This window comes from Diadema setosum, chromosome 21, assembly GCF_964275005.1.
Source record: "Diadema setosum chromosome 21, eeDiaSeto1, whole genome shotgun sequence".
Classification (NCBI taxonomy): Eukaryota; Metazoa; Echinodermata; class Echinoidea; order Diadematoida; family Diadematidae; genus Diadema; species Diadema setosum.
Genome location: NC_092705.1, coordinates 8343242 through 8487420, shown reverse-complemented (window position 1 = coordinate 8487420; position 144179 = coordinate 8343242). Strand labels below are relative to the sequence as shown.

General features: G+C 40.0%; 8 protein-coding genes across 9 annotated transcripts; 5 read left to right on the top strand and 3 right to left on the bottom strand.

Annotated features, from left to right (window-relative positions):
* The first annotated feature begins 18888 nt into the window (after positions 1-18888).
* Positions 18889-19653, top strand: LOC140244882 (melanopsin-like). Its single transcript, XM_072324491.1, has one exon. It carries the CDS (start codon positions 18889-18891, stop codon positions 19651-19653), a length of 765 nt encoding a protein of 254 aa, XP_072180592.1.
* Positions 19654-30837: 11184 nt separating this feature from the next.
* Positions 30838-31953, top strand: LOC140244881 (melanopsin-like). Its single transcript, XM_072324489.1, has one exon. The coding sequence runs from the start codon at positions 30838-30840 to the stop codon at positions 31951-31953; it is 1116 nt and encodes a 371-aa protein (XP_072180590.1).
* Positions 31954-36413: 4460 nt separating this feature from the next.
* LOC140244880 (melanopsin-like) lies at positions 36414-37481 on the top strand. Its single transcript, XM_072324488.1, has one exon. It carries the CDS (start codon positions 36414-36416, stop codon positions 37479-37481), a length of 1068 nt encoding a protein of 355 aa, XP_072180589.1.
* Positions 37482-44087: 6606 nt separating this feature from the next.
* LOC140244879 (kappa-type opioid receptor-like) lies at positions 44088-45179 on the top strand. The gene has a single exon (XM_072324487.1). It carries the CDS (start codon positions 44088-44090, stop codon positions 45177-45179), a length of 1092 nt encoding a protein of 363 aa, XP_072180588.1.
* Positions 45180-51103: 5924 nt separating this feature from the next.
* On the bottom strand, positions 51104-57620 carry LOC140244674 (uncharacterized). 2 transcript variants are annotated; one of them, XM_072324296.1, is made up of 2 exons: positions 57436-57620; positions 51104-52268 (listed from the first exon to the last, which is right to left on the bottom strand). In XM_072324296.1, the coding sequence occupies exon 2, from the start codon at positions 51968-51970 to the stop codon at positions 51401-51403; it is 570 nt and encodes a 189-aa protein (XP_072180397.1). In that variant the 5' UTR covers positions 51971-52268; positions 57436-57620; the 3' UTR covers positions 51104-51400. The 2 variants fall into 2 exon arrangements, with proteins under 2 accessions (XP_072180397.1, XP_072180395.1); XM_072324294.1 differs by having other exon boundaries at positions 57475-57620.
* Positions 57621-74407: 16787 nt separating this feature from the next.
* LOC140244642 (uncharacterized) lies at positions 74408-111529 on the bottom strand. Its single transcript, XM_072324261.1, has 12 exons — positions 110448-111529; positions 90718-90925; positions 88393-88537; positions 83672-83794; positions 82480-82604; positions 81775-81924; positions 80625-80747; positions 78415-78482; positions 78167-78268; positions 76026-76708; positions 75385-75470; positions 74408-74443 (listed from the first exon to the last, which is right to left on the bottom strand). Exons 1-12 carry the CDS (start codon positions 111527-111529, stop codon positions 74408-74410), a joined length of 2931 nt encoding a protein of 976 aa, XP_072180362.1.
* Positions 111530-125837: 14308 nt separating this feature from the next.
* On the top strand, positions 125838-140066 carry LOC140244876 (uncharacterized). Its single transcript, XM_072324485.1, has 3 exons — positions 125838-125900; positions 134558-138913; positions 139443-140066. Exons 1-3 carry the CDS (start codon positions 125838-125840, stop codon positions 139629-139631), a joined length of 4608 nt encoding a protein of 1535 aa, XP_072180586.1. The 3' UTR covers positions 139632-140066.
* Positions 140067-142352: 2286 nt separating this feature from the next.
* On the bottom strand, positions 142353-143072 carry LOC140244875 (uncharacterized). Its single transcript, XM_072324484.1, has one exon. The coding sequence runs from the start codon at positions 143070-143072 to the stop codon at positions 142353-142355; it is 720 nt and encodes a 239-aa protein (XP_072180585.1).
* Between the last annotated feature and the right edge of the window lie 1107 nt (positions 143073-144179).

The following is a 144179-nucleotide window of genomic DNA, read 5'->3' as shown; positions in this document are numbered from 1 at the left end:
GTCGTTCCTGAAGTACCTAGAGGAGACTTTCATTAAGTTTCTGGATGATGCGAAGATCCCTCGCCCCGTCATACTTTTTGTTGATGGTCACCCATCACATGACAGCCTGGATGCATGTGACCTAGCTCGGAGGAATGGCATAATCTTGTATCGCTTTCCAGCGCACGCAACTCACCTACTACAGCCACTGGACGTGGCGGTATTCAAATCGCTGAAGTCATCCTGGTACAAGGTGGAGAGGGTGTACCGGAACAACCATCCAGGTGTGTTCGTGACCAAGGCACAATTTACTGAGGTTTTCGGTGAAGCCTGGAGAGAGCTCACCGAGAAGCCATCCGTCGCCAAGAATGGTTTCAGAGCGGCAGGGTTGTATCCCTTTACGAAGACGTACAACCAGGCTCATCTCCTCCCTTCGGAGACCTTCCAACGTCCGCCAGCCTGTGTATCTGGAACAGATGTCGTTCTCTCCACAGTCCCCTCAACATCGGGAACAAATGTCCCACGCACCAGCGTCTCTGTGACGAGAGCGGATGACCATCGTCCCACAGTATCAACGACATCGGGAACAAATGCCCCGCGCCCCATCGCCTCTGTGACGAGAGCAGATGTCCATCATCCCACAGTCCCCTCAACATCGGGAACAAATGTCCCGCGCACCAGCGTCTCTGTGACGAGAGCGGATGACCATCGTCCCACAGTATCAACGACATCGGGAACAAACGTCCCGCGCCCCATCGCCTCTGTGACGAGAGCAGATGACCAGCGTTCCGATGCGATCCCTACGACATCGGGGGCAGATCTCCCTCGGTCCACATTCGTTGCGGCTTCAGGAGTAGAAGTCCCGTGCCCCATCGTATTTGCGACATCGGGAGCAGATGTTCTCCTTCCCGCAGTTTCTGCGACACCAAGAGCAGATGTTCATCACGACCCAGTGCCTGTTTCATCGGAAACGGATGTTCCCGCCTTCTCCCCTTCAATAAACTCGTTTTTGCAATTACCACTAGTAACTTATAACCCCAAGAAGAGGGCAGGCATCAGGTTTGACGCCATCTCAAGTGACGAGTATTTCCGCCAGGCGACACAGAAAAAGCGAAAGGTAGAGGAGGAGGAGGCAAGGAAGACGAGAAGAAAGAAAGAGAGGGAAGAGAGGAAAATCAAGAAGCAAAGAGAGCAAGAAGAAAAGAAAATGCAGAAGGAGCGCAAATGGCAAGTGAGTGTGGATGGTCTGAGGTTGTGTTTTCAGGTTGAGGAGTGAATTTGTGTATGTGTGTGTGTGTGTGTGTGTTAAATTGTTCCTGACAAAACGGATTATTTTTTGTTCTTTATTGTACTGATGAATTGATTTGTTGGATATACCCGTACATTTTTCTTACAAGATAATTAAATAAATATATGAATTTATTTCATGCATCAAGGATCATCACGTTGTACATGAAGTTTAAAAGCAATATGTTTGTAATGATTTCAAGAAATATACATTGATGCATCTCATTGTTTAGAGATAATTGTCGCATAAGTTTTATTGATTTTTTTTTTACTACAAAATCCATCATTTAATTTCTAACTAGGCATCAAACTTCGGTGACATTAAAAATATGTAGGTGCCTGGAAACTTTTAATCACAATATGAATAGTAACGTGTTTTTTTTTTATCTAGTAATTATTTTCTTCGTTATAGTACTATAAGAGATTATCACTTTCGCTTGTAAGAAAGTCTTAAACAGTTCGTAGCAACGTGCCTGAATACTTGCGAGAACTCATCAAACCCCTTTGTCACAAACAATCGTATAGTACACGAAACGCAGATAATAATGGTCTCTGGTATACTTCCACCACTTAGAACTCAAGCAGGAAAAGATTGTTCTCACACTATACATCACTTCCCTGAAAACGTTCATACATATCTCACTTGGGATAGAATTCGGTTATTTTCATATTCTTGTATAATATAAAGGTATTAAATGATGTGAATTCGTGTACATACTGTATTTTTATCACCAAAGATTAATTTTGTATTTATATGAATATTATTGACATTGTTTTGATGTAAAAACGGATGTCAGTGATTTGTTATTTTCCGTATGTTGAATTAACCGTAAGACGTTTTCATCTACCAATGAACACAATGATGATAATATGGTATGTGCAAATTTACTTTTGCACAATTTGCTGTGGTACGGCTGTTTGAAATATTCTAGTTTTCTAAGAAACGGATATCCTTTCATCAGTTATTGTTCACTTAAAAAAAAAACATGATAAATCTGATTATCTGCATTGGTATGTTTGTAATCTCGTCTATATGAATGCATGTTTGCTTCATTGTTCTGTGTTTTCAGCATGACTTCCATTAGGCACAAATTACGTTTGTGTTTGTGTGTGCATTAGTGTGCGTGTATATATATACATATCATATATACATATATATATATATATATATATATATATATATATATATGTGTGTGTGTGTGTGTGTGTGTATGTGTGTGTGTGCGACAGAATTGAGGAAGGATATTTTTTTTGCAATAAACTTTATTAAAAAGAGAACAGGAAAAATGGAATAAACGTCAAACGCCATCGTAACTTTGCTTGCTAACTATAACGTGAACACTTAGCAGTCAGTTCAAACATGGAATGTGATGTGTGTTTGTGTGATTGCGAAATATTCTGTGCCAAATGATAAAAGAGGAAAATCAGAATAATATAAATGATTATGATTGGTCAAGGGAGTCGATTGCGACAAATCATTGGTCATTGCAAAAACGTAAATGTAAGTCATCAGAAAACACGAAAGTGTTTTACAGAATATTAATAAAGCAAGAGAAAATACAATGTACAATATTTTTTTTTAACTTCATGATTTCCAAACATTACACATTATCAGAAAAATGAGTAAATTATTGGCATTTAAAAGCTTTTTGATAACATTTATTTTGTGAAAATTCATTCAAAATAGTAAAAAGGTGTAGATACGGTACAAAACGTGACATGTCAATCAATTATAACCGAGTTGATAGCGATCTTATCCAATATTATTAGCATAGCGCCATCTAGTGTCGAAAATAGGTGTCGGGTGTCGAAATCTGATGTCGCGCAGACGCTACGGCAAAATCGTTATAGTTGTCTTTTCCGTGACACTTTACTAAAAGCATGTAAGTATCCTTATAGCATACACATCAAGCCATATCTATACCAAAAATGAGATGGCAATCTTGTAAATATTCAGAATTATCAATCATTATGTCCTAAAGTGTCGAAAACTGGTGCCCCTACTGTACTCCAAAACGACTCATCATTCCGGCAAACCGCGTCAGCCAGGTAAGTTTCTTTGTAGACTCTTTCGATATATTGCAAGCAAATATGAAATGGTGTCAGACGGGTTCTCAGGCCCTTACCAGAACTTAGTTTTCACTTTAAACTATAGATATGATCATTACCACTGAGGGACTTAAGGCACTGTCTCATCATTTATAAGTGCTTCTGAAGTATTGTTTCCAAAATGTTAGTTTTATTCCTCTTGATTCCACAAAATAACGACCAATTGACCAGATAAAAAAGAATACTATAGGTCTCTGCGACGTATCTTTCCAATTGAAGAATGCGCCGAAACCACTGGCTGAGACCAAGTGAGGGACTTCCCTTTCTCAAAATGGATCGAAAGGTTACAGTATGTGCCAGAGAGGCATTCGGACGGACCATATATGTACATGCGTGAGTGAATGCATAAATGCAATGAGGACAACAAGAATTGAAACTATCCACTTTACTTTGTGATTCATGATATCTTCGTGACACCATCTCCCCAGTCCATCATTTATACACAACCACTCGAGTGACGGAGAACCAGAGGCTCTTCAACAGATTTTAACTTCGATTACGATCTTCTCGGTAAGCACAGCATTAGAAATCTCTGCTATTTTTTCTTGTGCACCCCAATGGATCGACAATAAACTTTAACTCATTTGATAAATCTTCGTAAGAATATGAGTAATTAAATCATTTAATCTTCCATAAAAAATAGACATAACGACTGAGTTTGCCCTCAAAATTTAAGAGTACCACAAAAGAGTCTTCTTATATAATTATGTCAGTTGCCATTTTGAATTGTCAGTGTCAAATTTTCGAAGTTTTTGTTCTGATCACGAATGGCATTCATCAAGGTATGGAACCAATATTGTGAACTTTTATGTTTTAATATCTAGTAAGACTTCATATTTCAAATTACGAAAATGGCTGATTAGCAGAACCTGGTATGCTGCGAACGAAGAAAATTTAATGTGTCATTTTTGCACGGTTGTGAATCTTGATTACTAGTATGTCGTGACATCTAATAATGTATCACACTGTGACACCCTCAGGTTTCTTCTAGTCAGTGATGATGGATGAAAGCTCGCTCAGCGGAGAGAATGTCACAAGCGTTAGCTTCGTCTACAGATCTGCAGTCATTCTACGTACGTTTTCACTCACTACGGCGGTAGTCGGAATCGTTGAGAACCTGGTGATCTTTCTCGCGTTCGCAATGTCAAGGAAGCTTCAGACAGCGACGAACATCTTCCTCATCAATCTCAGCATCTCCCAAACAGTAATGTGTCTCATCTGGATATTCGTGTCTGCCATGTATTTGAACCTAATGAAAGGGCTACGCTCCGATGCGACTTGCCAGGTTACAAACGCATTTTCTGCTATTGCGACCATGGGCGTAAATCCCGGGGGGATGGGGGGGGGGGGGGATATATCCCCCCCTGAAATGGAGGAGGGGGGGATGGCCTGTACAATCATCCCCCCCTGAATTTTGAGGGGGAAAATGGAGGAAGCAGAAATGTGATTGTATCAATTTTGGCATATTGCATGACGTTTGTACGCGGGCCTTCAGACAGGTACAGAGCTGAACAGTATTCTATCTTGTAGGAAAATGTATAATTTTCTCAAGCGCTCGCTCGCTTCGCTCGCTCGCGAAGAAAGTAACATCGACATACACTGTAAGGCACTTGTAAGGTATGGCTCAGGCGTTGACAACGTCAAATAGTATATGTCTACATATAAACATGCTATGACGCGAGTAACTGGGGACCATCTGCAAAATATGTACGAAAACATACAAACAAACAATAACAACAACTTTATCGCCATAATTGAATCCCCTCCATTTCCTGAATCATTCCTGAGAAACGACAGTGACTGATGACTCAGTCTTGTCAGTCAGGATACATCTATGGGCATACCAAGGGAAGATCAGGGACGTCGAATCTATGGGGGGCAAAGGGGCATTTGCCCCGCCCCAAAGGAAGTGTTTAGACAGACAAATCATTTATCCCTCAAGTAATTCCCGAGATGAGGACAAATCTCGAACTTTCTTAATGGAAAATTGTCCAAATATCGCCAGAAATATGCACCAGATCGTTGTATTGCAATCATGAACATGCAAAAGGTCCGCTATACAGGATAAGGGATAAACTTTGTACACTTTTGACATAGACGTATATTCCCTAATTTATCAAAGAGTGTGCAGCAGATCTTCCACTTAACAAAAGCAACCTAATATGTATAGAGGCGTCGATGGGGGGGGGGGATGGTTCTCAAATAAAAGTGGGACAAACAAAAGCGAAAAATATAGCTACAAACGGCAGTTTTTGGAGTGTAAAATTTTAAAATTTTAAAGGTCGCTCGCTCCGCTCGCTCGCATTTAACCGCTATGCCATTCTCCTGATGTTGCTGCCAGTGATTGACAGCAGGTGCACCCGGTGCGCCCCCCTTAATTTCTAAAGCGAAACATAGCTACAAACGACAGTTTTTAAGACTGGAAAATGTCAAAAATTTCAAGCTCACTCGCTTCGCTCGCTAGCATTTAATCAGTATGCCATTCTCCTGATGTTGCTGCCAGTAATTACTAGTACAGCCACAAAGGACATGTGGGACTGTAAAATATCAAAATTTTCAAGCTCACTCGCTTCGCTCGCTCGCATTTAATCGTTATGCCATTCTGATGTTGCTGCCCGATTGCCGGCAGTTGCGCCTGATGCGGCCCCCCTTAATTTCCAAAGCGAAAAAGTATAGCCACAAACGGCAGTCTTTGGACTGTAAAATGTTAAAATTTTCATGCTCGCTCGCTCCGCTCGCTCGCATTTAATCGCTATGCCATTCTCCTGATGTTGCTGCCAGTGATTGACAGCAGTTGCGCCTGGTGTGCCCCCCTTAATTTCCAAAGCGAAGAATATAGCTACAAACGGCAGTTTTTGGACTGAAAAATGTCAAAATTTCACCGTAGGAGGGGGAAACCCCCTACCATACCCTCCCCCCTCGCTTGATTCGTTCCCTCACATAACCGCTCCTCCTAAGATCAAATCCTGTCTACGCCGATGATAGCCCCCATTATTTAGTAGGCCTTCACAGTGATGTCGCACAGCAAGAGCTGAAATACCACGACTTTGTCATTCAATGATATATTGTGAATATTTCTTTTTCTTACTGTTTTTTTAAAGAAAAGAAAACAAAATTTTCACCACAAGTGAGCACCAGATCGCTGAATTTCAGGTCTGAAAATGCAAAATCTTCCTCGTGTGGGAGAGGGATACCCCCCCCCCCCATACACACCCTTCCCCCGTTCGGTCGTTCCGCTCCCTCTCACAGATATTCCCCCCCCCCCCAAAAAAAAAAAAAAAAAAATGTTTTCTTACTTTTAAGGTCTGATTTTCCGCCGAAAGTCGTCTGACAAGCAAAAAAAAAAGCAACAAGAACAAAAAGTTTTTATGTTGTTGTTGCCACTTTTCTCCCACTTTATATTTCATGCAAAAGAGTGGGGCATCCGATCCCTGTAAAGTGTGTGTGTGAGGGGGGGGGGAGGGGGGCACAAAGCTTCTCCCCCCCACCCCCCCCCCCCCCAAAAAAAAAGAAAGGCTGCGCCGGTCCGGTTATGGGCATGTAATCGTGGTGATGGTGACCATCCCCCCCACTCCTCAGTATGGATTTACGCCGTTGATTGCGACTTACTGCATGTCGCTCACAATTACAGTAGTTGCTCTAAACCGCTACATACTTATCACCAAGACGAAAGAGACGCACTCCCGTGTCTTTTCGAGGAGGAATGTCGGATGTATACTTGTCTTCTGTTGGCTTTCCCCCACTGTAATAGTTGTGATTTTCGAGGTGTCTGGACCCGACGACTTCATCAAATACGACATGTCCGCACAACACTGCGTCTTCACCTTCGACCATCCCAAGGGAAAAGCTCTGGCACTGTTTACTTTCATGTCTAATACAATTACCTTTCTTGTAACCCTATGCAGCTACTGCAAGATCTTCAGACATGTTAGACAGAGGACTCTCGCACTTGAAAGTTCCTCTAGTAACAGCCAGGCGCATCGACAGAGAAACATGGAGCTAAAAGTCACCAAAACTTTGTTCTGTTTGATATGCTTTTACTTCATTTTGTGTATAGGTCCATCAATAGCAATGAGTTTGGCTGTCGTTGTCCACCGTGGGGATGAAAAAGAGCCTGGATACGCCCTTGGAATGCTGGTCGTCAGGTTTATTTGGGTAGAACTTGTCGCGCTCAATACCTGTGTCAACCCTGTGATCTACGGCTGGAAACATCCTCATTTTAAGATCGTCCTCGGTTGCATCCTCCGCGGACGGCTGCGTGAAATGCCCCTTCCTTCCGGCTGGTTGTCGCGATTACTCCGCCGCCACCACAGAGCCACACAAGTGACTTACAACTTAGACGAAGTAGATCGCAGATGAAGTGCCGAAAACTCCTATTATAATGGTAGCATGATAAAGGACAAAATAACCGCTTGAAACGCACAACACAAAATACTATAATAACACCTTATACAAAAAGACTAGCGGGTGTTTGTGAAACTGTAAACATGATTATGCTAGCATTCCGAATGATAGAATACGCACTTAACTCATTCGAATAGTGTATGGACCGTCATTATGACATGTATTATCATCAATAGGTTTTCCCGGTCAGTTTCATACTTTTGTCATTCCAATTCATTAATGTGCATTCAAATTCACAGAGCGCACGTTCGCGAAGATATTCGGGCATTCAAAGTCAGAATCCGAGCGATCAGTTTCATCATTTATGGAAGTTCTATTTCGTTTTCGTCCAATCAAATTCACGATTGGGCGTTCAATTTCCAAATGCGAGCATTGCATTTCCAACTCGTGCATTCAAATTCATATGATAGTCATGTGATGGTCCCGACGAGCTTGTTTGAAGCGTCCAATTTCATTTTCAGGCGATCAAATTCCTACGTCGTGTATCAATTTAACGAGGAAAATGGGGTAGACTTTTTTAAAGAAAGAATAAAGGGCATCCACAACCAATGATGGCTTGCATTACAGTTTAATTATGATTGTTTCAAGGTTCTACATTGTCCTCTGTTCATGTATTCTTTGTTTTTCATCTCAATATGGTCCAATGAGCAGTGAATCCAAACAACACAACCACAATCTAATCATATTTCTTGATGGTACCGCATGCTGACGACGCCCAAAACCTCACAATGACAATGTATCAATTTAAAGACAAACTGACACACAATGATCTCCCATCCGGTAAAAGTAAACTAATAAGATAGCAATAAAAACAAAAAAGGCGTATGTAATGTTCATGTTATCAATTCCAATGTAGTCGAATAGTTTATTTTTCCCGAAGGTGTCATCCAACCTTCCGCATTGTGCTCGTCTGTAGACCTATTATACGGTGCGTAATGTTTGTTTGTTTGTTTCATTTTCCATCTAAGAAGATGGCTGAATAGCCCATATTCAGCCGAAATATAGCTGGTCTTTCATGGGGTCCAGTTGGATGTAAGGTGGGACCACTTCACCAGGTTAAACACACTGCTCTTTGCGATGTATAAATGAAATGGGATCTGGTAGGTGCATGAGTTGTTACTCTCTCACACATAGATGGGACCTCCATTTTATGTCCTATCCGAGGGACATGTGCCTGTATATTCATTTTCATGAAGCCTAAGTTCATTTTTTTTTTCAATAAACAGGTGGATCTCTATACTGCAAAATAAATAACCTTCATCATAGATCACAGTGGATTCAAAGCTAAGTGAAAAAGACACACATACATGGCCCCAAACTAACTAATTTCAGAACTTCTTTTTAATTGAATGCAGTTATTTGGAACGTGGTTGCCTATTCACGAATTTGAATGACCGCGAGATTCCGTCTCCAGCTTGACATGAATTTCAATGCTCATTGCTGAAAAAATGTGTGCTTCTCTCCTAACTGAATACTAGTACTCCGATAGTGAATCTAAATGCCCCGACAGTATATTTGAATGCTCTGATAGACCCCGTTTACAGTGCGAGGCTCGGCCGCGGCCGAGCCGCGGCCGAGCCCAGCCCCGCTTCAGTGTAAACGCGCAAAAGGCCAAATGCGAGGCCAAAATTGGCCTCGCATTTGGCCTCGCTCTGGAGGTGGTCTCGGCCGCGGCTGAGCCGCGGCCGAGCCCTGCCTCTCCTTGGTGTAAACGCAAACTGGGCCAAATGCGCGGCCAATTGCGCGGCCAATTTTAGTCTGGCTTCCAAACCCTCTGCCTGTATCTTTCGCTATTCAGGATATTAACCCCCTCAACGTCGAAAACTAGTATAGTTTAAGGTGGTTTTGTCCTGCAAAGGATTTTTTCCTTCGGCAAAGGCCTTTGCCCGAACGGCGACTTCGTCGCCACGGAATTCATTTGGCAAAGGGTCTGAAAACCAGACAATACCAAATTGCGTTTGTTTACAAGCAGAGCGCCACTACGACAAAATATTGAAAGGTTTGAATCAAAAGCGCGGCCGAGCCCAGCAGTGTAAACGGACAAAATTGCGAGGCTCGGCCGCGCAATTGAGGCCGGACTGTAAACGGGGTCTAGTGAGTAAGACCCCGTTTACAGTGCGAGGCTCGGCCGCGGCCGAGCCGCGGCCGAGCCCAGCCCTGCTTCAGTGTAAACGCGCAAAAGGCCAAATGCGAGGCCAAAATTGGCCTCGCATTTGGCCTCGCTCTGGAGGTGGTCTCGGCCGCGGCCGAGCCGCGGCCGAGCCCGGCCTCTTCTTGGTGTAAACGCAAACTGGGCCAAATGCGCGGCCAATTGCGCGGCCAATTTTAGTCTGGCTTCCAAACCCTCTGCCTGCGTATGTATCTTTCGCTATTCAGTATATTCCCCCTCAACGTCGAAAACTAGTATAGTTTAAGGTGGTTTTGTCCTGCAAAGGATTTTTTCCTTCGGCAAAGGCCTTTGCCCGAACGGTCGCCACGGAATTCAGTTGGCAAAGGGTCTGAACACCAGACAATACCAAATTGCGTTTGTTTACAAGCAGAGCGCCACTACGACAAAATATTGAAAGGTTTGAATCAAAAGCGCGGCCGAGCCCAGCAGTGTAAACGGACAAAATTGCGAGGCTCGGCCGCGCAATTGAGGCCGGACTCGGCCGCGGCCGAGCCGCGACCGAGCCCGGCCCCGCACTGTAAACGGGGTCTAATGCTCCGATAGTGAATTCGAATGACCGGATTTTTAATTTGCTGATTCAGTGATGGGAGCGGGGAATGCGTAAAATCAAATGCTCGGAATAGGAACTTGAATGACAAAATTATGAAATTGACCGTGAAAACCTATATAATTATAATTATTATTATTATTATTATTATTATTATTATCATTATTATCATTATTATTATTATTATTATTATTATTATTATCATTATCATCATCATCATCATCATTATTATTATTATCATTACTATCATCATCATCATCATCATCATTTTAATTATGATTATTATCACTGTTGTTTGTTTTTTATTTAGCATTTAGGTTGATAAAGGGTAGGAAGGTATTTGAAAATAACCTGCTTGTTGCTGTCATGACTGTACTGGACATTAGCCAACTCCTGTTTATGTAGGAAACTCGATCAAGTTGTAAAGTTTCATGAACAGTGCAAAGACAGTTGGCTGAATATAAAATGCACAGAAGGAAATACATCACTTGAGGAGGAAGCGTAATGAATCCAATGGTGAGTGACGAATTACAGACACACACACAAAGATTGACATTATTTTCTGAGCAGTTGTTAGCAAGCCTACGCAGTCAACATTTAGTTATAGTAGGACTAACTTTATTATCACGTAAAGGGAAATCAAAGTGACTGATCGTATTAAGTAAGCAGTAACTTGAATCTGAAAGAAAACACGAAGAAGCACATTATCATCTCTTGCTCAATTAATTTCAATTTTTCATATTTCCAATATTTATCAAAGGAATTACAATTATTTGACATTGATGCAACTAATAATACAAAATGTATGCAATAATGTCTTTGGATTTCACATGATAAAGAAAAAAAGAAGCAGCTGAACAAAAATGTCAATGGTCATGTTCTAGTATAAAAGTGTCTCAAAGAAGTTACAGAAATATGATGAGCGCCTAGATAAGATATATAACTTTAAAAACTTCATGGATGTGAATGTTACGGAGAAAGGAAATAAATGTGTATAGACCAAGTAAACTGTTTCAAATATTGAAATCATTGAACTGATCGTATTTATAGACCAAATAAATGCTTCGAACTATCTGTTGAATGTATTCGTTCAGTTCATGATATACTATAGTATGATAATATTGACAATAAAGAATACTGCACTGTAGCTATACTCAGTGTCGTTTGTCCAGGATCTTAAATCAGGAATTGGAATTATAAGTTCATGTATCATCGAAAAAAATGTAATAACATCCAGTGGACTGTAAAATGTAAGCTGCATTAATGGACAAAAAAATGCTGGTCCTGAGATAAGCCAGTTCTCAGTCAGCTCAGGGGCACATTGGTACAATTGACCTTTCTTTTTTTTTCTCATTTGGTTAGGCACTTCACTCGTTTTCAAAGCAGCATGATGCATGATCATGCCCACAATTTATGGAATTCACGTTCAATCAGTGAATGAACTTGCGCAGAGCAGGTGACAAGAATGGCCTGTCAACATTGACACTTCGGCAGACATTCAGTTCATTATTTTGTGTGAATGCATAAATAAAGTCTTTCTACCAACATTGCCAAATACCAGGCTTGCTGTCGGGTGGATGTATCATGCTGTCCGTTTGAAAGGGTTACATGAATAATTATTACATCAGGAATGCTTATCCCAGTGAATTAAAAAACAAACATGCCTGACTGTACAAAATTAATGATCTTTTTTCTGCTCATGTGCAACGTGGAACTGTAAACTGGCTTACTGTTGTAAGATCTCCCACACGCTGAAGAGGTGGCCTCCTTGGGCAGCAGTTGAGGAACTTCTCCTACCGGTTACATCATCCCCATATTCAGGTCAGAGAGGGCGTGGTCTCGTCGACTACATTAGGGCTCACACCTGTAAATAAAATGGACTGTCCCAGACCCCTTCACAAATTCGTACCAAAGATACCAAAATAAATGAAGAAAAAAATTAATTAAAAATCAATGATGTAGTTTGGCAAAAAACTGAAAAGCTGTAGATATTGAGTATGAATTCCTCTACAAACTGCATTTTGGTTGGAAGATGAAAGCTTTTCTGATGGAAATTGAGGGGACTATATTTCATTGGGTACGTGTACGGAAAATAGGTGATTTTTTGAGTGACAAGAACTCGTAGTCTGGCTTTGCGGACCCCTGGACAGAATTAGAGCAGAACAACCCACCCTGGCAATCTGATGGATGAAAGGTAATATCTCACTTATTCAGGTTAGTGAAGATGAAACACCTCATTTCTCCCAGCTATTTTACAGAATTTTTTGAAATTTGAATTTTAACACACGTCTCTATGGGGAATTATTTACCAGTGTGAGCCCTATAAGAATGCACGCAATACATGCAAGTCTATGGGAAGTATTCATCCCATACAAGCTCTGCTGGTTTATGTTGATCTTGTATTGTGTCAGATCTCTCTTCCTCCCTCCCCCTTCTGCTCCCTACTTCCCCTCCCCCCCCCTCCCTCTACCTCTCTCCTCTACTCCCCCTCCCCCAACTCTATCTTGCTACAATTTCTTTTCTTAATATTATGTTCTTGTGGTACTAGATCTTAGTAAATAGCAGTCATCAGTATCACACAACTTTGAATGACTTCTTGTATTGTGTATCTTGTATTGTGTCAGATCTCTTCCTCCCTCCCCCTTCTGCTCCCTACCCCCTCCCTCTACCTGTCTCCTCTAACTCCCCCCCCCCCACTCTTCCTTGCTATAATTTCTTTTCTTAATATTATGTTCTTGTGGTACTAGATCTTAGTAAATAGCAGTCATCAGTATCACACAACTTTGAATGACTGTGTTAATCTTGTATTGTGTATCTTGTATTGTGTCAGATCTCTTCCTCCCTCCCCTTCCCCTCCCTACCCCCCTCTCTCTACCTCTCTCCTCTACTCCCCCCTCCTCAACTCTGCCTTGCTACTATTTCTTTTCTTAATATTATGTTCTTGTCACTAGATCTTAGTACATAGCAGTCAGTCATCAGTATCACACAACTTTGAATGACTGTGTTATTTTAATGTATTTCTTTGTTTTGGCTACCACTGAAACAGCTCAAAATACATAAAGTTAGTCTGTTTGACAAAACAAAGTCTTATCAAGTACTTTGTAGGCTATAAGGTGATGATGACACACCCACAATCAAGGATAACTGCCTGGATCTATGTATTCATCTTATGAAGAACTGATCAAAACTGCAAGATTTATTTTAAAAAAACCCTAAAGGGCATGATTTTCTAAAAGTGTCCCTTTGAGAAGCTTTATAATCCTTGAAAGTGTAATTTCTCATATGATGTAGGGGCAAATATCATAAAAAACACATTTATGATGTTTAAAAGTCAAATAAGAAATATGACCTCCACTATAGGGCTCACACCTGTAAATAAAATGGACTGTCCCAGACCCCTTCACAAATTCGTACCAAAGATACCAAAATAAATGAAGAAAAAAATTAATTAAAAATCAATGATGTAGTTTGGCAAAAAACTGAAAAGCTGTAGATATTGAGTATGAATTCCTCTACAAACTGCATTTCGGTTGGAAGATGAAAGCTTTTCTGATGGAAATTGAGGGGACTATATTTCATTGGGTACGTGTACGGAAAATAGGTGATTTTTTGAGTGACAAGAACTCGTAGTCTGGCTTTGCGGACCCCTGGACAGAATTAGAGCAGAACAACCCACCCTGGCAATCTGATGGATGAAAGGTAATATCTCACTTATTCAGGTTAGTGAAGATGAAACACCTCATTTCTCCCAGCTATTTTACAGAATTTTTTGAAATTTGAATTCTAACACACGTCTCTATGGGGAATTATTTACCCGTGTGAGCCCATTAGAGTACGTACATAAATTCATGTACTCTGACGAGACGATATCCTAGACATCGCAACAGACAGAGCATTTTAACGGACAAGGTAATAGCTTCTTTCAATGGGCTACACGCTAATAATCACACTTTTTTAAAAAATAATATGATTGAAGGAAAATTTACTGTATGTTAATGCGGTTGGCGGAGGCTTGTTTTAGGACAAGAGGTTTATAATATTTTACACTGCAATTTCAATCTGCTGTAGACTTACCTTTAATCAGTAGAGCAAACGGGAATAAACAGAATGGTAAAATCTCAAAATTTTACCTGTTTACGAAGCGTTGATATTAGGAGGATCCACACACGCGACGGAAAGACGTAATGTTGACGGCATCTCACAAATCCAACATGAGTCTTCCATAAATTCATTTCGTTTTTAACATGAAATAAATGGAAATAATTTGCAACCTTTGCATCAAATCATTATAGCCTTGAAATCTTAAAAGCTTTAACACTTTTTGCACTGTTAAGAGGAAAGGAGATTTAGTTGCTAGATTTAATACCAAACTAGGGAATTTCCCAATAACATAATCATATAATTCATGTTTGGTATACAAGCTGCGCGTATCAAGAGAATGACACTTCTTTGCTTTCACTGCCCCTCTTCATATGATATCATTTGTAGTTTAGGGTATATATATTTGTATAAAACCTGCTTAACTCTGAGGTGTGTTTGTCGCTGACCTTCTGTACACAAAACAAAGATGGAATCATATTGTCGCCTGGGTTCTTTTAACCTGGATTCTTTTAACACCAACAGTTTGTGAAGAGTGAAGGAAATATAATCTGTGTGGGTATTGAGGTTTGTGTTTGTGTTGGAGGGCTTGAGGGGAATGAAACAAAAAGGTAAAGAAACAGAAAGAGGTAAAATATAAGAACGCTGGATTTTGTCTTCAGCAACCCATTGATGAGAGTTTGCGTATACATAGCACCAAAGGAGTTTTTTTTTTATTGTTCCATATTCCACATTTCAACAAATAAACCATAATCATAACAATACAAAAAGCATGCATGGATGAATTGTCAAGTACAGCTTTTAAGACAATTTAACAGGTGCAATATGAGGAATCTACATAGGAGAATTACTTCTAGGGTGTAGATTCCCAGATGCGGATGTGAAGTTGATTCTTACTTGATATTTACAATTGAAAGGAATGCTAATTTGTGTATTGGGGAAATATAAACGTCGAAGAATAAAAAAGACAAAGAAAAGACAAAGAAAACAGTGTTCGCGGCACAAGACTTCTTGAGAGTTGCGTGATCACCCAAGCGAGGTACAAGTCAGATACAGTGTACAATATAGCAGAAATACAAAAAAGTGCACAAAAAGGTCCAGGGGATAATAGGAAATCGCGACCGAGGCACATGTTACATAATCGATGTAACAGTTCAGCACTTTAAGCACTTCAGAGTTCAGCACTTTCAAATCCTTTCAGTTATCTTTTATTTTCATTTTTCGACAAATCATATAAACATCACTTTCTTTGATAACAGAAGATAAGGTAAGTAAAACTATATGTGACATGAAAGAGTGTACAATAATAGTGGAACCTTGCGATGATTATTCATTGCCATAAACCTGAAATAGAGGAAATAAAACAATACGCAAAATTTGAAAAATAGAGGGACCCAATTAAAAAGAGAAAGCTTGTAGGATGGAGGCCCCTCAGGAGAATAACATCAATGGAAAGCACAAGAAAAAAAAAACCCCAGAGAACCCTCTGGAAAGACAGAGCAATAAACAAACAGAAATACAAACGAGTTCACATGAAACGGAACTGATATGGGAGTAACGCTTCTACAAGAGAATTGAATATGAGACAAGACAAGATGAGACAGAACAAACATAATAGTGTATAAGTATAATAGAGAACAGAAAAGACAAGTATTGACACTATACCCCTGAACTATCTAGATTTACTACAGAGAACTCCCGTTATAACGAGCACGGTTATAACGAAATTCCGGTTACAACGAAGTGAGAATCCAGGCCGCAACATTATCCACTCTTTGTGTTTTATTGTTATTTGTTCGGTTAAAACTAAATTTCGATACAACGAAAGAAAACTGCGGATCCCAAGGACTTAGTTATTGATATGGAGTCCACTGTATTACTATTGACACTTAGTAGATTTCCTATCAGCGTGGAAGTTATAGAGTGCTTCGTTTGAAATGCGATAGCGTTATATTATATTTGATACAATTTTGTGAAAAACACAAACAAACTTAAAGAGCCAAAACACCGGAATACATCTAGCAGGATTCTGCCATTGAACATTGTTGAATGTGCAGTAATGTGTGCGGCTTTTCCCTATAGCATGATGTAAAGATTATGTCGTATATATTGTTGTTGGTAATGCGGCATGACTTAAAAAAACTGCGGGAAGCATGTCATTCTTCATGTTAGAATAATGTCTATAAGTTAACTCAACGACTGCAAATGAAGTCTGACAAAAGTGAAACTGTGCTAGACTTCCGCTCTCTATAAGTAGGCATGTATAATTAGATCGAACACAGATATAATTCTATTATGTTGCTTTCCGTGTCAGAAAGGCATATAATATAGGAGACGAATATGCGTGCGTGCGTTCAAAACTACCCACTTTATTTGTGATTCATAACATCGGTGTGATATTTGGGCAAGGTAACACCCCGAGTCCATTATTTATACACAAGCACTCGAGTGACGGAAGAACAGACATTCTTCAACAGATCTGAACTTTGAATACGAAATAAGGTACGATGCTTTCGGTACGCACGACATTATAAACTGTGCTGTTTTAATGATGATTTTGGGTTTTTTTTTCCTGTGCATGGTTGATATAATTATCGAACATGACTTTTGAATCGATTCATGTAAGATCTTGACTCAAGGAATCATTCAATCTCCTTAAAATGGACAGACCGACTAATTCCCCCCCCCCAGGTATATCACCCCCCTCCCCCGAAAAAAAAGCGCTTTCTTCTTGCATTTGTCATTTTCCATTTCGAAATGTCAGTAATTATTTTTCGTATATTGCTACTCTGATTAGGTGTGGTCCACCTCACAGTGTGGTCCACCTCACAGTGTGGTATCACTGTACCGTAAACTTTTATAATATAGGTTTTCCGGGCCAATTTCGCAGTCCAATTCTTTATTGTTGCATTCAATTTATCAAAATTTAGCCTAGATGACATTCATGTTCGGTATTTCAATTTTATGATCTCTTAATTCAATTCATTTTGGAGCATTCTAATTACCTTTAACCTCATTCTAATCACTACTTTTAAACTGAAATTAGTAAGACAATCACTATTTCGGTATTTGTTCATTAAATTTAGAATGACACTGTCACCTTCGTTCATTCAAATTAATTTTTGGGCATGTTTTGCAGTCAATTTAGCAGACACGTTTATGCTTTGGTTCTTTCTTTATTATCTTTTATCATAGTTATTGTTTTGTAAGCGTCATAACATTTCATTTTTTTTGTATTCATTTCAGAGAATTTGGCAATAGTTTTTTTTTTTTTTTTTTTTTTTTTTTTGTACTCATTGAGTCTTCCGGTCCGAAGATGCAGGTGGCCATAACTTATCTGACCATTGAACGCTTTATTCTGAGTGTGGCGGCCAGTTCTAGGTAGCAAACGTTATGATCCTCAAGTGTTTCTATAATTCTTTCTCAATCTTCTTGAGATATACGTCTGTATCTAACTTGTGCTGTCATGACTGTAAAAAAAATGAAGTGAATCTGTAGTACTGGTACACGTAAGCCTATAATGACATGTATGAAAGAAAAGGGGCGTTACAGAACAACAAACTCGAGTTATATAGGGTCAAAAATACGATACTTGTACAGCTTAACAGTTTGTGGACGAACAAAAAGCCACATTAAAACACACATGTTTAAATGTTCTCACCTTTTCAAACAAGACACATGTAACATATCGTGAATTTGAGTGAATGTGTTTGGAATTTGACTGCCTATTCGCGAAATTGAATGACTCAAATACCCTTTCGGCCTGTGATGGCGAATTTGGATGAAAGTAGAGTACCTGCTAATTCGAATACCCTTTTTACGAATTCGAAAGCCACATGTGCAAATTTCATTGATAGAAATGCTAAATTGAACGCACAAGTTGCAATTCTGAAAGACAGACTGTACGATAACCAGCGTTTTGCTAAATTGAATAAACGCTATCAAATGGACTGATATAAGTGTGGATTTGGCCGGTAAAACCTATATTTCGTGAAATTACGGAAATAATTGATCGGCAGCACCTGCTATGCTACAAACGAAGAAAATTTAATGTGTCATTTTGGCAAGGTTGTGAATCATGATTATGTCGTGACACCTAATAATGCATCATCACAATAATGTGTCATCCCTAGGATTCTCCTATTCAGTGAGGATGGATGAAAGCTCACTCAGCCGAGAGAATGTCACAAGCGTTAGCTTCGTCTATAAATCCGCAGTCATCGTGTGTAGCTTCGTAATCACTACGGCGGTAGTTTGAATCCTCGAGAACCTGATGATCTTTCTCGCGTTCGCAATGTCGAGGAAGCTTCAGACGGCGACCAACATCTTCCTCATCAACCTGAGCATCTCCCAAACAGCAATGTGTCTCATCTGGATATTCGTGTCTGCCACGTATTTGAACCTAATGAAATGGCTACGCTCCGATGCAACTTGCCAGGTGCTACACGCACTTTCTGTTATTGCGACTTACTGCATGTCGCTCACCATTACAGTAGTTCCTCTAAACCGCTACTTACTCATTACCAAGACGAAAGAGACGTACTCCCGTGTCTTTTCGAGGAGGAATGTGGTATGTATACTTGTCTTCAGCTGGCTTTCCCCCACTGTCACCGTTGTGATTCCCCAGGTGTCTGGACCCGACGACCTCGTCAAATACGACATGTCAGCACAACGCTGCGTCAACACCTCCGACCATCCCAAGGGAAAAGCTCTGGCACTGTTTGGCGTCATCTGTTCGACAATTGCCTTTCTCGTAACCCTATGTAGCTACTGCAAGATCTTCAGACATGTTAGACAGAGCACCCGCTCACTTGAAAGTTCCTCTAATACCAGCCAGGCGCATCGACAGAGAAATATGGAGTTAAAAGTTACGAAAACTTTGCTTTGTTTGATATGCTTTTACTTCATCTTGTGTATAGGTCCATCAATAGCACCGAGTCTGGCTTTCGTCGTCCACCGTGGGAATAAAAAAGAGCCTGGATACGCCCTGGCAATGCTGATCGTCTTGTATATTTGCGGAGAACTTGTCGTGCTCAATACCTGTGTCAACCCTGCATAGGCGTAGCCAGGATTTTTTAGAGGGGGGTGTTTAACCCTATTAAGCCCAAGCTATTTTGACCCCTCGCAGGCCCGGGGGGGGGGGGGGGGGCACATTGTGCCCCCCCCCCTTTATAACTTTTTTATCATTTGATGTATCATTGTCATATTTGGCACATGGGTAGAGTAACTCATACTCTACACGACTGTACATTTGAATTTTCTCAAGGTCACCCATGGAGGGCGCTAGTTTCCAAAATATAAAGAAATACATAGGAAATGTGCTAAAAACATGATTTTTCTACATAATTTCTTTATCCCCATTATATATGTCTTATCATAGACCAATCATTTTCATATTTGTCACAAGTGATAAACAAGTGGAATCTTATTATTTGTTATGGTTGAAATTTCTCAAGGTCACCACATGGGGGCGCTATTCGTGTCAACATAATGATACATTATGAGACCTGAGATGAAATGTTTGGGATGGGTACATGTACAGTTATGACATTTCATATTTGCACAATAGTGGAATTTCAAGATTACAAATTGAAAATATGAAGAACTAATGATGTTAGAGGCATAGCTTGGGTGAGGGAATCAAAATATCACAAAGTAGAAGGGCAATCTTTAGAAAGTATTATTGTTTTCAATTATCTCTATTATATCTATTGTTTTATGCCTTTGTCACATAAAAACACAGGAAATAATAAGAAAGACTTTCCAGGACCATAATTACTTCAAATTTTACTCGTTCAACAAAGTTCAGCCAAGAAACACCCATTTCATCCACTGTAATGCTGTTAAATAAAATGGGAACAGAAAAAAGATGCAAAATCTGACTGACATGGTTGTCAGTTTATGGTTGCCATGGCAACCAGCAACATCAAATATAGCTGAATTATATATCAAAATGTTCGCAATAAGATTTTAGGACAAGTCACCAAATTTGGTTGAAATCGGATAAAGGGCGAAGGAGTGGCAAATGAAAATCTGGTAGGGGGGGGGGGGGCATAATGTGCCCCCCCCCCCTGACACCGGGCGTCTTTTATATTTTTTCGTAAAAGACGCACGGTGTCAATTCGTTGTGCGCTCGATGGCTGTAGAGAGCACGCGCATCATCCATACGGGGAGTGAATCCGTGGCCCAAACACAGCCCGGACGCAGCAGAAATTTCTCCATTAAAATTGCTACGTCGTGTGTGTGGGCTCCCAAATCCGTATGCTTTTGCCAACGGACGTTGAACAAGTGTGTGTGTATCAACGGCGTAAATCCGTGCAGAGGAGTGTGTGTGTGTGTGTGTGGGGGGGGGGGGGGTGATCGGCGATAGTCACCATCACCACGATTACAAGCCCATAACCGGACGGGTGCAGCCAGTGACGTACCGTGACGGGTTGGTCAAGACAGGAGGAGGAGGGGGGGGGGGGGGCACCTCGTGGAAAAGTAATTTTGAGGGTGTGTATGCATGCTTGTGCTTGCGTGCGTGTGTATGTGTGTGTGCGCGTATGTGCGTGTGCTGTCAGTCTGGAAACTGTAATGGGGACTGCAATACATAACGGAATATGATACATTCCACTGCGCAGTCAATTTTTTTTTTCCTTATGGATTATGGAATGACGGTGTGAAACGACAAATTACTGGCAGCAACATCAGGAGAATTACATAACAATTGAAATGAATGCGAGCGAGCGGAGCGAGCGAGGTTGAAAATTTTGACATTTTACAGTCCCCAAACTGCCGTGTAGCTATATTTTTTCGCTTTGGAAATTAAGTGGGCGCACCGGACGCAACTGCTGGCAATTACTGGCAACGACATCAGGAGAATGACATAACGAGTATATGCGAGCGAGCGAAGCGAGCGATCTTGAAAATTTTGACATTTTACAGTCTCCAAACTGCCGGTTGTAGCGATAATTTTGTCGCTTCGGAAATTAAGGGGGCGCCCCGGGCGCAACTGCTGGCAATTACTGGCAGCGACATCAGGAGAATGACATAACAATTATATGCGAGCGAGCGAAGCGAGCGAGCTTGAAAATTTTAACATTTTACAGTCCCAAAACTGCCGGTTGTAGCTATATTTTTTCGCTTTGGAAATTAAGGGGGCGCAACGGGCGCAACTGCTGGTAATTACTGGCAGCAACATCGGGAGAATGGCATCACGATTAATGCGAGCGAGCGAAGCGAGCGAGCATGAAAATTTTGACATTTTACTGTCCCAAAACTGCCGTTTGTGTAGCTATATTTTTTCGCTCTGGAAATTAGGGGGCGCTCCGGACGCAACTGCTGGCAATTACTGCCAGCGACATCAGGAGAATGACATAACGATTATTATGCGAGCGAGCGAAGCGAGCGATCTTGAAAATTTTGACATTTTACATGCAGTCCCAAAACTGCCGGTTGTAGCTATATTTTTTTCGCTTTGGAAATTAAGGGGGGGGGGGCCACCGGGTGCAACTGCTGGCAATTACTGGCAGCAACATTAGGAGAATAACATAAAGATTATAATATGCGAGCGAGCGCAGCTAGTGAGCCTGCAAATTTTGACATTTTACAGTCCAAAAACTGCCGTTTGTGTAGCTGTATTTTTTCACTTTGGAAATTAAGGGGAGGGGGGCGCACCTGGCAATTACTGGTACCAACATCAGCAGAATGGCATAGCGATTAAATGTGAGTGAGCTTGAAAATTTTGATATTTTGCAGTCCCAAAACTGCCGTTTGTAGCTATATTTTTTGGCTTTGGAAATTAAGGGGGGGGGTGCAACGGGCGCAACTGCTGTCAATAACTGGCAGTGACATCAGGAGAATAGCATAACAACTAAATGTGAGCGAGTGGAGCGAGTGAGCTTGAAAATGTTGACATTTTTCAGTGTCAAAACTGCCGTTTGTAGCTATACTTTATAATAAGGGGGGCGCACCGGGCGCAACTACTGGCAATTACTGGCAGCAACATCAGGAGAATGGCATAGCGATTAAATGCGATCGAGCGGACCGAGTGAGCTTGAAAATTTTGACATTTTGCACTCCAAAAACTGCCTTTTGTAGCTATATTTTTACGCTTTGGAAATTGAGAGGGTAGTCAATGGTGTCGGTTTATGTTCATGATTTGGGGAGGTATGACCAGCGAGGGGACGTCGAAGTGACCAAATGGGGGAAGGATATCCAAAACCTGCACTTTAGAACATCCTCTAATATTATTGTTTGTGTTTGTGTCTGTGTGTGTTTTATATACATGAAAAAGTTAGGAAATAGCCCAGGTCAAGTCTTATTATTGGCAATGCAAGGCATTTTGATATAGTCTAGTATGTAAAGCAACACTGCAAAATCATTAATGATCTAGCTTTGATATAATAAACGAAGCGTAAGGTACAAAGGTGTACATTCTACATCAAATTGCGCAACGTTACAGCGACTCTTTTTGCCGTTCGGATGTTCTGAGTACACTGCACACATCCTGCTTATATTCAGAATGCCAACTAGGAATCATGCTGAATCGCAATATTTTGTCGGCTCCGGACTTTTTGCACAATGTTTCACGTTATATACCTCTTTAATTATGGTTACAAGAAATCTTAGAAAAATATCTTATTTCTTGATCCCCCTTTCATGTCGATTTCAAAAGCAGTTTAGTAACCCTTGAATTACCATTTTGGTAAGTTTTTTATTCTTTTTTTACGAGCGGATGGGGGGGGGGGGAAGCTTGGCGCCCCCCCCCCCCCCACACACACACACTTAACAGGGATCGAATGTACCACTGTTTTGCATGAAATATAAAGTATGAGGGAAGTGGCAGCAAAAATATGAAGACTTTTTGTTTTTGTTTGTTGTTTTTTTTTCTTTTGCTTGTCAGCCGACTTTTGGTGGAAAATCAGACCTTGAAAGAACGAGGAGTTTTTGCTGTTGTTTCTCTTATCTTTTGATTTTCTTTCTTCTTGACTGACAGGTGATTTTGACCCCCCCCCCTTCCCCTTTTTTAAAAACGTAGCATAGCCCTGAATAATGCCCAAATATATTCAATGAAATGGTAATATGGATCTCCATTTCTTTGTATGTAATAACGTACCGGTATTATCTTCCTGTAGGTATTGTATTTTTCTATTTTCTTGATTTAAGTCAATAAAGCAATCATCCCAGAGGCATCGTTCTGTAATGATGGTGGGTGGGGGAGGGACTTGGAGTTGGAATATCTGTGCGAGGGAGCGGAGCGACCGAATGGGGGGAGCCTGTGGGAGGGGGATACCCCCCTTTCAGACGAGGAAGATTTTGCATTTTTAGACCTGAAATTAAGCGATCTGGTGCACACTTTTGGTGAAATTTTGGATTTACATGTTTACAATGTAGGCCTATAGGGCTATACTATTTGACGTTGTCAACGTCTAGGTCATACCTTATGTCGATATTACTGTCTTTGCGAGCGAGCGAAGCGAGCGAGCGCTTGAGAAAATTATGTATACATTATCCTACAAGACTATTCAGCTCTGTTACCTGTCTGGAGGCGGGCGTACGAACGTCATGCAATATGCCAAAATTGATGCAATCACATTTCTGCTTCCTCCATTTTTTCCCTCAAATTTCGGGGGGGGGGGGGGGATGATTGTACAGGCCATCCCCCCTCCTCCATTTCAGGGGGGGGGGGATATATCCCCCATCCCCCGGGATTTACGCCCATGGTGTGTGTGTGTGTGGGGGGGGGGGGGGCAATGCACGGTGCAATGTGCGTCCCTCAAGAACATACATGCATCCCCCGGTAATATTGGAGGTGTTCAAAAAGGGGCATTAAATGCAAATAATTTGATATTAAATGATTTTAGACATTAAGTGTAAAATCTTAGTCGATACCTATAGTTGAATCATTACAAAAAATCTTTCACTGCAACAACTTCCCATTTTCGTCTTGCGCAGATGCACTGCGTTGGCGAATAAAATATTCCCACACCAGACACTACAGAACAGAACTAACTTAGGTCTGCTGATACTGGCACGTCATGACAGGGCTATTAGGAGTGTCGATCGTGAAAAAATTAGGAACTTTTAGTTTTGTGCGCCTCCGCCAACAAAAAAAAAAAGGAAGAAAAGAATAAAAAGCGGATATCAATGGGTCTAATAATTATATTATCAAAACTCATTCAAATTATTGCATATCATTAATCTTCAAAATTTGTGGTCAAATCATGAGACAGAGTAATAGTAGCTTAACTTTGGAGGAATAAAAATTATTAATTTTCCGGAAATGGAAGTGGCAGCTAAAGGCTTTTGTTTTTATATTAGTGTTAATAGTCTGGAATCCCCCCCCCCACACACACACACACAAATTAGCTTAAATTAACTTCAATTATTAAGAACAAAAAATCAAAATTTGAGGCAGTGTATTGTGTAGCGTTTTTTTCTCACTTTATTTTGGGAAAAATAAGGAAGTTGATAATTTGGCAAAAAGCCGAAAGGTTCAGCTCCCCTCCCCTCCGCCGGCGAAATTGTGCTCGTATAACCAATGTTACTACTAGTAATACATGTATGAAGCATCAGTATAGTTAAGACTTAAGACCCCAATTTCATGAATTACTTTTACAAAAGATAATGGAGGGGAAGACCGGATAGATCGCCGTTTTGGGTGTAACGCCTGCCATGCATAATTATGGAAAAGGGCGCAAAACAGCATTGGATAAGTAACCGACGCATTTTGTGTATAAACAAATGGGAGAACCTGACCCAGACCACACCCGTGTAGCCAGGGGGACGATGGGTGTGGTCTCCCCCAAAACGCAAAAAAAAAAGGAAAAGAAAAAACATGAAGACAAAAAGGAGTAAAAAAGACAAGAAGGTGAGGAAAAGAAAGAAGAGAAGAAGTAGAAACGTCGATGCTTCGATAATACACAAAGCGCGTCACAGAATCGGTATAGCATGCATTGCACACACATAATAATTATGCATCATACACAATTTACGGTACCGCGTACAGTATAATACCGGTAAACGGTAAACATTATGCGCAATGTATCTTCGCGATTCGGCCAGAAAGCAAAGCAGGGAAGAGAGAGAGAGAGAGAGAGAAAGAAAATGAACACAAAAGAAAGGAAAGGCGGAATTCAAAACGGAAATAAAAGCGGTAAAGACAGCTTTTGTTTCATTTTTTAACATCTAAACATTGTTGAAGAGGGGTGTTGAACAGCTCAAACACCTCCCTTTTGCCCAAGGGAGGTGTTTGAACACCTCAAACACCCCCATTTCGGCAAAGGGGGTGTTTGAACACCCAAAACACCCCCCCCCCCTCGCTACGCCCTTGCAACCCTGTCATCTACGGGTGGAATCATCCTCATTTCAAGATCGTCCTCGGTTGCATCCTCCGCGGACGGCTGCGTGAAATCCCCCAACCTTCAGGCTGGTTGTCACGATTGCTCGGCCGCGACCACGAAGCCACACCAGTGACCTACAGCCTGGACGCAGTAGATAGCAGATGAATTGCACCAGCTGTACAAAAATCTCCCCAAACTACATTAACCCTCTTCATCCCACTTTGATTTGCTATCCATAGGTATGTTTGCGAAACTTGTGCACATTTGCCTTATTGGCACAGAAAGGGTTAATGGTACCATGAGAGAGGAAAAATAAACTGCGTGCAAGATACAGCTAATTATGAACAAGAAAAGGTGTGGTTGCAAAACTACACACGCTGATACTAAAGCAGTCAGAAGGGTAAAAAAAGCGGTTAACTTACTTCACCAGCGTACAGACCAATATCGTTATTAATTATCATTTCTATCTTTTTTTTTTGTATTTTGTGTGTAGCTTGAGAAAGGGCAACAACATATCTGTATAGCCCGCCCTTCGCTATGATGAGACGTGCAACTCGTCAGCTTATAGTTTGTTATGATTTACTGCACAAGTTACTGTAGATAGCCGATACTCGTGAATGTAGGAAGCTCTTCTGAGGGAGTTGATAGAAGTTTCGTGCACAATGCAAAGACAGTAGAAAGCAGATAAAATGCACAGGAGGAAATACATCACATGAGTGACAAAGCACATGCACATACACACACACACGCTCACAATCTTAATATTGACATCACTTTATGAACAGTTGTTAACAAGCTTATGTATGCAGCCGACAAGTATTTAGCAGTACCATTTTTCATTATCACGTGTAGGGAAGTCAGGATAATGGATTTTACTTAACAAACCGGATCTTGAATCAAAATAATGAAAACATAATGAAGCATAATATATTTCAATTTTTCAATATCAATTTCAATTCAATTGTCTATTTATTTTCGTGAAGAAAAGAATTGTAACTGGATGGTTTTCAGCAATGCCGCATTCTCAGCACACTAGCGTACCTTTCACACTCAACTACCACACGATGACACGTCTAAAGAACTTCAGAGCAGACAGTGCTACAGAATGTGTACAAAGATGGTCGTTTATTGTCATGTAGATGAAGTTCACAAGTCTTCCGGTTCGGTATATGAGAGTGGGCATCTCCCACTCAATGAGTGACCGATGAATACAGGAATACTCGTGTCACCTGTTTTCAAAGAGAGAAATAATTCCACTTATAGCACGGTATTCTTAGGGTGCATCACATGGTGCTATGGAAAATTTTGTGTAACACCACCTAGCAATTAATTAACATAATAGCGTTTGCATGCTCCGCCCCTCAATAATTTATGCAAACCATCATCCATCATTGTTGGCTACATGGCTTTAGGCCATGATCATGTATGTTCAAAAGTGATCATCAGGCTAACCGCGACTGTCCACTACCACCTAGCCTTTTGTCAAGGCCCTCTCACTGTACGGTGAAGAGAGCCCAGCTGAGTGGGGTTGCGCGAGGGCCTTTTGAGATCTGCTTCACATCCTTTTGTTATCCCTTTGAATTACCAACTTTTGCTCCCCGATTTCGGGGGCAAAATTCGACCAATCAGCGTGTCTGTCTGGGCGAACCCGATCTGAATGGAGCGAATGCACGCCGCAGACCTCACAGAACTCCACACACAGAGTGTGTAAGAGCTGTGGCAGACCTCTGCGGGTGGTCAGTGATGCATGCGAACAGGCATGACAACACCAAGACTGAGGATTCGGGGAGCGCGCCATTCCATTGGTTGACCGGAACCCGTTGAAATGAGTATTCAGAAGGGTTCACGTGTCATGAATAATAATGTGTGAAGCAGATCTCAAAAGGCCCTCGCGCTGGCGCGCTCGGCTGGGCTCGCTTCGCTCGCCCATTACAGCGAGAGGGCCTTGACAAAAGGCTAACTACCACCTGGCTGGTCATGATGGAAAATCCCATATACTGTATGTGTATGATTATGTATGTGCTTCTCCCTCCTCCCCGGGATTAGCATCCTTCCCAAAACTTTCCATAAGTTTCCCCAGACTCGACATTTCTTAAATGTTTACCTGAAACAGTTTGTACTGGGGGAACAGTCGAAACTTTCCACAACTTTCCAAAGACTCAACATTTTCTTCGTATTTCTTCATATTATGGTTTGCGAACGCAACATTTTCTTTGTATTTCTTCATAATGATTATGGTTTGCAAAGAAGAAGATGGTTTCCTGCTGAATGATCACCTTTTATGCCATAGAGCCAATTTTAGGCGGCTGCAGTATTGATGCACTAAGTATAAACTTATATGCCGTACAATTAAATGTTATCCGTTAAAATGGCCAATACAGCTATTCAATCGGTATCATCAATTTGCGGAGAATGTGTGACACAGGGTTGATCCACTTGCTCTGTCACAAGAATACATGATGCAAAATGGTACGTGTGTCAAGTCGACTTTCATTCAGTTTGGAAGAACGGATAATTGAATGTCTGTATATGCACGAATGGCATTAAAAAAAAAAAGAACAATGCACACTTTGCCATCGCAAGAAAAAGGAAGACGTAATCTTATCAACCCCTTACAGTTCAATTTATGCCTGTGCATCACAAAAACCAACCAAAAGTCGTAAGACCTAATCTTCCGGGAGGATTAAAACATGGAAAAGCTTGCTTCCCAAAAGGCGCTTTATCCATTGAATAATGATAGATTTAGCGCCTTTTGGATGCAACCTCTTCGTGCGATAAAAGGGAAAACCTGCTAGTCAATTTTCTTTTTTTTTCCCCTAAATTTTCAAAAGGAGCGAATTTCTTCATGACATTTCTACAGTTTGGGATCTTCAAACATGTAAACTTGTTTTTTTCTTGGCAGCTTTCTTTTTATACAACTCTTTGTTTCGGTCTGGAGAAGGCTTTCTTAGATTTGCGGTTCGCATTTCTACAATAACCCTTCAAAAAATTTTCACTTCCAACTCTAATAACTTTTATAATGATGTGATATAGGTAATTAAGGTCATGAATAGAATGCACAGAACCATGTGCAAACTTTCAGTTTAATTTAACCCTTTCCATACTAAATTCTAAAATCCCCATAGATTTAATGCACAGATCAACAGGTTCCCGCGTTAATAATCTCTTCACAATGGTTTCAATGGAGTTTTATATCCTGTTCTTTGTTCCATTCATTGCACAGGTCACTAATGGGTGAAAGTACGCACTTAACTATTAGACCCTAAACTTCAAAGCCTTTTTTTTTTTCTCGGCCTACCTATACACAGTTTTCCAGACTGTGTACGTTTCTCCAGTATTTAGAGAAGTTTGGAAAGTCCATTTGTATTGAATTATATGTCGCTTTAAAGCTTAGAGTGTGTTTTTTTCTTCTAATAGATAGGATTTCCCGCGCTCATGAGGTGTGGGTCCTTGGACAGCTGCACACGAGGGACTTCCCCTACAGCTAACATAAATTTCAAAATCAATTAGCAATATATTACATTCCGAATTTCAAATTACGGTAGAGTTGGCTGTAATAAGTGTAGGGTAAAATCAAACGAACAAAATGGTAGAGTACTTTGTAAAATTGGCCGTTTGATTAGAGGGTTTTATAAAATTCAATTCATACATTTTGTTTACGAGGCAGTAATGTTTGATAGGAGGAAGCAGACACGAAATTGAATGAGGTGATGACGTCATCTCACACGTTAAACATTCATCTACATTAAATTCACCCTTTTTTAACGTGAAATCAATTAAAAAGGAGGGACACTCCGAGAGAGCAGACCTCCGCCAAGGAGCCATGGTTAATATGTTGCAATTCCGTAGAAAGTATCTTCACCACAATCATATAGAGATAAAAGGAACATCTACACAATTATATATTTAAGAAGTTTGGTGAAAACACGATTATTCATTGTTAGAGTATTGGGATATTAAACTTATTTCATGACCTTAATGACCCCATGGCATCTGAATTCTGATCCCATGACCCTAAATTAAATTGTGTCTTTTGTACTTAATTATGAGTGTTGACTATTAAACTAGATATATGATTATTACCACTGAAGAACTGAAAGGCGCCGACTCATCTTTTTATAATTGTTTCTGAAGTATTGTTACCGATAAGTAAGCTTCGTTCCTCTTGATTTCACAAAATTTATACGAAGAAATGACCAGAAGAAAAAGAAAACCAGCTCTCGGCGACGTATCTTTCAAATTGAAGATGCGCCGGAAACCACTGGCTGAGACCAATTAAGTGGGGGACTTCCCTTCTCAAGTGGATCGGAAGGTTATGTGTCAGAGAGGCACTCGGACCATACAGATTTACATGCCTGCGTAAATGCATAACTGTAGTGAGGACAAAAAGAACTGAAACTTATATCAATTTTACATTGTGATTCATGATATCGACGTCATACCATCTCCCCAGTCCATCATTTATACACAACCACTCGAGTGACGGAAGACCAGAAGCTCTTCAACAGATTGCATAAATTTGAATACGAGTTACGGTAATAATACCATCTTTTCGGTAAGTGCAGCATTTAAAAAATAAATAAGTCATGAAATTATTTAATCTCCCAAAATATACAAAACTACCTAGTTTTTCCTCAAAATGTATGAGTTCTATAAAAAAAAAATTCTTCTTAATTTCAATTTTCAATTTGTTCAATTTCCGTAGTTTTATGGTCAGATAATAAAAGGTCCTCACCAACGTGTTTTATCGATACTGTGAACTTTTATGCTCAGCAACCTTAGTAAAAAGTAGCGGTATTTTTAGTGCGAAAATGACTCATTACCAATTGGCAAAACCTGCTATGCTGCAAACGAAGAAATCTTAATGTGAAATTTTGGCACGGTTGTGAATCGTGATTATGTCATGACACCTAATAATGCATCACACTGTGATACCCTCAGGTTTCCTCGAATTGGTGAAGATGGATAAAGTAGCACTCAGTGGAGAGAATGTCACAAGCGTTAGCTTCGTCTACAGATCCGCAGTCATTCTAAGTACGTTTACACTTGCTATGGCGGTAGTCGGAATCGTTGAGAACCTGGTGATCTTTCTCGCGTTCGCAATGTCGAGGAAGCTTCAGACGGCGACGAACATCTTCCTCATCAATCTCGGCATCTCCCAAACATTAGTGTGCCTCGTCTGGATATTCGACGCTGCCGTGTATTTGGATGGAAAGAACTGGATACGCTCCAACGAATCTTGCCAGGTGTTGTACGCACTTAATCACAACGGGACTTTTTGCATCGCTCTCACCATAATGGTGGTTGCTCTCAACCGCTACGTACTCATCACCAAGGGTAAAGAGACGTACTACAGTGTCTTTTCGAGGAGGAATGTCGGGTGTATGGTGACCTTCTCCTGGCTTCTCCCCACAGTCACCGTTGTTATTCCTCAAGTGTCTGGATCCGATCACGCCGTCGAATACGACATGTCAACACAACGCTGTGTCTACAATTTTGATCATCATAAAGGGAAAGTGTTGGCACTGCTTAGCGCCACTTTTGCGACAATTACCTTTCTTGCAGCAACCCTATGTAGCTACTGCAAGATCTTTAGACATGTTAGACAGAGCACCCGCTCACTTGAAAGTTCCTCCAGTAACAACCAGACGCGTCGACAGGGAAACATGGAGCTAAAAATCACCAAAACCCTGTTCTATCTGATATGCTTCTACTACATCTTGTGTGTTGGTCCAGCCATGGCAGTAGGTCTAGCCTTCCTTGTTAACCACGGGGACGACAAGAATCCTGAAGACACCCCGGCACTGCATATCGTCATACTCTTCTGCATCGAACTCGTCGTGCTCAATAGCTGTGTCAACCCTGTGATCTACGGTTGGAAGCATCCGCATTTAAGGATCGTCCTCGGTTGCATCCTCCGCAGACGGCTGCGTGAAATCCCCCAACCTTCAGGCTGGTTGTCACGATTGCTCGGCCGCGACCACGGAGCTACACAAGTGACTTACAGCTTGGACGCAGTAGATAGCAGATGAATTGCACCAGCTGTACAAAAATCTCCCCAAACTACATTAACCCTCTTCATCCCACTTTGATTTGCTATCCATAGGTATGTTTGCGAAACTTGTGCACATTTGCCTTATTGGCACAGAAAGGGTTAATGGTACCATGAGAGAGGAAAAATAAACTGCGTGCAAGATACAGCTAATTATTGATCTTAATGAGGAGGAAGCGCAATGAATGTAATGGTGAATGACAAAGCACAAACACACACACAAAGATTGACATCACTTTCTGAGTAGTTGTTAGCAAGCCTACGCAGCCAGCGTGTATTTAGTAGCACTAACTCATTATCACGTAAAGGGAAATCAAAGTGACTAATTGTATTAAGAAGCCGTAACTTGAATCTGAAAGAAGAAGCACATATCAACTCTTGCTCAATTAAGTTCATTTATTTGTTTTCATATTTCCATATTTATCAAAGGAATGACAAATCATAAATTGACATTGATGCAACTAATAAGAATACAAAATGTATACAATCATGTCTTTGGATTTCACATGATAAAGAAAAAAGAAGCAGCTGAACAAAAATGTCAATGGTCATGTCATAGTATATATATAAAGGTGTCTCAAAGAAGTTACAGAAATATGATGGGGCCTAAATAAAAGATATAGCTTTTAAAACTGCAGGACCGAAATTCATGGATGTGAAAATTACGGATAAAGGATATGAATGTGTTGACCAAGTGAACTGTTTCAAATATTGAAATCCGATGAACTAATCATATTTATAGACCAAATAATGCTTCGAACTGTATGTTGAATATATTCATTCAGTTCATGATATACTATTGCATGATAAGAATGATAATAAAGTATGCTACACTGTAAGATATTAAAGTGCTATATTCAGTGGCGTTTGTCCAGGATTTTAAATCAGGAATTGGAATTATGAGTTCATGTACCATGTACCATCGAAAACCCAGTGAACTGTAAAATGTAAGCTACATTAATGGACACAAAAAAAAAAATATGCAGGTCCTGAGATACTAGTAAGCCTGTTCTTATAGCTCATGGGCACATTGGTACAACTGACCTTTCTTTTAGTCTCATTTGGTTAGGCACTTCACTCGTTTTCAAAGTAGCATGGTGCATGAACATGCCCACAATTTATGGAATTCACGTTCAATCAGTGAATGAACTTGCGCAGAGTAGGTGACAAGAATGGTCTGTTAGCATTGACATTTCGGCAGACATTCAAGTTCATTATTTTGTGTGAATGCATAAATAAAGTCTTTCAACCAAAATTGCCAAATACCAGGCTTGCTGTCGGGTGGATATGCTAGTAAGCACCGTTTGAAAGGATTACATAAATAATCATTACATCAGGAACGTTTATCTCAGTGAATTGAAAAAAAAAAATGCTTGACTGTACAAATGACCTTTTTTTTCTGCTCATGCGCAAAATGGAACTGTAAACTGGCGTATGCGGTTGTGATTTGTGCATGTGCAAAACAAAGGTCAAATGAGAATGTCTGTGTATTTGCCACTGACTTTAAAATGTAAAGAAGTCTCGAGCAACTATGAGAATCTAAATTATGTCAGTGCAATGTATATGTTCCGGACTAAATTAGAATCTGCAGGTGTAAGTCATTCATCAACACTGTTTAGCAAATTCTCGTCATGCCGTTTATCAACATTGATTTAATAGAAGATGCCATGCTTCACGAAGGAATTCTTGATCACAACACATGTCCATGTTATTTCAAAGTCTGTGGTGTAGGGGTCAAATGAGACATGCGCTAACCATGAACTCCCTTATTGTTGTAAGATCTCCCACACGCTCAAGAGGTGGCGTCCTTTAGCAGCAGTTGAGGGACTTCTCCTACCGGTTACATCATTCCCAGATTCAGCTCAGAGAGGGCGTGGTCTCGTCGACTACATTAGAGTACTCGCATAAATCTATGTAGTTACTCTGACTAGACAACAACTGAGACAGCGCAACAGACATAGCTGCATTGACGGCTTGGGCGATAGTTTCTTTCAATTGGCTGACACTAATAATCATAGTTCCTTCATATGATTTAAAGAAGAATTTACTGTATATATTACTCCGGTTGACGGAGGCTTGTTTTAGGAAAAAAGGTTTATAACATTTACACTATTCCAATCTACGTTGTACTGTACTACTGTAGACTTGCCTTTAATCAGTGGAGCAAACGGGAATAAACAGAATGGTAAAATCAGACCAAATGCAAGAAGGTTGTAAAATCTTAACGTTGTACCTTTTTACGAAGCGTTGATATCATAGGAGGAACCACCCACGCGACGGAAAGACGTAATGTTGTCGGCATCTCACAAATCCAACATGAATCTTTCATAGATTCATTTCATTTTTAACATGAAACCAATGGAAATAAGTTGCAACCTTTGCATCAAATTATTGTAGCCTTGAAATCTTAAAAGCTTAAAAACTTTTTGCACTGTTAGGAGGGAAGGAGATTTAGTTGCAAAATTCAATAGCAAACAAGGGCATTTGCCAATGACATAATTCAATTTGGGTTACAAGCTGCGCGTATCAAGATGAGGACACTTCATTGTTTTTAAAGAAGTGAATTTTCGTTCACTCCCTCCTCTTAGTGATTTTATTTTGTGTGTGTAGTTTATAGTGTATATAAATTCGAACAAAATCCGCCTAACTCTGAGATGTGTTTGTCGCTGACCTGTTGTCCCCAAAATAAAGACGAAAGTATATCATGATTATTGTCGCCTGCTCGATTCCTTCTGTGCCATGGTGTAAATCCCCTGTGTGTCACATTATTCTGAGACAGCAATGTAGTCATGCTTTGGGAAAATATTCTGGTTTTTTTTTTCAAATCTGTGTAATTTTTCTAGTTTTTTGTTACCCTGGACATGTAATGAGCAAAGTTGTACAGAAACGCCATGCTTTATAAATCGTATGGCAAATTCATGATCGTCTTATTCCAAATGACCAGTAGCTACATTGTTGTAAAGGCATGACCTTTGTACACAAAACAGTGACAGAAACTTTGAATTTATTCGTAAATACAATGGGGAACACCGCTTGATAGTCAATCACTGTGTCCTTAACACCTCAGCTTGTGAAGAGTGAAGGCAGTGTTATCTGTATGGGTATTGAGGTTTGTGTTTGCGTAGGGTTGAGGGGGAAGGAAACAGAAAGGTGAAGAAACACACGGAGGTTAAAAAAAGAATAATAAGAACGCTAGATTTCGTCTTCAGCAGCCTGTTGATGAGAATTTGCGTAGATATTGCACCAAAGAAGTTCAGTATTGACACTATACACCTGCACGATACTAGATTGACTAATTTTTGACATTTGCTAGTTTTGCTATCAGGGCTGAAATTTCCCAGAGTTATATATAATCGAATGCAATTTGGTGAAGAAAAACAAACAAACTCATGAGTCAAAACATCGGAATACATCCAGCAGGATTCTGCCATTGAATGTGTGCAGCTTTTCCCTATAGCATAATGTAGATATATTATATGTATATATATATATATATATATATATATATATATATATATATATATATATATATATATATATATATATATATATATATATCGCATTGTTGTTAGTAATGCGGCAAGACTTAAAAACTGCTGGAAGCATGTTATTCATGTCTCGTGGCTCTGAGTTGGCTGGACAACTGCAAATGAGGTTTGATAAAAATGAAACTGTGCTGGACTTCCGATCTCTATAAGTAGGCATGCTCAATCAGATCGAACACTGGTTATTATGGTGTTTTTCATGTGAGAAAGGCACGGAGACGTTCATGCGTGCGTGTGTACAAAACTATCCACTTTACTTGTGATTCATAATATCGGTGTGATGTTGTTGGGCGTGGTAACAACTCTGCATTCCATCATTTATACGCAAGCACTCGAGTGACGGAAGAACAGACATTCTTCAACGGATTTGAATTCTGAATAAGAGACAAGGTACGATGCTTTCGGTACGCATGGTATCATAAACTCTATTGTTTTAATAATGTTGTTTTTTTCCTGTGCAGGCCTCATAAATCGAACAGGACTCATTAAATCGTTTCATGTAAGATCTTGACTCAATGAATCATTCAACAATTGTTCAACCCCCTAAAAATGGGCAAACCGAGTAAACACCCCACCCCCTCCCCAAAAAATGCTTTCTGTGTGTATTTATCATTAATTTTTCCTTTTCGAAATGTCAGTAACTATTTTTCGTAGTTTTCAACTCTGATTAGGTGCGGTCCACCTCAAAGTATGGTATCAACGTACTATGAACTGTTATACTTAGCGTACTTACAGCATTTTGTGAAATTACGAAAAATATTGATCAGCAGGACCTGCTATGCTGCAAACGAAGAAAATTTAATGTGCCATTTTGGCACGGTTGTGAATCGTGATTATGTCGTGACACCTACTGTATCGCACTGTGATGCCCTCAGGTTTCTTCTAGTCAGTGAAGATGGATGAAATCTCACTCAGCGGAGAGAATGTCACAAGCGTTAGCTTCGTCTACAGATCCGCAGTCATTATAAGTACGTTTACACTCACTACGGCGGTAGTCGGAATCGTTGAGAACCTGGTGATCTTTCTCGCGTTCGCAATGTCAAGGAAGCTTCAGACGGCGACCAACATCTTCCTCATCAATCTCAGCATCTCCCAAGCACTAATGTGTCTCATCTGGATATTCGTGTCTGCCATGTATTTGAACCTGATGAAATGGCTACGCTCCGATGCAACTTGCCAGGTGCTGAACGCACTCTCTGTCATTGCGACTTACTGCATGTCGCTCACCATTACAGTAGTTGCTCTAAACCGCTACATACTCATCACCAAGACGAAAGAGACGTACTCCCGCGTCTTTTCGAGGAGGAATGTCGGATGTATACTTATCTTCTGCTGGCTTTCCCCCGCTGTCACCGCTGTGATTCCCCACGTGTCTGGACCCAACGACCTCGTCAAATATGACATGTCCGCACAACGCTGCGTGTACACCTTCGACCATCCCATGGGAAAAGCTCTGTCACTGTTCAGCGCCATCTCTGCGACAATTGCCTTTTTTGTAACCCTATGTAGCTACAGCAAGATCTTCAGACATGTTAGACAGAGCACCCGCTCACTTGAAAGTTCCTCTGGTAACAGCCAGGCGCATCGACAGAGAAAGATGGAGCTAAAAGTCACGAAAACTGTGCTCTGTTTGATATGCTTTTACTTCATCTTGTTTGTTGGTCCAGCCTTGGCAGTGAGTCTGGCTTTCGTCGTCCACCGTGGGAATCAAAAAGAGCCTGGATACGCCAGGGCAATGCTGATCGTCTTGTATATTTGTGTAGAACTTTTCGTGCTCAATAGCTGTGTCAACCCTGTCATCTACGGGTGGAAGCATCCGCATTTCAGGCTCGTCCTCGGTTGCATCCTCCGTAGACGGCTGCGTGAAATCCCCCAACCTTCAGGCTGGTTGTCACAATTTGTCGGCCGCGACCACGGAGCTACACAAGTGACCTACAGCTTGGACGCAGTAGATCGCAGATGAATTGCACCACCTGTACTGAAATCTCCCCAAATTACCTTAATGGTACCATGGGAGAGGAAAAATAAACTTCGTGCTAGATACAGCTCAAAATAATCAAGAAAATGTGTGGTTGCGAAACTGTACACATGCTAATACTTACAACAGTCAGAAAGGTAGAAAAAGCGGTTAGCTTACTTAACGAGGGTATGGACCAATATTGTTGATTATTATTATTATTAATTTGTTTGTATTTAGTGTTTAGCTTGAGAAAGGGCAACAAGATATTTGTAGCCTGCCTGTTGCTGTGATGACAACCGAAGGTTATCAGCCTAGTTTGTTTTGATTTACTACACGAGTTACTGTATTTAGCCGATACTCGTGCATATAGGAAGCTCGAGGAAGTTGATAGAAGTTTCGTGCACAATGCAAAGACAGTAGAATGCAGATATTATGATGTACAGGAGGAAATACATCACATGATGAGGGCTAGCGCCGTGATATCTATAAACATAAATGATGAAATACAGACACATAAGAAAGGATTGGCATTTCCTTATGGTTAGTAGCAGGCATCATCTCGCAGCTGGCATGTTGTTAACAGCACTGACACCATTATAACTTTAAGCGAAGTTCACAGACACGGGTTGTATTTAACAAGTTGATTTTGAATCAAAATATTGGAAGCACGAAGAGTTATATCACAGGGCTCAACACTGACATTTTTGACTGGTGACCCGTTCGGGTCACAAAATCGCCAAATCTGAAATTTTTGTGTCCCCAGAAGGATACGTAGTTGTCCGAAATAAAAGCAAAAGCAACAATCCATTTTGAATCGCAGTTACCCGATCGGACCACCAAAAGATGAATTTGGTGGCCAGACACCAATTTTAGTGGGACCTTGCCATCGCTAATGTCGAGCCCTGCGTATATCTTGATCAACCCTGTTGCAAAGTAAGGTGGTCGCAAAGGCAAATGATAATTCTTTTGTAGGTTTTGTCATACCAGTCTTCAGAAGAATACCAAGAAAAATTGTTTTCTCCTTAAATTAAGAAGATGTAGTTTTTCATAGTAACGCAATGGTATTGTTGATTTACGTATATGCCATTTTGTGCGTAACAATACAGCAGCAATTGTGGTGTTCAAGTAATTGTGATATACACTGTATATAGTTATTGGCTAGAAAATTCACAAGTTCAACAGTTTTTTGTTTTTTAATTTGACAAAATTTAGGTGAAATGTGCTATGTAAGGATCTAAAATACATGATTTTATGTCGTATTAATTATAATTCTTCCACCATCCTGTAGTACATAGCTTGTAATAAAAAGGAGTGTCCGATAGAAGGAGATCCAAAGACAGTTTCTGTCTGAGTCTTTAGGTTGTACAATGGCGTTTTCAAAGAAAAACTTCGGATGGAATCTTCCGTTGCCTTTTCGATGCCATACGACGACTATGGTGTAATGAATGCAGACAGAATGAGTGAGAGAGAGAGAGAGAAAGAGAGAGAGAGGGGGAGAGAGAGAGAAAGAGAGAGAGAGAAGGAGAGAGAGAGAGAGAGTGGGGGGGGGGACTGATTGCTTAGGAGAAGAAAAATAATAATCTGTTTCCAATTCACGTGGATATGCTTGCGACCCACGACACAAAACTGAAAGAAAAAGAAATATTAACAACTATAATGTGACTTGCGGTCATAATCCCGCCTGGTTGCCTTGTGGGAAACAATAATGAACATCTGTTCCAAAAGTAGAACAAACAAATAAAAACGGAAGTACAGGAATGAAATTGGAAAACAGCATTGGTACACTGTAAGTTTTCTTTCCGATTTTCCTCTGGATGTGCCCTGCTTGAGGACACTATGACTACTGTAACAGTCACCAGTTCACACATCCCGAAGAGCTTATAGCCTCATCGTCATCAAATACATTGGTTCAGCATACTGTGAGTATTACATATTACAGATTTTGTAGAATTGATATGTTCATGAAATTAACGAACAGACAAATGCATGTAATCTCCGTCAATTCAAGAATGAATTCAAGTCATTACGATTACTAGTAATTTGCTAAGTATAGAGATTTGCGGGTTTTTTTTTTCCTCAGGCTTCATGACCGGAAGCCAGACAAGACGGTACTTGGCAATCTCCGTCAGTCCTCTTGAAATTCTGTAGTTTATATTGCAGGTCAAACCCATAACAACTCTCACATAAATAATTTTTGTGGTTTAACTTTTCTTTCACATTCATGTTTCTCACATCTTTCTCAAATCATTTCAGTAACTACTATTTACAACATAAATTCGAGATTCACTTAAGAGGATTGTCCGAACCTGTATACGACTTGAGCAGAAATTATGCAGAAGAGGCATCACACTATCCCGCAGTTGAGCAAAAATGGACAAGCTATAAACACGATAATGGAAAATGTTCGAATTCGGCTCTGATCGTATAATGAAAGCCATCGTCATGACCACCGGTGGAGTTTCTCAGACTCAGGCCGAAACTTCGTTAGCGGTGGCAAAAATTGTTCGCCGCAAGGAACATGAGGAACGCAAGGTGCAATGTCACAAGAAAGTGGCAGTGGCATGCACGACATAAGGGATATGCAAAGAGAACAGGAGAATTCTGCATGTTACCTCCTTTAAAAGGCAGGGGAAATACAATATTAACCTTAACATTGTGTCGCTCAACGAGCGATGTTTTGTTAAAACCGATTACATTTTGAGGAATTCTCCATTACTGTGACGTCATCAGCTGTAAACCCTTCTTTTCAGCATAATGGCTTATGAATCCAACCAGAACTTTAGAAATTTGTAACCTTTTTTTAACCCACTGTCCGATTTTCCTCAACCGTAACCAATGATTTCTACTACATGTAATTCTGCATTTATACTATTTCTGCGCCTTGAGCACATTAATTAGTCATGTGGAATTGGCGCATTTTAAGTACCCTTGACTTCATCCATTCATGTGTATATATGGGGCAAATTCAGCTTGTCGCAAACTTTCCAAGCTCCATGTATTGCTCGAGGTTACTTGGGAGGGACCGAATCCTAAAGAAACTCTCAGTTTTACACATACTGTGAAGTGAGCCCCGTCATGTGGCATTATCACGTGGGCTTTCATAACTGGACGTTTTGGTCACGTTTTCCACTAGAAGTGCGGTAATTCCAGAACATCATATATATATATATATTTTTTTTTTTTTTTTCGATGTCAAATTATTTTCCAAACATCTATATACAATAAAAGTATGCTGCAAAGAGATGCCTTTTGTTATCAAAAATTTACAAAGCATAGCTATATCACTATTTTAATGACGGGTGTTGCGACACGGATTGTCGCCCCTACACGGATTGTCGCCTCCTGCTCGGGGCGACAATCCGTGACGGGCGCTGGCGGCACGGATTGTCGCCCCCTACACGGATTGTCGCCTGGCGACAATCCGTGACGCTTGTGCAGTTCCCAGTTTTTGACCTCGAAGGCGACAATCCGTGTTGGCAAAAAAATTGTTGCGACACGGATTGTTGCCCCGTAACAGATTGTCGCCCCGGGCTCGGGGTGGTTCCTCCGGTGTTAAGCTTTGGTGGGATGGGTATGACCAGGGAGGTGGAAGACTTCCACCTCCCTGGTATGACTGGTAAGTTATGCGTGTGTGTGTGTGTGTGTGTGTGCGTGCGTGTGTGTGTGTGTGTGTGTGTGTGTGTGTATTGTGAGCTGCACGATATGTGATGTGTATGATTTGTTGTGTGAGTGTGTGTGTGTGTGTGTGTGTGTGTAAATGTGTGTATGTGTGTGTGTTTGGAGTATAATAATACAATATGTAGAAACTGTGCATGTGTGGTGGTCATAGTGGTAGTGGTTTGTTTGTCTGTGTGTATACGTGTGCCTGTATGCTTACGTGTGTATGTGGCATATAGTGGCGCTACTGTGGCCCGCAATAGAAACGCCTTCAGAGTGTATGAGCACGTGTTTAAAAAAATCACACCAGCGTTGATCTAAAAATAGTATGGGTGTGTGAACCAATATCAGCGGTGAGGCAGGCTAGGCGAGAGAGAGACCGAGAGAAAATTCATACGAGGGAGGTACCCTCCCCAAATGTTATTTGTCTTTGTTCATTTTTCACTGCAGTCATTTTCTTCCATCAGTCTTATAAACTAGAACGTTCACACCACTATCATTTGTCCAAGAATAGGTTTGGCATGCTTTATGCATGAGCGAATAATTTCCACACGCCGTAAAAAATTTGTCAATCGTTAGTTGATTTTAGCACAAACGAACTGCCATTGCACACCGCTAATACATACGTAATACAAACAAACACCAACAAACACTCAAACAAATCCTCATAATGCAAATAAACCAACTCAACACTTTTTTCCTTGATATTCATTGATTTCATTCAAATCATTCATAAATCGACTCATTCTGGGTGTAACATGAAAAAAAAGTTACAAATGGCAATTCGAAACAGAAACAAATCCATTTGTCAATTTATACCACAAAATAAATCTCACTTCAACATAGATAACTCGATTATAGACCAATCCTACTAACAATTTCTTCACGAGAAAGTTTTGACATGTAGGGCCCTACCAAACCTATATTCCTTGAATACATTGGTTTGGATCATGTAACACCTCCTTACTTTAATACAAGGGCATATACATAAAAAACACATAAATACATTACACGAATCTAGAATGAAATCAGTCATAAAAAACCCGACCACCCCCTCCCCTCCCCATCCGAAACAAATCTAGGGCCTACATCTATCCTAACTATTAAATCCTACCAACATCTGTCATACCATTTATAACTATCCTTCTTCAAATCCAATCCCCAACCCACCAACCCCTGATTAAACAAAACCTAAATCATCCCACATCCACATTCACCAACCCAAATACATACACGCACACACACACTCACACACACACACACGAAGGTTCCGTTATTCCGAAGTTTCGTTTTTTCCGAGGCTTTATTTATCCGAAACACACAATTCCCTATACCTAGAGGTTCGTTGATCCAAAAATGAAATTCGGAATAACGAACCTTCGGAATAATGAGCCTTCGGACGAATGAGCCTTCGGACGAATGAGCCTTCAGAGTAACAAACTTTTGCAATAACGAAATGTAACCCCCTTCCCACATACCGACGCACACCCGAACCGATACCACATTCCTTCCTGATGAAACGATTTCCCAACGTTGATAAATAAGACATAATGGACCGTATGCAGAAAAGCAGCATCTGCCCGCACGCAAGCTCCACTCCGAATTCATAATTATACAAATCTGCCAAACAAGCTAAAAAACACATACGCAAAAAAACCTGACATAATAAACACATTCTTCCATCACACACACACACACACACACACACACACACAAACGGACACTAAATTATCATGTGCACGCGCACATACACACTTCCTTGAAACCTCACCATGACTTTTTACATGGCATGTTTGCATGGATGTAGCCATGTTAGTTATGTGTTAGTATTTCAATGATTATGTCCAGAACGATATTACCCAGCAAAATGTGCTTCGAGGGCGGGCGACAATCCGTGCCGCCAGCCCCCTACACGGATTGTCGCCAGGCGACAATCCGTGTAGGGGGCGACAATCCGTGCCGCCAACGCCCGTCACGGATTGTCGCCCCGAGCAGGAGGCGACAATCCGTGTAGGGGCGACAATCCGTGTCGCAACAGACGGGTCTCTAAACTTCCACATTTGAGGCGGGAACTGAAAATAGATATAACACACACACACATACAAAAATCGTTTGACACATCCTCACAAAACGTGGTCTCGTGACAAAGTTTTAAGTATTTCAATCCCCTGACTTTCGAAATTCTACGGAAATCCTTCGAAAAACCAATATTAAAACTTCCTGCAATGCTAACCATTTCCTTTTTGTCTCTATAAATCTGATTAAAATTTTGATTCTTCTTTAAACATACGCATATCAACTGTCACGTGCATACAACAGACGTAAATGACTCGTGCGTACTTGTATTTTGATGTCATTTACTTAACTTATATTGCTCAACCAGAATGCGTTTAACACCAGCTGTGTCGTAGCAGAATTAATTAGGTTGATCAATATGATATCAAAAGACGCATTGTCATCCATTACTGACGCCAAAATTCAATTCCTTACTTTCATGTAGTCTAAACTACTGTATTATTTTAAAATCTTTCTCTCTCTCTGTATATATATATATATATATGGATATATACATCATATACATATATATAGATACACACACACACACACACACACAAACACACACATACAGAAGTACATACACATATAAGCAGAGCTCGACATTGGCGATGGCCCGGTTACCTGAAGCCATAAACCAAATTTCCATAACGCATATGTTTTATTTGATGGCTCGATTGGGCAGGTAAGTTTCAAAAAAGACTATGTTTCCTTTTCTTTATCGTCTCTATAGTTCTTTCCCTGTTCACCTACACGTCAAATTTAATAATGACTTTCATGCCCAAGCGGGCCACGAGCGAAACAAACCAAACATTGGCGTCATGTTTGTAGGTCCCTTTGCGTACGTAATATAGGCCCATTAACAATTTCCTACTGTATTTTGCTCTCAGGAATACAATGGATCAAGTTGAAGTTGCTGATGTCATCAATGACAAAGTTGAAGTGACTGCGAATGTAACGGCGGGTTTCCTGGAAAGCCCAGGAGACTACATACTACGAGCGAGCATATTGTGTGTACTCGCCATCGTCGGGATTGTCGGGAATCTTCTGGTCTTCCTCGCGATCGCACTTTCGAGAAAACTTCAGACGATGACGAGTCTTCTGATCGTCAACCTCAGCGCCGGCGATATCGTGATCTGTCTCGTTCTACCGTTCCAGGCGGCCGGGCTGGTGAGCCCGGGTGGCTGGCCGCTGCCGCGCGCCACCTGTCAGTTGATCGCGGCCCTTACTCTCGATGCAGCAGTCTGCAGTGTGATCACCATCATGCTCATTGCCCTCAGTCGCTGCGTGCTCATCACCAAGCCCCGGCAAACCTACCGGCGCATCTTCTCTGCCCGGAATGTCAGCTGCATGGTGGTTTTCTCTTGGCTCTATCCCACAGTCACCCTGGTCATTCCTCAACTGTCTGGACACGGTCGTCTGGGGTACGACAATTATTCTCGGCTCTGTGTCTACGACTTTGCCCACCCGAAGGGAAAACTTTTCGCCGGCTTGTATGCCGCCTCCGCATTCATAGCCTTCGTTATCACATTTGTGTGTTATGGACTGATATTCAGGCACGTTAAAAAGAGCGCCATCGCCTTGGGTAGATCTTGTGGTGACTCTCGCCAAAGAAACATCGAGCTCATCATCACAAAGAACATGCTGTGCGTGGTGTGCTGCTATATCCTGTGTCTCAGCCCCGCCGCGGTGGTGTACGTGGCTGTCGGGGTCCTGCGGGGAAGGAGCATCCAGCATTCGGACGTTCTACTCGTCTCAACCTACGTAGCCGGGACGCTCGTTGTGTTCAACAGCATCATCAACCCTATGATCTATGGCTGGAAGCACCCTCACTTCAAGGTCGTCATGGGCTGCATGCTTCGGGGACGCTGGCGCGAAATTCCCCAACCGTCCCGATTCCTTGCGCGGTTCCTTGCCGAACGAGACAGGGACAGGCAGAAATCGGGAACTACTGAAACAGGTCAGGGTACATTAGATAGCGCCACCTAGGGACCTTCAGCACTGGATCTCGCACCCTGTTCTCTCGCGGCGATGGGTTTAATGAATGCCTATACGGCAGGCGGGGACGCGACATATGTTCCTTCGACAGTTGCTCCGGTCTTATTTTCTCCAAGGACTTAGGGTTAGAATTAGGGTTGTGTTAGGGTGTCAGGTTTAATTTCATGTGAGGACTAGGGTTAGGGGAATGCTTGTGAGTAGAATTTATGTTTGGTTTAGAGTGAAGATATTTCATGGGAGCAATTATAGCAGGAGCAAATGTGGTACAAATACCACGGCAGGCAGATGTTGGCCTGTACGTTTCTTTGAAGAGAGCATTGCAACATTTGAACTGTTTTACCCTATCATTCATATAAATTGCTATTCATGCACTGTTTTGACGGTAGTGATAACAATAGCATGCTAATCATAATGAAGATATAAATGCAAACTGATTAAATGACAAGTACATGTAATAACAACTCTGATTACTTCGATACTCCTCAACAAATTGGATCTTGCTCTGAAATAGCTCCATTACATGAAGCCGCCTGGATTCTCTGATGCATCTGCAAAGGACAAAATAAAGACACAACAGAATAAGAAATTTGAAGTGTAAATGAAGAATACTACTTGTTTTGTTATACAGAATGGAAGCTTTATTCCAGAAGACACGAGTGATGATCGTACAACAACAAAACGTCATACGAAGCATGTCGAGAGTCATAATCATATACAATATTGTAATGCCATATACAGTTGTATTCACAAGTGCTGAATCGTCACCATTCTTCGCCAATCAGGCATAACTCTTATACATTCCATATAATGAGGTAAAAAAAAGCTTCTCTGAATAGCGAGTATTGTGGAAAATGTTCTGCAATTAAGGAATTGTTTGTCATCAATTGCGGTTATTTTTGTGACGTCCCCACTCTCGCTGCTGCAACACGAACGGGAATGCGGAAGAGGCCCGTGTTCACATCAAGTGTTATTCTCACGCGTTTGCAGAACTCACAGACGGCCTAATATCTGAGGTTGGCCTATTATCGGATTGTAAAATGTCTCCCATTGGAAATGTGGAATATGAAACAAACAAAAATTACATGCTCAATGAAAGAGATACAAGACGACGAAGGAGGAAGAATACATAATTATTATGTCGCTGCACGTGAGTATTCTTTTCACACTTCAACTGCGGCTAATAATATAAGTTCAAATGAATTCAATTGAAAAAGGAATATGACGACGTACATTGCATTGGTGTCATGTCAAACGAATGTTCGTACATTGTACAGTATTGGTATCTTGCCACACAAAATTAGTGTTCGTACATTGCATTGATGTCTATTAAAGTCAGAACGAATGAGCACTGCTAAAATAGAAGTTACGATAGACACGTTTAGGCTACAAGGTACGATGATTATAAATTGCGTCTTGCGGTAAATGGTAGCAAATGGAGACAAACATGATTTACACCGGAATATAAGATTATTGCGAATACGTAATACAGTATGTCCCCCCCAAAAAAATTACAATCAGATTTTCGCATTGATAACGATCAATATGATCAAACTGTCTAAATGCTACTTCAGGGTGTTAAAATATAACATCTTAAATATATTTTGGAGAAAGCTCTATTCAGTGTGGTTAGGTGGTTACAGAGAAATGAGGATATTTGTAAAGCATATCATGGGTCTGATTCTTCCAAGTTTAGCACTTGGATGCTCTCGGAACTGCATAATGTGTGAACACAATGGACGGACTTTGGAGGGAAGAGATTCCTGACATGCTCTACAAAATTCCTCATTTCTCTTTGAACACTGAAGCAAATCGGATTGGGTTTTCTATAAGATGTGGGTATTAAGTCATAGTTTCATACTCTGAAATTGTATTTGGATTGGTTTTCTATTTTAGAGTTATCATCGCAAAGGTTCCCGTTGTAATCTTTTTTTGGACATACGGTACAAGTAGTATACAGTGATATATTAGCACCGTAAATATTTGACGCTGAACAGGATGAAATCTATATACAAGCACAGAGAAGGGAATGTGTAGATGGTAATGCAGTAAATAATCTGCAGTAGACTATAACTACTGTATATAATAAAGCAGTAACATACTTTGCATTGAACGGCTTGAACAAATACTACTGTACATGATTGATTAAGTAAGTAAAGCAGCAACATACTTTGCATTGAACAGATAAATTAGATGGTGTATATTGCGAGGATATAAACTGCTAATACTTTCGTGTTTTTGTCCTATGTGCGAAAGACACATCCAACATTTTGGAAACGTCTGCTTCACGCGGTGACTGCTTGTCTTTTTGTTCTGTTTTGTTTCGGAATGATTCACCTAATGGAATATACTTTGTCTCTCCCTGCTCACCTGCACAGAGACAATAATATACAAATAGTGAATGGTCATGAGTGCGAAATCTCGTTCCATTGCACGAGTAAAGACCATACACTATTTGTTTTATACAACGTCCAAGTAGATCTTTGTTATTTGGTTGGAGGATTGTTGGGTAGGTCTAAGTAGGCCTAGAAGTCTATATAAAAATTATGTATGAAAAATATAGCCATACTTACATGTGGATCCACTGCGATTCTCTTTCTGGCTTGTGCAATCAGTGTAGATACAGGTCACAGCTAGCGCTCGTACACTAGCACTACGTAGGCCTACATACGCGCATGCATGTACCGCACACGTACAGTAGTTGTCTGCGCTAGCTGCATGCGATCCTCAATATGCAACACACAGTACATGCAGTACGGTACAATTTCTCGAACCGTGGAATAGAACGAAAAAAATCGAACCAAGTTGCACGCAAAAATAGAACCAAAATTGCACGGCGCGTTGAATGGAGCACTTATTGAATATCACGTTACCAACAATCCTCCAATCAAATTACAAGGATCTACTAGGACGTTGTATAATAGGATACCATGCATGTTACTCAAGGTTGTGATGAGACTTTGCGAGTAAAACAAAACCAAAACTAAATCAGAGCCAAAACACAATTACCCAAAAACATAACTCACAACGGAATTACCAGAATTCAGTTCCCGAATTTTGTCCGTTACAGTGTGAACACAATGTGAGTCATCAATTCACTGTGTGAAACAAAGCATTACTATATGAACACTCTGTGAAAACCACACCACAGTGCAAAATCATCTTCACACTGTTAAATTCGAGCGTTTTCACATAGTCAACTGTGTGAACACACTTTGAACATACTGTTGGACACTGTGTTCTTTCCAGTAGGGTTGGACGACCGGCCTCATACCGATCTCAATAGGGAGAATTTGCTACACGACGGGAAGACCGAGAGGACGCGAAAGCAATCGGCTGTGACAGTCCCCGCACTCGGACTCCCGTCCCCATCATCTAAGCAGTTTCGCTTTTCTGGGTAGAGGAAGACGTCGGGATTTTGGGTTTAAATGTGTCAAACAAAAACAGTCGCGCAGTGTATGACCGACACGCATGACAAGATCGCTGATTGGCTGGCTGCTCAGTCGTGTCCAACATCGGAACCGGACGCTAGTTTGGCCGAGAACCGTTCTCGTTTTCCAGGACGGGATATTTTACGGATTTGAGCATGCGCAGAAGCAAATTTGCACACGGCACGCTCAACTGGCGGCCGCGTCGTGTTTGTGAAAGCTCACTAATGACAGCCTGAATGCATGACAAACCTAAGTTGTCTCTGTGCAGCTGAGCAAGTTGAGACAAGGTTGTTGGACTCCTTTGAAAAAACTGCAGCTTGCTGAAAGGACCCTCCATCCCATGAGTGGTGGATAAATAAATAAAAAAAAGGATACAAATCTATTCAACACTATTATAGCACCGATGTCAGACGTTGCAGCAAATAGACCAGTTAAAGGTGCATAGTCCCGGTAGTGTAGAGGGGGCTGTTGACGATACTGCCGATCACCGTTAGCATTGATACGAAAATTGCTGAAGTTGAGCTGTCATCAAGAGTAAAGCGCGTAGGTGTTGCTAAGTAACGTTGCCTTCGTTGTCTTCTCTGCGCATCGATCTATCGCGCAGTCTGTAGTAATGCCAGGGTGCGTGCATATGTGCTTGTTATTATGACATCACAAAAGAAGTTTGCTAAAGCTGTCATACCCCCCACCCTCCTCAGCCGAATCATGAGCCGAACTGTGATCGGACCACAGTAACTACAGTGAATCGGACTTCTTCGGACTCGGGGAAGTGGGCCACAGTGTAAGCGCTAAAGAGGAGTCGATAGCATACGTCTCTATTGACCGATTCGGGTTCGTTGAGGGCAGCAGACATTTTATGGCACTGGGCGCAGCCATGAGCTCAAATTGCGGTGTCTCAGCCGACCCCCCTGCTCTCCCCCACCCCACGGGCAACATGTTTATCGCGCACTTGTAACAAAGGTTCGCGCACTAAGCAAGCATTCGCGCACTCAGTACGAGATGCCCACTGGCTAAAGCAACCATGCATCAGTTTTTCATTCTGCGCGCGTGAGAGGGGTGGGGAGAGAGGAGGGGGGTCGGGGGTCGGATGATACACCGCAGTAATGGCGCTGCCCATGCCAAAAATACACATAGCGCGTCACAGTAATGACAGTAATGACAGTAATGACAGTAATTTTATTCTCATGTCACCCCATTAGGGTATTGGAGAACGCAATTTCAACATAATTATTAACATGAAACATATTTACACTTTGATGCAGATTTTTCTTTTTAAACACTTTTACACTATTACACATATTTACATTTAATCCAGTTTGAAACTAATTTACACAGTAATACGATGAAACATATTTACACTGAAGTATAAAACATATTTACACATAGAGGAAAAAATTATGTATATCGAAAACCAATTTGTATAACCTTAGATAAGAAATAATGTGAAATTATTTGGCATATCAATACATCTAAAGGTGAACTTTAACAGTAAAACAATGATGCGTAACAGGGCACCAGCAGCAACAGAAAACAAAAAATAACAATAATTGTGAAATTTTATACAATATATACACGACAAAGTATTACAAAGTATTACAAATTACAATTGCTTGATGATTAGTCAAACTATTTTGATTAATTACATGACTAAAGAAGATTTAAAACGAAGCATTATGGTATTGCAATATTTAGCCAGATTTAAAAGTGTGCCTAAGTTGGTTGTATTAAATAATTTTTCCATTTTGAAAGTATTTGGCCTTTTTGTGAAGTTGCTGTCTAGATACAATTTTCTCTCCGTGGAAAAAGCCGGACAAACAAACAAATAATGGAATTCATCTCCAATTAGTTGTGATTGACAAAGATTGCATACTCTTTTACTTCTCTTAACATTCTCATATCTCCCTGTAACTATAGGAAGACGATGATTTTGGCAGCGGAATCTACAAAAACGTATTCGATATTTTTTAGGAAGATCAATAATAAATTTTTCTAATTGAAGAGACTTTTTAAAGATTCTGTAGTTAATGCATTGAGGATTATTATACATAGCAGAGTACCAGTTTTGAGACAAACAATCTTTCAAACGTTGATCAATTGAACATTTTATCCAAGTACTATTTGTCGTTTCGCATTTAAACCACAAATCTGACATTCCCAACATATCAACATATTGAATCGGTCAATAGGAAACTTGCGCCGCGCGCCCGCGTACGCATTTGACTAAAACACGGGGACCATGCACCTTTACCTAGCTGTCACAATATAACCTCCATGCAGAAAATATTCATGAAAATGATACAGCAGGGATCACTGCAACCACAATACAATGTTTAATACCTGTAGTAGTTCACGAGACTGAAAAAGCGTGATTGTGCAAATCCAGTAAAAAGCGTTGTAATAGTTGAAATATAAATATATTGCCATTTAATGAATAAGCCATTTAGTGAATAGCTTGTGGATAACCTGATATCGGCAAGAAAGGTAGGTACTCTATTGAGATCTACAATTAATGTATTGGCATTCAGTAAATAAGCCATTTAGTGAACAAGTCTATGAAGTAGGCTCTCCAGCAATGGAATAGTATGTTGATAACCTGATATCGGCAAGAAAATTACAAAATAATGACTAACGGTGTAGGTACTATATTGAATATCTACAATCTAAGTAAATATTTTTCTCTGATATGTCGATTTACAGATTTCCAATGAAACCTAAGTTTACTGGACAGGAATTCTGGACAGAAATAATAAGATTTGACGAATCTCTTCATTCGATGATAATTCACTACTTTATCCTCGGCCTTATGACCTTTGCGTGAACGAACAGAGGGTGGTCGCGCTCCCTCCCGTAGAAATACGGGCTTGCCAAAATGTTACGTGCGAAATCTTCGTACGCCCGTCCGCCCGCGATGGTGGCGCGGATCCACGGGGGATGAATTTCTGAACAGCCTCTAAAGGCCATGACAGTTCCGGCCTCACAGTAGCATCGCCGCTTGAAGGCGGCCTGTCCCTCAGCACTGAGTAGATCTCCGAGGTCGTAGAACTGAAGCACCGTCGCGTCAACGACACGGCCGTTCCATTCGATTACCCAGTGCGATATTCGGTTATCCTCCGGGTCGCTGCGCGGGTCCGCGAAGGGGTTGACCACGCTCCATCGGACTCGTTTCGGTGCAGAATTCGGCGCGGCCTTCGTGAGGAAACTCACAACTCTTCTCGTTACGGCCCAACAGTCCAGGTCCAGACGGCCAAGCCGTTCCAGGCTGGCCCTGCAGTGTTCTCTAAAGAACCTCTCCACAGTGGCTCTCCCATAGTCCTTGTCTTCCTCAGCCGCGATTATGAATCGGTCGTCTGACATGATGGTACTTCGCCAATCAATCACACCATTGCGACAGGTATAACCCTTTCTGTGTCAGGCACTTTGGACAGTGTGGACAACGCTCTGTGGTTTTTGTGCCAATCAGCACTCAAAGCACACACAGAGTTAAGGGACGATGCTGATGTTGAGGCAGCCGCTGAGGACAGGTGAACAACTAGGAAATCTTTTCGGTGACGGTGAAATCAATGGCTGTTAAGTTGGACATGCGGCGTATACAAGTTTCCACCACATATCTTGGGTTGTCCCTTGGGCCGACACTCCTGCTTGCATTTCAAGCCTGAAAAATAAAAACAGCGAATGTTTATTTGTTGCTTATACTGTCTTATGCAATGATATTAAATCCCTCTGATTAAAGTTCGTGTGTCCCTATTGGAACTTTAAAAATTGGGTTCTGTTCAAATTAAATTATCTTCTTGCTATACTGTTGGGGTTACGTAGCCATCGCACTTATCATGATATTGTTCGTGTATCAAAGCACATTACATGAATACTTCCGGTTCCAATACAGGTTTTAGTTGTTGACTCCCACTTCCGACGGTCAACCTAATATTCAGAGGTGAACCGTAGTGAATCCCCATTGTATTTTGGGAGCTGCAGACTTTTCATTTTCGAGAACTTATGAGTTTGGAAAGAGTTCTTTACCACATAATGCATGCAACACTACATTTCAACTTGGAGAACATCACATCCAATAACAACTACAGGTGGATTTGATCATACAAACTCTAACAAAGAAATTGTACGGTATATCTGTGATAAGCGCATAGTTTTTCGTATAACGGTCATAATATTTTTGCACATACTTACCATCACCAAGGACTTTTCAAAAAAAGTTTCAGAGTCCAAAAATGTAAGATGTCTACATGTCAGATGTTTAAAGCTTCACTCAAACTTGTTCAACGAGGCTATACCTGCTACGTTTGCTCTGACTCCTTCTCTGTACAGTCAACAGAAAATGTCACTCTGGGCTATTACGATTGTACAAATGAGGGAAAATAAATTGCTGAGCATATGAAATCCACTTCGTCCATGCACTAGTAGGGGACTATTACAAGCTTGCGTTGACGCTGTTTCAGTTCGAACTAATGGGTTTTATGTTTGTAATCGCAGCAATAATCTTTATTCGTTAGTTTTTTCTTACAATGGAACAGCCAGCTTAGTGTCGGGCTTAGATATCAACTCAAAAGAATACTAATCTCTTATCGTACTTGTAGTGACCTGGAGGTTATCGTCCAACGTGATTATCGTTGCAATGACGCTTAATAACCCATGGTTGGTTTCCTGCGTGTAAAACGTGCATGGAGTCAGTCCCAATCTTTGAGGATTTCGTTTTTACATATTCCGGACGGAGGGTATGCTTCAACACAGACTTCAACACAGTTTTGCGGAGATTTAAGGAAGGCGTGTGGTACGTTTCGGAGCTATGCATATATGATGAAGAAGCGACTGAAAAAAGAAGAGACTCAAGATCTATTAAAGTGGTTATATGTAGCCCTTCAGTGAACAGTCTTGAATGTCAGTCGTTTCTTAGAATACTCGGCCCTGTGGCCAAGTCAAAAGGCTATTGAAGTTGGACTGCGTTCTTGCAGCGATGTAACATAACAGGTGTACTCAACAAGTTGACTGTAACTAGTTCAGAGAACGTAAAAATTTGTGAGACTAGACTTAAAGGGAAAGTAAACCCAAAGAGCAATGTGGATTGAGTGAAAGCAGTAGTATTAGTAGAACACATCAGTGAAAGTTTGAGGAAAATCGGGCAATCAATGCAAAAGTTATGAATTTTTAAAGTTTTGGTGTTGCAACTGCTGGGTAAGGAGACTACTAGAGGTTATGACGTATGAGTGGACTACAATATAAAGAAAATAAAAAGGGAATTCAATAAAAATTCATTTTTTATGAAAATTACACACTCCGTCAGCTTGATACTGACATATGTTAGGGGTAGCACTTATTCCCCCTGCTTTCTGAAAGCGGTTAGTCAAGAACTCTTTCATTTTGCTAGAAAAGTGAATTTTTTGTGGAATTCCTTTTATATTTTCTTTATATTGTGGTCCTCTCATACGTCATAACCTCTAGTAGTCTCCTCATCCAGCGGTTCCAACACCAAAACTTTAAAAAATTCATAACTTTTGCATCGATTGTCAGATTTTCCTCAAACTTTCACTGATGTGTTCTACTAATGTTACTGCTTTTACTCAATCCACATTGCTCTTTGGGTTTGTGTTCCCTTTAAAACGCGTACCACACACTTTCGCTCACTGAGATTATAGGTATCTTTTCATCATAAATAACATTATTTCTGCTGGGACTGAAGTATTCGGTAAAAAAATGGTATCAATATAATCAAGCTCGTCTTAAATATGGAAGAACAATGCTGTAACAGCATAGTCCATCTGTGATATTACCATGTTTAGTAGGCCTACATGATAAACGTCTCATTTTCGTTTTTGGTTTAGAAATATTACGCGGAATAAACATTTTCCATCATTTTGAATTATTCGAAATTTAGAAGTTTAGTTTTGCTTCTAATAATCGTTGAAACTCTGCTTGCATGATGATCATTTTTATGCTTAGATTGTATGAAGTTTTCATTACAAATTACAACACTGTAAACCGCGTCGTGAAATAAATTGGACTTTCATGTACAATGTATATATAAGAGATGATGTGCGATTCTCTCGTTCAGCCTGATTCAGTGGAGACAGAAGATGTAAAGAAAGAGTGTGTATATTGTGTCTGGGAGAATATGAAAAAGATCAATACATGAGGGAGCAAGCGAGAGATAGAGACAGAGATAGAGACATATGTATTACACAAGCAGACAGAAAGTGAGATAAAAGAGAGGTAAAAACAGAATGCCCTGCGTACATGTAAAATGACACACGAATGCACAAAACATCAAGCCCATCCACATACAAAGAGGAAACAAATCTGAAATTTCAACCTTCATCTCAGATTTGGTCATTCTCCATCTCATCCTCATCCCGAAATCATTATTCGTACTTTTTGTCAAAATCACATTGTGTCCTAGTCACAGCGAACGTCTCTTGTGTTTACAAACTGCTCAGATTATGAAGACGTCAGACGGCAGTTGCGTAACAAAACACACCTACTGCCAATAACATTCACGCCCGATTTTTTTTTTCTTTTCAGATTTCAGTAATAAACATTAACTAACAAAGAAACAAACACACAAACTGATTTTCACCGATGTCTATTAAATTTTTTTTTCTTTTTAGAACAGCATACTGTGATGAAGAATAGGTGTAACAAATATCAGTTGAACATATGACAAAAGGCATGTCATGACAATCTTCTGAGGGATAAACAGGGAAAGTAGGTCTGTGTCAACGTGTGTAACAGCGACGACAACTAATTCATGGATTTCTATCGTGAAGTTTAACGTGGACATCCCAAATAGAAGAAGTGAAGAAAAAGACTCTGAAAACGTTTCACTCGGTAAAGCGTGTCCGTCAGTACCTCGACAAGAGCGTCTCATTTACTATACCAAACATTGATTCAGCCACAGCTGGACTATTGTAGTATGGATGAATGGTCATGCTTCCCAACTTGCAAAGCTTCACACATTACAAAACAGGTGTCTCCGCTTAATCCTGGGAGTTGATTGCCGTTTCAATAAAGAAGCTCTGTATAGTACCACCGATGTCAAACCATTGACAAATTGACGGGATATTCAGGCCTTGACAATCATCTTTAAATTGCTCCGTAACCTCGCCCATAAATCACTGTCTTCCAGGATTCAGTTGAGACCTCAGTCTTATTACAATCTCCGCAACGATAATACCACTGTTGTTCTCCTAAAACCACGAACCAATTTCTTAAGAAAAAGTGCACTATACTCAGCTTCTAAGCTTTTTAATGATCTCCCTATAAGTCTTAGAACAATTAATGATATCAAATTGTTTACAACAGAAATAAAGAAAAGACTTGTTTCATTTTTTTCCATTTTTCAAACCTTTGTATATTTCTGTATACGTTCCTCAGCTCTCATTTTGATTTCTTTTGTTCATGTATATACTTTTCATGTTGCACTTTCCATGTTACACATTGTATACTTTGCGACTTTTTTGCGTTCGTTTGTAATGATTATTTCGTGTTTTTATTTGCATTCTCTTCATTGTGTGATTTGTTTGTTTTGATTCTGTTATCATGTCACGGCCTTGCTGAAAAACAGCTTATAGCTGCTGATAGCAAGCTTTTTACCGTGGTTAAATAAATTAATAAACTTAAACTCAAACTCAAATGATTCCCTGTTTTCAAATACGGCGTTTTACCAAAATATCTTTAAAATCTGTGCATTACAAACATGGATAAGGGCTTGTTCCAGATACATAAAACATGCAGCAAGCTTGACTATGGTTTGCCCTACGAGGAATACGTGCAAACTACAAGCCCAAGTATCAATACAATAGTAGGCCTATTCATTGGGACCGATGAGCTAAATTTTATCATTGCTATAGGTTCCACTGGAGCAGAAACGTACTTCCGCGAATTTTGAATAGATGTATTATTTTGGTTTCGCTCACGCTATATATCGGTATGACGGAAGTAAAAATAGGATGTTGAGAAAATCTATTTGAGACATGCCTCCCCCCCCCAAAAAAAAAACCAAAAAACAAACAAACAAAAAAAAAGGAGAAGAAGAAATGAAGAATGTAAGAATTTTGTCTGCGAGTGTACCCCAAGCACCTCCGAGCTTGCGGAAGTCGGATATCTATATAGAGGCGTTTCCGTTTGATGGGAAACTATATTTTTCCGCTTCTGTTAGCTCACGACATGGGGCCTAGTGTTTCGTTGACTAATCCGTTTTGGACGGTTGCCCGATCCTCATATCATAATACACTGTACACTGTATACAGCTGTATGGTATGCCGACAGACGTAACCACAGCAGTCGCCCCACCCCCTTGTTACACTCTCTAGGACGTACGCTCAACCAAAACAGAACCGAGTTCAAGCGAGTCATTAAATCTGTCTCCTAATCAGTTTACCAGTTGCTATATTTTAGAACAGCTAGTTAGCGCAGGGCACATCAATATGGTTCCTGAAAAAGTAGGTCGCCACGCATTGCGACAAATCTGTTAATCCAAATCTGTAAATCTGTAATAAATGTCTTACATGTTCGCAATCAGTATTTTTTTTTTTTTTTTTTTTGGTAACAAAGATTCTGTAACTCGCGCTGTGTCGAATAAGCATCCGCTAGTGTTTGTTTCTGTAGTAGTCGAGGGGATACCGAGGGACGCTATGCCTCGCACACACGATCATTTGAAAACACCATAAAAGCTGTTTAGAAAACTTTGTGTTCTCCTAACATGAAAGGATGAATATGATACCGAAGGCCCTAACAAAAAGATACAAGCGACAGTAACCATGTTACTATGAAGACAATTATGTCGAATAAATTGTTACAAAATGCAAACGTACCATGCAGTAAATACTGGTTTTAGCTGATATCCCACTTACACGCCAGTTTCTGTAGGTACCTTGGTGTATTTTACACACTGGCCATCACGTAGTGGTAGCCAAGAACATCACAGAGTATAAAAATGTCTCCCTTCCACCATGAAGCTCCTAGTTGCTTTCACCTCCCCTGGTTTCATGTGACGCGAAAGGACCTGGAACGGATTCAGAGGTGAAAGGTGAGGATTGAGGTCAAATATGGGTCAATGTGTACAGCGAGCTATGTAAGTACAGGATCGAGACTCACATTTTTCTTTCAGCCTCCATTTTCAAGCTTGAAAAAGGTTTCTTATACAGAACTTCAGATAGTTTGCACAACACGAACTTCCAAATATGAAGGCTGTAATACTATGTCAAATTTAGCAGAGTGTAATATTTACACGCAATTTTGACTGACATCCGCGTATTTGGTTGGTATACGGTAGAAACATATGAACTTGTTTCCACATTGTCACACATCAAGTACAGTGGACATGTATTAGATAGTGGTCAAACAAGTGTGTCCATTTGGGTTTGGAAGAATATAATCGTCTCACTATTATAATCTAGGGCATTATTAATTTATCAATGCTAGGATTTTGTTGGTCTTTGATGTGTGTGTATGTTTGTGTGGCGTGTGTGGTTGTATCAGAGCGTGTGTGTTCTTTGCAATGTTTGTGGCAAGATTTCTATTCTACATGTATATCAAATTCGTTATTTGCAAATAGTAGCCCTATCAACAGCGGGTGACCGATGGCTTCCATAATACAAGGTTCAAATGTCCACTCAAATGCTGATTGTGAAGCCACGTGTGTGCAAGAGCGTCCTCATCACGTGATACAAAATAATGAGCATTTTAAAGGACAAATTCACCTTCATAGACATGTGGGTTGAGTGAATGCAGCAATATTAGTAGAACACATCATTAAGAGTTTGAGGAAAATCGGACAATCCGTTCAAAAGTTATGAATTTTTGAAGTTTCTGCTCACTCAAGGCTGGATGAGAAGACTACTATAGCTTGTGATGTCACATGAATACAACGACATAAAGAAAGAATGAAGAAAATTCAACATATTTTCACTTTTCTCGCATAACAAAAGAACACTTGACTTCTCTCTTTCAGAAGGCAGGGGGGAATAATATTACCCTTAACAAATTGTATGTCAGTAACAAGTCGAAGAAATGTGCACTTTATTCAAAAAGTAAAGTTTTGTGAAATTCTCTTTTTATTCTCTTTATATGGTTGTACGCATATGACATCATACACTGTAGTAGGCTTCTCATCCAGCAGTGACTACCCAGATACTTTAAACATTCATAACTTTTGAACGGATTGTACGATTTTCCCCAAACTTACATTGATGTGTTCTACTAATATTGCTGCATTCACTCAATCCATATGTATATGAAGGTGGACTTTTCCTTTAATGAAGATAAAAGAAATGAAAGAATGAGATGCAAGTACTTATGTAGGCCTGTTCATATTGTTTTTCAACTACATGTATATGGCAGGGGGTACATAATTTATATGGAACTCTTGCCTTTAACATGTTTTCCTTTCGCCAAACCAGGGTGGTACTAGCTAAACTGTACAGTCTATCTACCATGATTGTGTGTGTGTGTGGGGGGGGGGGGGGGGGGAGGGGGACTATAACAGACCCCTCCCCTACGCCCCTACTTCTACCAGCTGTAAACTCGTTCTCACTGACAAGGTATATCAAACAAACAGTCTAGTTACCAGATATACGAACAGATGTATTAATGTCAATTAATGAATAATATACGAAGGTACCCACACACACAGATGTACGTACATAAAGTTATGTTGACATAAATAACAACTTCACAGACACCATGGTGTGTTTCGGTGCAAACTCACCTGACAGCTAAATAGTCCATCCCGCACATGGTACACACTCATTGCATATTCCTTTTGGCCTGATGAAGAAGACAACACGCAATTAGATTTGAGGTCTGTGCCAGGCATCGGCAGTCAAGCAGGAAGAAAATGCATGTTTTTTCGATTTTGAGCTCGCGGGTTGTTATGCTGCTGCTATAAGAGCTATAGTACTCGCAGCGCGTGTTTCTTGGCACGCTGACAATAGCAAGCGTGTACACGTCACTTGTAAACATAAAGCACATTGTCAACTGGCATACGACGAGTCAATAAAACAGCTGATAAACTGAGCGGCGCGTGTGTGTACAATTAAAAAGAGAGAGATAAGGATCGAGAGATATGGCTCGATTGCACTATGAACCCACACGTACGTGGTACACTGCTGACTGGCCAACTCCTCGGGAGTAGCGCGGGGGAAGACCACTCTGGCTCTCGGAGCGAGCTGAGCTGGGAGTTAAACGGCCTCTACCAAAACATCGCAAATTGCATTCACAGTGAGGTATCACAAAAATCTGTATTTCAGAATCACCCCTTATGCACTTCATGTAACCTACTTTATATACTTACGGTTGCCAGACGAGAAATTGACAGTGCTAGCTCACGCTGGCTAGCTAGTTTGAACCACTCCAGATGAACGCAAGAGGACTCCGTTCACTGTACCCCCGGAAAATTCGTCTGTACCTCCAGAAAATTCGTCGGCACCGGTGCCAAAACGATGCAAGATGAACAATACAAGACGCTGCGGCCACTTGCTCTACCATGGAGCTAGAGCTCCTTTGTACGCCCATCTCTCCATGCAGGCCAAGTGTGTACACTATGGGTGCGTAAATCCAGGGTGTGTATATACCCTGGGAGTGAGAGTGCAGCGGGCCAGGATTGGCGCATCAGGAACTGTGGTATTGTTTGCGAGCAAGGAAGACAGGTGGTTTTCCAAGACGCACCTTTCTACCTAGCCGAACAATGACTCGAGCATTCTCATTAGTAACAATTAAAAACAGCACTGAATAAGCGTTTTCACATCAGCCCGATAAAAATCCAAGCTCGAAATATTTTCTGCGATTGCGAATTAGAGCGCTATTTCATTTCTTATTCACATCATCCCGAAGAGGGGGTAGCCTGAATAGTTTAAAATTTTAGAATAGCTAATTCGACAGCTGAGTATGTGCAAACAGCATCAGTAATGTGTGTGCCTTCTCAAAAATTCCTCATGATTTGTGTGCAGTTTGCCTCGATCGATCGGGTCACACACGCTAGGCATGATGGGATGCATCGCGCTAATTTCTCGAGTCGTTTTCACATTATCAAAATAATAGCGCGCTACTATCCCGCTATTTCAGAAATTTCCCGAGTTGGAGTCGAGAAATTTTCTCGATCAGAGCGATACAATTAGCGCGCTAATTTGTGTTCACATTAGGCGTTTTCACATCAGCCCGATGTTTCGAAATAGCGCGCTATTTGATAATGTGAACACAAATTAACGCGCTAGTTGTATCGCTCTGATCGAGAAAATTTCTCGAGTCCAACTCTGGAAATTTCTGAAATAGCGGGATAGTAGCGCGCTATTTGATAATGTGAAAACGACTCGAGAAATTAGCGCGATGAATCCCATTATGCCTAGCGTGTGTGACTCGATCGATCGAGACAAACTGCACACAAGTCATCATGAGGAATTTTTGAGAGGACACACACATTACTGATGCTGTTTGCACATACTCAGCTGTCGAATTAGCTATTTTAAAATTTTTAACTATTCGGGCTACCCCCTCTTCGGGCTGATGTGAATAAGAAATGAAATAGCGCTCTAATTCCCAATCGCGGAAAATATTTCGAGCTTGGATTTTTATCGGGCTGATGTGAAAACGCCTATTATCAAATAGCGCGCTATTTCGCTATCGGGAAAATTTCCCAAGTCAGAAAATAGCGCGCTATTTCGAAACATCGGGCTGATGTGAAAACGCCTGATGAGTAGTCGGGGTCAGTATGTACATAAACTGAAAAGGGCTTCTATAGTCCATTGGCCAGGCCAGATATTGGTACCATCTGAGGTAGCAAAACCTTTTTGGTGTCATTTTGTTTGTCGGGCATAGATATGCTTATCAAGCTATGATAGCATTTCCAAATGAGTAGCTTAGTCCTAATAAATGAATTTTTAACCCGTTTGGTTTCGCTGTTAAATCCCTTTACTTCTGAATCGAAACTAACCGCTATAGAAAGAAGAGCACTGTCTTCTGTATGTCCACAGGTGTTCTGTTGTAAACGCGGTGCGCTTAGTCTTTATTCAAGGCAGCGATGGGAATATCCAAGGGTTATGATGTCCACAGCGCTTAGTCTTTATTCAAGACGGCGTAGGGAATATCCAAAGCTAATGATACAGTGTATATCCCTTCATCTAAAAAGCAAACAAAAAAACAATTCCTATTGGAAATTTTCAAAGGTCACACTCTGCCTGTCTTTGGTCAAAGAGCGTCAAAAATATTTGGCATTGGTCGGGTTGATGGCTGAAATCTATGACTAAGCTACTACTCTGGAAATGCTATTATACTTTTATAGCAAAATAACATTCCTTAGACATATGCCATTTCAAAATGCACAACTAGAACTTGCCACCTCATGTGGTACCAGTAACCCATTTTTCGGGTCTTGGCCCATGGACTAATTGTGTGACAATTGTTTCCGTGTCTCTGTGTGTGTGTGTGTGTGTGTGTGTGTGTGTTTGTCTGATTAACAATATCAGCTCTGGTAAACGCTGCAAAAAAAAAAACCAACAAAACAATGTACCGTTATCATATCTAAAGTTACTAATAAAAGAAATTATCTACACTGTTTTTATACTACCCTCTCAACAAATACATCAGTTTTAAACAAAAATCACTCTGCTCATTTACAATAGTATCTATTATTACGTATTGTAGTGTACCGGTTCATTGTTTGATGGAAATAAAGCTACATTGGCGTGGCATTAGTGTTTTCACCTCAGCGTTTTCACCGGAAAATGATGAATAATCAAAATACGGCAAAATCCACGAGGAATTGCTTTTTTGATTGTTTTTTAGATAAAGGGATATACACTGTATCATAGGCTTTGGATATTCCCTTCGCCGTCTTGAATAAAGACTAAACGCACCGCGTTTAGCTCTGGACAGCATCACCCTTTGGATATTCCCTTCGCCGCCTTGAATAGATACTAAGCGCACCGCGTTTACAACAGAACACCTGTGGACATACCATGAGCTCCATGGACATACATAAGACCGTGCTCTTGTTTCTATAGCGGTTAGCCTCGATTCAGAAGTATAGGGATATAAAAACGAGACCAAATTGGTTAAAAATTCATTTATTAGGACTAAGCTACTCATTTGGAAATGCTATCATAGCTTGATAAGCATATCTATGCCCAACAAACAAAATGACACCAAAAAGGTATTGCCACCTGAGATGGTACCAATAACCAATTTTTCGCCTCTTGGCCCATGGACTATTAACCCGGATATTCACGGCGTGGATTGTTGAAAGGATCTCAGCCAATTATAGGCATATAATATTTTCAAGTGAAAAATTTTCAAGTGGAAAATTTTTGATCTGTTTTTAATTGTAAATTAATAAAATGAAAAATTTTATTATGTATTAAATTCGCATTTTCCTTTTTGTGATGAAACTGTAGCTGATTTGGAACTTTTTTTTTTGTAGTATGTATCTGTGTATATTGTAAATTATTTTATATAATATTTGTACCTCAGGACCTTAATGAAAATCAGTACATCTGCTGATCATGTAATCCTGAATAAAGATGTTTAATAAATAAATAAATAGATAAATAAATAAATATATCTTTAATGAACTGTCTGGATTCGATGGGGCCGACAGCCAAAACACATCGACTACTAAATTGTTACCCCACGCCGCCTCCTCCAGTATCTAAAATCTGCAGCACCACCATCGATCACTACCACTTTATAGCTGCTTCTGATTTCTATGTAGTACTGTATTTACTTTTACTGCTACCTAAACTTTTATGTTAATAACTTCCACTATAGCTCCATGGAATTTCTGCTGGTCCTGATATAGGCCTACCTGGGGTCCGTTTCATGAAAATCTTGCTATTTTTTTTTCGGAAAACATTTCTTGACCAGTCCTTATGAGCATAAGAAATTCCCAGTTCTTATATTCAAATGGGCGAGTTGATGATGTCATACCCTCACAGTAAGCACTGGGTGGGAATCGAACTCGGGTCCTCCGACTGAAATTGAAAGTCGGGAGTCTTATCTTGTATACCACAGGGCCTCCATGATAAGAAATTAGGGAGATATGACATTTTGAAATTTCACATTTTTTCGGAAAACATTTCTTGACCAGTCCTTATGACTATATTATTCCCAGTCCTTATATTCAAATGAGCGAGTTGATGATGTCATACCCTCACAATTGTTCATGTAGGCCTATGTTTTTATGATTTCTTTTAAGTTTATAAAAGTAAAAGCGTGTCCACACAACAAGATATATCTGAGTTAACATATACTGTTCTTTTTTATTTTGGGCGGTTTTAAGGCAAGTTTTATATCTATACCGCTGAAATGTGAGATTTTTGTCATTTCTGCATATGAAATGAATAAGAAATTGTGAGAGCATAACATCGTGAACTTGCTGATTTGAATATTCATAACGACTGGTCAAGAAGTGTTTCCTGACCAAAAAAAAAAAAAAATGTGAAATTTCAAAATGTCATATTATCTTCCTTATTTCTTATCTGATTTTTGTCAGTTTTGTATCGTTCTGTAAGGAATATTTTGTACTTTCTTTTGAGGTTTATTCATTTCTTTTTTTTAGGGGGGGGGGTGGGTGGATTTCCTCTTTAAGAAATACATGGGTAAATTGAAAGAGCAGTTTGCTGTAAACCTGCAGTCTCTCTCAGATCCAAATAACGCACAAGGCTTTAGTAAACACTGTTTGCACGTCAGCTGAGCCACTGAACACAACACAGGCCTCTTAACCCATATCCTCCGAGCTATTATAACCCCCCCCCCCAAAAAAAAATATATATATATATATATATATATAATGTTCAGATTCTGGCAAGATGTGGGTTTAAGTATCGGAGTCAATTTGATCATGTGACTGTCACTACACGGAGAAAGCTTCCACATCAGTGTGTTTTCACTCATCATCATGTTTCATTTTATTAGTTTCGTTTTGCTCATGAATAAATTATGACGAGTTCATCTTTCTCATTCTACATAAAGGCAAACCAAGAGGGTATTGTACAATGTTTCTGTACGTGAGTAAGTACAGAGCACATTAGATACAGGACAGGAAATAAAAGAAACATTTTTTTTTAAAGATATTGTTTACCATTGCGAGCAGCGATTTCAAATAAAATGTTCCATTTATCCCATGATATACTATGTGTAGGTCAATTGTATTACAAAACTTCCGAACACATAAAAATGTTGCAATAGAGCATAAAATATAAGATGTCACTATTTTTTCTCAATGAACAATACCATGAACTATACGGTTTAGTCTAAAAACATAACTATTGTTCACATTTTTGTATTCAATACTTAGCATTGATCATACTGATTAAAATTTTACTTTTTTCTATCCCTAAGTCACAGTTTAGAACTATTTTGAAGCACTAAAGCTGGCTTTAATCTGCAAATTGTAATAATGCCTTTAACTGCTGGAGTGTTCGGAAGAGGAGTGATTTCTTTTATTGCACTACAAGAGGAAAGATGATGGTAAGCGATCATATACCATGTCAGTGAGACAAAGCAGACAGTGGCTTGGTATGGGGTGATGGGGTCAAAGGTTGGAATTTTTTTTTTTTGTGTGTGTGTGTGTGTGTGTGTGTGTGTGTCGAGCGGCTGACGATTGTCATAATTTCACATCCTGTAGTGCATAAATCAATAGCTCCATCGTACGTATAGATTTGTGGAATTTATTGTGGTCCTTGAGCAGAGAAATCAATACAACAAAATCTTCAACAAATCACGCTGAACAGTGTTGATGACATAGAAGCCTCACATATTTCAGAAATGTTGCAGTGTAATTCCATTACAATACCACTTGCTTAACAATTTCACCTGTGTAGAATCTATGCATGCCTTCTTCTTTTGTTCTGCTTCCTTGAGCCCCTACTCCCGCATTCTTGTTGTGAGGCTGCAATGTCGCCATCCTTGTTCATCGTGATTTGTTCTAAATGTTGAAAACACTCCTATTCCTCATCTCAATCACTACAAATTCTGAAGCTCTGCACCCAGTGTAACCAATTTATAGTTGTTTGTATGCATAAGTCTGAAAATCATCCGGAGGTCTCCTTTAATCTGCTGTCCCCCAAAGAAGCAAAGTCATGCTGCGGAAGAGAAAGTTGAACTCTGAACATTGAAAGCAAGTCTAATTCTTGCTCGTCTTCTTGACAGAACATGAGTTCTTGACACAGCTTCATGAAAACCTGCTTGTTTGTTCTTGAACAGAAAGCAAAACTTTTCGAGTACCAGACGACAAGTGCTGTTCTTTCCTCAAGGACAGAAACAAACATCAACAACGGTGTCATGTGGTATGTGATGGTAGAGATGTAGATATACTGACCAGCGTGGCTCATTTTGGGTGCCTATAGAAAGAGACAATCATGGTTGTAGCTTTCTAGACACTTGTGTCATATCCTTGCGAATTTCAGTTTCATTTTGCCCTGTGGTTGCATTCACATGACTTTGCTTCAAAGAGGTATCACGATAACCCCATCCTGTTTTAATAATCATAGTTGTATCATAGAAACATATACTTCAGTATTCCTTCAATTAGGATCAGTAAAAAAAAAGAAGAAGAAGAAGAAGAAGAAACAAACAAGTAAAACTGATGAGGCAAAGAAGAAAGCCTATGACCTATATAGTGGTCAGGTTGTTTGGATTGTAGTCGGTGACTATTACAGTGTGTCAATCATAAGAGATTTGACAGTTTCACTCTTCAATATTCCAACCCACGAGCAACACGTACAATCACACAACTGCAGTAAGCAAAGACAACACAATCTGTCACAAACATATTTTTGCTCAACAACAAAATAATAATAATAATAAAAAAGAAACAGGACAACAGTTTACAAAAATCATTTCAACATTTGCCTTTAATGAACAACCTTGTTTTTTGAAAACAAGTAAAATAATTTTTCATGTAACACTCCAGCATAATATGAAGAATGAAAATATTGAGATACTGAGAGAAGGTAAATGATACAGACCAGATATGCGACAGATAAATAATAACAGAAATAAAGGAACAGGAAGAGAATGAAAACTACATGATTTTTCTGGGAAATCCTGCATATTTTGCAGGAACAAACTTCAATGGCACAATGTATGTACAACAGTATTTATATCTATACATGTAATGTATATATATATATATATATGTATGACCAACTAGCAAAGTGGTGTGTATGTTTATTTTATATTTATATACCAATACATCAGTGCACTTCAGTTTAATGCAATAGACTTTAGCAGAGCAACAATTGAGACACATGATGCATGAAATATAAAGTTGGCAAGTTGAAGCAAATGTTACATAGTTCAGCTCTGATGAAAAAAAAATGATTGCAAGAAAACAATTTTTTCTGGCAAAAATTCATATAATACAAACACACACACGCACACGCACACACACACACACACACATTCTGACATTAGTATGAATAACGAACAGCACAAATCATATTTCCTTGCAATAACATAACTTCCCTTAGCTTTCTGACTGTAAGTGCAGTTTGGACTGAATACCATCTGTTGGTTAGCAACACAACTGCAGTTGTTAATGCTGAGAAGAAATACACACTTAGCAACGTGATACCTAGAAATGAAAGAAACTACACAACAGGAGATCATCAAGTACACAGTCTTCTATTCCTCACTCAGCGCAATGAAGATTTGGTATATTCTGAATACGTGTATTTCCGTATGTTTTTCTACTCCCCCCATAACTTTGTCAAAATTGATGGGGTGGGGGGGGGGGGGGGCGGGGGTGGTATATTCTGAATACACTGTATTTCCGTATGTTTTTCTACTCCTTCCCCCCCATAACTTTGTCAAAATTGATGGGGGTGGGGGGCAGTGCAAGGATGAATTTCTGCCAGGTACATAACCAATATGTACTGTTATTTAATCAGAAGCGGCATCATTGTTCCCATACAAGGACTATACAATACCTTTTACACAAATACTGTACCTCTATAAGGAAATGCATATCAGATGAAATGACATTATGTGTATTACTCTCCAATTCAGTAAAACTGGAATCTTTTCTTTTGCCGTTTACCAAGCAACTTCAATCAATTTGCTCTGAATCAGCTGATTGTCATCATTTCTACTCCACAGAAAAGATTTTCAGCTCAATAACATTTCAGACTTTTACAGAATTGCAACATTGATTGCAGAGTAAACTAGCAAAAATAGCAATCATTCCCACATATCAGCAAGTACTCTATTGTGGTTAACTTCTTTAAGAATGCTCTTCCTGTTTTCATCACATATGGCTAATATCCTTCAGTATGAAGATGACAAGGAGATAATAATTAATACAAAAAATACAAAAACATAAAAATCAGAACATGGTCCACTTAAAGTGCTAGAAAAAAGGTTGTAAGTGAAGATGCATATTCTATTTCACTTTTGATTTCACTTCAAATGATTGATTTGAATACCCCCACAGCCTGAACCGCAACGATTCAACCGTTTGCTCAGGGTGAGGCAGCTGACCAGGGCTATATAAGAGGCATGTGGTTGAGCTGAAAGCTGAAAGCTCAAACGTGTAATCCCCCATCTAGATGACATCTATAAAGTTATAAAAAGACCCATAACACCTGCAAAATACAAAAAACAAAACAACTGACGGATCACAAGTCTCAATAACATTTCAGCCATGGAAAAACGTATCACGACTAACAGACAAAATTTTGTTAGACATGAGATCATGATGTATTTTGGTAATCAAAATCAAATAAACTGTTACTTCTATTCACATGTATTTTCCTTGAACTGCAAGAAAATGGGTACAATTGAAACATTCACCACTCACCGGAAATTCCACTACATATCCTGCATTAATTCTCTCTAGCATGGGGGATGTAACATGAAATAGAAAGGAGCAAACATACATCTCCCTTAACAGTTGTTCTGCTTTTGAATACACATTGCATTGTGATGATCTATAACATGATAACCTAATAAGATTAGCTACAGTCCTTCGTATCATTTCCTGTTTACTTAAGCCATAGGCTCAAGAAAAAGCAATATTACAGTCAACCTTGCTTGAGAGAACCTCGCATAAGTCAAATAATTGCCTACATCGAAGGCCTTTTCAAGTCCTCTTCTGTTTATATTCTATTGATCTGAATCCCTCATAAGTCAAATTTTCTCCAAGTCAAAGCTATTAATTCTTAAGTCCAAATAGATTCGACTTAGGCAAGGTTGACTGCATCTAACACTTTTTCTCTTAGGACTCAATCTCCTTTTATGATCTGGGGGAAAAAAATAATGTCACGGCCATTGGTCTGCCATGAATTTCAGTGTTCATTAAAACTGGATCCCATTTCCACATGGTAAGTATTTCTCTCATTACCTGCACAATAATATCAAACCATCTCACAAACAGTACCGGTATTCACTCCTTACAGGCTAACAAGAAAAAATTCTTCTGAGTGAAGCCACAAGGGGATAGAATTCTCGAGGCTGTACAGAAAAGGATGACAACAGCACTTATTGAAGCAACTGTAGATTAAATGGAACACTTTTTTTTTTTCCGTGTTACAATTGCTGTCTTTCCTCCAGTCCAAACTGGACCAGCTTCTTAAATATTTACACAATGCAGCTTCACTCTCAGAGATGTCAAAATTTCTCGCATGACACTTGCACGTGCTACGCCACATCCCCTTTCGCAGGACTTCCCCTTCATTTTCTCTTTTGCTATAGCTATATACACTTCTATCGCATACAACAGCCACAATACAATTGACACAGCATGGTTTCTTTTTGATGGCACTAGTACGTTTTTTGGGGGTTTTTTTTGGTTCGCTAACTTTAAAGCTTTAATATTTAGCACACTGGCCAGAAGAAATTACACTATTACCCCCCTTACAAGACTTCCTGTTGGAATAACATACACACAAAAGACTCTACACTTCAATTTTTTTTTTCTCCAATAATCCCAGATAATAGGACAAGTTACCTATAACAGAATGTATGCAGACATTGGTTTCTGCTTCTCAAGAGTCCAGGGTCCCATTTCATAAAAGATGTTAGGATAGTAACTCTTGCTGGAAAGGCAACTTCCCATAGAGGAAGCTGGATTCTCGTTGTTACCATGGTAATTGCCATTCCATCAAGAGTTGCTATTATATCAACTTTTTATGAAATGGGGTCCCAATGTTCAATATTCAATATTCTACATAAATTCACCACCAACTACATATCATAGGTTTGGAGATTCTGCGAAAAAATGCTTCTCTCAGACACTTTCAGCTTACATCTACATGACTTTTTCAGTCAACATACACCAGGTCAGTACATGTAGAAGGAAAAGTGATCTCAGTCACTGCGTCTTATGTTTCAGCAGCTTCGGCAAGATTTCTTGGAGACAGTAGGCAATATTTGACGGCTATGGCACTAAACTACATTGCGTTCAGAAGATTGTCATAAAAAAAGAAGAAGAAGAAATGCACAGTTTTGTCTACAAAAATTCAAAATGGCCACTGCATTGCCGGTGACAACTGTGTATCCCTTTGCAAGTATCATTTAATACTACTCCCCCCCCCCTTACTCTCAGATTCTCTGGAAAGAGCTTTACATGAAATAAGACATGATTTTATTGCATGGACCAAATGTGAGAGTTTTCATGGAGATATGGTAGCAAGCTCAAACTAGTTTAAACTGACAATGCATTTAGAAGACACATTACAACAATGAACTATATGTAACTCCACCAATATCACACTTGATTGGAACCAAGTACTTTCACCTAAATCCACAGAATTGACACATACATTTTGATAAAATTTCAATGTTTAGGTGAAAAATCCTGACACTGAAAATCCAAGACAAGGGAAAAATGGAGCATCATCTATAATTATATTTGTGAATAAGAAAAAAGATAACAATTGATGTCAAATGAATAATAATTGCTCTTCATGACAGCAGAGAATGACAATTAAACTACATTTCACAAAGTACTGATACTTTCTATGTACACATAGAAAACATTAACCTTCAGGGAATAATTTTCCTGGTATCGCATCGCAATTTGCTACGCATTTTTACACCACTGCTACACAACTAACTTTTGTATAGCAGTTTTCTTACATAGAAGTGTACAGGATACCATGTGAAATATTGTTCATCAGCTGAAATTGCCAATCAAATTTGAGTTCAAAAATTATTCCCTGACCTTGTATAAAGGATTTAGCTCAGTGGACTGCATTCACAGCTATATAGTGCCCTCTATTGTTCATGACTGGTCAGCATTCATATACCAGTGTGTGCTCTCTATCAAGTAATTCTCTCGTCTGTTATCAGGATGGCTGACAGACCGTCAGACAAGTGGCATACCTTTCCTTTAGTAACAGCATTATGGTAGGTATAAATAATGCATCGCATCATAGTGAATAGTATACATGTCCCAATTTGTTTCTTTAAAAAAAAAAAAAAAAAATCCTATTGTATCCATGAGAATTGCGATTTTGCAGGCAAAACCTCTTACTGAAAACTCACAAAAGCACAGACAGTCGTGTGTATATTAATTAAAGCACGTGCCAGGATAATCCGGGAAAGCAATGACCAGATATTAAACTGATGTTGGAAGATACTAACACTCTTGTAGTCTATTACACAAATATACATTGAGACTAGGGAGAGAAGAAGAAAAGTGTTTCATCTCGATACCACTGAATCTGCACACATTCCACAACTGCTTGGGCTATTGCATAAAAGCTGTATTAGAAAACAATTCCTGATGCTGTACACATGGCAAGGTACTCTGTAATAAATACATGGCATTACATAATTTGACTTGAAAACACATCAAAGTCATAGAACTTTCCAAACTATATTACAGCCTTTTACTATCATTACATTTATAACAATGCACATGTATCCTATATTACCCTGAAGACTGTATGTGTGTTAAATTATGCAAAATGTGTAACTTTTTAAACCCCATGCATAAAAAAATAATACAAAACAAAACCAACAACAGAAATATTGATTTCAAATTCCTGACTAGACAATTGCCCGTCAGTACTGGAAAGCTATGTAAAAGGATTTATAAATGTGTTATAATTTTGGTTGCTCTGAATGTCTGAGAGATCCTATTTCATGTACAGTGAGTATATGGAGTGACGGTACTCTATTGCAAAATAAAAATTCAGCCTCGAATATTGTGTTTATGAAATTTGATGGATATTTTACAGAAAACTCTTCTTCTTTCATTTTTATTTGCCAGTTTCACAAAAATGGCATTTACCCGAATGGCATAAAGGTACACAATTGTATGTGATGTTGGAAGGGGGCATACATTTCACAGATTTGCAGTTCAGCACGATACAGTCAGGGTGTCCACAGGCTGAACCACAATACGAAGCATCGTGAGATAAGATATGCATATATGATGGGATTTTTTAACGCTTGACTGACTGACGAAACTAGATCTGTTGATCAGTGCCTCATCCCCTTTTGGAAAGTTCCAAGGAAGTCATTAATGACAGTAAATTTGGCAGATGACAAGAAATTATGGTATAGCTGCATGAAATTTCTGCCATACTGCTAGTTCATCAAGCCAAACATAGAATGCACATACACAAATATGCATAGGTGGGACTGCATAATTCATGACGCAGGTGAACATTGCCAGGAATATCCTTCAAAAAGGAAACAACTGCAACTAACGTAAAAACCCATTATCATCCCTACAGCAACATAGCATCTTTGATATTATACCATGATTAAATTTAAAAGGTGACAAAGTGGTTTCTTTGTGGAAAAGTCAACACAGCCACAACAAACTTGTGCTACATCAAATGGTGCAAAATATGCCTCCCCCAAGAACACTGCACATGTCTTAACAGAGCTGTAAAATCTATAAACTGTGGGCTACCAGAGAGTATTACAAAGAGCAGCATCTTCCTGAAGTGAAAATCTACTAGATGTCTGAACTTAATGCTTTTTAGCAGGGGTAAATTAATGAGATTGATAAGGATTTATCATAAACTCAACAGGACACAATAAAACATAGAATTCTGAAGTTTTTGCACAGACCAATACAAGAGTTCTGAGGTGATAACATGACCTAAATATAATTGCCATATTTCATCATCAATGTTTATATCACAGTGATATGAATGTTTCACTTGAACATGTCAAACTTAAAAACCACCTCCAAGTTTTCATGATTTTTTTTTTTACTGTTATGTTTATTTTGAGTCTTTTTTTTTTTTTTTTAATAAACTTGAATTGACGACAGTGTGGAATAATTCTCCTTCCAGTTGAAAAAAAGGCCCTTTTCATTTGCTTACAACAGTGCTACCAATGACAAGACAACACAACAAATTTGATTTATGGCGCCAGAAAAAAGAAAGAAAGAAAAGAAGGGCTCCATTTCCTCCTTTTAACCAGTCATTCTTTGTGGCTCTCTTTTCTTATCTTTCGGTTTCCACTTATAAATACAACAACAAACAAACAAAAAACAAAAACCACAAAACAGTCTAAATCAAATCCTTTGATTTTTTCAATAGATGACTATGCAATGAGTATTGGTCTTTATTCAACAAGTTATCAGCAAAACAAAGGACCCTAGTGGCATGGGAAAATGAGTTTCAGAGCCATTTATCTTTGTCAGAAAATTATGACATGCCTTAAATCAGTATACTAACTCTTGTCACTTCCTGACTTGTCTTATCCAATAGGGGGAAAAAACAACAACACAAAACAGACAAAAACAAAAACGAAACCTGGCTTTGCCGAAATGACAGCAATATTTTCTCGGGAGGAATAGGGATTGTGCTTTCTGGAATAGAAACCTATAAATTAGTTCCTCATATTATGGCTAAATCAGGGTTTGACACTAACTTTTCTCTCTAAAATCTAACAAGCTTTAAATTTAAAATTTTGGTGGCCTGAAAAAAAAAACTATATTGGAATGAAATAAAAGGAAACATAACAATCCACTTTGAATCTTGGTTGGCTAATTGAGCCACAAACAGATAACTTTTTGGGAAATTTGGTGGCCTGACATCAAGTTTTAGTGGCCCTTGGCCACCACTAATGTCCAGTCCTGGCTATTGAAATAAAAGCAAACATTAGCAAAGAGCAGCTGAGAACACATCGAACCATATTTCCATCTTATAGACATCAACATCTATGGGATTTCAACTGCACAGCCACACACTCAATATCGGAGCGTGTACATGAAATATTCTGTTCTTCAGCTCACCTGACACTAATTTTAGGTCACCCAACACCAAGGCACAACTTTTTGCTCATTGCTTGAATCCACAAATTCCCCAAATGCAAAGACTAACAAAAAATAAAAAATAAAAAAATAAACCATATACGCACACAAAAGCACACGTAAGCAATTTCACACACACACATACACACAGAAAAACCACACAAGCTTGCAGGATAATTATTGGTAGCACTACAAGCTTTACATAATGCCCAATGCTAATTTTGTGTGTGTGTGTATGCCTCCTTTGAAGACAAAGGAGCAATTGTTCTTTTTTTTTGTTTTTGTTTTTGTTTTGGTTTCTTTCCACCATGCCACTAAAGACATGACATCACAATGGGCAAGAAGTGACACGCCCCTTTAACATGGACACAAACAAATTAAACAATAGTATTCATATAAACTGACATGCAAGAGTGGAACGTTGATCTCTGCAGCGCATACAACTCCTTCTCTCCGGCGATGTCTCTAATTTTTCGCTTCTCTTTTCACGGTACGTTTGGCAGACGACAGGTATCCTCGTTCTTTTGTTTCTGTTTTTCCCTTCCAGGCCGCGACATCGCTGGCGACTGTTGCTAACTTTTCCACACAAGGGATCCCAAAATTCTATCCTACAGTGAAGGGGGAAAAAAAAAAAAAAAACAAGAGTGCAGGAGGGATACAGGTACAGACCAATACGGCAAGTTATGGACTCATTTGCGTAAATACAATTTCCTTTTTGGGGTAATGCTACAACATTCCTCTCTCATTTGCATGGCAGAGGTATGATTTAGCAGGTGTACATGACATACCACTCCATTTTCTCCTGATAATTACAGGACTCACTCCACGAAGTTATGCAGCTTAAAACTTCTGAAGCATTTTACTAGGACGTTTAAATACGCATTATTACTACTGGTATGCACTTTAATAAAACACACACACACACACAATCACTAGGAGTCAAATTACCATCCAATCCAATACCTTCTTATAGATATTACCACAATGTTTTACAAAAGGGATTACACAACAAAGATGGATTTGCCTTTTGCAAGAAATGTACACACACACACACACACATACATATACAATGCATATGCACAGAAACAACAGGAAAAAAAGTGTGACAAGTGTGAAACAGTTTCTATTTTTCCAAAAACAACTCAATCACAAGATCTTTCATTACTTTTTATACACAAAATAACTAAATCATTTTTTATATCTTTACTTGAGTCACTATTAATCTTTTTCATCCAACTAGCATCGGCTTCTTTCCGTCACGGCAGTGATACTTTTCCCCCTCGCAGAAAACTACAAAGCTGTGACACAAATATGTATCTAATCTCATTTTAGGTTTGTGACAAATGGGTACTGATTGACCAGTCATTTTTCAGTTATTCAGTATTTCAGTTATTGTAAATGTTTTGCATTCTAAGCATGTGATTTTTAAATTCACTGACTGGCTGAAAAACAGCCATCTGGCTGAGCCCAGTACCGTGACGAAATAAAATGAAATGAATGAATGAATGAGTCCTATCTAAAAGATCTCTTTGGGGGAGTCCTTTGATACCTGTTGAGCTATTTCTAGGTCCAGCTGCTTCAGCTTTTCGTCCAGGAAAGACCTCTCCCGAGCCATATCTGCCTCGCTTCCGCCATCTGGGTTGATAGTACAAAGCATAGTCAACATACAATCAGAATTCTTTCATACAAATATTCATATATACATGTAAAGACTTCCTTTCCAAAAAGGTGCTATGGATCCACTTCACATCAAATTGAACATTTTTTTACCAGAATGTCTTTATTTTTGGTAGTCCCATGCCGTAAACTCTTCAAAGTAGTGAGATTTTTGCGAGAAAAACAGAGAAATCAAGCAATGAAAATTGAATTTTGTTCCCAAAGCTGCTAAATCTAATAGAATTCATTCGGAAGCCCTTGTGCATGCTTGACAGTACATCACTGTCAGACCAATAACTTTTTCAGGCATGGGCCAGTAAACCATGGAAAAAATGGGTACTTACTGGTCCGACCTGTCTGTCGGACCAGTAGAAAAAATGGGTTATTGTGCAGCCCTGCCTACACCTAAGTACTTGCTGAAAATAAGACCGGAACAGTTGTCACAGAAGCAAATGTTGTGTCACCATCAATGCTAGCTTGCTCCTCAAATGATGAGATGTTAGCTGATTATGGAGCTGCTTCATCTTTACTCACCCGTTCCTGTCATGGATAACCCTGAGGTACTCAAGGATGTGTAGGAGTCACTGAAGCCCATGAGCCTTTCCTGTGAGCCCAGGCCGGAGCCAAATGAACCGTGGCTGGAAGGGCGGAGTGGGGTGGTTCCAAGGCTCTGCTGGGACCCTGCCGGGGTGTGGCTGCTCCCCAGGGTGGCGTGCGCGTGGCTGAGGTTCTGCTGGGAAGTGGCCGGGGAGCGCGAGGCGAGGCTCAGGTTCGGGTTGGAGGAGGAGGCGGAGACAGGGGGTGCGGCTGCGTAGAGATTCTGGGTGGAGGAGCCTGGCGACTTGGCCTGGGGTTGGTGATGCAGGGAGTGTGTGGAGGAGGCGGGTGACGCCTGGTGATGGGAGATGAAGCTTGGTTCTATGGTGGAGCTCCCGGGCGAGCGGGGCGCGTCCAGGTTTTGCAGCGAGCTGGAGCTGACGGCCGGCGATGACTCTGCCAGGTTGCCGGGTGTCGACGAGGAGTCCACCGAACCGCGACGGAGGAGAAGGCTCTGGTAGGATGGCTGGCTGGAAGAGGCCATGGAGACTGGATTCACAAGGCGCTCAGTTGATGAGGATGTGGACATGGACGGAAAGTTTCCCCGCTCTAGATACTGATTCTGCAAAGCCTGTATGATCATGTCACGTTTCTGGACCTCAAGAGACAGCGCAGAGAGCCTGGAAAGCAAGAAAATATTTCAATAGTAAGTAGTCACTAGTAGTTTTTTTGTAATTACTTTCCTACACAATTTATACCAAGGCCATATTGAAATATTGTATAATCTCTTTAATGACCATTCCATCATTCCTCAATCAAATCTCCGTTAAATGATTTTTTTCCCCCCTTCCTCAGAATTTACCCAGTCTAGTGTAGAAGTGTATATGTATTACTTTTTTCTTCTCTTGCTCAAAATACTCAAGTCCTTCAAAGCCATAGAGGGCGATATCTCAGCCAAGAATGGCAGTCAATATCTGCAAACCTGGTCAAATTAAAACAAGGGGGGGAAAAAAAAGTCTATACACAGGAAGTTAACTTTTGTACACTTGACCATTATGATGGTGACATTTTAGATGGCTACAGTGGAAGAATACAATCTTATTCACTCAGAATAGAAATACAACAGCACATCAAGCTTGCATGGACGTACAGTCAACCTTGCTTAAGTCGACCTCGCATAAGTGGAATAATCACCTTAGCTGACGGTCTTTTCAAGGCCTCTTCTCTTTATATTCTATTGATTTAAATCCCACGAATGTTGAACATTTTCTGAGTCGAAGCTATTTCTTCAGTCCAAATGGATTCGACTTTAATAGGCAAGGTTGACTGCATATGTTAAAGGGATGGTACAGTATTGGTGGAGATGAGAATTGGGCTTTTTACTTTTTGCGAGATACCAAGAAGACACTTATCATATAGTACAGAGCATACCATTTCAAGAGGAATTCAAAGTTTATTTGATTCAAATCGCATTCGGAATGACTGAAACATCCAAAAACAAAGTAAAACAAAGCGATCATAATAAAGTGTGGGTCCCACACTTTATTAGAATAGCTCTTTATTGGATATCTCAGCCATTTCAAAACTAATTTTCATCAAATACACGTTGAATTCCTCATGGAATTACATGCTCTTTCATATTTCATAAGAGGTTTCTCATTATCTCACCAAAAAACGTTAGAAACCTGAGATTAGGTCTCAACCAAAACTGTATGATCCCTTTAAGGGATGATATAGTTTTTGTTGAGATGGGGGATTCAAATTTTAATTAAGAAACCACTTCTGAAATGTGAAAGAAACTATAATTTTATGAGGAAATCAAAGTACATTTTATGAATTGGTTTTGAAATGGCCAAGATATCCAAAAACAAAGAAAAACAAAGTGGTCCTGATAAAAGTTGGGTCCCACATTTTGTTTAGGACCTCCTTATTTCTGGATATCTCAGCTATTTCAAAACCAATTTTTAATAAATAAACTTCCCTCTTAAAATTGTTGGTTCTTTCATATTTCTCATTATCTCACAATAAAGTAGGAAAAAAAAAAGCCCCATCTCAACCAAAACTATACCATCACTTTAACTTTCTACCAGTGCTCACATGACACCTGTTCCACACATGTCACATGTCACATGACCCACCTTCCTTCCAAGTCCTGTATCCTGGCCTTGTGAATGAGGTCACTCCCCTCGCTGCCCTGTCCTCTCTCCCCCTGCACCTCCTGGTCACCCATCGCATCCAACCTGTTATGAGAATGCGTGCAACGAGAACATGTGTGAGGGGAAGCCTTGAGACAAGACTAGGTGTGATGATGAGAACGCATAAATATAATGCTGACATAAAAATTCTTATTTGGGAGTGATAAACGGTACTCCGTTTGAAATGTTACCTGGAGCTGACTGGATGGTCCACTCGGCACTGTCTGATTGCACATTCCTCAAGGTATTTATGTTCCCACTGAGAATAGAAAAGTAATGGAGGGGAAAAACAAAACAAAACAAAAAGATCTTTAATACGAAGATATTTTGCTTTGAAAGTGACCAGTTAAAGTTAAAGGCATTATTCACCATTTGCAGATGAAAAAAAGACCCAGCTTTAGTGCTTCAAATTACTTCTAAAATGTGAGATACGGATAGTAACAACAAATGTAAAAATGTTTATCAGTATAATCAATGTTAAGTATTGTTGAATATACAAAAAGTGAACAATAGCTATTATAACAAGGAAAAGTAGAAATTATGCGGTGCGTAACATATGTCCCCGCCGGAAGTAGCATTTTGTAACAAAATGTGCAATATAGGTCAAAAAATCAAGGTCAAAGGTCAAAGAAGTCAAAGGTCAAAATTCTGTGTAGAAGTTTTGAAGCCCTCACCTAGTGCCATCACATAAAGCAAACGGAATCGAAATCGGGTTAGAAATGGCGAAGGAGTAGCATTTTGTAGCCAATGTACAATATGGGTCAAAAATCAAGGTCAAAGGTCAAAGAAGACAAAGGTCAAAATTCTGTGTACAAGTTTTGAAGCCCTCACCTAGTGCTATCACATAAAGCAAACGGAATCGAAATCGGGTTAGAAATGGCGAAGGAGTAGCATTCTGTAGCAAAATGCACAATATAGGTCAAAAATCAAGGTCAAAGGTCATAGAAGTCAAAGGTCAAAATTCTGTGTAGAAGTTTTGAAGCCCTCAACTAGTGCCATCATATAAAGCAAACAGAATTGAAATCGGGTTAAAAATGGCGAAGGAGTAGCATTTTGTAGCAAAATGTGCAATATAGGTCAAAAATCAAGGTCAAAGGTCAAAGAAGTCAAAGGTCAAAATTCTGTGTAGAAGTTTTGAAGCCCTCACCTAGTGCCATCACATAAAGCAAACGGAATCGAAATCGGGTTAGAAATGGCGAAGGAGTAGCATTTTGTAGCAAAAATGTACAATATAGGTCAAAAAATCAAGGTCAAAGGTCAAAGAAGTCAAAGGTCAAAATTCTGTGTAGAAGTTTTGAAGCCCTCACCTAGTGCCATCACATAAAGCAAACGGAATCGAAATCGGGTTAGAAATGGCGAAGGAGTAGCATTTTGTAGCAAAATGTACAATATAGGTCAAAGGTCAAGGTCAAAGGTCACGACTGAAATTCTGTGTAGAAGTTTCAAAGCTCCCATGTAGTGCTATCATATAAAGCAAACAGAATCAAAATTGGCTCATAAATGACAGAGAAGTAGCAAATTGAAGATTTTGATCACACACGGACGCACACACGGACACACGGACGGACGGACGGACGGACGGACACACGGACGGACGGACGGACGGACGGACGGACACACGGACACACACACGTACGGAGCCCGTTTCATAGTCCCCTGCTCGAACTCGTTCGGCGGGGACAATAAAATTGTTTCTAGAATAAACCATCTACAGTGATGGTTTATTGAGAAAAATAGTGATATCTCCTTATATTTTAGGCTTTATTGCAAAATTTTTATATTGAAGGATTTATGTGACACAACTGACCTACACATATGCATCAAATGTGATGACTCAAACATTTTTTAAAGCACTGCTCCCAGTGGTAAACAATACCCCTTCACGGGAAACTGGTATACGAGTGAACATAATTTGCTCTGCATAATGGAAGTAAAACACAACAACAGTGACTATGACAATGACGTATCATATCACCAATCTATGAATCCATATATTGCTTTTGAAAACAAAAAGGTACATTTCAGTGCAGAGAAATAAAGAGAGAACAGCACATGAGGTTTTGTAAGTCCCTAATAAAAGAGAAAGTGGTTGGAAAAGTCACATCTGAAAGCAAAAGATGAGAAGGAGACTTTGGGTATCAGTAGTGATGAATATAGTTATTAGTTGTCAAATTATTTACATAAGAACAAAAAAGGGCTGCGGAATACGCAAGTCCGGTGTCGAGCACTGTTCACAAGTTGCTAGTTTACCATACCATTCAGAGCATGCTGTCAGCTAACACACAGCTACACAGCAAATATTTTTCATAGAAGTAGACAACGTCAAAAACTGATTTAGAAATTTTCTCCCTGTTTGTTTGTAGGGGGAAGGAGAAGAGGTGTGTTGTCCATCTCTCCTTACCTTACTGACTTCGGCCTCAAGTTTGAGGATGGTACTCTCTTTCTCCGCAAGCTGACCGACAAGCGTCTCTCCTTGCACGTCCTCAAGCTCGGAAACCCCTTCATCCTGATTGGCTGCCGAGTCCTGTTGTGGGTGTGGCCAAACAGATGGCGATAACTTAAAGCATTCATTTATCATCATGGCCTTTTGGGTGGATTTGTCCACCGGTTTTTTTTTTTTTTTTTTTTTGGGGGGGGGGAGGGGTTGGTGGAGTAACATGCCATGGTATAGTGGGTGTGCACTGGACTTTCAATACAAAGATAAAAGATTCAAGCCCTGCCATGATACAATGGTCCAAATTCACAATGGTGGTCTCTAAACTTAGACCATAGCACAAATAAGCATGAAATACATTGTAGGCGTACCTTTGACATGTGCATATTGATGCGCATTTGCTACTGGACGTCTGTTGGTGTACACACTATCTGTCAATCGTATTTACGCAAGAGAATTTTGCATAAACCACAGTTTAAACCATGGTTTCAATTGTACCGCCTTCGTGAATTTGGGCCTTTTTAGTCCTCGTTCAAGACTTTTTTTTGGTCATAGTTCTCCTCTGTACCTTCATGTAAAGATGATTATCTTTTCAGGGCTGCCACCAATCACATATCACAATCAGGGAATAAGGGTTTTAGGGAGCATTTATCTAAAAATTTTCTCAGGCAAAATCATTATCTTAAACTCGTTTGAGGCATTTTGGGGGATTAAGCGCATTTGAAAGGCGTTTGAGACCACCTTTTTGCAATTGCCTTTCTGCAAGTAGATAAACACAATGTCGTTTAGAAATGCATTTATATCTCAAGGTCAACTCCCAGCCGTTTCCGGTCGTGCTTTCTACCTATTATCTGTGTGTAAATGATGAGGCATGCATGGTGGTAAGCAGATGACCTATACTTCCTAGGTCGAACAGTGCAAAGCAGCTGCGCAGTGACAAAACTCGAGTCGCGCTTGTATGATGGTTAGATAAACGAGGCAAATCAAGAATCCAGTTTCAAACCAAGTTCATAAATGCGATTTGAAATGGCATTTTGATATGCGATTCTCTCTTGTAGGTATGCATAAATGCAGCCTACGACTGCCAGGGGGGATTCGCGAGATCTGACTGACTGACCTCCCGACCGCGGAGCTTGTCGATCTCCTGCTCCAGCTTCTGCCGGAACTTGGTCTCCAGCTTCTCCCGCTTGAGGTGGGCCACCTGGAGTGAGGTCAGGATCTGCTTCATGGAGCTGACCTTCTCCACGTACACCTGTCGGTGGGCGCACTGGAGGCGAGAGGGGTAACAGAGAGCAGAGGAGAGGGGCAATGCATTTATCTAGGAAAAGCTGCACATATGGACAAACTAAGGGAAACATAAAAGATTGGCTTTATGGATTGGACACTGCTACCCAAAGGTTAGTAGTCAATAATATTTTTGCTCACAACTTATTTGTTCGTATGTATGTATGTATGTATATTTGCCACTACATATGTATGTTCACATCATGTGACTGGATTGTTTGGTTTGCCTAAGTTTTTTTTTTTTTGTTTTTTTTTTTAAATCTTTCTTAGATTTCCTTCAAATGATAAAAAAATTAATAAATCATAAAGCGAATTCTTACAGCTGCATTTTCTACAACATGAATTCAAAACAGAAAATACAGTAGTAACAATATATTAATCAGGAATGGAAGAAACATACACACACTAACACAAGCACCTAAAGTCACACAGCAACAACATTAACATCTATGAGCAAATGAAGAGAATGACTCAAACAGCATTTTGAAATAAAATTAAAAGACAATACCAACAAAAATTGTTTGGAGAGAACCCTCACCTCTTCCTGCAGCATAGCGACATCGGCTTGAGCCTTGGACAAGGCTGTGTCCAGCATGTCTACGTGCTGCCTCTGCTCCTGCAGCTCATTCAACAACTGCTTGTTAGCCTCTTCCAAGTCTTTACCTGAAACAGATAACATGTTGATCATTACAACTCCTTGCCACATTGTACCATTCAGCAAATGTAAACTTAAGAATGAGAATGAAGCACATCAAACATGGCTGATGAGTTAAGAAAGTGAAGATGGAATTATCACTGTCTTCACTTTTGTTCTTTTATATGTACTGAGAACGGTTAATTTAATTGCTGAATCACAAACATGATTGCAATCACGATTCGAATCATCGTTTGTTCACAAGACCGAGGAAGGCTTCACAGATTGAGGTTGTGAATTTCTGAGTGAGATGGGGAGGTTTGGCTTCTTTCCAAGTTCCCATCGACCAATCTTGAACTGGCTGGCTTTCTGCGGGAGTGGTTGGAAGGTCACCGCAATCTCCGTGCCCCCCAAAAACATGATTGCAGTTCAACTATGTTCACACTGTTATTTCATTGCTTAATTCTGCGCACTGTCATTTCTTAGGACAGTAGTGATACCCTTTTGAGAAAAACAACAACAACAACAACACTAAAAACAAGCAGAAGAAATAAATAAACTATTGAATTGAATTGAATTGAATTGAATTGAATTGAAGAAGAAGCCTCCAAAAGTACAGCAACATCTATGTATAAAGGACAGGGCCAAAGTAGCAATTCATCACCACTGCAACTACCATTAATACATATCTGCAAATCTTAAAATCCAAGGGTTGTTTCCAATAACAATGCATTATCCCCTAAAATATTTTAGGAAAGGTTTTTTTTTTTTTTTAAATTCCATAATGCATGGAAGACCAACTGCAATTTTGACATAACTTTGGGCAAGGAACAAGATAACATTTATGAAAATCACTTCCATTTTTGCCACGAGTCAAGAGAAACTTGCTTGAGTGTTTGTTTCAAATATAGATACTTTTATGTACATATACCCATTTCTGCAGTTTCTAATCAGTAAGCCTAGGACAAAACAGTATGTGGGTGGCTGCCTCTTGCTACTTCTGTGTGTTTGACAAAGTATTATAATGCAAAAATATACCTCCAAAACAAAACAAACAGTGATTTGGAAGTGAAAGTTGCAACTGGGGGGAACTCACACTTCATCTGATACTGGAATACTATGCTCTCTTTCCTTGAGATCTCCGCCTGCAAGTCTTTATCAGAGCTCCCACTTTCCTTGCCCTGTCTGGAGCTGCCTCGGAAATGGGTCTCTACGTGGGCTGCGGTAGGCAAAATGGGGACAAATTACGAAAACTGGAGCATTACCGGTATTCACTTGGGTGGGGGGGGGGGGGGGGAGACAGAGAGGGATTACAGCAGGAAAGAGAAAGAGAATGGAAAGGGGGGGGGTACATGGAGAGAGATGAAACTGGAACAGAGAATAGATTGAAGCGGGACAGATGAAAAGGACACTAATGGCAGTAAAATCGGGATGAAGATGAGGTGTAAGACAAGTGCAGAGTGCGATATGAAAAGGCACCACATAGCATTAAAACGATCTTGAATGTTTCAAAGGAAGTCTCCATTTTGATCTGTTGAAATATGGGCAAGCGTCTGATGCAAAAGTGACTCAAATGACAGGCATTCACAATTTAATTTGCAATCGAGAACCATGGGGATGAAATAGAAGGAGGCCCCTAAAGATAATAAAAAGTTTTGGTACCTCAAAAGTTTCCCTGAATTTCCATGTTTCAGGTTAAAGTACCTTTCATATAACTAACACTGTGAGACTTACTCGCCCTAAAGTGCTCTCATTTCTTAGTAATCATGCAATTAACTGCGACCAGCAGCCCCATATGCATAGCGTAATGGGGCTTCGCATTGTATCATTCAGGATCATGACAGATTTAGTATCGCCGGTAAATATCAACTTAAAATCCAAAAAATTCTTCAATTTGAAGACTTACCAATTAAGTTGAAGTCTTGAAAACAGGCTTCGGGAACATTTGGTTCTGCCAATAGTCCCTTTCTGTTCGAATTGATGACTGAATGTGACTCTGTCGAGAGGACCTTGGGAGAGCTACATACACCGATTACTACGGCCAGCACATACGCACACATCACATGCGAACAAATTTCAAATCCATGAACGGATAAGATGTTTGTGTGCGCATGCGCTGGCCGTCAATTCAGTGTAGCTCTCCCAAGGTCCTCTCGACCGAGTCACATTCAGTCATCAATTTGAACAGAAAGGGACTATTGGCAAAACCAAACGTTGCCCGAAGCCTGTTTTCAATACTTCAACTTAACTGGTAAGTCTTCAAATTGAAGAAATTTTCGGATTTTAAGTTGATATTTACCCGCGATACTAAATCTGTTATGATCCTGTTAAAGCTACAATGCGAAGCCCCATTTAGCTATGCGTATGGGGCTGCTGGTCGCAGTTAGCTACTAAGTATGCGTATGGGGCTGCACGCTGCTGGTCGCAGTTATCATGCAATAATGGTTTCGTACAATACGTGAACTACTTCGCCGCCGTACGGCGGCAGCTCTGGTACGAAACCATTATTGCATGATTACTAAGACATGAGGGCACTTTGGGGCGAGTAAGTCTCACAGTGTTAGTTATATGAAAGGTACTTTAACCTGAAACACAAACTAAGACAAGGAAATTCAGGGAAACTTTTGAGGTAATACCAAAACTTTATGTTATCTTTAAGTATTATCCGTGGTCAATTTCCCACAATTGAGGCAATACACACTGTATTATTTGGAGACAACATTTTTTTTTTTGAGTTGTTAATTTCACAAATATGAGCTGACTTTTGAAATGAAAATACAACAAATTACATGGCATATGCAGCATTTGGTCCAAGATTAAACTGCTCATGTTTTCATAACTGAGGTTCAGACACACATAAAAATAAAATAACCCAAATTAGACATATGATTCCATACATGTATGTATTTTCATAATTAATATAGAAAGAGGGTCAAGCATCTATAAAATGTCACTCAAATTACAAATTAAAAGGCTATGTGTTAATCTTTGAGTGAGTTGGGAAAAACCAGAAAAAGAAAATGAAACAGGACAGTGTTTGACTAGTGCAGTCCACAAGGCCTCCTTAACTGAAATACCTCAGTCACAAACTTGAAAGCAGAGTAAAAGTAATAGCAGTTTATGCCCACATTCTTGAAAAACCCCTCTCCTTTTTTTTTTTCAAGGTGTTTAGTGGTAGAAAATGGCCAAATAGCCTGCTTACTTTTCCTACCACTGACAAACCAGACTGATAAAATTAGCTTTTAATGTAGCAATCCCCATGACCCACAATAGCCAAAATAACAATTTTATGATGACAAGGATCAACAGGGGTCACCGAAATTGACAACGCTCCTCTTGTAAGTGGAGATGACTTTGTTCTCCCGGGAGGTCAACAAACTCTGCTGTCAACACTAAAGCCGCATTCCCAGACAAAACTAGGAATGCAGGGAATGTGTGGAATGTGAGGTATTCTCTCACCGCTCCAGTCCCATTCCCATCAAAATACAGCACGGTGCTGGGAATCCAACATCAGCCTCACAACTTCCTGATCAGACGGCAAAGATGGGAGAGGTGTACGGTCTTTAATATTTTGGGGTCAGAAATAAATCAACATCTGGAATATTTATCCATCCCTGCTGCCAGAGATTACACTGTTTAATTTGGGGCTGTATATCAATATCAGACATACCATTCTCTATTATCAAATTAATGGGGACTAAGCTTTGGCTATGCTGCTCTGCCTGTTTGCAAAACATATCCATTTGATTTGGAATTGACCTCTTCTAGTGAAAAAAAATCCAAGTTACTTCATTTTTTTTCCAGTTTCTTAATGCCAGGTAGAATTTCATGATAATATCTAAGAGCTCTGCTTATACTTCATTGTGCAAGCACTAAATGCAAGAAGGAATAGTGATTTTTGAGTGAGTGCCACAATACGAAGGACACAGAGACTGTACTTCAGTTGTGCACAAAAATACATGAAAATGAAAGACTTTCAACTTATGGAATACCTTTGATAAAATCACACTTTAAAGGGATCGTATAGTTTTGGTTGAGACCTAATTTCAGGTTTCTTACATTTTTTGGTGAGATAATGAGAAACCTCTTATGAAATATGAAAAAGCATGTAATTCCATGAGGAATTAAACATTTATTTGATGAAAATTGGTTTTGAAATGGCTGAGATATGCAAAACAGAGTGATTCTAATAAAGTGTGGGAACCACATTTTACTACGATCGCTTTGTTTTACTTTGTTTTTGGATGTTTCCATTCCAAACCCGATTTTCATCAAGTAAACTTTGAACTCCTCTTAAAGGGTGTGTACAGTTCTGGTCGAGGCGTAGATTTAGCTTTTAACCTTTTGCGAGATATTCAGAAACTACTCTATGAGATGTAAGGGGGAATGCAGTTCTAAGGGGTATCAAAAGTTTATTCGATGAAAATCGGTTTTGAAATGGCTGAGATATCCAAAAACACGGTGAAACAAAGAGATCCTAATAAAGTTGTGGCATGTCGCCTTTTATTATTAGCACTTTTTTGGATGTCTCAGCCATTTGAAAACCAATTTTCATCAAATAAACGTTGAATCCTTCTTAAAATTACATGCTCTTTCATATTTCATAAGAGGCTTTTCATTATCTCACTTAGGAATGTTCAAAACATGAATCCCTACCTCAACCAGTACTGTACAGTCCCTTTAAAATGGTATGCTCTGTACTATTTCGTAAGTGTTTTCTTGGTATCTCGCAAAAAGTTTAAAGCCCAATTCTCATCTCTACCAATACTGTACCATCCCTTTAATCAATCTCTGCAAGTTACTTCATTCATTCATTCATTCACTCACTCACTCACTCACTCACTCCTCATTCATTCATCCATCCATTCATTCATTCATCCATTCATTCATTCATTCATTCATTCATTCATTCATTCATTCATCCATTCATTCATTCATTCATTTTCTCTGTATAACAGAAATGTGCTCAACTTGCCCCCACCCCCCCCACCACACATTAATGGCATCAGTAAATTGCATTTATTCATTCATTCATTTATTTATTCATTCATTCATTCATTCACTCACTCAGTCACTCATTCATTCATTTCTCTGTACAACTGAAATGTGCTCAACTTGCCCCCCCCCCTTGCCACACACTAATGGTATCAGTAACTTGCATCAATCTCACACTTCATTCATACATTCATTCACTCACTCATTCAATTCTCTGTACACCTGAATAAATGGTATTCAGTAAATGAAATGAACACTGCACTCTTGTCTACACCGATGCATTGTCGGGGTTAAAATGCAACCATTCAATGACCAAGACCCTATCAACTCTGATTGCAACTTTTAACATGACGAGAGGGCACATGGGATATTTCCCACAATTTTAGGTAAGTGCCTATTCAAAGTGCCTATTCATATTTCTTAGCAATTACAATTTCATGAGTGGTGAAATTCACGATTATGGAGTATAGTAATGAACACAGAAATGTATGCATGCCATTGCATCCATGGCGGGATCAGAATCGACAAGTCTGTACGCTGTTAGATTTGCAAATACCACCCAACTAGTGAAAAAAATTGGTGTATACAGTATGTATTTCTTCTGAGAATGGTGGGAAAAGTTACAGTATGATAGGGTCACAATGAGTGTGGGTGTGTGTGTGTCTGTGTGTGTGTGTGTGTGGGGGGGGGGGTGATGGGGTAAGGAATGGGGTAAGGGGGATGGGTAAGGGGGATGGGGGAAGGGGGAAGGGGGATGGGGGATGGGGGATGGGGATGGGGGGAAAGATGATGATTTGGATGGCTGATGAGACAGACACTCACCACTCAAGTCCCGATTCCTTTCCTGGAGCTTCTTTACTTCCACTTCCAGTTTGGCCCTCACCAGTTTCTCCAGGTGCTCCCTCTTGTTGGTGGACTCGATCAGCCGCTCATGCTCCGTTTGCACGTTGTGGATCTCCTGCTCAAACTACAAGTGCGTGGCAAAATAAAGGGGAGGGGCAAAGATGTTACATAAGTCTACCTCTTAAAGAAAAAGTGTTTTCTTCTGATTGTTGATTTTATTTATTTATTTATTTTTTTTTTTTGGGGGGGGGGGGGGGAGGGGGGATATTGAGGTCCAGATTTTCCTAAAATTGTGGGTATCTATCTCTACCTATTACAATTGTATGTCCACAGTGTGAGACCATATATACACAGGCCTGCATATATTCTTGCATCAAAATTAAGGGAGATTCCAAACAACTGTATTCCTGCATCACAAAACCAACAAAAGGTTGCCAAACATGGATTGTTAGTGAAGGGCAGCTTATGAAAGAGCAGACTTTAAGCTTTGAAATGATGTATAACTCAAATGGAATGAACTCTCTTAACCTATTTAATACCTGGAAAGAAAGCACACATTCTGAAAGAGTGTGTTATGAGAAAAGAAGCTCTGAAGTATAGGGTCTATTCAAGCGTTATACCAAGCTCTGCTAGCTGCACAATGAATGGGACAAAAAAAAAAAAAAAAACAGGATGTAAAACACCATATCAACAACAATAAAGGGATCATTAGATTAAGTGGAAATTGAGCATGCCCTATTTACACATTCTATCCATTACTAATGCCAACTTTCAAAGCAGCAGCATTATCCTATTGAAATGCAATTTCTCATTCGTTTTATGATTAAAAACTTAAGAATACATGTGTAATGTACAATGTAGAAAAATAATTGCTCTTTCAGAAAATATGAAAATCTCAAGATTGACAAGGTTGACGTGTTTCACCTAATATATTTTGAGTCCTCGCACAAAATCAGGGCGTGCAACTCTTTGTTGGTGTTATACATGGTCACACCTATCAGGGAGATAAGTGTGCGTGACATGCAAGTCAACAGGCAATGACAAGGGCAATTCCGCGGTTAGTAACGTTACATTTGAACAAATTTAGATATTTGTTTTTATCACTAAATTACCATTTATTCATTTCAAGTCAAAATTATGTCAAAAACATGTTCATCCTTCCCAGGTTTATGATACAGAAAAGAATGAACACAATCCAAGAAATATTAGAATTGCTATAGCAACTTAAAGGGCTGGTTAGTAACGTTACGAAAAAAGGACATGACAAAAAAATCAATGTCTTGTAACAAAAAGTGTGCAAAAGTTCAAGTTACTTCAAACAAAGTGTTGCATTAATTTCAATTATTGCATCATGACAAATGTTCATGCAAATTTTTTTAACAGTTTGACCGATAATTTTTTAGCTAGACCCCCAAAAGCATGGTTAGTAACGTTACAGTTAGTAACGTTACATTTGTCCGGAGTAATTCCGCAGGTCATTTCACCCTTTTGTAATTGACAAAATGTCACATGACTTCTGGAGTATTTAAATGTATTCATCTTTTACCCTTTAGCAAAACTTTGAGGAAAAAATTTCAAAGGAACCCACTGTAATTTGCATTTAAGTGAATTTCAGTGTCCCCAGTCCCACATGTTCATTTTAAATGATGGTTTTAGATCTCGCAAAATCAATATATACGAAAAATAAAATCTACTGAATTTGAAAGACCCTAATGATTGGTGAACATCCATGGCATTAGTTGATACCTAGATCAAAGGGTAAGATAAAGAGGCACATTTCTTTTATCCATGTCATGTCCACCTAACTGCGGAATTGCCCACAAGGCCCATTACACTCATCTTGAAAATGATGGGAATTTCCCCTTCTAAAAAGAAAAAAAAAAATGAAAGTATTTTCTAAAAAGTTGTTTCTGATATTTCACAGTAGACTTGTTTTATCACATACAGTCTCCAATGAAACACCTTTGCATATATGATATTCATGAGAATTAATTTGCATGATTGAATACAGGTCCTTGGCTTTGACACAAAACAACAACAAAAAAACAAAAAACAAAACGAAGACGCTCTCTATCCTGGGAATGAGTAACAACATTATAATCATTCAATGTAATTACAAGAAAAATTGTCTAATTTTAGTCCACAAATAGTGCCCCATACCAACTGATAATACCCTTCTTATATTAAAATCATTTTACTGTACTCAACTGGAAGCATGATGGGTAACATTTAGCCTTTAATGTGCAACCTGCTATTGATTTGCCACGTGACAGGGTATATGCTAACGAAAACTCATACAGGTACCTTTTGCAGCTTGGCAACTTTCTGGTAGTAGGTGTCGAGCTCGTCCCTGAGGGCGCTGTTCTCCTCTGACAGGAACTTGACCATGTCGGTAGCGCGGCTGGCGATGGCCTCGTGGTCAAGCTCAAAAGTGGCCTGGGACGACTGCGAGGCCGGAGAGGGGTGCGGGGCAGGGGCCTCTGTGGACAGCGGTGAGGTGCTGGACGTGCTGCTGTAAAGAGTGGGATCAAAAAGAGGCATCATTTGGTGGGGTTTAATAAGAGAAAGTCGGTCCGAGTCTGCCGAATTCTGGAGTTCGTGATATATCCAGAAAGAAATTTTTGATTCATTCAAATTACTTTTGAAACGAAGAGGCAATGATAGAGTGTCTTGTTTATATCACATAAAGTGTACTGCCATGGCTGCTCATGGAAATTGAACCAATATGACCTCAAGTTCCAGAGTCTGTGATCCTATCCATTAGGTCAACACAGTTCACTGAAACAGAACAAGTGGAACAGCCCAACTCATAGAAAACTTCAAATTCTTTACATCCATGCAGAGTTCATGCTTGTGGTTATGATGAACTGGTTGCATGCATAACAGTGAGCCCCTTAAGCTGCACGAATCACATTTTATAGTTTGATGAATTATTGTATGTGTATTTTTATAATAATTTTATTTATCATATGTTGTTAGTGTTTCATTTAAAGGTAGAGTAAAAGAAATCCCTTTCCTGGGCATACTCAATGGTGTTTTTTGTGTTTGTTTGTTTGTCTGTTTGTTTGTTTGTTTTTTTGTTGTTGCATATTTCACTCTAAATACTCTGAATTGCTAAATTCAGGACAAGGCAGGTTAATTTTTTTTTTTTTTAATTTATGAAACACTTTGTCATCAGTCAATCAGTGTGCTTATAATCATGACTGCACCTCCAGTTTGGAGCATACGATATAGATGCTATAATACATAACCTGGATATTACTAATAAATGATGTGGCTATTCTAAAGGGTTTTGCTAAATGTATTCGAGCAACTTTTCACAACGCTCATGATTCCATGTTCCTTCTTCTACTGTTGTTATTACAACTTCCACATCATTAAGGACAGTGCTACTCATTAACATCCACATCAGCACTTCAAATAATTTCATTATTCTATCAGGAACTGTTGGCAAATATACTCGAAAATGCATTTTCACAGATAATTTATTTGTAGATGAAAAACAATTATGTGAATTACCATATAACATGTACACTACCTTCAGATACCAAGGGTGATCAATAAAAACTTCGCACACCAGCACTGACATGACCTGTGCTTGAACACAAGATCACCTACGCCACCTATCAACTCTTGCGAGTTCGCGCACCACGCCCACCTGTGTTAACTAATTGAAATAATCAAGAGTGCAGATGCACCCGTTTCCTGCTTCATGTTTCTTGGAGACATGTACGAGCAGACGTCCCATCGTTCCCGTTTCTTGTTTTCTTCTGGGAGGAACTCTTCCGTTCCTCCTCCCCGAATACAAACAAACAAGGATCTCAATCAACCCTCTACCTGTGAAACACATTAGGCGGACATGAGAAGGTACGCGAAGAGAGGGAGAGACCCGACGGACAGACAGACGGATGGACGGACGGACAGATGGAGAGATGGAGGGATGGGAAGAACGTGAACTATGCCTGGGAGCTGGGGCACATAGACAAACATGACGACACGACGGAGGCATCCCTGGCATCCTACCATCCGTTTGAGCCTTCCTGCCTCCGATCCCCGCGCCAATTGGAGCCGGCATCAAAAGAAAGCAGCGGAATGTTTTGTACGCAGCGCTATCACTCTTACCCACTTCCTCCCCCCTTCCCCATCTTCCCCCTCCCCACTCCCTCTCCTTCCCACATTCAAAGAATACCCCCTAAACTAAAACACATGAGAAGCTTCCACGTGAGCACAGTACACATGTACACACATAGCATTACGCACCCCCCCCCCCCACCCCCATGTGATGTAACCCAGTTTAAAGGACAGATTTTCCCAATGTAACGGTAAACACCTTTAGCTCCAATCATATTCCCGGTGTAGATAGAAGGCATCTTGCTCAACTACATAATGGCACAAGTTGGATATTACACATGTACATTGTGTAGCTCTAACTGGTTCCTCATATTCTTGACATTAATTAATGAATGTGCAATCTTTCAGATTCATCTGACAATCCCTTCATAGTGGTTGCTATGGAGTGCCATGCCCTGTTCTGTTTTGTTTTGTTTTTTAGTCCCAGTCATTGCACAGACCTTAGTATCAGGTGAAAATAAGCACTTGGATGGCCCGAAACTGAAGTCTCTTTTCTCAGTGAACACTTTTCCAAAGGGTGTACTTTCTCTCCAATATTTAGATGGGTTTAGAAAATCCATTTGCAATGATTTATATGTCATTCCAAAGCTTTATAGAGTCTGTTCTTTTTGGCATGTTTGTGATGCAGAGTCACATGTAATATTCCAATGGTATTTGAATTAGTTGGTCCTAAAAAGATTTATATATAATAAATAACTGATGATACTTTTGTTCAAGACTATGGCATACATTTGAATATCATTTCACTTTGAAAATTGTTCTTATCATGAATTATAGAAATATGAATGAAACGAATACAACAGCCTGTGAGTTTATTGTAGACTTTGCATTTATTGATTAGTGCTATACTTGGCCAGTGGCTAGCAAAGCTTTCTGGCTGTTAGGGAAATGATTTATCAATGAAAGTAGATATAAAATGAAAGAATAATATGAATACACCAATCGATGATGCACACACATACATTGCAAACAATACAACAGAAACAGATAATAATTTGATATACAAGAAACAGGTTAAAAGTTTGCAAACGAAATGCATAAAAGTGCTTTCCATGAAGTTTATTTACAGTGTATATTTTTTTGTATGTGAAGTAAATAAAGGCAAATTAGAATAACACATGTACTTATGCAAAAACAAGAACACCTCCACATATCACAATGCATGAATTTATACATACAATATTATGAAATTCTGTTACATGCCTTTCATGTTTACACCTGCCTGCCTGCCGCGTGTGTATGTCTACAGGCACAGAGCCATATATTTGAGTATATATATGTATGTGTGTGCATGTCTGTTTGTGTGTAAGTGTGTGTGGGGCCTTGTGGATAAATCTACACTCTTTGATATTAGGCTTGTTTTACTCCAGGCCAACGTACACAGTAAAGGAATGTATGCAATCTTTTGTCACACAGACACACAGACGAAGGTGAGCCAATGTTACCTAAGATGGAGCCCCACCTTTTATCTCGCTATTAAAAGCTTTTAACTTCGGATGCATTCGGGGTGGCTGGTAGGACACCAAACAATTGATAAGGGAGAGATGTAGGAAAGTTGTATTCACACCTAGACATATATAATAGCGGGATGTCCTAGATGATTGTGATCCAAATACCAAGAATTTTTGTGCAGGTTTAGATGGACAGAAATATCCTGCAAACCAAGTGCCAATTGCTGTAATTTGTCAGCTGAACTGCATATACCCGAAATCTACTGAAATGGTGACACCGATATCTGCCCTTGTGGTTTGTGCACTGTTCAATCATGTACGGTTTGAATGAAGGGACGAAAAAAAAATTGAGGTTTTTTGTTCCTGCGATTTATACACACACGCTGTGGTGCATATTATTGCCATGAATCCAATCTAACTGCAAGATTTCTTGGGATTTGGATCGCAACGCTGATCGCGCTATTTAGTGGGATTGTTATGTCCACACTGGCAAAAATCTCAAGATTTGTATCCTGCTAATTTGTGTCAATATGAATCCCAATATTCACAAAATGTGATAAGAGCGTGTCCTTTTTTTTTTTTTTTTTTTTTTGGAGGGGGGGGGGGGGGTGATTCACATCTGGCATTTAAACGAATTATAAGAATATGATAAAGATACAAAGATGCATATCTATGTGTGTGTGTCTGTTTTTCCTCACCTTCTTAAAACAACAATACACCTTTTGTTCTGCTCGTGAAGCAATAACTTACACAGTGTAAAAAGTCTCTTCCTATGTTGACATTCATTCATTATCGTACCAAAAAAAAAAAAACACTTTAAGGTCTGATTAATATTTGATGCTAACATCCTCTTCCTGATTTTGGTCATTTCTGTCTTTTCTCAAGATTTTACGTTTTCTAATGAAGCTCCACTTTGCTTCAAAAATCCTATCACAGAAACTGATAGGATAAAAAAAGACAACCACAAATTTGACAGTTTGACCAAGGAACTTTACAAGTGGTAAAATGTGCACCAGGTTACACATGAAAAAAATATCTGTCCACTGAAAAAATATTTTGGTAAACATTCTTCATAATGTTAAAGAAAAACAAAAACACTTTTCATAATGTTAAAGAAAAATAAATATATAATTTTGAAACACTCTTTACCTGTGAAATTCAGACTAGAGGTGTTATCAACATCAAACATTCACAATCTGAACAAATAACACATTTTAGCTGAATCACTTTGTGTGCAGTTTTCCATAAAGCTTTAATATCACTTCCAATGTACATAATGTGTACTTTGATACCAGGATTACATGGTAAGACATTAATGTTAAGCCTGTAGGTGTAAGGTCCAATGGCATTTTGTGTTGTTGCCCAATGCCTATACAACAACACATGCCACCTTCATCTATCATCTCATGTAATGCACATTCCTTGTTACACATTATGGAGTCATATCCCCCTATTGCATGGGATAGAGGTGGATGGGGTGGGACACAATTTAATGCCACCAAGACAGTATCTCCTGTGACATTGTGTCTCCTTCGTTCTGATATTCCTCCAAGTCCAAGTCATATCAGATGTGGGACACGCGCGGACATCACCATCTCACAGTGCGTGTGTGAATGTGTAGGTATATATGTGCTTTTTTGTGTGCGATCAAATCAAGCTTAGTCCCATCCACCTAGTTCTGTGTATTCCCTTGCATTATTCCACATGGGAATGTCCCTGTAATCTACTGTTAAACGAGGAATGTTCGTGTGCATTTTGATTTCACGAATTTCGCGAGGGCCAAGATTCGCTAGGTTAAAATGCACGCGAAAGTTCTTGTCTACACTGTATGCATTGAATGCCAGTGGCAGTTTGCGAAAATTCACAAAATACATGCCACGAATATATCATATTTTACAGTACTTGGGCTGGAATGTCTAATGCCCAGCTTGGGACCCAGATGGAAGCTCTTCCGGTATCAGCCTCAGACAAGACACTCTTTAACATTTCTTTCACACTTAAAAAAAAAAAAAAAAAAATCTGACATCAGTAACACTTGTGTCACTAGATACATGTAGGGCATCATCAATTGTAGCTACAGTCGGTAACATCTACAAATGTACCCATACCCATATCTGCTGGGGTATTTCTTGCAATAAGTACCAAAATGTAACAAAATGTACCTGGGGACAGTTGTGCCATAAAGGGAATAGGAAATGAAAGGCATAACTTCCTAGTCAAAGTTTATCTGAAACAGTGTCAAGGCCATGGTGAAATCTCTGAACCGCAGGAACCGCTAGGAAAATTGTGCTGCAGAAAGTTTTAATGTGTCATCCTCAAATCGGCAACTCTGTAGCTACATATATCTGACAATGGAAAAAAATCAGTTGGCTTTATGGCCATCACTGAATTGGCAACTCTGAATTTAGCTGCATGTATCCAACAGTGGAGAAAGACTAGTTGGAACTTGTTAAATTATTAAAATCTGCATAAAATCTGAGAGAAACTTTAACATAAAGAGTTTAGAACTTAAAATTTTCTTGGAAATACATGTACATCAATTGTGCGAAAACAGCTCTGTAACAACATGAATTACATCTAGGACAGTGAATGTCAGGGGAAACAAATTCGGGTCACTCTTCACTGGCTTACATAAATATCTCAACAAGCATACAAATCAAATCCTTGAGCTAACATTGTTCACATGAAATGTCATTGATGACATATTCCAGCCACCCAATTACAATCAATCATGGCTCAACAGGGTTTCCCCTTTGGAGCTATTGTATGAAGACTACTGAAGGTGCTTTGAGAGTCTGGAGGATTTCCCCTTGTATCTCTACAAAGGCAGATTCCTTTTCTCCATAATTTTCTCATAATTCAACAACTTACTTATTTTTGTCATCAGAATTAAAAGTTCAGCTTACTCTCTGTCAAAATTTGCATTATTTTTGGATGCATAAGTCATCGTGGCATTGCGATGGACTTAAAGTTACGTTTTACATGCAGCGACCCCTTCTCATATCCCGTTCCTTCCATAATTCTGCAAGAACCGTTAATGCCCCCAAATGAGATTTTTTTTTTTTTTTGCCCGTAGACAAAGAACGGACAGGTAGTTAGCTTCCAGACATGTCTCAATTGGCAACCCAAGCACTGTAAGGTTGAAACGTTTCCTCGCTGAAGAGGTAATGGCCGACCACCTGTGTGAAACGCAGAGTATGAATTCCACATCAGTTTCATACTCTCACTATTCACATGGCCATTGTCCAACACCTACTTGTACACTGCCCCAACCACAAGAAAAGGTACCTAGTTTGCAGCGGCTAAAAGTAATGATCGCGGCTTGCTTCTACGCAATACACCTGACCAAGGAGGTATATGTTTACATTCCCAAACAATTGTTATTAAAACCATATCAGGGCAAATTACCCCCCCCCCCCCAACAACTATGACAACTAGATATGGAGTTAAACAAAATCTTACTCTAGACACTCAACTTCAGAGAAGCTTGGTTAGCATTTTCCAATAAGAACACAAAGCCCCATGCTGTATGTGCACAAACTAGGGTGACTGTCAGCAAGTCATAACACTCAGTTCACGTGATAGATCTGGGTTAGATTAGAATGCATGGAGACTTCCTGCTTTAATGATCTGGAGGCTATTCATGGTTTCCTTCTTTAAACTCACAATCACTTTCGCATTCTCTACGAGACATGAACCATGGCGTCTGATGGCTTTGCTCTAGTATATCAGCAGTAGATATGGAATTACTAGATCATGCAATCACTTTGCATTAATCAATAAATGTGATTTCTGTGCACTGTTTTATTTGGGTTCTCTGTTTATTTTGGCTGATATTGTAATGTGAGCAATACTTTTCATTTCATTGCGATATGAAGAAACATGTAATGCATGTGAAGTGTGAATGTGCGTGTATGCGTGTGTGCAGGGTCAGTGGAAGGAGGTTTTAACCTTTCATGTGCCCTGTCATTTAGCAGTAACTTAGAAAGCATTCACTGAACTTCTCCTAAATCAAATTTACTGACAGACAGCCTACTAGGGTGGAACAATGTCGCTGTTCAATTGGAAGGCCATAGTGACACCTTTGGCATTAGGGGGATTAGGTTTATCTCTATTCATTGCCAGTTCAGCACCTGTGTAGCTGCATAATACATATCCTCAATCAACATCAAGTGGACATTTTTAAAGGAGACCTCCGGATGATTTTCAGATTTTTACATTTGAACAACTATAAGTTAGTTAAACTGAGGACAGGGTTTCAGAATTTGTGATGATTGGGATGAAGAATAAGAATATTTTCAAAATTTAGAACAAATTGCAATGAACAAGGATGATGACATGGCAGAGTCACCATAAGAATGCATGAGTTGGGGCTCCAGAAAGCAGAACAAAAGAAGAAGGCATGCATAGATTATACACAGGTGAACTCGCAAGCAAACAGTATTGTAATGGAATTACACTGCTACATTTCTGAAATATGTGAACCTCCTATGTCATCATCCTTGTTCAATGTAATTTGTTTAAGGTTTTTCAAAGTATTGTTTTTCTGCTCAAGAACCATGATAAATTCCAGAGATCTATGCATGGAGTTGTCGATTTATGTACTACATGATGTGAAATTATGAAAATTGTCTGGAATGTCCCTTTAAGGCCCTTTCTGCACCCCTTTTGATGTGTAACAATGTCATGGTACATTGTATATGTGTGTATGGGGGGGGGGGGTGGAGGTGTATGCGGGGGTGGAGGGGTCTGTAGTGGTGCTTATAGTGTCCATTCGACAGCAGCATCACATCCCTATTGTGCCCCACTACATATCTCCGTCAGTGTTCAGAGTTCCAATCCAGAATACTCTTGCTCTTTAGTGAAATCATCACAGGGAGAATTTAAGCTTGAGGCTTCAAAAATTAGTCACTCTAAAAAATGGTGATAATGATAACAACGGCCGAGGTGATAATCGGTAATTATGGTGATGATGATAGTTGTCATGGTGATGATTATGATGATGGTGATGATGATGAAGATGGTGATGGTGATGGTGATGGTGATGGTGATGGTGATGGTGATGGTGATGATGATGATGGCGGTGATGATGATGATGACGGTGGTGATGGTGATGGTGATGGTGGTGATGATGGTGGTGATGGTGATGATGATGGTGATGATGATCGTGATGGTGATGGTAATGATGACGGCAATGATGATGATGATGATGGTGATGATGATGATGATGATGATAATGATGGTGAAGGTGATGGCGATGGCGATGGCGATGGTAATGGTGATAGTGATGGTGATGATGATGGTGGTGATGATGATGATGGTGGTGATGGTGATGGTGATGATGGTGATGATGATGATGGTGGTGATGATGATGGTGATCATGATCGTGATGGTGACGGTAATGATGACGGTAATGATGATGATGATGATGATGGTGATGATGATGATGATGATAATGATGGTGAAGGTGATGGCGATGGCGATGGTAATGGTGATAGTGATGGTGATGGTGGTGATGATAATGATAATGATGATGACTGAAGTTAGGGCAGGGGTTGAAGGGTTGAGGGAGGGGAACAAAGCCAAGCCAAGGGAAATGGGGGCTTAGATGATGCAAGGCCATGATCAGAGGAGGACGTGTGGCATTCCAGGCACCCTAGCCCCCCTGCCTGCCACACCTACATACCATCCCTGACAGATTTTTCTCCCTTATTCAGATGACACGCAGGGGGGTGTTTAGCCCCCGCTGAGGGAACTAATAGCAAAAATGCTTGGCAGGATTATGTAAGTCCCTTACCCCGAGCAGGAGAGGAATGCTGAAAAGGAAAGGGCAACAATTGAAGACCAACAAGGATAACTGGAAAGAGGGATTGTGGTTGGTAGGGGGAGGAGGAGGAAGAGATTTGGGAGACAGTCAAGATGCAAGAAGATGAATTCAGAGAGCCACTGCAGCAAACTGACGTCGTCAAGGTGACAGGGACTTGAGATGCATGGACTCCTTACAGCTGAAGACATCTTAAAGATGAAAACATCATCTATTAAAGCTAGGTTTCTCTTTCACTTTTCTGTAATTCTTGAGAAAGCAAGGATGCTACATTCAGATATTCTGCCTCACGCATTGCAGTGAGTGTCAATTTTTGACACAAAACCACATCATGTAACCTTTCTCTAAATCACAGGACACTGGCAAAATTTGGAAGTATCATGAATCAGGTGGTTGTCGATTTCCTATCCATTCTTTTTGGTGTGAAGAAGAATAAAAGTGAAATCTTTTGACTACTACATGACACAGAAGAACTTGGCTGCAATCTTTGTTTTCTTATTAAGGACAAACCCCCCTGGAAAGATTGTGACTATCGCTCAAGTACGAGCAGGCTTCGTAGAAAGTAATTTAAATGTCATTACAAGACAGGTCCAAACAATATAGTCTGTCAAAATATCACCTTACAGGTGAGAATGTATGGAGGGGGGGGGGGTGGTGAGGAATGGTTATTGACAGAGAAAGGGCGGGGAGGGGTAGGGAGAGATAATCGGATATCCCAAAGGGACAGAAGGTTAAAGCATGTGAAAGGTCAATGCACTTTGTAGTCTCCTCTTCCTCCTCCTCTTCTCCCTCATCATCCTCATCATCATCATCTCCTAGTGCTTGAGGAATGCCAGCAGAAAACAAGATAATGAGGGAGGCACTGAGGAGTGGACCTGTCAAGACAACCCAAACCTGTGGGTGCATCGGCAAGGGGAGAGGAAGGGGGAAGTGGGGGGGGGGGGTGGGTATAGTCTCCTAACCAGGCTGCAGGGTTCATTTCTTTTATTTAACTCTTTATGTGTCAAGTTCGCACGCCCGACTCTTATTAGTCGACGATGTGCCAAGTTCACATATTCTGCTCAAACACAAATATTCACCCAAACCGATCGGATCGCTAAATTACCAAATGCTGCAGTACGGCGACAGTGTTTCTCACGATTCCATCCCTGTCAAAGTAGTAGCTCACAAACAGTGTTCCCTACTAAATTTGTGAATAAATTCTAAGTTTATGGCACCTGTTTTATGTGCAAAAGTCATGCTTCTAGAATAATGTAGCTACTGGTCATTTGAATGAAAAACAATCACAGATATTTCATACAATTTACATCAAAGCAAAGCTTGGCATTTTCTCTACAACTCTACTCATTACATGTCCCAGGGTAGCAAAAATCTTTAAAAGTTACATAGATTTGAAAAACAGGATGTTTTTGCAAAGCATGGCTATGTTGCTGTCTCAGAATGTGGCACACGGGGTTTACACCATGGCACATAAATACCTAATTAGCTAAGTATGTACATCAAGACATTTTATCATACACATTGTACTGACAGTTTGAGTATGCAAATTCTGAGCCATTGTGTCATTTTTTTTTTTTTTTTTTTTTTGGGGGGGGGACTGAAGTGATACTTTTAAACACAAAGAGAAGTCTTGTTATTACTATTATTATTTTTTGTTTTTAGTTTAGTTTACAACCACGCCAAGTTTGGAGGGATTTACTGCTGATACAGAAGCTTTGAACACAAGTGTAGCTCTATTAAAGTGCCATTCAACAGGGCATGCCTTTCTGAATATCTTTCCAGTTTGCCTACTTTGGATAAAATGCCCTGACTGAATACTTTCCTTTCCCATCATTTTTTTTTTTTTTTTAATATCATAGATCTTCATAAGAATACCTTCTGTTGTTGCTGTTGTTTTTTGTTTGTTTGTTGTTTTTCTTTACATTTTCTAGTCTCAGTTGTACAGGCAGAAAAAGGGGACAGAAATAAGAGTATGTTTCTGGCATTATTTTGTGGTAACCGATGCACCGATACTGACAGAAATGTGAGACTGGGGATACCTTTTCCTACACGGTCCCAACACTCACTCTTTCAGGAGCATGCACTTTGGGTTTAAAACATGCTGGCATCCGAGCAATGCAAACAATCTTGACGGGCTAACAGGACAGCAGAAATCGACAAGGCCAAACATCTGCCCCTGGCAACACATATACACTGCAGACAAGCATATGAGAGGAGCAAAACCCATGTAGGCCAAGTATGTGAAACACATGACATGCCACTGGATATAAAGGGGGGGGGGGGCGGGGAAGAGAGTGTGCTAAATGCATTTTGCACAGCAACTAGGATCACTTTTGAGTGATGACTTGGAAATTAAAAACATGTTCTGAAACAGATTTTGAGCTCATAAAGATGCATTTGAAATCGATTGACCACCTCTGTTTGGCAGTTATCACCTTTATTGGGAAATATTCTTGATAAATGTTTGAATAGGCCTATATCATTCACACCAAAGTCAGGGAAGGGGTTTCTACTTTGATTCCAACTTTGTTGGTTTGAGGGTAGGTGATGGGGGGGGGGGGGTGGTCTAGTATTTACCACAGAAATAAACTTCTTGTGTGTCCTGTATAACCTGGAAGATCTGATAATTAAATTTTATGATTTTTTTATATTTTTGGTACTAAGAGCACCAGTAATGTCAAGGTCATTTCAAGTCCACAAGGCATTTAATTGTGGAAAATTGTTGTCATCCCTCCACTCTCATGGTTCCTTTTCATTCTCTGAGCATTTCATTTCTTTTCATTTCATCTCATTTCATTTCACTCCATTTCATATCAATACTTTTAAATGTGATTTCATTCAGTTTAGAGAGAAATTAATCCAATTTAACAACACAAATTTGTTTTTCAATTTTGAGCCAGCTGAGTGGATGTTCAATTGCATCATAGACACCAATTTCAATTTCATTTTTTTGGCACAAACCATAGCATGTTAAATGTTCAAATTCCACAAATTTTAACAAGTTCTCAATGTTACTCAATGTATCTCACCATTTCCTCCCCCCCCCCCCCCACATATATTAACCATTTTCACTGTTCTTCTAACCCGTTGAGGACGGACTGATTTTGCTACAACACGCATTTCCCATAGACACATGCCCGAGTATACTCGGGACTCGTCCTCAACGGGTTAATAATATAATTTCAATCATTTCCATTTTCAAAGTTTCCATTTCAAAATCTTTTCTAATCATATCATATTTTGGGAGTGGGATTTCAATTTGGGCAAACTTTACAGTTGCTATGAAAATTCTGAGCCAGGAATATGTAGGCACAGCAATCTAGTGCAACACGCAGATAATCTGGAAGATATTGCCAATGCAAGCAAGAAGATCAGTGTCGCTGGAGTTTCCTAATCATTGGTGTCATCATCACTGCTATCCGTACTGAAGTTATCCTTGTCATCCGCTTTTGTCTCCAAACTACTCAGACGCCACATCCTGGCTCTCCAACCCCATCCTCTCCCTCCCCGCAAAACAACTGGGATGCAAATCCGAAGAATGCCAAACATTCTCCACCGCCAACTGACATAAAAGCACTCCATCAATGTGCTTGTATTTGTCAAACCGAGCAAGCAAAATAAAGCCGCCACATTCCCCCAGGGATCCCCATTCCTCCAGCATTCCTCCACAATCGGACGATGAGATCGGAATCCAGTCCTGCACTCATTGTGTCCAGCAGTGGCCTGGGGTTGGTTGACCAACATTCCCTTCTTATCCAGAAGATATTTCTTCAGAGCACGGCTGGACTTGAATATGACAAGTTCCATCACATCTCTCTTCTTCCTCTGAAACCCAATGATTCTTTTTTTTTTTTTCTGTGGTTGTATTATCGTAGACACGTACATACAATGTACAACTCCACTCAAGAGAATGAAATACTGAATTGCATTACAATTTAAAAAATAATAATATCCACGATAGTGAGGCATTTTCATTTATTAACTGTCACAGTTCATTTTATTACCTTTTATTACCTTAAAAAAAAAAAGATAGGAAATCAGACCCTTTTCTTTTTGTTGCAATAATTTTGTCACACATTCTGATCTCCAGTTGTCCTCCTTTTTTTAGGGGAGGGGGGAGGGGGGGGGGGAGGGGGGAGGGTGAGGATGGTTGCTACTGCAAGGAGGTACTGTAGAAGCTGTTGGCCATGCACCCAAAACAGGTTTGACTGCAGTTGAACAAGTCTTCATTGAAAGTATGGCATGAACTTGTTTCTCAACCATGGTCACACAGAAATTCCCATGCACTGTAGTGTAAATCACATAAACACTGTAGATTGCACGTGGGCCAAATATTTCTCCTTTTTTCCCCTGCAAAATTGCATCAACTGTCACAGACCACGAAAAGACCTAGGTATCAACGCCCTCTAGAGTAAAACAACAAAATACTTGACCGAGATACCGCTGCTGGGGTCAACTGAGTTTACTAGGTCGGCCCAGAGGTAAAAAAAGGATGGTCAGCTAACTCTCCCTATGACATATCAACCAAAGCAGGCAGGAAATCCAGCAGATAATAACTCATGAGGGACTGAGAAATGCTCCACCCTATTCTACATTGACCTGTGCACTACATCCTGTATTTCAGAGATGTAACTGTTACAGTCTTACTTCTTGTGACCTACACAATTTGACTCAAAGGGCATTGCTTGTCAACATACTTTAATTTTGGAGGGTTGAAGAGTACATAGGCAGGCATTCAGATTTCTACCGTGGTAAATGATCTAATTTCCTAATGCATTTTAATGAAAACCCTATGCATACTTCTACTTCTTTCTCAAAAGTTTTTAAACTAGATTAAAAAAAAAAAATCCCTGAAGCCTGCCCAAGTTGGGTGCAATGGCGACCAGATACACCATGAATTCAAAATCAAATACTCATTTTCTTTACAGGACCAGTTAACCTGAAGTCATAAAAATGTGGATTGAGAGAATGCAGCATATCAGTAGAACACATTAGTGAAAGTTTGAGTAAAATTGACAATCCATTCACAAGTTATGAATTTTTGAAGTTTCAGTTCCGCTATCGCTGGATGTGAAGACTACTACAGCTTGTGATGTCATATGTGGAACGATATTCAACATATTTTCACTTTTCACTAACTATGACAGATATAATATTCTCTGAAAACACATTGAGCTGTGAAATCCTAAGACTGTCTCCTTTTTGTCCTGGCTGTCACTATTCAGTTTGTTTGACTTTTTATGATATATCATCTCATCATCTTGAACGTGGTGTGGTGTGCCCTGTAAGTGCCTGACTTGAGTTGGATACAGGAGAATCCAAACTATGCTCCTACCCCTTCAGGTTTTCTGTGGAAGGTATTCCAGGGGAAATGCGGTGAAGATAAGGCTGAGAACAGTTTCAGGGGAGAAAATGTTGGGTATGCCGTTACGGCCAGTATATCTTCTTCAGCATGACCAGCTTGTCAGCATTCCTTTTGCACAAATGCCTTCATACGCTGTACAGTGGGCTGGGATAAAGTCCTGGCATGTGATAACGACCAATGATATTGTGAGAAAGTTGTCGTACTGAGCCCATCCCATTGCAGACTCCCAGCGCTAGCGCATAATAATTGTGTTCTTGGTCACATTCATCAATATTGCCATGGTAATAGCCTGTTATGGATTGGATGCTTTTCAACTGGACAACTTCCCAAAAAAGAACATTAGGGGAATGTCAAACACCTCACCATAAACAGAACAGGATCACATGACTGTTACAATTATTTCAATAATAATAATAATATTATTGATAATAATAATAATAGTGATAATAACAATAATAATAATAATAATAACAATAACAATAACAATAATAAGACAAAGAAGAAGAGAATATATATTTAGAATAAAAGTCGGTAATCATATAGCACAGTTTCCACTGGATACAGGGTGCTTTGAGATGTCATCCCTGGGTCAGCAGTGGAGTTGAAATATGAACAAACTACAACGCAGTGAGAGTGACAAGTGCAATGAGTTGTGGCTTTTCAGGATAGACATTTTTCCCATTTTTATACTGTAACATGATAATGATTAGAGAGAATCATTACAATGATGATGACAGTGATGACAATTAATGTGAATATCATCACCATCATTATCGCTTTATGATCACAAATTTCATATTTGTGACCCTGCACCACACAACCGACAAAAAGTTGCCAGACATGGATTTTCAGTTAGGGGCAGATCCTGGAAGAGCAGAGTTTAAGTTTTAAAATGATGTATAACTGAATTCAAATGGACTCTCTTTACCTATCTAAATATTGGAAAGAAAGAACACACTCTGGAAAAGAGTGTATTGAGAAAAGAGGACCTGAAGTATAGCGCCTATTCAAGCACGGATCTTACAAGTTGTGCTATGTGCAATGAATGGGACAAAACACAAGATGTAAAACTCCCTCGCAACAATGAAAGGATTATCAGATTAAGAAATTGACCATGCTCTATTAACTCATTCTATCCATGACTTACAAACAAAGCAATAGCATCCTCCTTTCCAAAGTTATCAGGGTTCAAGCTGAAAGAGTGTGTACAGTAAAAGGTTTCTAAGAAATGAAAAGAGGCCTCTACAAAATACTGCATCACACTATTCTACAAAAAAAAAAAAAGTTCCAGAAAAACAGCTAAATATCCCATTTGTTTGCAATATGATCCCAAAGTTTAGAATTACATAGAATTGCTCTTTCAGAAAATTATTTTGAGTCATCACATAAAATCAGGGCATTCAACCTTTTGTTGGTTTTGTGATGTATGGTCACATTACAATATCACTTTATATATTAATGACTGATTGCTAAATACTAGAAAGTAATAATGTTTTCTCCACAGCTACCTAAATTCGCAAAGTTATTTTGAACTGGTGCAGGATGTTTAAGAGGCCTTACATCCTAGAAAATCTACGACATTGTTTTTCAGTCAGTGTATTCTAAAGCTTAGCTGTGTATTTTAACCCATTGAGGACGAGTCCCGAGTATACTCGGGCAAGTGTCTATGGGAAATGCGTGTTGTAGCAAAATCAAACCGTCCTCAATGGGTTAAGTAATGACAGGACCTGAGCAACATTTGATAGAGATCCAATTTCCCTGTGTGATGAATTACGGGTGTAGGAAGCAGAGAAGAACCCATAAAACACTCCAAGAATGCAGGGTAAAGTCATTATTGTGATTGTTAAAAGCATACACCTTCAATATCTGGGAGCAGCTAATGAAAACAACCAAATTCCATTTGTAGGGCAAGCATGCACAGGTAGAGAGGGTCTTTGGGATGAGTTATGGGTTCAGGAAGTCTGCAGACAATCACGGAGGACAAATCAAAATCGGTGTCATTCCGATGATAGCACGAAATTTTTACATCTGGGAACAGATATGGAAACGATCACATTCATTCTGCGGGGCATGAATACAACCCGACCCATTCTGGCGCGGGAGACCAGGAACTCTCAGTGGTGTCTCCCAATAAACGTGAGCCACCCATGTGCCTAGCAACCGTCGTCATCACCTCCCTTGTTTCGTCAGCATCTTCCGTCATCCCTTCCCGTCTCCCTCCCCCTCTTTAAATCCTCCCCCCCTCCCTCCCTGTCTTCCGTTTCTCTCTCTCCTTGTCCCTCTCCCTCTCTCCTTCTCATTCTCTTTCTCTCTCCCTCTCTCGGTCACTCTTTCCTTTTTCCTCCTCCTCCAAGTCCTCCGCCCCACCCTCTTCTCCCATCATAATATTCACTTCCAGAGCATCTGTGGTATGTTCCTCCTACGTGGGCATTTGATGTCTGTGACTCCACAACTATGCGCATCCTCTCCACTGCCCCATCACCCCCCTCGCCTACCAAGAAGACATACCTCGCGACGATAACACCCACATTGCACTTGCCTCTCATTCATGGATGAATGGATGATAGGCTTTTTAGAGGTGGGGCTGGAGGGAGGGGCAGGGGATGGGGAGGGGAGAGGAGAGAGAGGGCATTGGTAGACAATGGAATGGGGTGGGGTACAGGTGGTGGTGGGAGATGCTTGGCAAAATGAAGGTAATTGGGGAGGGACGTAAAAAGAATGATTGAGGACTATCAAAAATGTTTTTTAGTGATTACGATCATGCAAAAGTCACAGATATTGAACATCAAACAAATTGATGTTCACAATCTATATATTTTTTTTTTGTTGACTGATTATGATCATGCAAGAGTCATTGATACTGAATATCATTCGCATTAATACTTGGGCATTTCATATTTTCTATGAAATATAGAAGGTTGGAAGCAAAGGTTTGGTGGTTTAATGAAGAAATTTGCCGAGACAACACAAATGCTATGGTATCAAATGGAGCTAACCCCTGTGGTAGCTACAATTTGGAACCACACGAGATACTCATTTTGAGTAGGGAGATGGAAAGAGATTCCCCCTCCCTGGTTTGAAAGTCGAAAGCTCCAGCCACTTCCTTTCACAATGCTGCACAAGACGAGGCAACTACCTTCCGCGCTGCCACCTTGAACCCAGGTGGATATCACACTACGAACCTGCCCAGTGCTGGTTTCCCTATCGATCCAGCTCAACACTATCCATCATAGTGCCACCCTTGCGACATTCTGAGCAACCCTTCGCTAATTCACATCTATGTGGCCAGCCACAACACCCCTCCCCCACCCCACCCCCCCCCCCCCCCCCACCATTTCTCCATCCCCTCTCCTTCCTATATCTCACACTCAAACATATGCACACTGCACTGGAGTCGCCATATAAATAAAATAAATAAACTCCATCAGTCCTGGAATGCACATTAACTTCACTATCACATGATGTAAAATTCTATACATTGTAACATGTGACAACACAACAAATATTTGTGACTTGTTAAATCCATTTTCTAAATTTAAGTGAAAAGAAGTCTACTAAAAATTCAATTCGCAAAATTTGCCTCCATTTGCAACACATCAGTTTCAATAAAGCCACAAATACAAGAATAGTAATTTCTGAAATAACAACTAAAAACCATAATGTATAATAAAGAGATTACTTCTTCTCATTTTTCTCATTGTTAAACTTTGCATTTCACGTCATAATTGTCATTGTAATTACATATGTACAGTCATATCATATTCTGGTATGTCTGTGGCACATGTTCTATTAAACTACAGTTGTACTTCTGTTCTTCTCATTACCCTTTTTGATATCCATCTCAAAACATGTTTGTATTATTCCACATCCATCTGATGAGTCAAGTTCCCCTATTCCTGCCTGCTTTTCCTCTCATCTTCCTTCACTTTAGATTCTTAGATAGTTCACTTAGATTTCCTTTTCAGTCTTCTTGGATGTTTGATTTCATGTTTTCACTTGTTTTCTATGAAAATGTTTGATTTGCTATCAAGTCTGTTTTTCTGTTTGTCTGTTCCGCTCGCTGGCAAAATGCCTGTCTGCTTTTGCGTCACTCCCATCTGACAGTGTCAATATGCGTGTGTGCATACAGTATGTATGTGCGTAACTATGTGCGTGTGTATGTGTGTGCATGCGTGCGTGTGCATGTACAAATGTGTGTGTGTGTGTGTGTGTGTGTGTGCGTGCGTGTGTGTGCATCCATCTGTTCCGTCCTTTGTTAGTCTTGTGTCACTCTCCTCCGGTCGCCGCCATCCATTCTGTCCCCACTTGGGAATCGGGAACATCCCTGGAATGCCTGACGTCTGATTTATGATGGAGCATAAACAGCGGAAAAGAAAAAGGGGGGGGGGGGGGGCTCAGAAACACCACACATGTGTAGCGTAGCCGGCTTGTAAGCCAGCCGTTACGCGCCGACTGCATTCTTCAGTCGACGTGCACTCGCCATGCTGGGACAGCGTAGAGAAGTCGTGACATGCATAATGTTGCCTCTATCAACAAACTTTATGTAACCATCAAAGTCAGAAAGACATAGATCTTGGAATACCGCAGTGATCAGATATTAATGCACGATGCCTAAATGTTACTTCCAAACAATCATAACGGTTATCAACTGACCTGAAAGACATGCAATGTCGCATTCCAGTGGATTTATGCAACCCCAAGAATCAATCACACCCTTGGCTATGTATCATTTGCACACAATGGCTGAAAGCAAGCCACAGTGTGATGTAACTTCACATTCTGCAACTACCCACACCATAAAGGGCAATGCCATTTAAAATACAAAATTACTATGGCACCCTGAGAAATATGAAACATCCATTCAGACTGTTTCTTAAAACATTACAGTCATGTTCCAACAATAATGAAGTCATGCACTGATAATCATGATAAATAAATGAAAATAAATGACAAACAATGGCACAACATGCTTTACATACATGCAATTTATAAACAAAATATCTATGAATGGTTCATTCAAAATATTAACTGTAAAATATACAAGCCTGTTTACTTATATAATGTAGTATAATGGATTAGTATCACAAGATGCAATGGAATATACAATGTACCAAGGGTGACAAAACTTTTTGTAGTGATGCTTGGGAAGGGCTCATGCAGTAGAAGGGGCCATACTGATGTCCACTGGTGGGTGGGAAGGTCTTGGAGACATGCACGACATCTATCCTGGGCCGGACAAATCTTACATGCAGAGCAGTCCTACCTTCCTCGGCTGCTGTCACAGCTAGTCTGCGTGGACAGTCTCTTCATGGAATGCTGATAGGATCCAAAGCTGGAAGCCCGGCTGTGGTCGACCATAGAGCTCTCCTTCCTCGATTTGTACTCCCGGCCTGAGAGGCTCTGAAACGGCGTGCGCTTAAATCCGGGATAGCTGGGAGGGGGAGTCCCTTTCTCGAGGTCCGACATCATGGAAGACAATGACATTGGAGATGGAACACGTCCTCGACTCCTCGTGCCAGGACTGGACTCAAGGTCTGAAAACACTGAAGAATCACGCGATCCAAACACTCCACGACTGCTCCGGCTAGTGGAGAAGTCAAAATCGGACATCATGGAGAGGGGAGATGCCGCTCGCGGAGTGCCTGTCGGTGTGTTGTCAAAGGTGTGCGCAAAACGGGAATGCCCTGGGTAGTCAGGCGGAGATTTCAGTCTCCTCTCCCGCAGACCGCTAAGTTGAGGGGCACTGTTCTCACGATGCAGCATCAGCTCACTTTTCTGCTGTGAACAAGAGGGTTCTTCTTTGGCACTTGGTAACAATAGGTCGGCAGGTTGGCGGGCATAGAGGTTCCCACTTCGATATTCCTTCATCAGGTTATCAATGATACTTGATCCTTTCCCAGATTTCAGCGCCGCAGCGGCAGCTTCCATGTAGTTTGTTGGTTCGCCCGGCATGCGCTTTGGCGGCAGCATTTCTGATTTCATATCATCATTGGACATGCTCCTGTACTGTCTAGTCCTAGCAAAGGCAGGATGGTCAGCGGAAAGAGTGCAGGAGCCAGAGTTCAGGCCATCCATGCTCCTGGAGCTGCTGTTGACGTGTCCGACGCCGAGGTGTGTGGAGCGTGAGCTCAGTGCAGGGGAGCCCACTCCGCCACTGCGGCTGATGCCCTGCACGAGCTCATCGCTTCGGTTCTGCTTGTGAAACATGCCACCTTCTCTTCTGCGAGGCTCGTCACCTCCCCTTGCCTGGTGGAGAACCACTGGCTGGGTGGGACCGCTGGCAGACAAGGTCACCGATGGAGGTCCCTGTCCTCGACTTCTCGCCTCCTGTGTGGGACTCGTCATGTCCTACGTGCCCCACTACTTGCAACGCACATACTGAATGCTGAGTCAAAATGACTGAAGGACTCGAGGAGTTTAAAGCAGTACAATCAAGTCCTGGGCTTTGTATTTCACACACTGCCAGCACCGATCCTTCTCACAGCAAAGTAATGTGGCCACTGACGAGCTGTGGCTGAACTCTGAAGTAGCAAAACAAAGCAATCTCAACAACTTTCCAGGCTTTCTCCTCTCTTCACCGTTTTTCTCCCGACTCAGGAATTTTAACACATTTCCCAGCTGTTCGCGAGCAAAATTTCTCCCAACAAAGAAGCCGAAGACGCATCCTTTAATCCTGGGAAACTACAGGCAGAAGACAAGGTGACAGATATCAAAACTGGTGATTGTGAAAATGTGACTTTTTGTGGATATGAAATCAGAAATATCACATGCTCACAATTAAGCCCAGTCATTCCAGTAAACAATAAATATAGACACATGTACATTGTACGTACACATTACAGACAAGTATACTGAAACCTCCTCACACTTGTGCTTACTTCTGCAAAAAAAAAAAGAAAAAAAATCTTCTCAACATTTTCGAGAGCAACATCTGAGATACCCATTAACCCTGGGTGACTTGGGTGTATCAAGATTAGTTCGATGCAGCCTTGAATTTCTTTCTTTTTTCTATTTGACCCTCATAAGTTTGTCCTTATTCTAATTCCCAAAACTGTGTGGAAAACTAATCTACAGGAGAACTCCCAAGTCCAAGTGAAGAAAACAGATAGTCTACTCTCATAACCTTGTACACAGGTGTCACTTGGCTGCCACAGCAGGCAACATAAAAACATAATTCTTTTGCTTGTGCAACTTTCAGGAATATACTGCACTCGGCATATCTTTCATACAAATTTCTCCAAAAAACTCATCACCTACAGTATGAAGGCCTACAGTATTTAAAAGAAAGTTATTCCAGAGATATTATTTTTCTTACATCTATACAGCTACATGTGAAAGTGTTAGTGACCCATTGCCATTAAATCTGTCAATGAAGTTGCCGAACATTACATTTCTGATTTAAAAAGCAAACAAATAAATAATCCTATTCTTCAGACTCCAAGCTTTCCAATGATGCAAAAATGTTACCAAGTTAATATCAAGGTAGAAAAGCCTGCTATCATGGCATCAGAAAATATGCTTGGAAAAAAAGGCTTTGAACCTGCATTATAGTCTAATGTGCAATAGATCAGGCATTTGAAGAACAAAGCAGATTCATCTAAAACACACATCATTAGCAAAAATACAATTTCAAAAACATCTTACAGACTCTGAACTTTGACAGGTCAGGTTGTGGTTAGGCTATCAAACTTTTGAGTCTGAACAAATATCAAATTTCTCTTTCCCCCCCCCCCCCCCCAAATGATTGATTTTGCAGTTTTCTCAAGTTAAGCTCCTTGTGATGACTTTTAGCAATGCAATAGAGTGACAGGTCACAAATGCTTGCTGTTATAAAGCAGAAGTATCAGCCATCAAGAAAATGCTGGCAAGACCTTTGGAAATGTGAAAATTCAGAGGCACACGTCTTTCATTTACTTTTTTGGTACTGATACACAATGTGTACAAAAAGTTAAAGCTTCCTAGTTTACTCAAAAAAACATACCATACATACAATGTACTTTCATAAATTCAATTTCATTCATTTTGGCCCACATGAACACATTCTTTTTTTTTTTCTTATAGGTAAACGATCAAGTAATTTTCTTCTCTTAACTTGGCACAAAAAAAAAATAATAAAAATAAAATTACAACTGTAGCAAACATGTGGACAAACACAAACAACCTAACAAAACAACTATACAGCAGATCAGTTCACATCCAAACTGACTCTGGTAAAATACTGAGAATGTTGGAGTCACTTCCATAATATGTTGACTCTCAACTTGCAATGACATACAATGGACACTCAAATATAACATTGTGGTCACATAGTATGACAGTGTCATCACAGATGTACTTTAAGTTGTAGAATATCAATTGGGTTTGTGTTTGTTTTGTTTTGTTTTGCTGCACAACAACTCATTAAATTTCATTCATTTCCATTTTTTTTATTTCTCCACTAAATATGTGTCTTTCCGAAATCTACTAGATGTACATGTACAACCTACACTTGTACGATGTATTGCACTTCCTCTGAGAAATCAGTTCACTTTTTAAATGAATTTTGTAATGAATGGGAGAAATGAAGACTTGAAGTCTTCTTGGTTACATAAGGTGAGGAAAATGTTACACATATCCAACAACTGTACGTGGATGCAAAAAAAAAAAAAAAAAAATGGTATTGATTAATACACTGCCCACAGCATTGACCACCGTTAGTGGCATAATACATACAGAAATGCTTCCAGACATCTTTTTTTGTTGTAAATATTGATTAATTACTACTTGAACTATTAGATGCTCAGACCTGGAACTATTCAGAAACAGAGACATAAAAAAAAAATAATAATATTGATGGCATCTACTCTAAAACACTGGCAATGTGGATTTAAAAAAAGAGCATAGAGTAAACTGAAATGAAATAGACATGATGATGGCTATAGTCAGTAATCCTTGTGAGAATGAAATTGATAATATTGCTAAACTGACAAATTCTCTTTTTCATACATTGTACAATACAAATGCAGCTCCACTGGTATCTTGCAAAATTAGAAGTCTTAATTTACAGGAATGTATCTATGCTGCCAAAAATACAAAACCCAAAGCAAACAGAAATTAACAAGGAATTTGACCGATTACCTTTTGCCATCATAAATGTCAGTCGATGCATGTGTTATGTGTCAAGAATGTCCAACGTCAATCCCTATGAGTGGGCCTACAGCTAGCAAGCTCCGTCACGATAAGTGGGGAGAGATCACTTCATCCGAGCCGGGGCTTGCCCAGTGCCAGTAGTGATTGCACACTCTTACCCATGGAGCTGCTGAAGCTCCCTGCTCTTACGCTCGGAAATCCTCATGCCACAGAGTCGACTGGCACATAACCCCACGAGGGTACGAAAGTTGAGAGATAGTGAGATGGGCAGAGCCAGAGGGGGAGAGACAGAGAAAGAGGAGAGACAAGGGGGGAGGGAGACAAGGAGGAGAGATACATCCATCTCTCACAATCTCTCTCCAACTCATCTTCCTCCTCCATCAGCTTGCATACTTTGTCCCATCACCCAGCTTTTTTCCTCCTCACTCCCCCATCTTCATCTCCCCCTCCCCCCCCCCATCCCCCCACAGCTGTACCTTACCCCTCATCCCTTCCAATCCCCCCATCATCCATCTATCTCATTTTGTCTCTGATTTAATTCATCCACTTTATGTGTGATGTATGGAAATCATTTTCTTCAATTCATATACATTATCAAATGTGTTTCCCTCATATTACAAATTGTCATCAGTTTGAAATCAAATAATTCGAATTTAAGAGAAACCAATTTGTATGCTCCATCTTAACCACACAGATGAATAAGTGGTCCTGTCCATGAATGCTTATTAAAGAATCACTGCAATAATGGCAAGAAGTACCTTTATCTTTAGTCTGCTTGTCTGTTTTTAGCGAATTCCACCTCGTAAATAATGTTCCTGTTTCCCCCTTTATCCATCCATATATCCATCTCTCCCCCTTTCTTTTTCTGAGTCTCTGTATATCTCTCGCTCTCTTCCCCCCTCCGTGGCAACTGCTTTGACATTCGTCTCGCCGTATCTGCAAGAGGAGATGCCTGAAATAGTCCCTACATACCAGGCCTAGAAACAGAAGACCTTGATAACTCTTGTGGAATCCTTCCACTGCCCACGATCAGTGAGGCATCGTGAAATAGTGCCACTGTGAAATACCGTCCAATTTGGCAGATTCACAACTCAACATGAGGCGATGAACGAGCCACATTGGGGGAAAATACATCAATACAGAAGAAGGACCTCAATTCAAATTCATAACTGGATGTAGATAATACAATTTTATCAATTAAAAAAAAAATATTAATGTGACGATTTGAATGCAAAGTACATGGCTAAATGTGCACTTGATTTTAACTTTAATACACAAGCACACATCAATTTCATGTCCCGTCACCTAAATGCAGTACAAACTTATTTATCCTACTGAAATGTTCACACCTTGGCAAATCATCACATCTATTGCGTTTTAATAGATCATAACTCGGAATCTTGATGGCTTGTAGCTCCATTGTCTGAACAGAATATCCAGCATTTCCTCAATAAATAGCTAATTCTGGGCATAACAAAATGCCCTCTACCATATATTTCAGAACATAATCCCCAGGTCACTCCGTCTGGCAGATGCTACTTTATGTCCAGCAGGAAACTTGACCATCAAAACATGGAAATCAATAAGCATCAACTAATTTCCTAGTCTTGAAGTACAATTGTACATATACAGTTTGCCATGGAAATTAAAACAAAATGCTCTTGAAAGAAGAGCTGTGATCTGTAGTGGTGTACTACTCCCTATTAAAGCAGACAGAATTTTATCCTTGAGCTGTCTGGAGGACAGTTTTCATTTTTCTTCCCCCCCCCCCCTCCCCGATCTTGACCAAGAACAGCTGGGCCACAGAATTTCTTGACTCTCACCTCTTCAAACAAAAGTCCGCTGACAGAATTTGACTTGCCAGTATGTGGAATTCCCACCCCTCCAGAAAGAGGACCGCAGAATTCGGCTGAGCTTTTGGATCCACAGCATTTCTCAATATCAAAGGCCAGCCTTTGACTTCCATTAAGTTCAAGCAAGTACCCATTTGTATTTACTGAAACAAAAGCCCCATGCAGTTTTATTTTCCCCAGCTATACAACTCAGAATCGTAACACCTCAGAGACTAGCAGTTAATAGCATTTAGGTCCTACAGCAAAAGTCAAAATCAGACTTCAAATAAGAAAGCTAAAGGAATGTTCCCATTTCACATACAAACTACATGTACATGTATATACTACCTGATTATTGCATACTGTAGGATGCAAGTTTATGAATTTAGATACTCAATGTATACTACCTGATTATGGCATAGGATGCAAGTACGCCTATTACCCCCCCCCCCCCCATTGGTTTATTGAGAAATAGGCCTATATCATTAATACAACCTTAATACTGATGGTTGCTACTGTACTCAAGCAATGACTATCCTATTCACCCTAAATGTCATCATTACAGGACATAGGGTTACAACATAGTTTGATGCAGAGATTTCACATTCTTCTTTTCTATTTTATGTCAGAAAGGAAACATGAAACATGAAACTTTAAAGTTCAATAACTTTTTGGGAGGGTCAAATTTACATGAAACCTCTGTGATTTGCTCTGATTTTGCACTTCTTACCAAAACCAATCTAAATATGGTACTGATTTGACTTTTTACTTTTTGAAACCAACTTACAAATGTTGCTCTTGATAAAGCCACACTGAAATCTTTTTGAGTATAATTTAAGTTTTGTTGAACATGAAGTAGATGTTAACCTACATTTAAACCACAATGATTTCACATTCAATGAAAGCATCATTAACCTTCTAACCATAGTTACTGTAATTCAATTTGCAACTCGGTAGAGTATGATAATCACATACAGTACTTCAAACAAGCAGAAAGAAAAACACTCAGATGCACTTGTATCAAAGTAAATTCAGTGTGAAATTATACTGTACCATTACCACTTGCTATTAAAATGGTTAAATGAATTATGTAAATTTCTTGATACGGAGACCCTGTGTGACTTACATTACTGTCAATGTATTTTCACTGTGGAATGTCTCCTACCAGTAGTAGTAATCAGTCACCTTACAGTCTTGTAATAAATCCATTTTTAATTGCAAAATATGTCACTTGTATCATGACATCTATGAGAGCAGGATACATTACACAGATATGCATCTACAGTGCAATCACAATCATAATTAATGCATAAAATATATCAATTCCTGGTAGTTTGATGTACAGTAACTGTACAAGTGATGAGACAATACTTGGGCATGGAATACAAGACTACACAACTTTGCAGACTCTGCTAGTAGTAGTAATGACTTCCTGAAGTAGCTGGTGAGTAACAGTCTCTGGTATGCAGCAAGCATAAAGTCACATTCTTCATTTTGCCGGCAGTCTCAAACCCTGTCCAGCTTCCCCATCCCCCCCCCCCTTCTCCACTCACCTTCCTCTTCAAACAGTTCACAGTGAAAGGGTGTAGAACAGAGGTAATTTACCTCAAAACTATTTTTAAAACTTACTACTTTGTCAAGCTGAAAATTGATATTATATTTGATATCATCTGGCACTTTTCCATGATGGTACTATCATCAGCTTGTCCAAGCCCTTTCCTCTACTTTGAGATGCTAATAATATTATGTGTCCTGGGAATTCCTCAGTACTGGGTCTGAGTGTAGAACTATCCTACACAGTGATGATGGTGCCTCTGAACAGAAAGAGGAATTTGGCAGATGGGTGGGGGCTCAGCTGAATCAAAACTACATTCCACGGGACAAAATTTGATTATAACTTGACATGCACTGCATTTATAGTAAAATGAAATAGAGATAAGATTTCTTTATACATTTTTTAAACACTCAAAAAAAGAGATTGTCAACTCAAAAGCAATCACGCCTATGAGGAGTTTTGTTTGAACATTTATCAAATACTTTCGACTGGTATTATACTGTACACAAGTGACTGTGAACCGAATTGATGACATATCAGATGAGAAAATTAATACTTTATACAGCTATCAACAATGTCTCTGCCCCTGATAAAATAACTGGGTTGTTATAGCTAGATGTTACTCTACCAAATGAATGGGTATGATGACAATTTCATCTTACTGGCAGTTGTAGTATTGGAAAAGGCATAATGATCAATGCTAACTAACTGATATGACACAATATCAAAGCTATACCCTTGTACCTACATACATACACCTGTACTTGCCAGAATATTTACACAGTGTACAGGGTAGCTACCTGTCTGCAGAGTTTAGCTGTACAGCAAAGGCAGTATAAGGACCAACTGTGCCCAGAAGGGACTAATACTTCATTGACCTTTGACTCTTTACTGAACCTCAGATGGCTTCTCAACCCACATTTATGCTTGTTCGCTAAAAAATAAAGGAATATGACACAGTGAGATTTCCACAATATGAACACAACTGTAAAGAAAAAATAATGATAATAAAAAATAAATAAAAATATTCAAAAGAAAAAAGAAAAATAAATGTCAGTATTTATTTACATGGCCCTCATCTCATCACATTATCAAAAATTATAGGCCCTACTGGTAATACAATTTATCTTTTTTAGTGAAAGGGCTTACCCAAACAGAACTGTGCAGTTTGCACTCGCGCACTCATGACCTTTGTAGAGCAAGGGGCATCTAAAATATTCAGATCCTCACCTTCACTTGAGTATTACACTTCTACTGTACAGGTGATTTTCCTGTATACTTTTTAGTACCACGCTTCAAATTATTCTTCAATAGCACTGCATGCTGTACATGCACTTCCTATGTATGTTAGGAAGCTTTTCGCATACATTGCAACAAAGGTATCACTAAACTAGTGTCAATATTCTCATTGTCCAATGCCAAACATAAATTCATGCAAGGTGTAAATGCCCATTAAATCACTGCGTTCGGGCATGAAAGATTTGCCAATTGTTACACACCTCCAACAGTGAAAGAGAGATGTGCATGCACCCAATAAAGGGTTCATTCATGTAGACGGTGTAATTCACAGTTATCAATACATACATACATTGTAGATAATGTACATGGGTCTCCCATAGAACAATCGTGTGAGTGAAGACTGCCTGCATGATCTATAAAACGTGGAGATTCAGTGCATGTGAGTGCTCTGCTGTTAATGCACTTTATCCATGAACGCAAAAATCATAAACCTACAAGTCTAGACACTTACTGTAAATACAATTTTTCAATCTGGGCATAAAAAAGTACACTACTGTAAAAGTGGAAATTTTCGCGGTGTTGAAATTTTCGCGCATTTCGCGCAACGAGAAACTAGCGCGAAAATAAAAACACGCGAATATTTTTGCTTGCCATACGTTCCTGTGCGTACTGTCTTGATTCCGCGGAATTAAAAACACGCGAAACTCTTCCGACCCGGCCTAGCGCGAAAAATTAGTCCCGCGAAAATATCCACTTTTACAGTATGTTGGATTATGCATATTTCCCCCCAAATGAATATTTTGGCATGGTCCTGTATTTCTATTTTATAGTGTAAATTCCCCACAGTCATTTCATTTTCCTGACAGTGGCTTTTGATCCTAAGGCAAACAGACAAGTAGGTTTTATCCTGTTGATATAAAGTGTACAAGTTTTTTGTTTGTTTTTGTATCATCATTTTATGTAATTTAACTAGTAGTGCAACATATCAGCATAGAATTTCAAGCCTCACAGGCTTGTGTTCACTTGTAGTAGCAAGGAAATACTCTTGTAATGTCTATATCACGATATATCTCATCTGAAAATATGTAATTGCCATCACGCAATTTGGTGGAACATATGATATCAGTACATACGTACTACATGAATATTACTGATATTGTACTGTGGAGTAGCTTACAATCTGGAGCTTTAAAGTATGTCTTCTCTGCTGATTTAACTATGCAAAAGTTACTTGAATCAAATCATCTCAGCACTAGATGACATACATTTGTACATTTTAAATACACTACATGTACTACTATGTGTAAACACAGAAAATTCAGTGTATTATTCTAAGCAGAAGCAAGAACCATTCTGTAAGTGAGAATAGGATTGAAAATCAAGGAACATCAATTTGTGGTAATGATACCATCGCTAGTCTTCAGTACAAGTGCAATGGGTATGTATTTCGTAATGATTATTGACATCAATTATTTTTTTTTTCAATATAAAGTGTGACAGTTTTTATTCCCTATCTCCTACAGCAACAGTAACTCCCTCATAACCAGTAGATTTACTGGGGTCAAATTTAGATGGTTCAGTGGTACTCTATAAAAACAGAATATTGTTGTATCTCACATACTATTAACACATAATTATAATCTTTTCCACATGCTGCATTACAATACTTTTTTACATGAATTTTTCTTAAAATACTGATTGCATCAAACCCTAGACAATCAAATTTGTAGATAATTACTGAAACAATCAATTGTAGGGGGCTGTTGCAGCCATCTCTGCTGCACTGGATGACAAGATCTCGTTTCACAAGTGGCATAAATGTAGGCCTGCACTCTACAAAGTGTACATGTACATGTACAATGTACACATATTAAAAGGAAACATCATAATACATGTATGTAATACATTTTTGAATATATGAAAAAAATATGATTCGGGTTCTACAATATCAAAATCATTAAAGCAAGAAAGAATGTTTCTTCATTAATTATTTGATGATAACATAGTTATTATTTGGCAAAAATGTTGCACTTTTTTTTTTTTTTTTTTTTTGAGGTGAAGTCTTGTCATCCACCACCGGGACAATATAAATGTATGTCATACACACTTTTATCTTCATGTCATCTTATATAATAAGCTGTGTAAGATGTTATTTCTTGCAATTAAGACTGCAATTCCATTTATTCCCATTCATTTCCTTTATGCGCTGTCCCATAATGTTCCCATGGTCAACAGCTACATGTATTAGTTGGCAAGTTAACACAAACTAGAGGTACAGGTACAGTACAACTACAACAACACCTGCTATCAGAGATGCATTGGTAATAAACCTTGATTGAGATATGATACTAGACCAGGTCTATACTACAAGTAGGCCTACACTTGTACAATCCACTGTTGCCTGGTCACAGGAATCACACAAACTAGCAACTGTCACCTCAATTTGATGCGCTCGATTAGAACAATCTTGATCTCCTTTGGCTTCAACAAGGTTTTCAGCATTCAACTCTTGTCAAAAAAAAAAAAAAAAAAAAACTATCATAAGATCAATGTACATTGTACAATGTACATTGTACACAATATAGGAAATACTACACGGTCCTATCATCGGCTAATTATAACCATGAATTATGCTTTGCATACAAACAAACACAATCCACCACCGACCACATACACTGTAGTGTACTCTGTTCTGTTTGTTGTACAATCGTAGTCACTGGTAGTGGAGCTAAACCGCATCATTAATTCGCTTCAGATCCCATCACGCATTGTTGCATATGGGACTACATTCATTGTTCGCGCTCCTTTCTGCACAGCGCATTATCGGATCAACAATTTAACGCCTGAGCTTCTAGAAATCCCCCTGGATTTCTAACTCTCTATCTATTCTCATTCGCCTCCGTTTTGCCATTAAAGACATACCTTCTTGTCGTGCCATCATCTGTGATCTGTAAACTAGAGAAATCAAGACTTTCCGCAGGAGATTCGAAAGACGTCATGTTTTCTTGGCCCCATAAACCTCCAGCAAACAACTCTCCAATGGTGCCATCGATCTCTAGCTAGCTCTCTCCTCTCGATCTCCGCATCTAAAGGTCTCATGCATGCAGTGTACAAAAGAAGATGCTACCACCACCTGATCGTATACTAGTAATTTGCTGTGGAGAACTTTTTCGAGAACTCGAGAGTCGAGGAGACAGCGAGGTGGAAGGCAGGTCCGAAAACGAAATCGAGCGCCCAGTGCACGGCGCCCACGGCTCCGGTATTGCCGCTTATAATGGACTCACTGCTCCAGCGACATCTTTTCTTATCTACTGTGCCACTTACGTGTAGGCATATATTACTCTCAGCGTTTTTGTATCTGATGATACACTTCTTTCATTTGAACCTGTTAGTAGTATCAGAATGACCGGATGACGATTATGATAACAATGGGGACAACGCTCAGCTATTCTCCCAGCGCAGTGATGATCGGCCCGAATGTTCATGAAGATCACAAATTTGACTAGAATATCAGCAGTTAATGACAATATTAGCATTAACTGATGTCACGGAATATGTTATCATCATTGCAAAAGCAATTCATTATAAACATGATTATACTGATAATGGCATTTAGGCCTACAGAGATAGGGGCCTAATGGAAGACTGCGGAAACTATAATTACACTTATTTAAAAATAAGTTTTGGTTGAGACCTAATTTGGTGAGATAATGAGAAACCTCATGAAATATGAAAGAGCATGTAATTCTATGAGGAATTCAACGTTTATTTGACAAAAATTGGTTTTGAATGGCTGAGATATCCAAAAAAGAGCGATTCTAATGAAGTGTGGGACCCACACTTTATCACGATCGCTTTGTTTTACTTTGTTTTTGGATGTTTCAGTCATTCCAAACCCGATTCCCATCAAGTTGACTTTGAATTCCTGTTAAAATGGTATGCTCTGTACTATATCATGAGCGTTTTCTTGGTATCTCGCAAGAAGTTAAAAGCCCAATTTTCATCTCCTCCAATACTGTATCATCCCTTTAAAAAGTGAAGAATCCTGTCAATTTATTGATAGACCTACATTATATCTTGTGGGAAGGCAGGTAAATGATGGAGAAGGTAGCAAATTCTTCAATTCTTCCTAACATTTGCCAAAATTCTGGAAAAGAAACCCTCGATAAACTTCGATGGATCTGTTGTTTTATAAAGTTTCATACTCACATGGTACATTGGTAGCAGAGAACTACTATTACATTACGTGTAGGAAGGGAAATCCGCTGTCAGGCTTTATTCTATTGAGGGCGCACTGGCGAAACATGATGACATTCAGTTGTACCGGGGAGGTGTTACACCTCCCTGTTTCAAGCGTTCTCACTAAATATGCATGGGCATGAATTCACTTTGAAGGCTTTGCGTGTGCTTGGATTTTTTTTTGATTTATCAAATTGGCTTTAAAAGGATAGTTAGTCGTGGAGTAGAATTTGAAATCATTATGGAATCTTTAGATTACTTTGAGATGTAATATTACTTTTAAAAAAGGTTATCAACAGCAAGTTCATTTTTTAAGTCCACGCATGGTTTACTTGGTTTTAATAGCAAGACTACGTATTACAAACACAGCAATGGAATGATGAATATTGGATTGAAATTAAATTATTCATTTCAGAAGTTTTACATTTCTCTGTCATAACAGTTCTTGAGTGGTTGATATGAAGAAGTTAGTTCGTGATGTCATACCCACTATTTTTCTTATATAAAACAGGTACACAAATTAAATACGAGAAGTATGAAATAAATAAAATTGAAATTGAAAATTGAAATATGCTATATTCGCCGATTGGCACAGATTTCTAGAAAGTAATTGACGATGAACATGTAGATTATGTAATCTTTGTAATCCCGATGTGGCTCAATTGGTATGCACTTACAACTCTTCGTCACTAAACTATTTTATCGAGACTAAACATAGCGGTGGTAAATAATGAGCGTTTTTTTTTTTTTTTTTTTTTTTTTTTTAATCGTAGGCCACTTTGTCGTGTATTGTTACTATTAATGTTGAACATCTCCAAGGAGAATACAATATGGGTCAAATTAGTCCTTCTCACCTCTCTGGTTAAATTATGACCTCACAGTCAGACCGCAACGTCCTGAAAAGCCTTCGCATTTATCGTACGCGTATGCATGGACCTCGCGGACATGAATACGTAATGAGCTGGGAGACCACATTTTTAGAGTGTTTGTAAATCTAAACGACATTATCAATCTTCATGATTTATATATCGATAAAAAGCTGAAGAGTTGTACTTTGATGAAATTCGACCACTTGAAAGGTTATGACATATAAAATATACTGAACAAGGAAATTATAAAACACAAAATTTGCATATTTTTCATTCCTCTTAAGGGGTACACTAGACCGACGAAATTAAGGTGGACCAAAATGGAAGAGGTATAAAATGAAAGAGGAAATATCATTCTATGGAAACATAATGACTTTATGTGGACTGATCCTATGAACGGGTCAGGTTGGCGAATAAATCATTGCGTTGTACAGTTAATTTTTGACGAGATTTTAGTTTGCCGCGAATACGCGTTTCTGATTGGTTAATTCCCTCTGAGTGGAGAGTTGAACGCACCTCGCGGAATGACAGTAAAGTCTACATAACAGTAATACACTGTGTGTAGCTGACAGTGTAGGACCCTATGGTGTGTGTGTGTGCGCGCGCACAATGTGTGTATACGCGCTCAGGTTCAGGCAACTGCAGCTGGTGTAAGATCTCCACGTAAACAACAAGAACAACACTCCACTCTGATCGACAGCTCAACTTTGGCTTGAACTTTTTTTTTGCCGGCACAACTAGATAAGAGTAGAGTGCATTAATAAGTAGCATACAAATCAATAATAAAAGATCTAGCACTGTGTTTGCACACATGAGTTCTTTGGGGCTCTCTTTGTCGTATTAGAATAATTATTCCTTATTAATCTACTGTATACATCGCTGAGTAATTTATCTAACGATACCCTGGGAGCGCATGTATCTCAAATTGCCACACTATGATTTTTACTCGACGAGACTTTCAATTTTTATTGTTTTCTAAGCGAGGGACCAATTCAGTTCTTAGCGTGCTATTATAACAGGTATATCTTCAACGTTGACTATCATTCATGTGGTGATTCAACCTATGAACGGGTCGGGTTGGCAATAAATAGAAAGCCTTGTTCTAATTTGTCTCAGGGTCGTTTGGAAAATATCGATATAATGCAGAGATATGAATAATGATATCATAAGCTCATTTTGTATAATGTAAGCATTAAGAGGTGTGATTTATTTTAAATATTCACAAACCATGTCAATTAGTCACGGATAGTAGATCTTCATGTCGCCAATAAGTGAATCTCGTAGAGCATGCACTTTGTCTCTGAATTATCTCGCAAAATCTCGGGTGCTGAGAAGGACATGCGCAAAAACCTGCGCGTACGATAAATTTTGATTTGAGCTCATTAACAGCAGCGTTGCGGTCTGACTGCTCATCCCTTTTACAACGTCACAATCGACATTGATCAGTGCCGCACAGCAGGAGAAATATTTTCCTCGGGCGTATAAACCGAATACACACGCGCGTACTCAAACTTTCGTTTTTATGTCGTCATAATTAGCGCGCTTCGTGCATCATGGAAACCACGTTCACGCGCACGGTATGTTTACAAACATAAGGTAGGCCCTACGCGTTTAATTTTCCAAACATTCCCATAGTGACCTGTGTCGCATCTACACGGTGTGACTGCAGTGTAGGCCTACTCAAGTAGACTAATAATCATGACACTGTCAGCTACTTTTCAGAGAGGCTGATGATTGTATCATACATTGATCTTTTTTAGACGAGTTTGTCTAGCGGTATGCTCAGCATCATGGGGACGGGACAAACCAAAGTTGGACCGGAGAAACCATCTGACTGCGATGATACCAGCAAGGTGAGTGGCCACGACGTGGTGGACATAGAAGAATGATTATCCGAGGCCCTTGTTGTGCGGCTGTTCCCCTACTGGCGGCTCCCCGCTGTATTTATACTCGTAAGTCTCCTTCCAGAGATGGTCATTGTTGCAGCTATGTAAGGGATCAGCTTCCGCTCTTTTCACAGACGTAGAAATAAGATACGTGAAATTTGACTGCTATCAAAATAATTTGCTAGCTACTACTATGTCAGCTGTATGATTGGATCTATGAAGCCAGCTCGGCCGCAAATGAACAATTTACGTTAGACCCTAACCCTGTTAGACCGAGAGTCGAAAGTTTAGGTTGGCACAAAGGCGTTGTTTGTCCACGCGAACCTTGATGAACCAAGCAAACGAGTAGGCTATACAGACTGACCTGAAACAAATGGCTGTACAATATTTTGCTCCAAAAGGGAATTTTGATATCAATCAAAGAAACGATTGATACTCGAACAACTGTTCGCGACAGGTGGAAGGAGCGCGCGTTTTCAGCACGCCGCAGCAGCACACCGCACTCTACCCATGTAGGCTTATTATAGTTGGCTGTCCAGCACATCGACACCCTAATGTTTTTTGTTTTTTTGTTTTTTTGTTTTTTTTTTTTTAAATCCATAGATACTTAAAATATCTCACAATTTGCCTGAAAATGTTCTGGAAATCGCATTGAAAATGCGATTTGAGGTATACTTGGGTTAGGCCTACCCGCACCTCGTCATAGTTAATGTTTGCGCATATTTGAATCACATTTCGCCACTGATATTCTTTGAAATCCAACTCACATACAGGAAAAATGCTGAAAATTCCAATGGAATCACAAGCTCACTGATCGATATCGAAAATTTGCAGCTATCGTCGTCAAACGCGAACGATGCGAAAAAGTTGCGCGCTAAGGGCTTGTGCCGAAAGGGTGGGTTGGGTGATGGCGCGTCGCGTTAATGGGAACACCACCCTTCGTCCAAAGCCCCCCCCCCCCCCCGGTTTTGCCGAAAGGGTGCGTTGGGAGCGTTGGGTCGCGTCGCGTTGACTGGAACCCCACCCTTCGTCCAAAGCCCCCCGGTTTTGCCGAAAGGGTGCGTTGGTACTTTTTCTCATGTAATATTAAAAGACGAGTTTTTAATCTATATTTAACCTTCAAACAACCATTTCAAAGAGGCTATCGTCCGGATCGGTTTACACTCTATTACCACTTGGTCTACAGCCAGTTGGTCTAATAGACTGTTTAATATCAGTTGGTCTAATAACCAGTTGGTCTAGTCATCATTTCGTCCAATATCAAATCATCTGTTTGGTCTAATTGTTATTTGGTTTAATTACTATTTGATCTACAGTCAATTCGTCTAATAATAGCCATTTGGTCTATTTTTGGTCGAACACCAATTTATATCATCAAATACCGATTTGGTCTAATATGAGTTGGTCTAATTCCATTTCGTCCAATCATCAAATGGTCTAAAATAACACCAAATTAATTAATTTTGGTCCATTGCCCAGTTGGTCTAGCCTCTATCATCATTTCGTCTGACACCCATTTAGTCTAATAACCATTGATCTTGTTGTCATTTGGACTAATAGCCAGCCTCCTGGACTAATCAGGTACCATTTGGTCCAATCATCGTTTCGTCGATATGACCAACTGGGCTATTTTTATTTATTTATTTTTTGGGGGGCCCTTTTTCATTGATATGTACACCAAATTTGTATTGGACAAATTTGGTTTTATTTTAGACCATTTGATGATTAGACGAAATGGAATTAGACCAACTCATAATAGACCAAAATAGACCAAATGGCTATTATTAGACGAATTGACTGTAGACCAAATAGTAATTAAACCAAATAACAATTAGACCAAACAGTAATTGGACGAAATGATGACTAGACCAACTGGTTATTAGACCAACTGATATTAAACAGTCTATAATTAGACCAACTGGCTGTAGACCAGGTGGTAATAGAGTGTAAGCCGATCCGGACGATAGCCTCTTTGAAATGGTTGTTTGAAGGTAAAATATAAATTCAAAACTCGTCTTTTAATATTACATGAGAAAAAGTACCAACGCACCCTTTCGGCAAAACCGGGGGGGGGGGGGGGGCTTTGGACGAAGGGTGGTGTTCCCAGTGCCGTATATTAAGAGAGTCTGGCCAACTCGGTTTTCGGCTTCGGTGTTTTGAAGCCTGTGATTGGTCAAAAGCTGGTCCCGTGACCTACAGGTGCCATGTCGTTACCAAAGTCAATCACGCGGGCGCGAGCAGAGCTCATACGCAGTGCCCATTGTTCATTACGCGCAGCTACGCGCTAATATTGCTTGCCTTAGGGACTTCCCCTGAATATCAGTCATGGTGCAGTGGGGATATGTCATTGCCGTAAGGTTGTCAACTTAATTGAAGTAAAATGTACAACACGAAAGATATTTTGATATCTTATTGCCATAAACTGAAGATTCGTCATGCCTTCCTGCGCAGCATGGCGTTGCGCGAACCGACCTGGCTCTTAGTGTAATGATGCACCGCTTTCCGACAGATCCAAAACAAAGGAAAAAGTGGGAAATCAGAGTGCGACGGGAAAAATAATATATATCTGATTTGTTTTCTTTGGATTCCTCGCAGTGTCTTTGAGACTATCCAAGTTTTGATTCACATTTGTATGTCTCCGCCATAACATACGAAAGTGTCGCCTGAGGCATTTGTTTTGGTCGTCCGTCCTTCCTTCCGTCTGTCCTTCATATCGCAATCAATATTGTGGACACCGTTTGAGGTAATGAAACTTGACATGTATGCTTATGTGAGTGGACGAAGTTTTGTTTTTAGCTTATAGGGCCTAAACTTTTGTGTAAACACGCTCAAAGTGAAAGGTCAAAATCATGTATATAATGGTTAGATTCTTAAAATATCACTATTTGCCCCATATCTATATGCAAAATTTGGAAGTATAAGTACAGGTATTTCCAAACGAAACTTACTGCCTGACCGTGATTTTCTCGTGATTTTATCTTATTTATTTATTTATTTATTTTTTTTTTTTTTGGGGGGGGGGGGCGGGGGTATGGGAGGGGGGTAAGGGTCAAGGATCAATGTCAGGTAAAATGTAATGTTAAAATTCTACTCTCTATTGTTGAAATACTATTACCCATGCAGTTCCTAAATATTGTACCTTGGAAATTACCCAATTCACAAACTTAAAACCAAATGGTACACGTATTTGCATGCCATCATTACTAATATACACAATGACGCGTGATAGGGAAAGATTTTGGCCATGATGGTCAAAGGTAGGTGAAAATACTGAAATGACAGAATTTTCTATATATTTTTAAAATAACCGTTGAAAGTATTGCCATGAAAATAGTAGTAAGTAAAAAGTAGTGAGAAGAAGTAAGCAAAAGTAAAAATGCTCAAATTCCTTAATACTTGCTCTCTTAAACAATAAAAGACATCCATTCATACCTATAGTTCAAGTTCAAGGAAAGTAAACATTTGACGCATTAAATTTAGTGACAAATTTGCCATTTTTTCTGCCAATTATGTGAAACTGTCGTGTAACATTGTCAAGACGCACTCTACACCTGCTAAGAGAACAACGTAATATGGCAGAGGAATACCGGTCGCCATTAGGACATCTTTATTTGTTTTTTTTTTTTATTATTATTATTATTTGGTACAGATGTCACTCATATTATGTTATCCAGGTAAAGAACTTGTGCTTTCGTTCAACATGTCTTTTTTAAATATTATTTTTAAACAATTTAAATCATTTTACATACCTTAATATCGGTGACGTCACTTTTTCATGTTGTACATTGTACATAGGTGTATTCCTTTTGAATTACATATTAATCGGCCTTCATGTCAGTTTCATACATATTATATGGGACTAAATAGGATGGTAATTGATGATTACAATGTATTTACGTGCGAAACAGTAATACTGTGGAATTCGTCTATCCTGTGCACAGCTAGAATTGTAAATTTATATATCATGTTGTTATACAATATTCTTGTTCCCTGGATAACTTGCTAAATACAATATACATAGCATACAGTCTAGTGAAAGTTTACGATACGACTTACTGTGAATTCTTCTTTTATTTTCATAGCAATAATTCATCATATATTCAGGAATTATGTCCTTGATAGACAGCTTCCCTATTATTCATACGGTATACCTGTGTGCTTGTGTCTATTTGAATGTGTAAAAATGATTGATTGTTGGCTTTGTTCAACATGGATGGAATGGAAGAATGTCCCTCCCTCAACCTACCCCCTTTCTCTCCCCCCCCCCCCCCCTCTCTCTAAAAGAAAGAAAAGTCCAGCAACACCGTGCCTTTGGGACGCCTGCGCGTACACACTTAACCCTCCAAGCGCACACGCTAAAACCATAAGCGCACTGTACGCTGGGTAACGACATGGCGTCCAATTTATGAGTTGGCCAGACTCTCTTAAAGCCCAAACAAAGTTCTGGTATGCCTGCAAAAGTTGTCAAATTTTGCTCCAAAATGTGAACGTATGCCTAGGAAATGTGCGGAATAACGCTGTAATAACAAGATATTCGATGGGTAAGGACGAAAATGGGAAATATTAACCAAAAACATTCAGTCTCGGAACTTACCCGAACGGGGTCAGGCTAGACTCGGACTCGAGGATAACTCGGCCTCGCTTTGCTTGACGGCGGGATGAGTTGTACTGGTTTTCCCTCTGGATTGTACAGTACTATGCATACGGGAGCGGCCTGTATAAACTACATTGTAGCGTTCTGGCTACTCGCAGTAATGGTCCGAGTTGTTACAACACGCGCATCAAAAACCTCTTTGGCGCGCATGCAAAATTAGTGTGCGCCTCTCAAGCACCTCTAAAAACAATCAAAGACAACTGATAAACAACAACAAAAACTCCAAAGACCGCGCGTCTCAGCAACTGAGGTGATGTGCGTATACTAGTAGCAAAGACGCTTAATAAATAAGACACGAAAGTGCGCGCTAATCCTGTACAAAACAAATGGACAGCGCGCGGTCCTCAAGCGTATACGCACATCACCTGAGACGCGCTGCCTTGACGCTTGATAAACAACAGCAGCGGCTTCAGGACAGCGCGTCTCAGGTGATGTGTGTCTTTGCCTGAGACGCGCTGTCTTTGCAGATGTTGTTGTTTATCAAGCGTTTTTGATTGTGAGATCATGTTGTTGCCAAATTTTTACCTCCACGAAATAATCCTTATTACTCTAAAATCTCGTTCTTCAAAATAACACCCGTAATCGAAAAAAAGCTACGACTATAATTTTTAAATCTTTTTAAGATGACAAGAATACCACTACCTTTGGAAATGAATGATGTTTCTAGGTGTACTGAGTTTGTACTTAGCTCTCTTTTGTATCGTCATGTAGGGTAGCCATTTTGTGTCCATCTTTATCGCGCGCCTTCGTATCTTATATCTCTACTATCTTTGCTAGTAGGCTTGAGGACCGCGCGCTGTCCATTTCTTTTGTACAGGATTAGCACGCACTTTCCTGTCTGCTCAGTAAGGCCTCGTTTGGTACCCGTAGTATTATAGAGTACTGATGAACATGGCGATCACGAACTGTGTGTAAATTGTCTGAAATAGGGTCGAGTTTTCCCTGAGACCGAGTTAGTCTGGAGCCTTCTGGAATAAAATTCGGTCTACCGACTTTTATTATTTTTCTCAAAATACTCCAAAACGACTCATCATTCCGGCAAACCGCGTCAGCCAGGTAAGTTTATTTGTAGACTCTTTCGATACATTGCAAGCAAATATGAAATGGTGCCAGACGGGTTCTCAAGCCCTTACCAGAACTTCGTTTTCACTTTAATATACGGCACTGGGTGTTCCCATTAACGCGACGCGCCACCACCCAACCCACCCTTTCGGCACAAGCCCGCGCTAAGGAAGGGGCCCGCAACTCGTCACCCGCGCTCCCATAGACAAAACACGTAAAAGACGTGTGCGGGTGACCGTGATGCTCCCATAGACATACACGTAAAAGATGCGTGCGGGGACAGTGGTGATACATTAAACACGTACCGGTATTCCGATTTCCAATTTTAGGCGGGGTGACGGTATTCGGGGCCCCTGACGAGGTGCGGGCACCTCACTATACACGCTCCAAGATAACTGCTTCGAACGCGTAGGTTGTTATTTTGACGCGCTCATTTGCGCCGTATTTTGAAACTAACACCCCTACCCTCTATTGAAAATACGTGTGAAATGCACGTAATGCTTTTCCTTCGTGCCATTTATAATCTACGGAATCATTGTTTTGCTGTTTGATTAAGTGAGAGTTATTATCGGGGTTTTTTTCAGTAATATTTTGACATCATCAAATCCCCAATGAAAATGCAAAACCACTGCGCGTAGTCACGTGCATGAAAGTTCACGAAAGTTCGTTCTTTTAATACGCGCAATGCTTTTAAATAGAGGGGTGTCGGTTTCAATGTACAGTGTCGATGTGTTGGACACCTAAATACGTAGAGCCTATATTAGTTTTTGAAGCGTGCAATCAGATTTTGAGGGGGCCGCGCTTCATGGTGTAGGTTTAACGCCAAATGAACTAAATTAAGCATGAGTTGTGTGTGCGTGTGTGTTGTTGTTGTTGGTTTTTTTTTTTTTGGGGGGGGAGTTTATATTTCTGGTGCCTCTTTCCGGTTTCATCAGCTAACAAGCAAAAAAAAAAAACACACAAAAAAAAAAAAAACAAAACAAACCAACCTTGTAAAACTTCCGGGGTTTATCGGCTGAAAAAAGAAGAAAAAAAGGGTATTCTAAATGGGGGCGGGGGGAGGCGAGCTGCTTCCCCCCCCCCCCTGGTTTAAATGCCGGCCCTTGATTTCACTTCTCACCTCCTTGTTTAGACCCAATGTTCAGGATTTTAAGAGCGCTCATTCAATACCTGTATACTTGTATCAAACTGCATAGCATAATCTGAAATGCTATGACGATTATAGAATTTCAACTGAGGGAAAATGTGAACATTATCGTAAATTTATACTTATCCTGTCGCAGACTAGATATTCTACTCTATATAATAGGTGTTAACTACTTCTTTTTTTTTGGGGGGGGGGTTAACCACTGTTAAGAACTTAGATGCTATTCTGAAAATCTGCTTACAACTGTAAATTTTTCAAAAGTCAAGAAAGGAAATGCAGAGGAAAGACAATTGGTATTCCTTGGAAATTGTTAATGCAAATGAGATCATCTTTATCCATGCCGACTGCGCTTTTTAAGGCTGGCGTCACACTCTACCGAAATTGCTAAGATGGCTTAACAAACGATGTATGAAACTTTCAATTTCGCACGATGTTAGCCCCTAACTTGCGTAAAAGCTGATCAAAGGCCAAAACAAGTACGCTCTGTTTTGTTAGGATCCCGAGAATGAATCAGTTTCGTTAAATCCATGATTAATTTCAAAGTTAAGTTCCTGATTTTGATCAAATTTGAACCCTCTGTACAAAATTGAACTTTACACATCAAGAACCAATGATGTGTATGTGAGTGTGTGCTTACAATGACCCAAAACAATAGACATGAATACACGAGTACCACCTTTTTAGAGCTCTGCTGACCAGACTTCTGGACAATTGCTCAGAGGCACATGAATGCTTTATTAATAATTCATGATAAATTGGCATGGGCACTGCTGGTTTGAATTCATAATAAAAAAAAAGAAAGAAAGAAAGAATAAGCACATGTTTTCAGGTGCTTGCATACACTTCATTTCAGGATGAATAAAGACTAGCTGTGATAGTGGAATTTCTCATGAATATGTGATAGAGCATTCCAATCCTGGCCATTGTTCAGGACCATTGTCTGAGTGTGTTAATCACACACTCCCATACACACCCATTGACCCCTGTGAAAAATTAAAATTTTGTACAGAGGATTGAAAACAGAGCAAAATCTGAAACCTAACTTTAAACTAAATCTTGATTTTAATGAAACCGATTTTTGCTATCATTTGTAAATTCCCTCCAACAAAATTGTACACTATTCAGCTACTGCTCATATCAATGTCAGTGCTGTTTAATACATGGTTTTGAACTATTAAGGAGAAAAAGTGGGAAATGTTTTTTTGTAACACCTAGTATAAATTTATTTTCGCTCCACCCCTCCCCCCTTTACAGAATTCCTAGATCCGCTTCTGGGTTATGTCGCACAGTCCCTTCATCTTTTACCATCTCTCAGAGCCTTTGAAAGTCTCAGAGTGGATGTGGTAATTTCTTTGGAAGTCTTCATCGCAGTTTTCTTATTGGGTATTTTTGTTTGTGACATTGTGATTCAAAGCGTGTGCAAGAAGCAGAATTGCCATGATATTTTGTATGTCACAATCATACGAACATACTTAGGACAGGGTTGGGGGTTTCCTAAAAAATATTACAAGAAATTAAGAAGTGCATTCTAGAATACCATTTCTTTTTCTAAGTCAGAAATTTGTATATCTTCCAGGAATACATACTCATTTTCATTATGGACTATTGGAAAAAAACAGGAAGAATTTTAGGAAGAACTTCAGAATACCACTTGGGAAAACATTTCTAACTGGGGGAGAAAATCTTGCTGGGAAGAAATTCAGAATACATTGTACCACCCTACGTTCATTGTCCTTTGCATTTGTCTCCTGACTCCTTTAGGGTTCATCAGAATCAAGTGGCAAGAAGAAGAACGGTCTGCTCAGAACGCTTATCGACGCTTTCTTCGGCGGGAAATCGGCGGATGAAGGAGATGATCTTTCGCGCTCCGGTTCGATGGGAAGCGGTACCAATCTTGACAAGCGTGAACAAGAAGATGCTACGATATATGAAAGCCAATGCAGCGATGAGCCAGCACTTGTCTCGAGTGAAATGGACACAAGAAAGGCTAAAAGAGAGGCTCCCACTGGCGTAAGATCAAGAAAGCAGCACAATGAGCGGAAGTCGAGTGAGGAAACGTACAGAAGATCTCCTCCTTCCCACATCTCTGGCCCAATCCTTGCCGGTGACATGGGAATGACAAACCAGAGGAAAATCGAAAATGCTTTTCGCCGAGCTGGAATGAAATACCGCATGCCAACCGTGCCGAGGAGCATAAGACCTATAAGCCCTCATAGATCAGCTCGAACAACGAAGAAGCCTATTTTGCCTCTGAGTAGTCTCAACGGCGCATACATTAGTAACTCCATTTGTGTTCCAACAGCAACGAAATCAACAGCATCAGCTTCAAACTCGGAAACCGGGAAAATCCCCTCAAACTTAGTACCATCGGCTGGTTCGACAGAGACCTGCCAAAGAATTGATGCGCAGTCGAGATCGTCACTCGGGTCACCAAAATGTTATCAGGAGAATGAGATGAAGCAAACCAAAATCGGGCCTCAATCAGACACCAAACCAACGAATAACAACACCATGGACTACAGGAAATTAGTCCAAAGCAGGAAAACGCATTGCTCGACATTCACACAGCAGTGTGCTAGAATTGCTTCCAGTACTGAAGAAAGGGGTGAAATAACAAAAGCAAAACTAGGGAAGGTTGGGTCGCAAAAACCTTCAAGCAACAGCAGATCGACTTTAGACAACACGAAAAGAAGGTTGAGTACAGCTGTCCTCAAGACTGATAAGCCAACCGGAAGAATAAATCCAATAACTGCAGCTGAACCATGTAGTAAAATGCCTTTGAAATCACCAAATGCTGAATGTAAACTCAACGAGGATAACTTGATAGGCGGATGCGCCAGCAATGTGAATACTGTGTCCTCAGAAGACGCCTCCTTCAACTCTGTTCAACAACCCCCAGGGAGAGAAAACTCGACAAAACTAAAGTCCGAAATCGGAGATGACACTCTGCTGGACCCTAGAAACCCTCTATATCAGAAAACATCCACCAATAAAAAGCCTCAGAATCAATCAGCTATCTCCCTGAGTCTAAAGTTGAGCAAACCGGTGACTGGCAATTCAAGCCAACGAATTATAACAATGAGAGTGAGAAATGCCGCAGCAGGGGCAAGTGAGAAGAACGGAGATATCATTGGTCCGTCGAACTTTACAAACGCCGTGACACATGCCGTGTCTCAAATACCAAAAGACAACGGAGCCGAGAAGAGAGAAGTGGAGGTGAACCTATTAGGAAATCATGCACTCCGAAATGATTTAATTTCTTCCGAATTATCAAGTGGACATACGACTGTGAAGAGGGGAGACAGCATTTCTAGCACCGCTTTGACTCAGAATGCCGAATCACAGCAATTTTTTAAAACAGGTTACACACTGAGACATAATCCTTCAGGGCAAGCTGGTAAAGACAGATTGAACTCCACACGAGACTCACAGGCTACTCTCAAAGAAGCGTCAAACACATCCGTCGCTTTTAATCAGAGCGAGGAGCAACAGCAAAGACCTCTGTGCGAAAGTTTCCGAAAGCCTCTACCAAGTAAAGTGTTTTTCACGGGAAATTCCTCAGAAGTCGAAAAGAAATCTTTCAGTAAGACACAGACAAATGCCACTGGAAAGACGGACGAAGAGTTAAAGAACTGCCGGTTCTTTCCGAAGCCTCCGTCGTCTCGGAGTCAGACAGAAGTGGCGACAGGTGTTACACAAAAAGGTGAGCAGGGATTATTCACACTCGCCAGATCAAGAGCACAATATATAACTCGCCGTAAACAGGGACTTGGAAGACCAGTGAAAATTGCAGATAACGGAGGCGCGCCGGAGTTTTCAGCATCGCGCCGTCCACTGGAGCCGATTCTCCCGTCAACCCGACAGAAAAGCCTAACGTCGAAGGTGCCACGTCCTTTTCCCGTAATGCACAGGAACAGGATCTCTCCAGATGACGGCAAATCAAAGATCTCAGTCGAGCCATCCAACATCATCCGTCCAAAGGCAAAGCTATCGACAGTCGATGGCCAATCGGCAGCGGCAGTGAGGACGCACATCGACAATGGAGATCGGGAACCTGCGTTACCTCAGCAACGAGTGAGGGTGATGAGCTCTCCAGAAGAAATTAAACGGAACGAAAGACAAAACAAGGCTGCGCTAACAGCATATCCTGGAGTTCTTCATTGTATACGGGACAACAGACTTCTGATGCCTTTTCAAGAATGGTCTATCTCAGATTTCAACAAGAGTTTGTCTTTGTCGCTAGGCAAGGGCTGCATACTAGTTGAGTCTCAGCAACTTCTTTGGACACGCCCAATTACGGATGAACACATACGTCAACTCAGTGTGTGTCTTGATCAACGTGTCTCTGATGTGAATGCAGCCATGAAGAAGTACTTCCCCGTCCCGGTAACTTCCTCTTTGTCCGTTCGTGAGTTGAGGACCGTGAAGCTAAATGATGCCACTTTCCGGGAACTCTTCCACGTCGACACATTTGGACTAGAGCGGAAACGAGCTCCGGTTCTGTTCAACGAGAAAACATACCCAAGACTGTATCTACTTCCCGGTTTCTATGATATCGAGCTGTCCTCAGTTAACTTCTTCGTGCACGGAGCTCAGAGCCTTCCGGTAATCATCGAGGAGAGAGAGAAGCCAAGCATCTGCAGTAAACCCGTAATACGTGAAGGTGGTGCTGCGGCCACTCGGATGGATACTCGGGCAGACAACGGCAGGGACAGGCTGCACAGTGGTTACAATAAGCTATGCAAAAGCCTCGAACGAAATTCGGCCAATTACGGCAGCAGATCGCAAACTGGCGATATGAATAAAGGCACTGGCAGGAAGAAACACAAGGGAGACGTCGTTGCAAAAGGCAAAACGTCATCAAGGGTTGATGACGCAGTAGCAGAGTGCTTCCCTGAAAAGCGAATTGATGTTTGTGAGAGGACGCAACAGCCAAAAAACATGGTCTCCGTCATCCCCAGAGACAGTAAAGAAAACAAATATTCAACAGATGACCACAGAGATGTGAAATATGACACATTTTCCACTCTAGATGACGACGAAGACTCGTCAGATGAATTTTGGAAATTCATCTCGGCACCTATAAAGAAGAGTGCCGAAAATGTAACGGGCAAGTCTCCAAACCGGACCTCACAGGTTATTCCTGTGCCAAGAGAGTTAGCTGATGTGCCCGATTATGTATTGTCCCTAGGTACTGCCTCGGCTGCAATACAAAGGGCTGAACCCCAAACGCAACCAACTCCGCAAACTGCCACAGCCGATGAACAGGCAACTGTTAGTGAGAAGAACGAGATCGAACGGAAGAGTGTACCACGGAACAAAGTTTCTGAGCCTAAGCCAAGTGAAAGGAAGAGCGCACCAGGGAATAAAGCGTCTGGGTCTAATCTACCTGAACAGGAACTCGGACACACTCTTGGTAAGAAAAAATCAAGTGAAGATGGAGGGGCGATAGGAAACAAAGTTTCTGGGACTAAGCCTGGAGAAAAGAATAGAATTATTGGCAACATAATTTCTGAGTCCGGACAAAGTGAAGAGAAAGACGCAGCAAGGAACACACTTTGTGAGACCAACTCCAGTGAAGGGAAAGACTCATCAGCGAGTACGATTTTTGAGACTAAACATAGTGATGGAAATGGCGCAACAGTCAACACACAGACCAATCCAGCGGAAGAGAATGGAGCAACGAGAAACACAATGTCTGAGTCAAAACAAACTGACGAGGAAAGCGCAAACGGGAACACAGTTTCTCAATCAAAATCAGCTGCAGGGAAAGACTTAACCGGAAATACGATTGCCGAGACCAAACCATGTGGACGGCAACATGCAACTGAAAACTCACTCTCTGAGACCACGCCAAATGAAAAGAAGGCAGAAACAGGAAATGCAGTTTCTGAGTCCAAAGAAAGTGGCGAGGAAGGCGTTGCAGGAACAATTACAGCTTCTGAAACGAAACCAAGCGAACAGAAGTGCGGGAACGCAGTTTCTAGCACACAGTCGGTTGAAGGAAAGTGTGCAGTAGAAAACAAAGTTTCTACGACCAATGCAGGTGAAAAACCGCGTGCAAGGGGAAATGTCAGACGGATTGTCAGGTGTCAGCGCAGACGGAGAACCGATACGGTACGTATACGGTTTTGCAGCATGACATTCGCGGGAAAAACTTGTGAATCGATAATTAACATTAACTACACTAAACACAGATCCCAAAGCTGTTATTCCACGTGCTTTGCTTTGTTTTCCCTACACTAGCTGGGCTGCCGATAAGTTTCCGAAAATTTAACAGCAGGGAAATTACATTTTACAATTACAGCTTTTTTCTGCAAGTCTGTAAATTCACATGTGCCATACGTCATCAAGCATTATGCCCGTGTTCATTCTGTAATGCCGGCCCTATGAATTGTGAACATATTCATTTCCACAACGTTCTTTTATATACCTCATTTAATTTGCAAATACGACTGTGACCAAAATATTAGGCCTACACCGTACTGAAAAAGTGAAACATTTCCTTTCCATTAAAAAAAAAAATGTATTTTGACTGATTTTGATGAAGTTGATCCGTTTATCTGTCTTTAGTCTGCATCAGTTTACAGCGTCAACTTAAATGCCGAGTGAATTTTCAGGTTTAGTTGTCTATGTACATTTTCAGCCCACAACCCAACTGAAAATCAAGTTCTGTCTGGCATGCGGTGACACACGCAAACCGAACGGGGAGCCACTGATGAAGTGCGGTACATGTGACGAGGCGTTCTTCTGCTCCAACAAGTGCCAGAAGGAGACTCGGAACAAGCACAGGGAGACGTGTAAGGGAGTCAAGAGACACTATTGCAGGCACTAAAATTCTTCGAGAGCAACAATATTCTTTCGTCCTAGCCTGGGTCGCGGGTTAAAACAGAGACGTCATCGTGGTTATTGAAGTTTCATCGCACAATATCCTGTCATTTGTTTCCCTGTGTCATCTTGCTATATAATTATGTCTGACCGCTGGACTCCAAGGCCCTGTTGCATAAAACCCTTACCGCTGGACTTACCGCTCCTTTTTAGCGGTAAGTCTTCAAATCAGCGGTAAATTTTATAATCCTTGATGCTGATTGGCTGTGATGCCTAATTTTGACGGTAGTTACCATTGAAATTCAATGGTAAGTTTTATGCAACGGGCCCCAGATTATTTTTTAAATCTCTTTCTGGCTAGTGTGATACATATAGAATAACAATGTTTCCATTGTAAAAGTTGTATTCGATCAAAATAAATATCAGCTTCCAATTAGGAAAAAAACAACAACACCCAGGTCCTTTAATTCGTGATTTCTTTCGGGTTAAAGCACAGATGTTCCTAACGTTTACTCACACACACACACACACACACACACATTTATATGCATATATATGCATACGTATATGTATTATATATATATATATATATATATATATTATGTGTTATATCGAAGTGTACTCAGTATTTTCCTTGCACTTGCAGGTTTTGAAAGAGTACGAAGAGACAAGGTTGAAACTCCTTAAGAAATGTAAATATACATGACTGTATGTACATATTATCGAATTGTCGCCTTTCAGTAATCAATCTCTCACAGAGTTTCACCCCCTTCTCTCTCCCTCCCTCTTCTACCTCTCTCTCTCTCTCTAGGTATATATATATATATATATATATATATAATTATGATAATACATATATTTATAATGTGAAAGCTAGTGTACGTGTGTGTGTGTCTGAGTGTTCGTGTGCGCAATCTGTAAAGTCTTTGTGAAATTAGTAGAACGAGAGATTTTGTCGCTAAAAATGTCGACGCTCATGGCAAAATACATCCTCACGTCATTTTTGAAGTACATGTATTTTCATGTCACAGTGACAGTTCAGCCTGCTGAAATTAATGGACTTTACGCTTCACACGTGGCAATATACGATATACTGTACATATATATAATTTTTTTTTTAATCATTTACTGCGATTGATAAGGCAGCCGAATGGATTGATATGTATTCGACAAACGTAAGTTCTTTATTTTTTATGGATGTTTAACAAAGACAATCAGTAATATGAGTGATAACAAAAAATGATGATATTAGCATATACAATTACATTTTTGTTGGCTGTCATCGGCTTGTATAACGCCTTCTTTCAAAAGACAATACATAATAATAGTTTAAAAGGCCTCAATCAATGTTGATTTAATGATTTAAAACAAACTGTAAACAGCACTCATAACGAGAAAATGCTCTGAGTATACTTCCGTCAGCAAAAAATATCAAACAAAACAAAAAGGAAACAATATTCATTTATCTCTCGCAAACTGAAGTCTAAGAAGAAACTCCGAAACGGTTTAAGCAGTGTTCCAAACGTTCTTCATAATTCAATATCTTATAGCATACCTTCTCTTCAAATTCAGAGCACCCACTTCACATTTCCAAACCAACGAACACGAACAGCAAACAATCCGCATAAAAAAAAGAAAATACGATCATCGCAACATCCCCCCAAGAAACACACACGCATCACAATAAACATCGAATAAAAATCATTGTATAGTACTAGGGGTATAGTATGGAGCTTGCACATTCTAGGTTGTCGAAGAATGTCCGTACTGCTGCAAAACTTTACTCCATCATGAAAAACTTTGTGAGCATGCCGATGAGTTCGACTAACTATCCTTCATGTTTGTAATCATTATAATGATTATGTAGAGTGGCATCACACTGTCCCGAAATTGACATACTGGCCACACGAATACAGTATTGCATTTCAAATTCGCATGAAGTCGGACCCGAGTTTCGTCAAAAGCCTATTAGCAGCCAAAGCGAATACGACGCGTGCATGAAGGTTACACGATGAGACCCGAACCCGAGAAGGCGACACGAAGATGTTAATCTTTTCTGTGAAATGAACCTCCGGGCTTTTTTTTTTTTTTTTTTTCTGCTAACCAAACATTTTGCCGCAGCTCACGAAGATGCTGCCTCTGAGCCCGAGAAACTCCGTAGGCGGTCATACGATGGCTTAAGATGCCCTCACGAAGGACAAAAAAAGTTCTTACGATCAGAACAGCAGAATTTCATTTAGGCCCTATGTGTGTCCATCTTCCTTCAGCATCGGGACAGTCTAATGCCTGCGTTATTTAAAAGGCAATGCTCTCATTTTTTTTTTTTTTTTTTTTTTTTTTTTGCTCGGCGTATATGAAAACGGAAGAATGTAAATTTAAATTTGAATGGTATCAACTCGGGCATGAAAAGTTACATACATGTAATTATGCTCACAGCTCAAGGGATATAATGGTTAATGCTTTCATAACAGCGCTATTCGTGTCACATTAAGTAGAACAACAATTGAATCCTGTTGTGATTGGAATGTAATAATTAGTGCTACAGAAGGTTAATCAGAACGGATTTAGTAATCTTTTCTTGGTTTATCGTATTCGGTAACTCTTCATGACGAACATAGGTGGAATAAATACCTCAACACACGTAAAACATTTGTCATATCATTTCGATATCACAATGGACACCGATAAAAATGGCCAAGGAATACTATAGTCCCCTAGCTGAGATTCTCTACCACGAGCCCACCTCTGGCAAGCCCTTGGCAGACTTTTTCTCCACATTGCGAAGAGACGACACTGCAGCATGCCCTGTGGCCATATAGGCCGGGGGATCGATCATGGTGTAGCCTACTGGAGTGGCGATAGTGCTTATGGTGTTGCGTCCAACTTGTTGGTCGGCAGCCTGCGGGATGGAGAAGGGACGCGGCAACGTTCGAAGCCGCAGCGACTCCTGAAACGCGCGATTGACCAACTTCGCCAGCCGTCCCGCTTCCGTACCGTCGCGACACGCGATGCCATGACAGCACATTTCCAGGGTCCAAGCATCCAAGGAGACCCGCGCATCACTCCCGCTCCCTTCGGCCGGAGGCCGCACGCCGATGCAATCGACGATGACAAGGACCTGTGGGAACGGGTCGTGGCCACTTGAACATCGCGCGATGTTGCACACGGCAAACTGTCGATCCAGAACTACTTGACGACTGTCGTCACCTGACAGGTCCGAGACGCGCAATGTGATATCCTCAGCGGCGATGCGTACGAGCACCTCCTGCTGCTTGCTGCGTTTGCCTCGCAGCAGATGTTGGCGGTAGAGATCTGCGGAGAGTCGGGCAAGGTCCGGCTGGTTTCGGCATTCCGAGTCTGTCAGGGTCTTGGTGCCAAGGTATCCCTCGCATCTTACCCAATTGCAGAGAGCAAATACCTGGTTTGGTGGGTCGACAGCAATCGCCATCTTCAGCGCACTTGATGGAGATAAAGTGACCCGATTCAATATGGTGTCCTTGAAGCACAATTCACTGAAATTCCCAGTGCTACCTAAATTGAATAAAGATAGAAAGCCCATGCGAACGTTAGCAGTTTACAAGATCAGGACATTATAGCATGTAGACAGGTAATTGATAGGATTGCCCTGACAAATTTCAATTAAGCACAGATAGTCAGCAACCATCTATTGACTTCATAATCATGATGAAGATAGGGGCCTACACTCAAACTTTATAAGCATAAGCACACACTGCAATTCCTGAGCGGTCAGGCTGTTCACGAATTATCACAAACAAAAATACAAAACGAGGTTTGAGTATTTAATGGAGCAAAGAGCTTCGAGCTAAATAGACTAGAAATGAAAGTGCAGCTCGGCAAAATGTGGCAGTTCCTTTAGGCTCTGATAGTACTCAAACGTATTTAAAGCAGTAATAATGACTTCAAAGTGAGAAGTAAAATAAGGGTTTTTCTAAATGAAAAAGAAAAACAAACCCATACAGTGTGTTCGAAGCAACAATACAGTCACTTTTACAAAAATGTCGATGTCTCCATCGCATGAGGCAAGGAGACTTTGAAACGATGTCTTTTTGTGCAGTGGATTACTGATTTCTTGTGTTTTCTCCGATTTTCATAGGTATACAATGTGATTTTCATTGATAAGTTGCTTCATTTCACTGTAATAAGTTATGCCCACATGCCCCTCTGTTTGTTTCTTTGTTTGAACTAGCACTTCAAATTCAGTTCTCGACTTAAAGATTTTGTTACAGAAGTTTAAACAAGCCTTTAGACACACGTTTACAGGCATTTTTTTTTTTTGGGGGGGGGGGGGGGTACAATCGGAAATAATGGACCTTTCTATTCGACAAAAATAAACCCTGCTCGGACCGTACCCCTAGCGGGCTACAAGTTGGGGGGGGGGGGGGAGAGAATATTCAGAAACATAAGATTTTATTTGATTATTATTTTTCGTCGCTGGGGCGACAAGACTTCGTATCTAAAAAAAAAAGAAAAAAAAATGTCAATTGTTCAGGAGAACAAACAACATGGCAGCCAAAGCACTATATCAAATGGGAGA

Coding starts and splice junctions, on each gene's coding strand:
- LOC140244875 (XM_072324484.1), bottom strand. CDS start 143,072: ATGGCGATTGCTGTCGACCCACCAAACCAGGTATTTGCTCTCTGCAAT.
- LOC140244674 (XM_072324296.1), bottom strand. CDS start 51,970: ATGTCAGACGACCGATTCATAATCGCGGCTGAGGAAGACAAGGACTAT.
- LOC140244881 (XM_072324489.1), top strand. CDS start 30,838: ATGCATCACACTGTGATACCCTCAGGTTTCCTCGAATTGGTGAAGATG.
- LOC140244882 (XM_072324491.1), top strand. CDS start 18,889: ATGTCGAGGAAGCTTCAGACGGCGACCAACATCTTCCTCATCAACCTG.
- LOC140244879 (XM_072324487.1), top strand. CDS start 44,088: ATGGATCAAGTTGAAGTTGCTGATGTCATCAATGACAAAGTTGAAGTG.
- LOC140244642 (XM_072324261.1), bottom strand. CDS start 111,529: ATGACGAGTCCCACACAGGAGGCGAGAAGTCGAGGACAGGGACCTCCA. Junction 82,605..83,671: donor ATTCCAGTATCAGATGAAGT/GTGAGTTCCCCC, acceptor TATCTGTTTCAG/GTAAAGACTTGGAAGAGGCT. Junction 81,925..82,479: donor TCGCTATGCTGCAGGAAGAG/GTGAGGGTTCTC, acceptor TCTCGCCTCCAG/TGCGCCCACCGACAGGTGTA.
- LOC140244880 (XM_072324488.1), top strand. CDS start 36,414: ATGGATGAAATCTCACTCAGCGGAGAGAATGTCACAAGCGTTAGCTTC.
- LOC140244876 (XM_072324485.1), top strand. CDS start 125,838: ATGGGGACGGGACAAACCAAAGTTGGACCGGAGAAACCATCTGACTGC. Junction 125,901..134,557: donor ACTGCGATGATACCAGCAAG/GTGAGTGGCCAC, acceptor TGACTCCTTTAG/GGTTCATCAGAATCAAGTGG. Junction 138,914..139,442: donor GCAGACGGAGAACCGATACG/GTACGTATACGG, acceptor GTACATTTTCAG/CCCACAACCCAACTGAAAAT.